The following is a 144,179-nucleotide window of genomic DNA, read 5'->3' as shown; positions in this document are numbered from 1 at the left end:
TCCTCCCCCTCTCAGTAAACACTGGCACTGTCCCCCTCCCCCTCTCAGTAAACACTGGCACTGCCCCTCCCCCTCTCAGTAAACACTGGCACTGCCCCTCCTCCCCCTCCCAGTAAACACTGGCACTGTCCCTCCCCCTCTCAGTAAACACTGGCACTGTCCCTCCTCCCCCTCCCAGTAAACACTGGCACTGTCCCTCCCCCTCTCAGTAAACACTGGCACTGTCCCTCCTCCCCCTCTCAGTTAACACTGGCACTGCCCCTCCCCCTCTCAGTAAACACTGGCACTGTCCCTCCTCCCCCTCTCAGTAAACACTGGCACTGTCCCTCCTCCCCCTCTCAGTAAACACTGGCACTGTCCCTCCCCTCTCAGTAAACACTGACACTGTCCCTCCTCCCCCTCTCAGTAAACACTGGCACTGTCCCTCCTCCCCTCCCAGTAAACACTGGCACTGTCCCTCCTCCTCTCAGTAAACACTGGCACTGCCCCTCTCCCTCCCAGTAAACACTGGCACTGTCCCTCCTCCTCTCAGTAAACACTGGCACTGCCCCTCTCCCTCCCAGTAAACACTGGCACTGTCCCTCCTCCCCCTCTCAGTAAACACTGGCACTGCCCCTCTCCCTCCCAGTAAACACTGGCACTGCCCCTCCCCCTCTCAGTAAACACTGGCACTGCCCCTCTCCCTCCCAGTAAACACTGGCACTGCCCCTCTCCCCTCCCAGTAAACACTGGCACTGTCCCTCCTCTCAGTAAACACTGGCACTGCCCCTCCCCCTCTCAGTAAACACTGGCACTGCCCCTCCCCCTCTCAGTAAACACTGGCACTGTCCCTCCCCCCTCAGTAAACACTGGCACTGCCCCTCCCCCTCTCAGTAAACACTGGCACTGTCCCTCCTCCTCTCAGTAAACACTGGCACTGCCCCTCCTCCCCCTCTCAGTAAACACTGGCACTGTCCCTCCTCCTCCCAGTAAACACTGGCACTGTCCCTCCCCCTCTCAGTAAACACTGGCACTGTCCCTCCCCTCTCAGTAAACACTGGCACTGTCCCACCCCCTCTCAGTAAACACTGGCACTGTCCCTCCTCCTCCCAGTAAACACTGGCACTGTCCCACCCCCTCTCAGTAAACACTGGCACTGTCCCTCCTCCTCCTCCCAGTAAACACTGGCACTGTCCCTCCCCCTCTCAGTAAACACTGGCACTGTCCCTCCCCTCTCAGGAAACACTGGCACTGTCCCACCCCCTCACAGTAAACACTGGCACTGTCCCTCCTCCTCCCAGTAAACACTGGCACTGTCCCTCCCCCTCTCAGTAAACACTGGCACTGCCCCTCCCCCCTCTCAGTAAACACTGGCACTGCCCCTCCTCCCCCTCTCAGTAAACACTGGCACTGTCCCTCCTCCCCTCTCAGTAAACACTGGCACTGTCCCTCCCCCTCTCAGTAAACACTGGCACTGCCCCTCCCCCTCTCAGTAAACACTGGCACTGTCCCTCCTCCCCCTCTCAGTAAACACTGGCACTGTCCCTCCCCCTCTCAGTAAACACTGGCACTGTCCCTCCCCCTCTCAGTAAACACTGGCACTGTCCCTCCCCCTCTCAGTAAACACTGGCACTGTCCCTCCCCCTCCCAGTAAACACTGGCACTGTCCCTCCCCCTCTCAGTAAACACTGGCACTGCCCCTCCTCCCCCTCTCAGTAAACACTGGCACTGCCCCTCCTCCCCCTCTCAGTAAACACTGGCACTGCCCCTCCTCCCCCTCTCAGTAAACACTGGCACTGCCCCTCCCCCTCTCAGTAAACACTGGCACTGTCCCTCCCCCTCTCAGTAAACACTGGCACTGCCCCTCCCCCTCTCAGTAAACACTGGCACTGTCCCTCCTCCCCCTCTCAGTAAACACTGGCACTGTCCCTCCCCCTCTCAGTAAACACTGGCACTGCCCCTCCCCCTCTCAGTAAACACTGGCACTGCCCCTCCTCCCCCTCCCAGTAAACACTGGCACTGTCCCTCCCCCTCTCAGTAAACACTGGCACTGTCCCTCCTCCCCCTCCCAGTAAACACTGGCACTGTCCCTCCCCCTCTCAGTAAACACTGGCACTGTCCCTCCTCCCCCTCTCAGTTAACACTGGCACTGCCCCTCCCCCTCTCAGTAAACACTGGCACTGTCCCTCCTCCCCCTCTCAGTAAACACTGGCACTGTCCCTCCTCCCCCTCTCAGTAAACACTGGCACTGTCCCTCCCCCTCTCAGTAAACACTGACACTGTCCCTCCTCCCCCTCTCAGTAAACACTGGCACTGTCCCTCCTCCCCCTCCCAGTAAACACTGGCACTGTCCCTCCTCCTCTCAGTAAACACTGGCACTGCCCCTCTCCCTCCCAGTAAACACTGGCACTGTCCCTCCTCCTCTCAGTAAACACTGGCACTGCCCCTCTCCCTCCCAGTAAACACTGGCACTGTCCCTCCTCCCCCTCTCAGTAAACACTGGCACTGCCCCTCTCCCTCCCAGTAAACACTGGCACTGCCCCTCCCCCTCTCAGTAAACACTGGCACTGCCCCTCTCCCTCCCAGTAAACACTGGCACTGCCCCTCTCCCTCCCAGTAAACACTGGCACTGTCCCTCCTCTCAGTAAACACTGGCACTGCCCCTCCCCCTCTCAGTAAACACTGGCACTGCCCCTCCCCCTCTCAGTAAACACTGGCACTGTCCCTCCCCCTCTCAGTAAACACTGGCACTGCCCCTCCCCCTCTCAGTAAACACTGGCACTGTCCCTCCTCCTCTCAGTAAACACTGGCACTGCCCCTCCTCCCCCTCTCAGTAAACACTGGCACTGTCCCTCCTCCCCCTCTCAGTAAACACTGGCACTGTCCCTCCTCCCCCTCTCAGTAAACACTGGCACTGCCCCTCCCCCTCTCAGTAAACACTGGCACTGCCACTCTCCCTCTCAGTAAACACTGGCACTGTCCCTCCTCCTCTCAGTAAACACTGGCACTGTCCCTCCCCCTCTCAGTAAACACTGGCACTGTCCCTCCCCCTCTCAGTAAACACTGGCACTGTCCCTCCCCCTCTCAGTAAACACTGGCACTGTCCCTCCCCCTCTCAGTAAACACTGGCACTGCCCCTCCCCCTCTCAGTAAACACTGGCACTGTCCCTCCTCCTCTCAGTAAACACTGGCACTGCCCCTCCCCCTCTCAGTAAACAGTGGCACTGTCCCTCCTCCCCCTCTCAGTAAACACTGGCACTGTCCCTCCTCCCCCTCTCAGTAAACACTGGCACTGTCCCTCCTCCTCTCAGTAAACACTGGCACTGCCCCTCCCCCTCTCAGTAAACACTGGCACTGTCCCTCCTCCCCCTCTCAGTAAACACTGGCACTGTCCCTCCTCCCCCTCTCAGTAAACACTGGCACTGTCCCTCCTCCCCCTCTCAGTAAACACTGGCACTGTCCCTCCTCCTCTCAGTAAACACTGGCACTGTCCCTCCCCCTCTCAGTAAACACTGGCACTGTCCCTCCCTCTCTCAGTAAACACTGGCACTGTCCCTCCCTCTCTCAGTAAACACTGGCACTGTCCCTCCTCCCCCTCTCAGTAAACACTGGCACTGTCCCCTCCTCCTCTCAGTAAACACTGGCACTGTCCCTCCTCCTCTCAGTAAACACTGGCACTGCCCCTCCCCTCTCAGTAAACACTGGCACTGTCCCTCCTCCCCCTCTCAGTAAACACTGGCACTGTCCCTCCTCCCCCTCTCAGTAAACACTGGCACTGCCCCTCCCCCTCTCAGTAAACACTGGCACTGTCCCTCCTCCCCCTCTCAGTAAACACTGGCACTGTCCCTCCTCCCCCTCTCAGTAAACACTGGCACTGCCCCTCTCCCTCCCAGTAAACACTGGCACTGTCCCTCCCCCTCTCATTAAACACTGGCACTGTGCCTCCTCCTCTCAGTAAACACTGGCACTGCCCCTCCCCCTCTCAGTAAACACTCGCACTGTCCCTCCTCCTCTCAGTAAACACTGGCACTGCCCCTCTCCCTCCCAGTAAACACTGGCACTGTCCCTCCCCCTCTCAGTAAACACTGGCACTGTCCCTCCCCCTCTCAGTAAACACTGGCACTGTCCCTCCTCCCCCTCTCAGTAAACACTGGCACTGTCCCTCCTCCTCTCAGTAAACACTGGCACTGCCCCTCTCCCTCCCAGTAAACACTGGCACTGTCCCTCCCCCTCTCAGTAAACACTGGCACTGTCCCTCCCCCTCTCAGTAAACACTGGCACTGTCCCTCCTCCCCCTCTCATTAAACACTGGCACTGTCCCTCCTCCTCTCAGTAAACACTGGCACTGCCCCTCCCCCTCTCAGTAAACACTGGCACTGTCCCTCCCCCTCTCAGTAAACACTGGCACTGTCCCTCCTCCACTTAGTAAACACTGGCACTGCCCCTCCCCCTCTCAGTAAACACTGGCACTGTCCCTCCTCCCCCTCTCAGTAAACACTGGCACTGCCCCTCCCCCTCTCAGTAAACACTGGCACTGTCCCTCCTCCCCTCTCATTAAACACTGGCACTGTCCCTCCCCCTCCCAGTAAACACTGGCACTGTCCCTCCCCCTCCCAGTAAACACTGGCACTGTCCCTCCCCCTCCCAGTAAACACTGGCACTGTCCCTCCCCCTCCCAGTAAACACTGGCACTACCCCTCCCCCTCTCAGTAAACACTGGCACTGTCCCTCCTCCCCCTCCCAGTAAACACTGGCACTGCCCCTCCCCCTCTCAGTAAACACTGGCACTGCCCCTCCCCCTCTCAGTAAGCACTGGCACTGTCCCTCCTCCTCTCAGTAAGCACTGACACTGTCCCTCCTCCTCTCAGTAAACACTGGCACTGCCCCTCCCCCTCTCAGTAAGCACTGGCACTGTCCCTCCTCCTCTCAGTAAGCACTGGCACTGCCCCTCCTCCCCCTCTCAGTAAACACTGGCACTGTCCCTCCCCCTCTCAGTAAGCACTGGCACTGCCCCTCCTCTCCCTCCCAGTAAACACTGGCACTGCCCCTCCCCCTCTTAGTGTGACACTAAGATGTTTCACTCCAGACATGTTTCTGACGAACTGGGAAGCTTTTAATCAAAACAAACTTAATTTAACAATGCAGCTTAACTATAATAAATGAATTAACTTAACTTTTATCAATTGAACAATACAGAAATGTGACAAGACACACTTTTTAACTGCTAACCTATCACTATGAGTTCCAATCAAGCAATATTTCTCTTGTAGATTTAAACCTCTCTTTAAAATTAGTTAACAAAACACAGATGTACTTGCTTTAACTTAGGTTACCAGGCTTGGAGCTTTCAGAAAGCCTTTGGAGAGAGAGAGAGAGAGAGACATTGAGGAAATTTTACCATCCCGCTCTCCACGGGAATCATAGTGGGCAGGGGGGCGGACCATGCAAAGGCCCGTTGACCTCAGGTGGAATTTTCCGGTTTTGGGCAAGTGCGGCTGGAAAAGCCTGCCCACTGTATTTGTCTGGCAGCCCAGGCAACCTGTGCTCTTGGTTTAAAATAAAATAACAGTGTTCCCTTCCTGTAAGATTAGTTCCTCCTATTAATCACATGACTCTGTCCCCTGTCAGTCAATCGATTCAAACTCACATGACTCTGCATACCTCGTCTAAAATACCAGAAGAATCTAAATAAACAAAAGATCCATTAACTCTACAAAGTAACACATACCTAGCAAAATTTAGTTATTAGCCTGCATTCTTAGCATCTGCTGCATGTTTCTCAGACAAATCAACTCCTGTAATAGCTAGCAAAATGCCAGATATGATGCAGACTTTTAAATTCAGAAACATTCTAAAGCTATGTCATTGACTTAAATGTTAGGTGTGGCACTATGACCTCTCTGACATTCCAGAGAGACCAAGTATGTATTTAGGTCATAATGTCGGATTGAATAACTTTTACCACAGAAATATCGCAGTTCCAAAAGTAAATTTTACATGTCTTGAAATACAATATTGAGTATTTCAAGATCCTATTAGTAAATTTCTCTCTTTCTATATTTCCCTCTGTCTTTCTTTCCTCGCATTGAGATTTGATAGTCTGCGATGAAAGAACAGTGCTCACCGAGCGTACTTGTGAGACACGTAATCTGGGTTTGAGCTTTTGACCGAAAGGGAGTGAGTGGGCAGTGGCTGGATGACCAGGACAACAATAGGTTCCCTCAGCAAAAACTTATTTTTTTGGATTTTATTTTTCATTTTATTGCACACACTCAATGGGCTGAATGGCTTCCATCTGTGCTGTAGTATGTTTTTGATTACACTTACAGTTCCCACAGACTTTTTGGGGGTATTCTGTAGGAAATTGTATAGGGGACCAAGGACCTGCGTGAGCAGGAGAAACAATAGCACGCCGCCTCAAACAATTAGATGAAAGAATTATTACTGAATGCAGTGCGAGAAATTGGGCTCATTAGCACCATTTATTTTGGCGCCATGAGGATCATTAGAGCTCCAAAATGGCATCCATAATGCATACACTTGTGAACGTTGTCATGGGAGGCAGATCATGATGCCAGTAGCTCAATGCCCTATCTTACCTAACACAGCTTAATGAACACACATTCAACAGGAGGAAGGACACTTCACCAGGGTCATTAGTAGAAAGACTGAAAAACTTGGACAAAATTTTCTCAAAAACATTCTAAGCGTAAAACAGCCAAGAAAATGGGAGGTTTTCTTGACCGTTTTTTCACCAAGGTAAGCAATGGTCATTAATGGCACTCTGTGCAATACAGAGGCTGTAATATGAATCTCGCCAGTAGGGGGGGTGCAATCTCAGCCTGCAAATGAGGCCGGCTGCTGAGTTCTAGGGCGCCATGACACAGACGCCCTGATCTCCCACTATACTGTGTACACACTGTGCATACAATATACTGGGGGGTCTATCTCCCCCCACCATGGACATCACGTCCCACCCCCCCACCTCGTCCTATCTTACTGGCTCACCACGTCGATCGACTGGCTTTATGATGGATTGTCCACATTTGTCATGTCCAACAAAAAATGACGTCTCATCCTCTGGTCGGGGGGGGATTCTGCTGCCTGTCTGCCGCCGATCCCTCCTGGCACCATCACTGGTTCACTACCAGCCACAGCCATCTCTCCCGCTCTCTCGCACCTGCAGGGAAGAGTAATCTGTGGCTGGTAGAATCATAGAATCATAGAATCCCTACAGTGCAGAAGGAGGCCATTCGGCCCATCGAGTCTGCACCGACCACAATCCCACCCAGGCCCTACCCCCACATAATTTACCCGCTAATCCCTCTAACCTACCATCCCAGGACTCTAAGGGGCAATTTTTTTAACCTGGCCAATCATCTAACCCGCACATCTTTGTACCAGTGATGGTGCCAGGAGGCATCGGCCGCAGACCGGCAGCGGACCCCCCCCCCAGGGGATGAGACGTCACACCCCCTCCCCTCCCACCACCCCCCCCCCCCCCCAGGGGATGAGATGTCACACACCCCTCCCCTCCTCCCACCCCCCTCCCGCCCCGACCAGAGGATGACCTGGGTCAGAGAGCCGTTGCAGTCTCTGACCCCGCTCTTCGGAGGCTGCAGCGGCGACTTCAGACTTTTATTTTGCAGGTCGATAACAGCGCAGACGCGGATCGGGCCAGAAGACGATAAAGTGGGATTTGGCGGTAGAGTTGGGCGCGCAGTTCATTAAGTCGATTTAAATGCATGCAACTGCATTTAAATCATCGGGCCGCCCGATTCAGGCAAGGGCCGGACCCGCGCCCGAATCGGGTGTCGGCAAAGGCGCGATCTGCTCGGATTCGGGTGCAGGTCGCGTTAAAGGCCCGACGCCCAACTTTACCGCAATTTCGCGCCCAAAAACTGGCTTTATGATGGCTTGTCCACATTTGTCATGTCCAACAAAAAATGACATCTCACCCTCTGGTCGGGGGGGATTCTGCTGCCTGTCTGCCGCCGATCCCCCCTGGCACCATCACTGGTTCACTACCAGCCACAGCCATCTCTCCCGCTCTCGCAAAGTTTTGGTAAAATCAGGCCCTATGAGTGTGTTACTGAGTCCAATATGGCCTTAACAATGCAAAGGAGAAAATGAAGCGGGCCTTTCTGCTTTGGAAGCAATCTTGGCCCAAGATTTCTGAAATTAAATTCTGGTTCAAGTTTCCTGCCAAGTTCACTTGTATAACCTCACATCTTTCATGAACCAATACAGTTGGCAGCACAATGCTATAAAATTATTTTTCTTTTGCACCAGAAAATATCCTTGGTATTTTTAAGTGTGATAAGCAGGTGTAGTTTTGTTAATACAGCTGAAAATGGTTTAGCATAAAAAAAACTTTTTTCAACCAGTGTCACGTTTGTGTCATCTAACGTTAAGATCACTAAAAATAACTTTAAAAACAGACAGATTCATGTACTGTACTAGTTTCTTTGGTGTACGTTAATCAGTTTCTTTGTAAATTTTATTATTTAAAGACTTTTAAAACATGCCTAATCGTGGCTTTGTTTGATGTGAAAAGCTGCCTCAAACAGTTATAAATGGTAGAAGCATGGGCCGGAATCTTCCCAAAAAATTACTAAGGCCAGAATTCTCCGACCTCGCCCAGAGTCTGCGGTCCCGCTGCAATGAATGCAGTTTTGGTTGCACGCCAAATTCACCATTCCCACTGGCAGTAGTGGCAGGACGAATGAGATCGGAAAATCCCGGCCTCAGTGTCTTTTCGGGCAAGAAAGCTGGTGCAATTTGCACTGGCATGCCTCGCATGAACCTGATCGTGATCTTCCCTTACTTAGTCATTTTTTGGGAGAAGGGCAAGTTTTGCACCGATTCAGAGAGGGGTGGGGCCAGAAAACGCCGGCAAACCTGGCTTCACAGAGATCAGGCCACCCTTTATAACCTTAACCCTTTTTAAAGTGCGCCCAGATCGCAAAGTGAAATTGAAAACCCCCCTCCTTCCCCTCACCGACAACGAGACCCCTCTGCCACCTCATTGATGGCATGCTCCTTCGCCACTCCCCAACATAGATCGCTGGCATTGCAGCCATCCTAATGGATTCCCCTTCGCGTCCTGCCCCCTTCTTGCCCCACCCCTTCAGGCCTTGCCCCCTTGGCACTGCCCCCAGGCACTGCCATGAGCCATGTCCAAAACAAACTGGGGGCCTTAATGGCCTCCAAGACCCCTAGTGGCATGGCCATCATGATTGGTTTCCATTCATAGAGGTCAGTTGTGATTCATGCAGGGTTCCCACTATGCCCAAGGGTCAGAGAATTCTGGGAGCAGGGAGAATCCAGCTTGAAACTGACCAAGCATATTGAGAGGAATATTCCAATATCCCAAACTGCTTCTCGTTTTTGTTGGATGGGAACTAGATTATGTCAGGATGAAGGAGCTGGGAGAATCTCAAGGGGGGTTCTCTCTGGTGTTAAATGCACTAGACCCCTCCACCATGATTCTTCAACCTGCATGGCCCGAGCACGATTTGCACATGAGGGCGCAGGGCTGGAAAATTGCTCCCACACTCTCATTATTGTTTTGATGGTATGTGTGGGGGGAGTTGACAGGAGGTGGAAGGGGGGGACTGGTGGCCATATTTGTTGAGGTGGGTGGTGACAGCCAGAACAATTTTTAGACACCGTTTATGATTATAGAAACTCAATATATGCTTGACGGAATTAAAATTAAAATTTGACACCTTTTACCTTGGTTTGGACAATATCACCAAATTGCATTGATTAGCAGACATTGAATGCCAAAGCTCTTAATATAATCATATGGACTCAACGCCAAAACCCTTAGCCTCTGCTCTCTCTAAAAGACCAGCAGGAATTGTTTTTTTCCTTCTTATATTAGCTATTAAGCTTTCTATTGTTTTAATTACTTTTGTTACTTAAAGACCAGGAGTATAAACCAGTTGCTGAAGCATGAATCAGCGTGGTGGAATCTCATCACTAACTGTATGAAATTGAGCTTTAGACAGTGGTTTTCACAAACATCAAAATGTGAAACAGCCCAAACTAGACTAGACCAAACTTGGATGCTTATGATGAGAGTCAGAATGGCCAAATTAGAAATCACTTCAATGTTCCAAGTATTCATTCACATTACAACTATCATATTAGTGCTAAAGTGACTTTCCAGGCAAGATTAAATCTCACAAAGATGCCGATTCATTTCTTCAACTTTCTATGACCTTAGTCCTCATCGAACCGTCAGAATTGACTACATTCCTGTGGTTCGATCCCTTACTCCTCATTGCCCCTGTGAGACTATTTATGGAGGCTTTTTTTAACAGTCCACCCCCAACATTGTTTAAACATTTTAACCATGTACTATTTTAAGTTCTTTCTTCTCCATTTCTATTGTCCTTGACTTGAGAACTTCAAAATTATTGAAATGTTTTAGATTCTTTAACTGTCTTGGTATGTAGACAGATCCTTTCACATTTCTTTGATCTTTTATTCATGATCTCATAGAAAAATAAACTAAAGGCAAGTTGAGTATGAACTGGAAAGGAGGTGCAATGGGAATGTGTTGGGTGACTGGCTGTGTTTTAGCATGTCCTCATGCCATGAAGGGCCTTGGTTGCTATTTTACAACAAAAATTTTCATTTTTATCAGAGCATAAAGACTCAAGGTGCTTCACAGCATTGTGATCCAATTTGACACCAAGCTACTTAAAGAGATATTAAGACAGAAAAGACACAGACTTCATAAAGGAGGAGAGGGAGGTGGAGACACTCAGGGAGGGATTACGGAGTTTCGAATCCAAGCAGTTGAATGCACAGCCACCGCTGTTAGAACAATCGAAATTCGGATGTGCAAGAGGCCAGACTTCAAAGTGTGTAAAAGGTCTGGAAAATCCGTAGGGCTGGAGGAGTACTATCCTGCACTCTATAAGTTAACACACCTTGTAGCTTCTATATGCAAGCACATCACAGCTCCATCTGAAACCTTCACTCATTCTATTGCCCTCTTACATCATGCCACGCAGTCACTGAGTTGCCTTTCCCTCCTCTCCACACAAGCCATGACCGCCACTGACACCTCTGAGCTTTGCCTCCTAGCAGAAGAAAAGAGGACACAACTGGGCGAGAGGCAGAACTGTTGGTGAAGGAGAAGTGGCAGGGTAGTGTGGCCCTTCAGTGATAATACCTTATTGGCCACTGGCTATGTGTGCCCATCTGGTCCACTGGGAAGGAGGTCTTGCTTCAGAAGTCATCAGCAACCTGTCATGAGATCCTGAGCTTCCTGAGGCATTGGTGTTCAGGCATGTTGAGAGAGCTACTCCTGTGCCCGTAGACCCCGTACTGGGAGCCCCACCTCCTTCTAGCTGGATATCAGGATGTGGGTGTGGAGAAAGCAGCTGGATCTTTGCTAGCAGTGATGTTGCTTCTTTTTACCCTCTTCACAGGTGCAAGGTGAAGCTGCGTTAGGCAGAGTGAGGCCCGGTTTCATGGCATCTTTTATGGCTGTGAGAAGGAAGCCCTGCCACCTGTAAAATCCTACCCTAAGAGGTGTAACTCCCTACCCATGCCCAGGACCACCTCATCTTGTCTAAGAAATGTCCCACCAAACAGTTCTTTCTGACTTTAAGATGTGGTAAGCTTTTGTTTTTCCCCAAAAGATCTGTGGGGCCTCAGCCTTTCACTATTTACATTCACAACTTGAACAAAGAAGAGAACATTTTATACCCATGTTTTAGCTTAGTAGACATGATGAATTGTGCAGAATGGTGCAATAAGGGATACAGACAGACAAATTGAGGGGACAAAACAATGAAAGCTGGGGTTTAATGTGCCTAAATGTGCAATCGTCCACTTGGAAGCCCAAAAAAGATGAATGCCATTTGGAGCACTGTGTTCACGGAAAATATATTGGTCTTGAAAGATGAAGGGCGGGATCTTACCGGCTCACCACGGCAGTCGATCTGCGTGATAAGCCGGTATGGTAGGGCAAGATGAAAAATTGGGTTCGCACCTGATTTCTCATCTCTCGTGCTCTTGCCAGCCCCATTCTGCCAGCAAAATCAGCCTCGTGCCAACGGGGACCAGATATGGTGGCCTTTCTGTTGGGAACGGAGTCAGTTGAATCCGCTGAGTGGTCAGGGGGAGAGGGGGAGTGGGATGACAGATCTCCCAATGTGTGCACAATGTGTGCACAGTGTACTGGAGATCAGGGTGTCTGCACAAAGGTGTCCCTAGAGATCAGCAACCGGCCTCAAAGTGACCTGAGATTCCACCCACCCCCCCCACTCGCGAGATTCACATTGAGGCCTCTGTATTGCACAGAGTGCCGTAAATCATCATTACTTACCTCACTGGAAAAAACTCCCGTTTTCTCACCCGTTTTACAATTAGATTTTTTTGAGAAAATTCTGCCCGTGCTATTAACATTCATCAGAATTGTACCAGAGATTAAAGGGTTAAATTATCTATAAACTTCTATAAAATTCCTTCAGATTTAGAGATTGAGCGGTGATGTAATAAAGATATTTAAAATGTTAAAGGTATTCGATAGCATAGAGAAACTATTTCCTGTGAGAGGGCAAATCACAGCAAGAGGACACAGCCTTAAAATTAAATTCAGGCCTTTTGGGAGTGAAATGATAAAATGGGCAGGAATTTTCCGGCTGGACACGGAATTCTCCTGCTGCAGCGAACGGAGATTTGGCTGAGCGTGTGAATGGACAGAAAATTCCGGCCATGGCCTTTTACACAAAGAGTAGTGGAAATCTGAAACATGCTCCCCAAAAGATAGAACATTGCATCACCTGAAATTTTCCAGAGTGAATCTTAGGGTAAGGTTGCCAAAGGGTATGAAACATCTGCTTCATAATTGAATTGGGGTATAGATCAGCTATAACTTAATTGAATGGAAGAACAGGCTGGAGGGGTTGAATGGACAACTTCTGGTCCCCATGTTTCTTCTTTCTCTGCTATAAGATGGCACGGTGGCACAGTGACTAGCACTTCTACCTCACAGCGCCAGGGACCCGGGTTCAATTCCAGGCTTGGGTGACCGTCTGTATGGAGTTTGCATGTTCTCGTCGTGTCTGCATGGGTTTCCTCCGGGTGCTCCGGTTTCCTCCCGCAGTTAAAAAATGTGCAGGTTAGTTAGATTGGCCAAACTAAATTGCCCCTTAGAGTCCAAAGATGTGTAGGTTAGGGGGATTTATGGAGTAAATATGTTGGGGTATGGGGATAGGGCCTGGGTAATATGCTTGTCAGGGAGTTGGTGCAGACTCGATGGACCGAATAGTGCCCTTTAGCACTGCAGGGACTGTAGGATTCTATATTTACATGTAATGGACATGAAAAGGCAGATAGTGGGCTTAATGATGAGGAGATTAAAATTAAGATTGATTTGAGGAACAGTAGTGAAAAAAGTCTGAGTTTACCTGACACTAATTTCAGTGAAAAAGAAGCATAAATATAAGGCACTGTTACCCACCTCATATTTAGAGAAACATCATTTTCTATTAAATCAGAAATTGAAGGAAAGAATTGCACAAAGCTATTATTGCCAGTTTGGAAGGCCACAGCATAGAAAATAGTAATGAAACACTGTTGCAATGGTGGATTTGTTTCATGGTTAGCAATATAGTAGAATAGTAGATAATGTGCCCTAAATTTAAACAGTGCTATTTATGATGCAGAGATGCTAGCATTGGACTGGGGTGGGCGCAGTAAGAAGTCTCACAACACCAGGTTAAAGTCCAACAAGTTTATCTGGTATCACGAACTTTCAGACTGCTGCTCCTTCATCAGGTGAGTCACCTGAGCAACGATCCGAAAGCTCGTAATACCAAATAAACCTGTTGAACTTTAACCTGGTGCTGTGAGACTTCTTACAGTGCTATTTATGGTTTGGACCCAATCTATTAATGCTAAAATTATGTAAATGACTCTTATAGTCATTTGATAGTACAGACTTGAATATTGCTGAAAAAAAGAGACATGCTGTCAAAGATTTTCATCTTGCATTCATCAGGACAGAATACGCAAGAATAATTGAAGGTTATCAAGTAAAGAGTGTTTGAAGGTGATTGATTCAAGCTCTACTTCAGGGCCTGAATTTTCAGGATGGCAGTGGCTCGGCATCCTGGGGAATGCGACTCTGCCAAGTCAAACAGGCCCAATGCCATTTCACACTCAAACAAGTGTCAATTGGCAGAAAGTGGAACTTCTGCCTGTCACGGGGAGCGGCGGGGGGGGGGGGGGGGGGGGGGCGGGGGGGGGGGGGGGGAGTCCCGCCTTGGAGAGCTGCCGGAAAATCAGATTGGCTGGCAGCTCACCAGTCATTCCGGGAACAGCGCTGCAGTGGCCAGAAGAGGCACTGCAGCTAGCTGCCTGGAACTAAGTGCTGGGAACCAAAGGAAAGATAAGTGGGATTGGCCAATGGCTATGGGGGTGCAGGGGTGGGGGTAGGAAAGGTCTGGAGGATTTCCATGTTGTGATTCAGGTGCTGTGGGTTAGATCGGCGGGGGGGGGGGGGAACAAGCAAAGTCCAGAGGTCTCCAAGTCCTAAAGGGAGGGTGTCCAAGGACATGCCCATCCTCCCATCCCAGATCAAACTTTATTGAATTTTGGGAACCCCTCTCAATCAATCATCCATCCGACAACCTACAAATTGAGACAGGGCAGAAAGTGACCATTAAGGGCCTGATTTGGATCAAGGGTAGATTTCCCACCCAAGGCTCCGCCCACCCCGATGTAAAATCGTGACCACATCAGGGCGGGTAGGATCCTGGTGGAATCTCATCCATATAATTCATTCTCCCCCACTCTCTCTTCTCAGAACCCACTACGGGGAGGGAATGTTAAACTCTGACCCAGGATTTGAGCACATAATCTAGACTGCCATCACAGTGCAATTATGTACTGTCAATGGTTCTATCCTTTGCTTTAAACCATTTTACCAATGTTTTACCTACATGTTCTCGTATTTAAGTCTTAAGGCATTATTCAGACATGAGTGTTATGTTTCTTTGCTGCGTTGACCAATATTTTTCCTTCAACCCTCAAAACAGGTTCATTGGCCATTCATCTCATTGCTGTTTTCAGGATCTTGCTGTGTACAAAGTGATTGTTGTGACTATCTATGTAACAGGATTTCAAAGGAAGCCATGGTGTTGGAAGTTGTGAAAGATGTGGTTGGGTATTATATGAATGCCAATCTTTCCTTCCCAACATGGCAGGATGCAGACTGGGTATGGCATGTTAAACAATGTCACTTCAGTAAACCAGTAATTTTGATTGTAGCTAATGGAATCTCATTCTGTTCCAAAAACCAGAGAGTACTACAGAATGTATGTAAGCATGTACATGCAATGTGCATATGTACTTACAACTGGTATTCCAGATCTTTGGAGCAAATTGAAGTGTATATTGTGTATAACCTGATTTACCACCCATACACAACTTGGACTATTGCAGTGAGCTGACAAATCAGTTATTGATATGGTGGATTCAATACATAAAAATTTATAGAATCATAGAATCCCTACAATGCAGAAGGAGGCCATTCGGCCCATCGTGTCTGCACCGACCACACAATCCCACCCAGGCCATATTCCCGTAACCCCACATATTTACGCTGCTAACCTCCCTGACACTAGGGTCAATTTAGAATGGCCAATCAACCTAACCTGCACATCTTTGGACTGTGGGAGGAAACCCACGCAGACATGGGGAGAATGTGCAAACTCCACGCAGACAGTGACCCAAGGCCGGAATTGAACCCAGTTCCCTGGCGCTGTGAGGCAGCAGTGCTAACTATTGTGCCACCATGCTGCCCTTGTGAACCGATACACAAGGTTGGTTTGGAAGGGTGCTGTACCAACTTCAATGTCAACTTGTTAAATCAGTTGCTGGAGGCAGTTCAACCTAAAGTGACTATGATTCAGTCAATGGGATTAGCATGCTGAGCTCACACTGCTATTGTGTGTTGGAGAACTATCATTAACCAAATTTGCCAAATGATTCCAGAAAGGGAATGGATCAATAAGATTTCACTCTTTGCAACTTTTACATGAGCATGAATCAGAACCATTGTAAATTAAACAAGAATTAACAGGCAAATGATACTTAAAATCAAGAGGTAAATTTTAAACAGTCGCTGCAGCAAAGGTATGTCTTACACAATCACACACATTCCCCTTCAGCGTGTGTGGCATTGCATCACTACACAGTTCCACAACATGCTGTTCCTTATTCATGCAGGGGAGGTCAGAAGTCTGATCTGATAACAGCTTTCACCCCAAAGTTTCATGGGTACAGTTATCATCAGCAAGGCACACTTTTGTGAATCCTCTCTCCTTTGGGTCACAATGAGCTCATGATGTAGTTTTCCAGAATTCCTTATTGACTGACCGACCAATAACACCCTGGGTTCACCATTTGGCCACTTCTGATAAAACACCGTGGACGGCACAGTAGCACAGTGGTTAGCACTGCTGCTTCACAGCTCCAGAGACCTGGGTTTGATTCCCGGCTTGGGTGACTGTCTGTGTGGAGTTTGCACATTCTCCTCGTGTCTGCGTGGGTTTCCTCCGGGTGCTCCGGTTTCCTCCCACAGTCCAAAGATTTGCGGGTTAGGTTGATTGGCTATGCTAAAATTGCCCCTTAGTGTCCTGAAATGCGTAGGTTAGAGGGATTAGTAGATAAATATGTAGGGAAATGGGGGTAGGGCCTGTGTGGGATTGTGGTCAGTGCAGACTCGATGGGCCAGATGGCCTCTTTCTGCACTGTAGGGTTTCTATGATTCTAGTTTATTGTCTCCAAACTTTTCACACAGCTTTCCATCTTTTAGACTATTTTAGTCAGCTCGAATGTACCTCCAAGATCTCCTGTCTCCTTTTGTGCCAGGTAGAAAAACTGACTTCTTCCTGAGTGACTTGCTTCTTCTCAAGGGGATGGGGGGATGAGGGGGGGGTGGGTTGGGGGGGGGGGCGGGGAGAGGTGGTGGTGGTGAGGGCATCCTGCTCACCCCACTTCCCAGAAGAATAAAACAGCAATAATGGGCAAATAAGAATATGGTCCGAACTGGTCTTGTATACTTTAAAATAGGACACCAGTAAAAACTGGGAATACTGGCCCAAGCTGTTTTTTCTATTGGATGGAAGATGCGACCTTAAATAAGGCTGCCCCACAGTGATAACACACTGTGGGGGACCTTAACAAGCAGAGATTGGGATCAATACTGCCCCTCACAGACTCGCCAGCAGTTCCTGTAGTCCCAGCTGTGCCAGAAAAGAAGAATGGGCACTGCTAAGACTCCAAGGAGACCCACAAGTAAGGGTAATGGGTGCTAGAATCATCCAAGTCTTGGGCTTCTTGGGCATGGAGAGATCAGATGCTCAAGGGAGGTGAGTATTAGGAGTTTGAGTTGGGTCTTGGAGATGAGATAGGTGGGCTTAAAGTTGGGGGTATGATTTTTGGTAGGGGGATGCCTGTGATTCACCAACTGTGGTGTAAAAATGGCCTTCCCACACTCACCGTTCCACTGTTCAGCATATGAGGGCTGTGGGATGGAGTCAGGAGATTAATTAGCAATTAATTAGCCACTTAAGAAAATCAACAGACCTACAGGTGATTGGGCTAGTGGATGCATTACCCACTCCCAGTATTATGGGAACTGGGAAGGGGCTGGGTGGGAAGATAGTGGGCTACCCATGTGTCGTATTTTACATGCCTTCCCCCAAAGCATGCCCAGTGAGAGCCATACGATCCAATCCTGTGTATTCCTCTTTTTGTCTTGCTCTGCTTTCTTTTTGTATCTGCATTTGGGTCTTCATTCTCAGGCTCCACCCATTGTAGCTGTCCACAGCTCCCCTTCGTGTTTGCCAGCCACACGGCTTCTTTCTTAACTTCCTTCCTCTTGCTACTGTTTCCAGGTCCAGGGTCGCCAGGTCACGTAGTATTACTTACATTCCAGGAAAGGTACAATATTGATACCTTTACTATTGATGCAAATTCTTAAAAATCCTTTTCAAACATTCCTAAAAACAGATTCCACAGACATTTTAAAGAAATTACAAATTTTCCTTACTGTTCTGCTTCTGGGTCAAAGGTCTGATGCACGATTAAATCATTCGGCAGACTAGATTGTACCCGGGAAATAAAGGCTTTTATTACTGACAAGAATGGAGCACACTATATACAATACAATCCCAGACTAATGGGTCACCAGGCAGTGCAGTGACCTTTATACTTCCCCTGGTAGGCGGAGCCAACTGGAGTGTACCACAGAACAATATCAACAGGTAGAACAGCCCAACCCTAACACCAACAGTAACTACAGTAACATATCTACAAACACCCATAGTGCTGACCATCCATGGCTCAGCACTCATAGTGGTAACCAACTATGGTTCACCACAAGGTCATTGCACAAAAGTTCCTGATAATCAAAATAGGCAAACGTTTTGTTTGACCACATTTCCAAGACATTATACATGGCAGGGTTGTATATGGCCAACAGTAATAAACTTACAGGATTCTGTAATTTTCTCTTAAACGCTCTCCCTCACTTTGTGTATTAAAGTTGACAGGAACTGGATATCTTCAACAAGCAATTCATTTTCTAGTGTGTAACAAATGTTTTGAGTATTGTATCTCAGAGAGATAAAATCGTATAGAACCACACAGAGTCAGAACTAAAAAAAAACAAGAATTGATCATCATTCAAAACCACATCTATTGTGCGGGTTGGATCTGGTTTATATCAGCAAAATCTTCCATCAGTGCATTTATTTCTCTTTCCAAGACTTATGAGTTTTAAAACTTTCTGATAGAAAGGGTAATGCATTTGTGATTTATTTGCATATGGTTCAAATGGAAGCTTTTATTTAACATTGCACAAACGTTGCAGTCCAAAGATGTGTGGGTTAGGTGGATTGACCATACTAAATTTCCCCTTCATGTCAGGAGGACTGGTAGGCTAAATGCTAGGGGTTATACGAATAGGGCCTGGGTGGGATTGTAGTCGGTGCAGACTCGATGGGCCGAATGGCCTCCTGCACTGTATGATTCTATGATTCTAAATGAAGAGTGAGGGCTCCCTTTGCTCAGACTTGTCACATCCCAACTCGATAAGAGACTGGTGTAGTGCTGGCAGATTATCTCTCCAAGTCAGAAGCAGGGAAGTGGGACCTACCAGATTGTTGAGGATAGGATTAGGAGATGGATGATGTGTGCCCAGCCAGGCAAAGTGTTGGACAACAGAAATGGGGACCAAGGAGAAGTTACCGTGAAATTTAATGTGTGGGCGGGCGTGGGGGATGTGATGACCGGGTCCCTGGAGCGATCCTCAAAATGGGTGCCAACTGTTAAGATGCGTGCACGATGGCACTAATACCTGTTGACCCCGCTGCAAACAAGATGCCCTTCTATTGACTCCACCAACTGCAGTGTTGCAGTTAAAGCGTACAATCCTGCATCACATGCCCACCTGCATGCTGTGCTGTATTATTTTAGCCTTACTTCAATCATGTATTTTATGGTATATTAGGTATGTTGATTGATTCCATTTTCATTTCAAGAACATATATTGGTTTCCCCACTGTTTATTCAAACAGTTTTGGGATTTTTTCAAGGCCATGTTCTCTTCTCTGGAATTTATTTTTCCACTGCAAACCTTCATGATTGTTCTTCCATGCTATTAGTTTCATTTACACTTTCCCTCCGTGCCCTGAGCAGATCACATAGCTTTACATTCAAATTCCCACTCAACACTTGGCTAAGAATCAGGTCAACTTATAGAGCTCATCATTGAACTAATCTGCTTACAACTTCACAAATTTTATCATATAGAATAGAATCATAGAATCCCTACAGTGCAGAAGAGGCCATTTGGCCCTTTGAGTCTGCGCCGACTCTCTGACTGGGTGACTTACCCAGGCCCATTCCCCTGCCTTATCCCCGTGACCCCACACATTTCCCATGGCCAATTCATCTAGCCTACATATCTTGGGACACAAAGGAGTAATTTTGCATGGCTAATCCACCCAACCTGCACATCTTTGGACTGTGGGAGGAAACTGGAGTACCTGGAGGAAACCCGCACAAACACGGGGGAAAATGTGCAAACTCCACACAGGAGACCGGAAATGAACCTGGGTCCCTGGCGCTGTGAGGCAGCAGTGCTAATCATTGTGCCACCCCACTCAAATCATTGCTTAATTTTTCACTCCAGTCATTGCTTGATGAAGCCGCAAATAAAGGACTCAGCATACAACACCACCTGGTGGGGTTAAACTTCTGCCTTTGTTAATTAAATACAATCATTTCCCCTTAACATCCAAATTGACGTCTAAATAACAACTGACGACAGTAGGAATTTTGCCAATGAAATGTCCTTTAAGGAACTTGGCACCTTCTTACGCATATCTGACCACAGAATTCATTTGTAATATTAAAGGGTGACATGGAGCCAACATAGACGAATGCTTCAATGCATTGTGTCATAATTGGAGCAACACCAGGGGAGTTCCCAACACCATACTTCATGTGGTGGTGCTGAATGAAGGCCAGGTACTTCCCTATAGAAGGGAAGAAAGTTGATGGAAACATGTTCAGGGCCACTCGTGCTTTTTTAGCAGTAAATTATATAACAATATTCCAAGGAACATGCATGCAAATCTCTAAACTATCATCTGATGTAAAAATGCTCCCTATTACGGGGCGCAGCCTTTGTGAATAAAAATACATTAAAATTAATGTTAATATAATATTAAGAACTTGAAGGGGCTGTAGAAACACCAATCTATTGAGAAGCTATTCTATACTGTTTTTACTGCACTGATTTCACTCTTCATGGGATCCCATTCAGAAGTATTTTCGGAATAGAAACATCCAAATGTATAAAAATGATGGGTAGAAAAAGATCAGCTGATCCCTCAAGCCTATTCCACATTTACTATAGCTGGAGAAAACATCTCTCAAACCCCCTCAGACTCAAGAGCACAAGAACTAGAAGCAGGAGTTAGCCACTAGGCCCTTCAAGCCTGCCCTGCCATTCAATACGATCATGACTGATCTAAAGTAAAGTAAAGTTAAAGTTTATTTGTTAGTCACAATTAAGGCTTATATTAACACTGCAATGAAGTTCCGCTAGTAGCCACAGTCTGGCGTTTGTTCAGGTCAATACACCTAACCAGCATGTCTTTCAGAATGTGGGAGGAAACAGGAGCACACAGAGGAAACTCCACGCAGACAGTGACCCAAGCTGGGAATCAAACCCGCGTCCCTGGCGCTGTGAAGCAGCAGTGCTAACCACTGTGCCACCGTGCCGCCCCTATGTTGGCCTCAACTCCTCTTCTGTGCCATTTCCCCATATCCCTCTCTCTATTCCTCAATCTATCAAATATTTATCCACCTCCACTTTGAATACTTCTAACGATCCAGCCTCTACTACGCTTTGGGGCAGAGAATTCCAGAGATTCACCACCTCTGTGAGAAGACATTTCTCCGCGCCTCAGTTTTAAATGACCGACCCTTTATCTTGTAGCTGTACCCCATTGTTCGAGACTCTCCCACTAGTGAAAACATCTCACCATCTACCCTGTCAAACCCTCTCAGGATCAATCAAAAGCAATCCAAGAGATCATTGACAATGCTATGATAACTAGTAAAATTGCTTTATAAAAATAAATTACTGTGGATGCTGGAATCTGAAACCAAAAGAGAAAATGCTGGAAAATCTCAGCAGGTCTGGCAGCATCTGTAAGGAGAGAAAAGAGCTGACGTTTCGAGTCCAGATGACCCTTTCTCAAAGCTCTTTTCTCTCCTTACAGATTTTCCAGCATTTTCTCTTTTAATAAAATTGCTTTCCTTTGTTACAGCTGGTCCCGGGACACGGTCCCTGTTGTGTATTGGAGACGTGATACATGGGACAGATTTTGGTTAAAAACCGAATGGAGCTTTATAACTGCTGTGTAATCACTTCCAAGGCTGCTTCTCCTCTCTGTTTCCCATGCTAGGTGTATTGCATCATTTCCGGTGTGTACATTAATACAGCATCCTTACAGATGCTGCCAGACCTGCTGAGATTTTCCAGCATTTTCTCTTTTGGTTTCAGATTCCAATAGGAATAAATACAAATATATTGGGCATAATTTTCTGAAAAAACTAAGTGCCCAACCGTTTTCCCATCTGTTTTTTGGGCAAGCTTAACTTAATGGATTTCCAGCACTCTGTACAGCACAGAGGCCGTCAGAGGATTTACACCAGTGGCGGGGTGTGCGGGGGGGGAGGGGGGAGTCAAATCCTGCTCGAGAGGCTGGCATCAGACTGCTGAGGGGCCACTGCGCATGTGCCAATCTCCCAGTCTACTGGGAGATTGGTTGACATGCACCTCCTCCTCGGTCAGTGGCCCCGATCACCCCTCAAACATCGCCAGCCCTGACCCCTCCTCTCTCGATTCCTGGCCCCAACCCTTGTCCCCCCGATCGCCAGCCTCCTGATGGCCAGCACAGCCTCCAAGCGCCGGCTCTGCCACAAGCCCCCACCATCCCCATGCAGAGCTGCCCCTGTTCCTTCGCCTCTTAGCCCCCCCCACTCCCCAGTGGGCACTGCCAAGGTGCCCAGTGGGCAGTGCCAGGATGCAAGGCTTAGAGTGCCAGGTTGGCACTGCCCAAGAGGCACCACCCCCACCTGCCCTGACCTCCCAGGGGACCTCAATGGCCCCTTGCTGCCAGGGACCATACGTGATCCCCGCTGATGTGGACCTCCACCGGCGAGGTACAGAAACATTAGCGAGCTTGAACGATTGCGTCCCGCGTTCGCTAAATAAATGCAAATCAGAATTTCCATATTGTAATCAGCCTTGTGCTATTTCCTGGCATGAGGCTGATTACGTGGAAAAAAATGGCCCGGGAAGATTCCCGTTTTTGGCCACTCACTGACATTTCCTGGCCCATTACGTTTCCTCCCCACTTAAACTTAACATCCCCAAACATGTTCAAAACAAGTTCAACATGAACAAGTCAATAAGTCAGTTACTGTTAATAAGTCAGGCTGGAGGTTGTCACTCCCGAACTGGTTGACGGTGAACCTCTGGTGTCTTCTTCTTCACACAGACGTCATTGGTTGACTGGCATTGACATAGGAACTAGAGGTTGTCTCTGTGTCTGAATGGAAGGTGAGGTGTTGCTTTCCCCAATGGTATCTGGTAGTGTAGGGATTGTAAGAAGGTTTAATCGGGACTTTGTAAGTCTAATCCTGAATTTTCAACAGGCTTCAGATTTGGTGGATCTGTTCTTCCAGCCAATAACTGGTCTGCATGTCTCACCCAGATGATGTAATCTCTGGTCTGGACAGCACAAGAGAAGGAAACAGAAAATGCTGGAAAATCTCAGCAGGTCTGACAGCACCTGCGGAGGGAGAACAGAGCCAACGTTTCAGGTTGAATGGCTGGAGGCAGGTCCAGTCTGCGCAAGGACAGTGACAGTAATCCATTTCTCATCTGTGGAGTAACTTTGAGCCAAAACCCCTTGCCCTTGGTGGCAAAGTCTATCCCTCAACTTGCTTTCCCACTGTCCCACTTGTTGCTGTTGTCGCAAAAGTTCCTTAGTTTTTGGAGGTTTTAAAGGATCAAATGCAGAATGCAGCTGCCTTTTGATCATGAGTAAAGCAGGAGGGGTCTTGGTCATGGAACGAGTGGTATTCCGGTTGACCAGCAAGAATTTGTGAAAGTGTTGGATAAGTGAACCTTGCAGCTTGGTTGATTTCAAAGAGTGTTTCATGTTCAAATGAGGAGTTCTGCTAGTCCATTAGTAGCTGGGTGATACAGTGTGGAAGTGATATGTTGAATACCATTCTCATTGAGGAAAGCAACACCTCACCTTCCATTCAGACACAGAGGCCCATTGTTGCTTCCCAGCTATTCAGGAAATCCAAAACGATGGAGTGGCTAACACCGCTGCCACACAACGCCACAGACCCGGTTTGATTCCGGCCTTGGGTGACTGTCTGAGTGGAGATTGCACGTTCTCCCCGTGTCTGCGTGGGTTTCTTTCTGGTGCTCCGATTTCCTCCCACAGTCCAAAGATGTGCGGGTTAGCTGGATTGGCCATGCTAAATTACCCCTTAAGTGTCCCAAGGTGTGTAGGTTAGGGAGATTAGTGGGGTAAATGCATGGGGTTCAGGGATAGGGCGGTCGGTGGGCCTGGATAAGATGCTCTGTCGGACAGTAGGTGCAGACTCGATGGACCGAATGGCCTATTTCTGTACTGTGGGGATTCTTTAATTCTATAACAAAATACTTCTCCTAACTTCTCAATTGTCTTCTCAGATGAGGTAGATCTCATCACAGTGACCTCTAGCCATTTGGTGTGAGCATCAATCGTTACTAACAACAAATGTCCTTTGAAAGGTCCTGCAAAATCCACATGTGCATATTGCTAAGCCTCTTCAGGCCATTGCCTTGTGGTGGTTCTCAGCTTGGCAGGTTTGCACAAGAAGAACATGTTCTAGTTTTTTCCTCGATTTCCACATCAAGTCCAGGTAATCAGAAATAACTTTTTGCTATTTCCTTCACGTGTACAATTCTGCAGTGACCCTTATGTAGTTTCTCTCACACCCGTTTCCACAATGGTGGCAGAATAATCACTCTGAGCCCCCATAGAAAACATCCTGACTGTACTGACAGCTCCTGCTTTGAGTGGAGCAGAGCCTTAATGAAAGAACAGCAGCTGTTGAGACAAGTGAAAATAGAATAGAGCCAGTCAAAGTGGAAAACAATAAGAGTAGCAGCTATATAAAGCTTGGGCTCTTGAATGTTGAGAAGGCAGAAGGTAAATTACACATTCTGCGTGAAGAGGAGAGGGTGTTCAGGAGATTAAGGATTGAATCAGGCTTTCATGGATGGAGAATGAAAGGGGAGGAGATGGGAAAACATGTTTTGTGGTGGTGGCATATCATTGGAGGTGACGGAAATAGTAGAGGATGATCCATTGTATATGGGGACTGGTGAAGTGGAAGGTAAAGAGAAAGGAAGCCCTATGATCGTTCTGAGAGGGCGGGGAAGGGGTGAGAGTAGAAATGCACGAAATGGGAAGAAAATGGTCAAGAGTCCTAGTCAAACATGGTGGGGGGTTGGGGGAAGGGTCAGCAGTGAGGAATCCTCTGATGAGGGATAAGGAAGACATATTGAAAGTGCTGGTATGGAAGGTTACATTGTCAGACCAGATTCAGTGGAGACAGAGAAACTGGGAGAATGGGATGGAGCCCTTGCTGGAAGTGGGGTGTGAAGAACTGTAGTCAAGATAGTTGGGAGAAGTCAGTGGGCTAACAAAGAATATTAATTGATAGCCCATCCCTAGAAATGGAGTTACAGAAGTCAAGGGAGGGAAGGAAAAAGTCAGAGATGGACCATGTGAGGGCAAGAGAAAATGGAAACTAGAAGCAAAGTCAATTCAATTTCCAGTTCAGGGCAAGAGCAGGGAGTGGCACTGATGTAGTCATCAATGTACTGGGAATAGAAATGAGTAGGACTTAAACAAAAATGTTCCACATATTCGACAAAATACAAGCAAAGCTTGGACACATGAAGGTTCCTGTAACAACACCTTTTATTTGGAGGAAATGAATAGAGTTAAAGGAGAAGCTATTCAACATGAAAACAAGTTCAGTCAGGCAGGAGTGGGGGAGGGTTGGTGGTGGTGAATGGGGACTGATTGGGCCTCTGTTCTTTAAGAAACAGAGGGCCCTCAGACCATCTAGCTGGGAGAGAGCAGTGTAAAGAAATGGAAAGGCAATGGTCCGGGCCAAGAAAATAGAAACTGTGAAAATGATGAAAGGAATTGATAAAGTGGGAAGGGATTAGACAAGAGTGGAGGTGGGAAGAAATCAGTTCAGTGGGGCAGACCATGTCTGAAACAATAGGCTTACTAGGGCAGTCCTGTTTGTGGATCTTGGGAAGGAGGTCAAAGCAGACTGTCAGTGATTGGGGCCATGAGGTTGGAAGCTGTGGTAGAAAGCTCTCCAGGAGATATGAGGTCAGTGACAGTGTTGAAAATGATGGTTTAATGTTTGATGGTATAGTCATGATCCAAGGGGCTGTACGAGCAAGTGTCAGAGAGGTGACTACAGCATTAATGATAGAGACATCTAAGTCAACTAAAGACTCAGCAGTTTCAAATATGGACAAATGCTAACATTTTAACACCAGGTAAATAGAACAGAAAGTGCTGGAAACACTCAGCAGTTCAGGCAGCATCCATGGAAAGAAAAGAAGAATTATAAACAACTTTTGGAGCCTTTAATGCAGCAACACTTCCCAAGGTGCCACAAGGGAGGGTAATCAAACAAAATTTGACACTGAGCTCACAGAGATAGGAAGGGGGTGGAGGAATTTGAAAACAGGAAGGAGAATTTTAAAATTGTGGTTTTGCTTTATGGGGAAATAGCGTAGGCCAGCAAGCACAGGGGTGTTAGGAGAAACAGACTTGGTGTGAGTTCAGACACAGGCAGCAGAATTTTGGCTGAACTCAAGTTTACAAAGATAAGAGGCTGACTGGAAGTGCATTAGAATAGTCAAGTCTATAAGCAACACAGATGTGAAAGAAACAGGAGTAGAGTTGTGCAATGTTATAGAGGTGCAATCAGTGATCTTCGTGATGGCATGGATATGTGATTGGAATCTCACCTTGGTGTCAATTATGATACCAAGATTGTAAAGTGTCTGAATAGTTGCCAGGGACAGGAAGGCATCAGTGACTAGGCATCAGTGTTTATGCTGGAGGCTAACAGCAATGGCTTTTATCCTCCCAAGATTTAGTGTTACATTTGCATCATATCCTTGTGAACATGTGGGCGGCACGATAGCACAGTGGTTAGCACTGCTGCCTCACAGCGTCAGGGACCTGGATTCAATTCTGGCCTCAGGTCACTGTCTGTGTGGAGTTTGCACATTCTCCCTGTGTCTGCGTGGGTTTCCTCCCACAGTCCAAAGTTGTGTGGGTTAAGTTGATTGGCTATGGTAAATTGCCCCTTAGTGTCAGGGGGACTAGGAGGGTAAATACATGGGGCTACGGGGATAGGGTCTGGGTGGGATTGTAGTTGGTGCAGACTCGATGGGCTGAATGGCCTCCTTCTGCATTATAAGGATTCTATGTGAAGACAATGGACATTTTACTTTCTAAAAGAAGCGTAGAATATGGACAATTTACCTCAACAAAATGGACTCCGGAGGGAGTCAGGTGACATTTTTTGTGGTTTCTGTACAAGGACTAACTCGTGTGGATGTTTCTAAAAAATCATTCAAATGTAAATGACTCTTCAGGGCACCTTGCATTGAAGAAACATCAGAATTCAACAGATCACTTGAAGTCCCACAGAGATGGGTGTGAAAGAAATCTAATCACAATAAGGTGTGAATTGCATTTTTCATTGTGTGACAATAGTTTATGCCATCAGATTATCTGTGTGAATAATAGGAGCATTGTTTCTGTGGTCACATGACCAAAACTGAGATGTATATTCCTTTGGTTTCCTCCCACAGCCCAAAGATGTGCAGGTTACGTTGACTGGCCATGCTAAATTGCCCCTTATTGTCAGGAGGATTAGTAGGGTAAATATGTGGGGTTACGGGGATAGGGCCTGGGTGGGATTGTTGTCAGTGCAGGCTCGATGGGCCGAATGGCCTCCTTCCGCACTGCAGCAATTTTATGATTCTGTGTGGAAACTTGACACTGTTTTTGAATGTCACTAAAGCCTTTGCTTCTTTTGAAAACTTATTTCATGAGTCTGGCTATTCTGTAAATATAACCGATAAATGTAAAATTAAGGGTGAGACAATTACTTTTGGGGATCCAAACTCATCTGGGCAATTATATTTTTGATAAGTTGGACTATTAGCAACCACTGAAGAAATGACTTGATGTGGATTTGACAAGATAGTGGTGAAAAACCATCTGGTCGCCGTGTGCAGTGACATCAGAAATCAGGTGAAGATTTGCTGTTTTTTCTGAAAAATGCTTAGTTTCCTTAGAAATGTGAAGTGAAGAAATCTTCATAAATGGTTTATGATATTGCTGCATATATCAATCATTATTACCCCATGTTTTCTACATTAATAGATTATAATAGTGGTATTTTATGTCTTCTATTTAAAATGCACAAGGTTTGTGGATGTTTGTTACAATTACATTTTGGGTATTGAAAAAATAAATGTTCTTTTTTTCTTTTGATTGAACCTTACAAGAAAGCCTGTTCTGTGCCTTATCTTAAATTCACAGCACTCAAGGGGTTACAACACTCCTCAAAAAATACATCTGGCTGTGGTCAGATGAGAGGTGTGTAACTTGAAGAAATGTATTTTTTAAAAATCATGTTCTCTGCTTTTTGTAAGCAGGTATTTTCATAGTTGCCGAGTTGTCGGCATAGAAGCCCTTTCATTGCAGTTTAAATGGTTTAAATGGACTTTTATTTATTTTTGCTCTGGACTTCATGCAATGTAAGAAGTCTCACAACACCAGGTTAAAGTCCAACAGGTTTATTTGGTAGCAAATACCACAAGCTTTCGGAGCACTGCTCCTTCGTCAGATGGAGTGGAAATGTGCTCTCAAACAGTGCAAACAGACAAAATCAAGTTGCAGAATACTGATTAGAATGTGAATCCTACAACCAGCCAGGTCTTAAAGGTACAGACAATGTGGGTGGAGGGAACATTAAACACAGGTTAAAGAGATGTGTATTGTCTCCAGACAGAACAGCTAGTGAGATTCTACAAGCCCAGGAGGCAAGCTGCGGGGGTTACTGATAATGTGACATAAATCCAACATCCCGGTTTAGGCCGTCCTCAAGTGTGCGGAACTTGGCTATCAGTTTCTGCTCAGCGACTCTGCGCTGTCGTGTGTCGTGAAGGCCGCCTTGGAGAACGCTTACCTGAAGATCCAAGGCTGAATGCCCGTGACTGCTGAAGTGCTCCCCCACAGGAAGAGAACAGTCTTGCCTGGTGATTGTCGAGCGGTGTTCATTCATCTGTTGTCATAGTGTCTGCATGGTTTCCCCAATGTACCATGCCTCGGGACATCCTTTCCTGCAGCGTATTAGATAGACAATGTTGGCCGAGTTGCAAGAGTAGGTACCGTGTACCTGGTAGATGGTGTTCTCATGTGAGATTATGGCATCCGTGTCGATGATCCGGCACGTCTTGCAGAGGTTGCTGTGGCAGGGTTGTGTGGTGTCGTGGTCACTGTTCTCCTGAAGGCTGGGTAGTTTGCTGCGGACAATGGTCTGTTTGAGGTTGCGTGGTTGTTTGAAGGCAAGAAGTGGGGGTGTGGGGATGGCCTTGGCGAGATGTTCGTCTTCATCAATGACATGTTGAAGGCTCCGGAGGAGATGCCGTAGCTTCTCCGCTCCGGGGAAGTACTGGACGACGAAGGGTACTCTGTCCACCGTGTCCCGTGTTTGTCTTCTGAGGAGGTCGGTGCGGTTTTTCGCTGTGGCGCGTTGGAACTGTTGATCGATGAGTCGAGCGCCATATCCTGTTCTTGTGAGGGCATCTTTCAGCATCTGGAGGTGTCTGTTGCGATCCTCCTCATCTGTGCAGATCCTGTGTATTAGGAGGGCTTGTCCATAGGGGATAGCTTATTTAATGTGTTTAGGGTGGAAGCTGGAGAAGTGGAGCATCATGAGGTTATCCGTGGGCTTGCGGTACAGTGAGGTGCTGAGGTGACCGTCCTTAATGGAGATGCGTGTGTCCAAGAATGCAACCGATTCCGGAGAGTAGTCCATGGTGAGTCTGATGGTGGGATGGAACTTGTTGATGTCATCATATAGTTGTTTCAGTGATTGCTCACCATGACTCCAAAGGAAGAAAATATCATTGATGTATCTAGTGTATAGCATCGGTTGAAGGTCCTGTGCGGTGAAGAAGTCTTGTTCGAACTTGTGCATGAAGATGTTGGCATATTGAGGTGTGAATTTGGTCCCCATGGCTGTTCCGTGTGCCTGGATGAAGAACTGGTTGTTGAAGGTGAAGACATTGTGGTCCAGGATGAAGAGGATGAGTTGTAAAATTGCATCTGGGAACTGGCAGTTGACGGCGTTGAGTACTGAGGCAGTTGCAGCAATGCCATCGTCGTGGGGGATGCTGGTGTAGAGTGCCGAGACATCCATTGTGACGAGGAGTGCTCCTGGTTCAACTGCTCCATGTGTGCTGAGTTTCTGTAGGAAGTCTGTAGTGTCACGACAAAAGCTGGGTGTTCTTTGTACAATGGGTTTCAAGATGCCCTCGACATAGCCGGAGAGGTTCTCGCACAGGGTCCCATTGCCTGAAACGATGGGACGGCCAGGTGTGTTTGCCTTGTGTATCTTTGGGAGGCAGTAGAGATCTCCAACGCGTGGAGTACGTGGGATGAGAGCACGGAGGGTGTTTTGAAGGTCCGGATCAAAGGTTTTGATCAGAGTGTTGAGTTGACGGGTGTGTTCTTTGGTCGGATCTGTGGGTAACTGTCTGTCGTGTTCCTCGTTGTTCAGTTGTCGGTACACTTCTTTGCAGTAATCCGTTCTGTTCAGTATGACGATGGCCCCTCCTTTGTCTGCTGGTTTGATGACAATGTTGCGGTTGGTCTTGAGAGCGCGGATGGCGTTGCGTTGTGCTTGGGTGATGTTTGGGGCTGTCTTGTGAGTGCGGCTGATGAATTTGGTGTTGATGCACCTCCTGATGGCTTGGGCATACATGTCAAGTCGAGGGCCGCGGCCTTCCGGAGGAGTCCAATTCGACTCTTTCCTCTTCGGTTGCACTGCGGATCTCTCTGTCTGCTGTTCCGGTTCAGTGGCTGTCTCATTGTGTTCACTGTTGGCCTCTTGGGGTTTGTGGAAGAACTCCCGCAGCCTCATTCGCCTGATGAATTCCCCTGTGTCCGCTGCGAGACTGATGGGGTCTATTTTGGTAGTGGGACAAAAGTTGAGCCCTCGGCTGAGAACTTCGATTTCATCTGGCTGAAGTGTGTAGTCCGATAAGTTGACAATGGACTTTCCTGCAGTGGTACTGTTTTCTACTGTGGTACCGGGGGAGGCTTGGTTGCTGCTGGTGGTGATGCCGAGTTTCTCAAGTTTCCTGTTCTTGGTGTGCATGTAGATGGTGTAGTTCCTTTGTCTTGTCTGCTCGGCAGAGTTTCGCAGCTGGTCTGCGTCCCGAGCGCAAGTTGAGAATATGGATTCGATCTTAGTTTCCAGGCTGCGGCGTTTGCTGTAGAGTTGGTGTATGAGGTGTTTGAGGAGGGTGAGAGAGGTGCGACGGCAAAGTCTCTCAGCGTAGTCTGTGTTATAGGTTGACCTGAGTGGGTTCGTGATCCGTAGACCTTTCGGTATCTTGTCTGCTTTCTTGCATGTTTGTAGAAACTTGATGTCAGTGTCTATATGCGTGATCTTCTTGGAGATCCTCTCCACTTGGAGCCGGCAGTTTGCGGTGTCGATGGTAGTCATGATGTGGAGATGCCGGCGTTGGACTGGGGTGAACACGGTAAGATGTCTCACAACACCAGGTTAAAGTCCAACAAGTTTATTTGGTAGCAAATACCATAAGCTTTCGGAGCACTGCTCCTTCGTCAGATGGAGTGGAAATGTGCTCTCAAACAGTGCAAACAGACAAAATCAAGTTGCAGAATATTGATTAGAATGCGAATCCTACAACCAGCCAGGTCTTAAAGGTACAGACAATGTGGGTGGAGGGAACATTAAACACAGGTTAAAGAAATGTGTATTGTCTCCAGACAGAACAGCTAGTGAGATTCTACAAGCCCAGGAGGCAAGCTGTGGGGGTTACTGATAATGTGACATAAATCCAACATCCCGATTTAGGCCGTCCTCATGTGTGCGGAACTTGGCTATCAGTTTCTGCTCAGCGACTCTGCGCTGTGGTGTGTCGTGAAGGCCGCCTTGGAGAATGCTTACCTGAAGATCCAAGGCTGAATGACCGTGACTGCTGAAGTGCTCCCCCACAGGAAGAGAACAGTCTTTCCTGGTGATTGTCGAGCGGTGTTCATTCATCCGTTGTCGTAGTGTCTGCATGGTTTCCCCAATGTACCATGCCTCGGGACATCCTTTCCTGCAGCGTATCAGGTAGACAATGTTGGCCGACTTGCAAGAGTAGGTACCGTCTACCTACTCTTGGGCTTGCCTCCTGGGTGTTGCCTCCTGGGCTTGTAGAATCTCACTAGCTGTTCTGCAACTTGATTTTGTCTGTTTGCACTGTTTGAGAGCACAAACATCTGACGAAGGAGCTGTGCTCCGAAAGCTTATGGTATTTGCTGCCAAATAAACCTGTTGGACTTTAACCTGGTGTTGTGAGACTTCTTACCGTGTTCACCCCAGTCCAACGCCGGCATCTCCACTTCATGCAATGTCCAGGATTTTACGGCCTTTTGCATTGTTAGGGGGAAGAATGATCGACAGGTCAGGTGACAGGAGTTGTTTTATTTTCAGTTTCGGGTTCCTGGCTGCTGTTTTAGTTTAGAAGGTGTTTGGGCATCAGACTGAAAAGCAATGCTTCTCTCTCTATCTCCCTGGTATTGTGCATTCCGCTGGCTAGCTGGAAGCAGGTCTTCTTGCCTTCCTGGAGGGAAAATTCTGCTATTAGCGGTTTGCTAGCTCGTAACTATAGTCTCTCTCTCTCTCCTTGGTGTTTTGGGAAACTGTTCTGACTTTAAGCTTGGCTGTGTGTGTGTCAGGAAAGCTGCCAAATCCAACCAGAGGACTAAGGTCCAGCATCACGAGAATTTGTATTTTCTGTGCTAAACCTATGTCAGGTGTATGTTTCTAGGGAAGTTTGTTTGGTGGGAGCATTTCATAGAGTTGTTCAGGTTTATACAATATCATGGTTGTTTTGTTTCTTGTTTGTAATTGGTAAAATTTATTGCTATATGTTAACTGTATTCTTAAATAAACTTTGCTTGATGAAAGCTCCCTTGTGAGTCATTTGAAGCGAAACATCTTATGCTTACCCTAGCCAAGTTCAAATTGCAAAACTTATGATCCAGGCAGACTTCATAAAACACTTTTGAGTTTCTGACCTGAATTATAACAGGTGGGGAAAAGGGGAAAATTATGCCACAGCTCTTCCCCTGCCCATAAAATTAGTTGGAGGAAATTTATGCTTATCCATAATACTGGATGTCGGACAAACAGTTAAACCATCAAGAGACAGTGGAGGGGTTAAGAGAGAAGTGGTGAGATAGAGCTAGGCGTTGTCAGAGTACAAACAGCGCCAGGGATCTGGGTAATTCCGGCCCTGGGTAACTGTCTGTGTGAAGTTTGCACATTCTCCCCGTGATGTGGGTTTCCTCCCACTGTCCAAAGATGTGCAGGTTAAGTTGATTGGCTGTGCTAAACTGACCCTTAATGTCAGCAGGACAAACAGGGTAAATACATGAGGTTACGGGGATAGGGCTTGGGTGAGATTGTTGTCAGTGCAGACTCGATGGTCCAAATGGCTTCCTTCTGCATTCTGGGGATTCTATGATTCTATGATTAACGTATCAAGGACACCTTGGATATGAAACATTCCCAAGTTGATGAATTTAACTCAAAAGGCCTAAAATTGCTCTATGTCTATAATGGTAATTCTAGCTCAGATTGAGTAGGCATTCTGATCAGACTGCAAAATGCCAAAATCAATTCATTCTTACTTATGTGTATATCCACTTCTTCCCAGTGCTGTGCAGTACATAGTCTGTCAGAAGGAAGGATTTCACAATATACTAGTCACACACATATATTACAGAAATCATGGCATAGAAATCATAGGCAAAACGCATGCATCTGATTGGATTTATAGACAATAAACCTACCTTGGTCAGTCACTTCCTCAATTACTTAAAAGAAACATCAGAGTACACTCTTCCTGTCCCAGAAACTTTGCTCAATTGAGGTTGTGGTCTCCACCAACATTGATCAAACTCTGGTATTTTGTTTCCTTTGCAGGCCTTTGCAGTTTGTTCCTTTTTTTTCCAAGTCCACTTTTTTCTGCAGGTTATTTTGTTCTTCTCATTTGAGATAGCATTAACTTGATAACATTTCTTGCACATTCTGGCTCTTCCTCTGTTGAAATTTACACCATTTGTCATGTGATTAATTTCTGATAGGGGTATCCAACAGTATTTGTAAGGTTCCTCTCTCCTTTATGGAGTTAGTAATGCATTACTGTTGGATTAATTTTTAATTACTCTCATATCACATCTTTATCTACTCAAAGTTCCCCATACTTTTGAAATGCAATGTGTGGTGTGAAGTTGCTCTATTTGTGCAATGATACAAACTAAAGTTGCCAAAGGAAGTTATGTCTTGTCAATTCAAGTCTAAATTTAAAATGTATTTATTATTGTCACAAGTAGGCTTACATTAACACTGCAATGACTTTACTGTGACAATCCCCTTGTCACCACACTCCGGCACCTGTTCGGGTACATGAGGGGTAATTTAACATGGCCAATGCACCTAACCAGCATGTCTTTCAGACTGTGGGAGGAAACCAGAGCGCCCAGAGGAAACCCATGCAGACATGGGGAGAATGTGCAAACTCTACACAGACAGTGACCAAGCAAAGAATTGAATCTGGGTCCCTGGCGCTGTGAGGCAGCAGTGCTCACCATGGTGCCACCGTGCTGCCCTGTTAATAATGCAATAAATGTGAAGTACTAACAATCCACTTCTTTGACACTGAAAATTAACTATTACTGGCTCTGACAAAGGGTCATCCTGGCTCGAAACGTTGGTTTCTCTTTCCACAGATGCTGTCAGACCTGCTGAGATTTTCCAGCATTTTCTGTTTTTGTTTCAGACTCCAGCATCCACAGTATTTTGCCTTTAACTGTGACAGTTGTTGGATCTCAGTCCTTTAATCATTGGAGATTTTTAAAATTTTAAACAATTTTACATTTTCCCCTTCAGCCTCTTTTTCTCTCTTTTTTGATCCATTCTTTCTTTCCCACTTTTTATTTTTCTCTCTATATTTGATTGGATATTGTAATTTATACTTCCCTTGCAATGTCAATTTCACAATCCTTCATTCCAATAGGATCAGGGGTTTTTTGTCCTGTTCACTCAGGTCCTGGATGCCCAGTTCCACACATTGTTTTCACTTCCCACTTTCGCAACTCACCACACAAAACAAAAAACTTTAAATGCTAAACATTCAAGGGTAAGCCTAACTAATGGCAGATGTTGTCAGATGCTCTGCCATTGTATAAGTTGACCCGTTGTTTTCTGCCTTAAGAGTTGAAAAGCAGTGCTCAAAAACTGGGCTTAAAGTTATTCTGGATCACACTTCTTAATCAACTGCTGCTGCTCCCAAAAGCTGGTCACAGTTATTTAACTATTATTTAGGCTGTTTTTCTACCTCTTCGTTTTGAGAAAAATGGAAAGTTTTTTTTAGTAAATGATGCATAAATTGCTGAAACCTATGAATCTTTTCTGGGGATGATCTGTTCAAGAGGGATGGGTTACAAATGAACTGGAGGGGGACTACCATCCTGGCGGGGAGATTTGCTAGAGCCACTCAGGAGGGTTTAAACTAGTTTGGCAGGGGGTGGGATCCAAAGCAGTAGGGAGACAGAAGAGATGTTTGAGGACAGCACAGAAGTTAAAGAGAGCACATTACGCAGTAAAGGCAGTGTCAGTAATCCTAGTACCAGACAGATCAGGCAAAAGCAAGACAGAGAGCAAGGGAAATCCAGATTAAACTGCATTTATTTCAATGCAAGAAGCCTGACGGGCAAGGCAGATGAACTCAGGGCATGGATGGGTACGTGGGACTGGGATATTATAGCAATTACTGAAACATGGCTAACGGAGGGACAGGACTGGCAGCTCAATGTTCCAGGGTACAGATGCTACAGGAAAGATAGACCAGGAGGTAAAAAGGGAGGGGGAGTTGCACTTTTGATTAGGGAAAGCATCACAGACGTACTGAGAGGGGATATATCCGAGGGTTCGGCCACTGAGTCTATATGGGTAGAACGGAGAAATAAAAAGGGGGAAATCACTTTGATAGGGTTGTACTATAGGCCCCCAAATAGTCAGCGGGAAATTGAGGAGCAAATATGTGAGGAGATTACAGAAAGCTCCAAGAAAAATAGGGTGGTAATAGTAGGGGATTTTAACTTTCCCAACATTGACTGGGACAGCCATAGTATTAGCAGGTTGGATGGCGAGAAATTTGTTGAGTGTATTCAGGAGGAATTTCTCATTCAGTATGTGGATGGCCCGACTAGAGAGGGGGCAAAACTTGACCTCCTCTTGGGAAATAAGGAAGGGCAGGTAACAGAAATATTAGTAAGGAATCACTTTGGGACCAGTGACCATAATTCTATTAGTTTTCAGATAGCTATGGAGAATGATAGGTCTGGCCAAAAGCTAAAATTCTAAATTGAGGCAAGGCCAATTTTGATGGTATCAGGCAGGAACTGTCAAAAGTTAATTGGGGGAGTCTGGTGGAAGGCAAAGGGACATCTGGTAAGTGGCACGCTTTCAAAAGTGTGTTAACCAGGGTTCAGGCTAAGCACAGGGTTCAGGGTAAGCACATTCCTCTTAGAGTGAAGGGCAAGGCTGGGAGAAGTAGGGAACCATGGGTGACTCGGGATATTGAGGCCTTGGTCAAGAAGAAAAAGCAGGCACATGACATGCATAGACAGCTGGGATCAAGTGATTCCCTTGAAGAGTATAAGGGGCGTCGGAGTAGAGTTAAGAGAGAAATCAGGAGAGCAAAAAGGGGCACGAGATTGTTTTGGCAGATAAGGCAAAGGAGAATCCAAAGAGCTTCCAAAATATATAAAGGCCAAAAGAGTAACTAGGGAGAGAGTAGGGCCTCTTAAGGATCAACAAGGTCATCAACGTGCGGATTCACAAGAGATGGGTGAGATCCTAAATGAATATTTCTCATCAGTATTTACTGTTGAGAAAAGCATGGATGTTAGGGAACTTGAGGAAATAAATAGTGATGTCTTGAGGAGTGTACATATTACAGAGAAGGAGGTGCTGGAAGTCTTAAAGCACATCAAGGTAGATAAATCCCCAGGACCTGATGAAGTGTATCCCAGGACATTGTGGGAGATTAGGGAGGAAATTGTGGGTCCCCTAGCCGAGATATTTGAATCATTGATAGTCACGGGTGAGGTGCCTGAAGATTCGAGAGTGGCAAATGTTGTGCCTTTGTTTAAAAAGGGCTGCAGGGAAAAGCCTGGGAACTACAGACCAGTGAGCCTCACATCTGTGGTGGGTAAATTGTTGGAAGGTATTTTGAGAGACAGGATCTACAGGCATTTAGAGACGCAAGGACGGATTAGGGACAGTCAGCATGGCTTTGTGAGTGGAAAATCATGTCTCACAAATTTGATTGAGTTTTTTGAAGGGGTAACCAAGAAGGTAGATGAGGGCAGTGCAGTTGATGTTGTCTACATGGACTTTAGCAAGGCCTTTGACAAGGTACCGCATGGTAGGTTGTTGCATAAGGTTAAATCTCACGGGATCCAGGGTGAGGTATCTAAATGGATACAAAATTGGCTTCTTGACAGAAGCCAGAGGGTGGTTGTAGAGAGTTGTTTTTCAAACTGGAGGCCTGTGACCAGCAGTGTGCCTCAGGGATTCGTGCTGGGTCTACTATTATTTGTCATTTATATTAATGATTTGGATGAGAATATAGGAGGCATGGTTAGTAAGTTTGCAGATGACACCAAGATTGGTGGCATAGTCGACAGTGAAGAAAGTTATCTCCGATTGCAACGGGATCTTGATCAATTGGGCCAGTGGGCTGACGAATGGCAGAGGGAGTTTAATTTAGACAAATGTGAGGTGATGCATTTTGGTAGATTGAACCAGGGCAGGACTTACTCAGTTAATGGTTGGGCGTTGGGGAGAGTTACAGAACAAAGAGATCATGGGGTACATGGTCGTAGCTCCTTGAAAGTGGAGTCACAGGTGGACAGTGTGGTGAAGAAAGCATTCGGCATGCTTGGTTTCATCGGTCAAAACATTGAATACAGGAGTTGGAATGTCTTGTTGAAGTTGTACAAGACATTGGTAAGGCCAAAGTTGGAATACTGTGTGTAATTCTGGTCATGCTATTATAGAAAGGATATTATTAAACTAGACAGAGTGCAGAAAATATTTACTAGGAAGCTACCGGGACTTGATGGATTGAGTTATAAGGAGAGGCTGGACTGGGACTTTTTTCTCTGGAGCGTAGGAGGCTGAGGGGTGATCTTATAAAGGTGTATAAAATAATGAGGGGCACAGATCAGCTAGATAGTCAATATCTTTTCCCAAAGGTAGGGGAGTCTAAAACTAGAGGGCATAGGTTTAAGGTGAGAGGGGAGAGATACAATAGTGTCCAGAGGGGCAATTATTTCACACAGAGGGTGGTGAGTGTTTGGAACAAGCTGCCAGAGGTAGTAGTAGAGGCGGGTACAATTTTGTCTTTTAAAAAGCTCTTAGATAGTTACATGGGTACGATGGGTATAGAGGGATGTGGGACAAATGCTGGCAATTGGGATTAGTTTAGGAGTTTAAAAAAAAAAGGGTGGCATGGACAAGTTGGGCCGAAGGGCCTGTTTCCATGCTGTAAACCTCTCTGACTCTATGAATGCAAAACAGTGCTGGCTCAATGCAGCCAAGCAGCAGGGAAGTTCTGTGGTTAACTCCACGAGGAACAAGCGTCATGGCAAAACCTTATGTCTCTCCACATTCTGTTTCTATCTTCATCATCTGTCAGTCATGTCGGGAATGATGATATCCCCTATTGCCTGTTTCATTTTAAAAGGTTACCAAGAGATAAAGAGAAGGTTTGCTTCTCTCCTGCCTTTGGAAGATGTTCACCTGTTTATGTGAAGGGCCTGCAGCCTCTTCCCTGTTTGTTGCCAGAGGCCGGGGGCCTGAAGGTTGATCCGCAGGGAGTGTGCCGGATCTGGTGGCACTTTCACAGCTACCTTTCTTGAGGCAAAAGTCAAGAGATCTTGCAGGTTCCGCGCTTTGGCTGACATCAGGAGGGGGCGGATAAGAACCAGCAGAGGATAAACCAGGGCCAGGTGTAGAAAGGGATAGAAGGACAACAAGGAGCTGCAGCAGAGTGTCAGGCAACTCAGATTGCTGGAAACCAGGAGCTAGTACAATGCCGAGCAATGACGCACAACCAAATATACCGCACATCGAGTTACTACATGCAAATGTCAGAAAGGCAATGTCAGAGATGGCAGTCAGTCACTGACCAATGTCAGCTCTTGCAGCAAGATCAACAACCCCATGATGGTAAAGAAATTCAAGGCCACAAGTGTTGGATTGCCTCCCATTCCATTAGTTTGTAGATCTTGGTTACCTTTGATTCTACCAGCCTCACCATTGATCTCCCCTCTACCATGCTTGGTTTGCCTTCAGAAAGGATTGACCTTTCCTGTGTCACCCCACTCTCTCCCTCTTTCCCCCATGATTCCTCATAGGCTTACTCAGCCTTCGACAGACAGCCATGCCCCAACTTGCTTCGGCTACCACCCTCCCTTCCAGTGGCGTCCCCGGACAGCTGCCACCCCAGCTCAATTTAACAGCTCAGTTTCCTATCCCTGGTCTAAAAACTCTCCCCGTACATTTGCTGCCGACTTAATGGCAATTGCTATGATTTAATCTGATGACCATGTGTTTTAATGTGTATGCATGACATGCTAATACACTAAATATAGGCTTTCACTGCTTGTGGATGGGAAACATGACCCATCTTTGATCCACCTTTAATCCACAGCCAATTTAATTCCGAACTTTCACCCTGCCATCAGGAAAATGACATTCGACTTCCTGTATTATTAAATGTCTATGCCCACTTCTTTTCCCACTCCCATAAGTACTATTTGATTCCATTCATAGCTGCAAACATCTATAGCACATTAGTGCTAGAAATGATTAAGTATTCCATCCTATTTACTATGACCTGGTAAGCGACCAATGCTTATTCATTCATTGAAAAGTTAACTCGGTAATTCCAATTAATAACATTGCAACACAAGTAGAAAATATTCAAATCATACTGGCATACAAATCAACTCTGAAATAGAAGGTAATTTTAAATAGGATAGGAATTATGCATAAATGGAGACGTTTTACTCCATTGAACTTCAATAAAGAGAAACTTAGACAGAAACAGAACTGGAAATAATTAAATGAAGTGAGTGTCTGTGTGGAAATATGCTAACGGTCTGGCTCGGGGAAAATAACCACAATCTTCACAGGCTTTGGCTTGCCCTGGAGACTGCAGGAGGTAATGATCAACCCCCAGAACACTGCTGCAGATAATAATTGGCAGAAAATAATAGGGACATCAAAAAATGAGTTTTTACAGTGTATTAATTAGTTAAAAAAAACCTATCTGATAGTTGAGGGCAGCTGAGTTACCTTGGGCTGGATTTTCATGCTTCCGCACATATCTGAATGAACTTGGGCAAGACTTACAAATGATGGGGGTCAGACCTAAATTCAGGATTCTTACTCCCATTCCAAGTTTAAGGGCTGAGATAAGCATCCATGTAATGAGACCATACACAGAAATCCTGCACTTGCCTACTCCGTTGAGGGTGCGGGCATTTTAGACCCTCAGCTATTGCCATAGTGTCAGGCCCCTTTTGGTAGGGGACATGATTTATGCCACCTCAGAGTTGTTGTAAACCATACAACAGGGAGCCTGTCTGGAGTCAGGAACTTTTTGATAGGTAAATGCAAAAGGAGTTGACAGCTTCATGTGTTATAACATGATGATTTATGATAAGTTAAATACGTTTTAATCGTGTTTAATGATCGGGTTTCTTTTTGAAAAGGTAAATGATCGTTAAATTGACCAGCATTGTGGGTTTGTTCAGATATATTAGAACATCAATGGATACAGTGCTCTTTGCAGTCAGAAGTATTGATGGGCATCGGGGCACAGCTGCCTCACAGTGCCAGGTTCCTGGGTTCGATTCCCAGCTTGGGTCACTGTCTGTGTGGAGTCTGCATATTCTTCCCTTGTCTGCATTTGTTTCCTCTGGATGCTCCGCTCTCTCCCCACAGTCCAAAAGACTTGGCGGTTTAGGTACATTGGCCATGCTAAGTTCTCCCGCAATGTACTCAAACAGATGCCAGAGTGTGGTGGCTAGGGGATTCTCACAGTAACTTCATTGCAGTGTAAATGTAAGCCTACTTGTGGCGCTAATAAATAAACTTCAAACTTTTCAATCTGTCAATTTCCCCTCTGTGATTTCATCCTTTCATTGACTGACATGAGTTAACCTTTTGAAATTAATGAACAGATGGCTGACTTATTTGATTGACAGTGCAGCCATCTGTTCAGCCTTTGAAATAGAGAACTGATGGCTGACTTATTTGATTGACAGTCCAGCTATACTTTGAGCCTTTGAAATAGATGGAAGGTTTCATTACTTCAGACATTTTAATATGTTCGGCTCTGGTGGTTTTGATGATCTAGCTGTACAGTGGAAACTTACTATGAATGTTTGACTGAACTCCAAACCACACTAATGCATTCAACTCAGCAGTGGTTGTTGACATAGCTGTCAAGGGGGCTGTGAATTTTGTTTTGATTGCAAGTTTTATGAATAGTTAATAGGATTATGCTTTTGAACTGTTTTTAAATGACTCTTCGTTTACTTTAATGGTTTTACGAGCACTTAAGAGTGGAATTTGAATTGTGGTGTGTTTGATTGATACCTTTCTGAGTACTGAAGAGAATTAACATACTTTTAAAGTAATATTTGAATGGCTGTTTATTTATTTAACAGTTTCACAAGCATCTCAAAGACTTTCCTGTCTATTATAAATCTCATGAGTCCATTCCATAGTTTATACTAGATGAGTAGGAATGGGAGTATGGAGGGCACATGTGGCCAATGAGTGGACATGAAGGTTATGGGAAATAGCATGGGGGATATAAGGGGTATTGGGGTAGGTAAGGGCAAGGGGGATCAGGGTAAGGGCTAAAATGCCTAACACGCATGTACTGAGTTGGACCGATGTGCCAATAAATTGAGGTGGTCCTTTTAAACTGCCTGGCTCAGCATCTACCCACATCAGGCCTGCTTCTGAGGTGATGGCCACAACTCCAGCCAGTCTCTGTCAACCCGCAATGAAAATAGTGAGGATGAGCAGGAAGCAGAATCACAATTTTGGTAAATGGGCCCACTTGTGATTCCCAACTCAAAGATGGAAATCCCAGTCTAAGAGCCTGTTGCCATGGGAAGGGTGTTGATTGCATACAGTGGCATACCAGATGTCAATGGTGGAAACATGGGGAGATGAACAATTGGGAGTTGGAAGTCACATGATGAAATGACCAGGCGTAGACCAATCAGAGTTGGAAACCCAAGGGTCAAGCCAATACTATTACAATTATGGTCTTATTGAAAACTTCTCAGGATTATCCCTTGACTAAAATTGATAAACAAATGCCATCAAAGATATTAGAAACGAAATATATGTCTCTTAAACAACGGCCAAAGTTAAGATTCATACTCTGAATTTAAAATTTTATGGGGTAGTAATTACTGATGTTACTGATAAATACTTAACGTGCCTGTGTGGCATTTCCATCTCTGCTGTTTTACTGGAGGCTTTAACTTTTTTAATTCAAAGTTTTGATGAAAGCAGGAGACAGAGGAATGTTATTGGAATGTACTAGCTCATCTGCCAATGTTGGCAACAGTAACTTCTGCTCCTATTATTTAAAATGTAAAAACCAAATATTAACTCTCTCTAAACCAAACTAACCTCAATTTTCAACAGGTGTAAATATTCATCCACTGAATTCAATTAAAAGTTCACAATCCTCAACTTACCAGCAATAGCCATCTCCTTTCTTTTCCTACTTCCCTCCAATTTCAATCGCATGGGGTGCAATTTAGTGGGCCTGTTACAAATCCTGTTATGGCTGTTAATTCCAATGAGTAAAGTCCCAACCTATTTAACCTTTCCTCATTAGACAATCCCTCCATAACGGGGGTCATCCAAGTGAACCTTCTCTGAACTGCCTCCAATGGTCTCACCAGTACCTTGTACAGTTGCAGCAAGACTTCCCTACTCTTATACTCCAACCCCACTTGAAATAAGGGCCAAGATTCCAGTAGCCTTCCTGATTACGTGCTGCACACATGTGCGAGCTTTCTGTGTTTCATGCACAAGTACTCCCTAGTCCCTTTGTCTTGCAGGTTTCTGCAGTTTTTCTCCATTTAAATAACACTCTATTCTTTTGTTCTCCCTCCCGTAAGACTATAAGACATAGGAGCAGAATTAGGCCACTCGGCTCATCGAGTCTGCTCCGCCATTCAATCGTGGTTGATATTTTTCTCATCCCCATTCTCCTGCCTTTTCCCCATAACCCCTGATCCCCTTATTAATCAAGAACCTATTTATCTCTGTCTTAAAGACACTGAATGACCTGGCCTCCACAGCCTTCTGCGGCAAAGAGTTCCACAGATTCACCACTCTCTGGCTGAAGAAATTCCTCCTCATCTCTGTTTTAAAGGATCGTCCCTATAGCTTGAGATTGCGCCCTCTGGTTCTAGTTTTTCCTACTAGTGGAAACATCCTCTCCACATCCACTCTATTCAAGCCTCGCAGTATCCTGTAAGTTTCAATAAGATCCCCCCTCATCCTTCTAAACTCCAGCGAGTACAAACCCAGAGTCCTCGATCGTTCCTTATACGACAAGCTCTTCCTTCCAGGGATCATTCTTGTGAACCTCCTCTGGACCCTTCCCAAGGCTAGCACATTCTTCCTTAGATATGGGGCCCAAAACTGTTCACAATACTCCAAATGGGGTCTGACCAGAGCCTTATACAGCCTCAGAAGTACATCCCTGTTCTTGTATTCTAGTCCTCTCGACATGAATGCTCACATTGCATTTGCCTTCCTAACTGCTGACTGACCTGCACGTTAACCTTAAGAGAATCTTGAACAAGGACTCCCAAGTCCCTTTGTGTTTCTGATTTCCTAATCATTTTCCCATTTAGAAAATAGTCTAACCATTTAGTCTCCATTCCTCCTTCTAAAGTGCATAACCTCACACTTTTCCACATTGTATTCCATCTGCCACTTCTTTGTCCACTCTCCTAACCTGTCCAAGTCCTTCTGCAGCCCCCTTGCTTCCTCAATGCTACCTGTCCCTCTACATATCTTTGTATTGTCTGCAAACTTAGCAACAGTGCCTTCAGTTCCTTCTTCCAAATCATTAATGTTTATTGTGAAAAGTTGTGGTCCCAGCACCGACCCCTGAGGCACACCACTAGTCACTGGCTGCCATCCTGAAAAAGATCCCTTTATCCTCACTCTCTGCCTTCTGCCAGTCAGCCAATCCTCTATCCATGCCAGGATCTTATCCTTAACACCATGGGCACTTAACTTATTTAACAGTCTCCTATGCGGCACCTTGTCAAAGGCCTTCTCGAAATCTAAATAAATCACGTCCACTGGTTCTCCTTTATCTACCTTCCTTGTTACTTCCTCAAAGAACTCTAACTGATTTGTCAGACATGACCAAAATGAACAACTTCACATTTTCCCACATTATACTCCATTTGCCAAACTTTTGCCCATTTACTTCCCCAATCAATGGCTGGAATTTTAACATCCCGCTTGCCATGGGATTTGGAACAGGGAAGGGGCGGAACACAAGAAGGTCCTTTGATCTCAGGTGGGATTTTATGGTTTCGTGACGAGTATTGGCCCCACCACCAATATCTCTTTATAAACTGTTTGTGTCCCTTTCGCGACTTGCCATTCCACCTATTTTTGTGTCTCTACAAATTTGGTTACAGTACATTTGTCTCCTTCCTCCAAGTCATGAATGTATATTGTAAACAGTTGCGGTCCCAGCACTGATTCCTGTGGAACCGCACTGGTTACAGGTCGCCAACATGAAAAGGAACCGCTTATCTCCACTCACTGTTTCCTGCCCATTAGTCAATTCTCTATCCATGCCCATATACTACATCCAGCACCATGGGTACTTATCTTATAACTTAACCTTTTGTGAGGTACCTTGTCGAACGCCTTCTGGAAATCCAAATACAACACATCTACTGGTTCCCCTCTATCCACTCTGGTTGAGACTTCCTCGAAAACTGTAATAAATTAGACACGATTTCACTTTCATGAAACTATGCTGACTCTGCTTGATGAGATTATGATTTTCCAGATGTGCTGCTATCATTTCCTTAATAATTGATTCCAACATTTTTCCAACAATAGATGTTAGGCCAATCGGCCTATAGTTACCTCCTTTTTGCCTACCTCCCTTTTTAATAAGGGTGTACTTTGGCAGTTTTCAAATCCTCCAGTACTTTCCCAGAATCCAAGGATTTTTGGAAAATTGCAACCAATGCATCCACTATCCCAGTCACTATTTCTTTTAGGATTCTAGGATACAAGCCATCAGGACCAGGGGACCTCTCTGCCTTTAGCCCCATTAGTTTGTCTAATATTACTTCTCTAGTGATAGTGATGGTGCTTAATTCCTCCCCCATATTCTTTAGTATTAATGGAATGTTTAAAGTATCTTCCACCATAAAGACTGATGCAAAATATCTGTTCAACTCCTCTGCCATTTCCTTGTTCCCCATAACCATCTCCCAGAATTTTAAGGGGCCTATGTTCACTTTGACCTCACTCTTCCTTTTCATATACTTAAAGAAGTTCTTATTGTCAGTTTTAATATTCCTCACTAGTTTGCCTTTGTAGTTTATTTTCTCGCTATTATCTTTTTAGACCTCTTTTGCGAGATCCTGAATGTATCTCAGTCTTCGGGGCTATCACTGATTTTTGCCTCCTTATATGCTTTTTCTTTCAACTTAATACAACTTTATACTTTGGGCACATAGCTGGTTTGCTACAGGTATGGGGATGATAGACTGCACTGATGTCACTCTTTGCACCCGTGGCAAAAGGAGTCCCCTTGATCAACCAGAAAGGGTTCCATTCCCTCAATGTCCAACTGGTATGCGATCACCAGATGTGTGTCATGCATGTGTGCCCATTTACCCAGGGAGTGTGCGTGACAACTACATCCTAGGCCAGTCGCAGATCCTGGAATCTTTGATGAATGCCCCAAGCTGCAGGGATGGCTCTGTGGGGACATGGCATAGTGCCTCAGGTCGTGGCTGATGATGCCAGTGTGGAGCCCACAGACCCCCGAGGTATAATGAGGCTCACAATGCGACCCGCTCTGTCATTGAACTATGCACTGGCCTGTCAAGTATGCAGTTCCACTGCCTTGACAGGTCCTCTGAGGCCCCACATTATCGCTCCCAGAGGGTCTTCCCTGTTGTTGTGGTCTACTGTCCCCTCCACAACTCGGTTCTGTAGCGAGGTGAGGAGCTTCCTGAGGGTGACCTCGAGGAGTGGCACATGTCCTCGGATGTTCAGGCGGGAGCCGAGGAAGAGGCCAATGAGGAGAAGGCCAGGCAGGGGCAAGGGTTCAGGAGGGCTAGAGACGTCCTCATCACCTCCTGCTTCATGGATGAAGATGAGCTCACCAATCTACAGCGTGACCCCCACCAGTACATTTTGATCCCTCTGTGAGCAGGGGATGAGGGTAGCTGAGATCTCAATCATCAGGGTGCTGGGGCAGGGGAGTCGTTGAGTGCCTGCTGCCCGGTCACTGGAGTAGGGTGATGATGACTCGCAGTGAGGAATGGTCTGTGATGCTCCTCAGCTAATGCTTATGTCTGACTCCTGTCTGTCTACTGCCAACGCGCTGACTCCCCAGTTCATGTCCAAGCGAGGTTCTGCACTACCTTCCTTTGCCTAGGGGAGGATTCGGGGCGAGGATCTGGGGTTCACTGAATCATGCCTGAGTCCTATCACAGTGAATGAAACATTCTCACTGAGAGGACCTAACCGTCTGGTGGGCCTGAAGGCCCAGTGAGAACAGCTGTGTTCCCATGGAGAGAAGCATCATGCCACAGGGAGGTGGGTAAAAGATTCTGAGGCGTTAAAGTGGTGAGCAACACTAACATTTAATTTAGTGACATTTCAAAAATTGACAGTGACAATCTCCCCTAACTACTCGTGCCCAACTTCACCCATGCCCATGCTGTGCCCTGACAATTCCTTGATCTTCTGTACCCTCCCACTACATCTAGGTGTTTCCCCAGGGTGCACATCTGAGGTGTATGCAGCTTGCTACCTTCCATGCCTTGTTGACTGAGATGCCTTTGGTGGGCATCCTCTGGAGGGCCAAGGCCTACTTTCAGGTGGCACTAATGTTGTTGTGTCACCCTGTTCTGCCTGCTGTGCTTGAGTTGGGCCAGTCTCAGGAAGGGGGGATTCAGATTGGTTGGGCACTTCCAGGTTTCCTGGGTGGAAGGCCCCATGGTGTTCTCCAGTGAATCCTCTTCCCACCAGGTACTCGTGGGCCCCTGGGTTACTCCATGGGTTGGAGGGGCAGCTGGAGTGAGCTCCAGAAGCTTCACTGTCACAATGCACTGCCAGTCCTGGAGGTCCACCATTGTCTGCACCATGCAGCTAAAGCCAGCAGCATGGTCCTCAGGGACTGAGCCATGCTTCAGACTTCTCCCACCATGCATCTGACTTCTAGCCCCAAGCTTTTCACTAAAGACGCCACCCTTGCAGTGTTGGACTGTGAGCCATGCATTGCTGGCACCATCTCCTGTGACTGAAAACTTTGCAACTCCTCCATTCTGCCTTGCAGGAGTGTCGCTGATAATCCCTCCTGGTATTCCCAGCTCTGCCTTTTCATCTCAAGCAGCTGGGGGACAAACATGTCCCGAGGCAGGCACCAGGCTGGGATCCGGCAGACCTCTGACTGTCTAATTCCAGGAGCAATTCAGCCTCCACATGATGGGTATCAGAAGCAGCGTGTTTCTCACCAGATAGAAGCCTACCTGCTAAGATCAGCTACCTACCGAGGTGTGTGTCTCTGTGCTGGTGGACGGTGAGGGTGATAGCCGTGACATATCTGCTTTCTCCTCTGACATCTCCTCTGAGCTCGTGTCGAGGGTGGGCAGTGGGACCCTGCTGGTGGATGGGCCAGGCTGATCGGGTGAATTTCCTGCAAGGGGAAGAACGTGGTATCAGTTCATGGTCAGGGCAAAGGTCTGGGACACAGAACCATGGCATGCAGAAGTTCCTCAATTCAATCTCACAGGCCCACCTCACTCCCAGCACAGGCCCGCCTTGCTCTCAGCACAGGCCCGCCTCACTCCCAGCACAGGCCCGCCTTGCTCTCAGCACAGACCCGTCTCGCTGTCAGCACAGGCCCACCTCACTTTCAGCACAGGCCCACCTCACTTTCAGCACAGGCCCACCTCACTCTCAGTACAGGCCCACCTCACTCACAGCACAGACCCACCTCACTCACAGCACAGACCCACCTCACTCACAGCACAGACCCACCTCACTCACAGCACAGACCCACCTCACTCACAGCACAGACCCACCTCATTCTCAGCACAGACCCACCTCACTCTCAGCACAGACGCACCTCACTCACAGCACAGGCCCACTCTGCTCTCAGCACAGACCCACCTCGCTTGCCGCACAGACCCACCTCACTCTCAGCACAGACTCCCCGCACTCTCAGCACAGACCCACCTCGCTTGCCGCACAGACCCACCTCACTCTCAGCACAGACTCCCCGCACTCTCAGCACAGACGCACCTCACTCTCAGCACAGACCCACCTCACTCTCAGCACAGGCCCACCCAGCTCTCAGCACAGATGAACCTCACTCTCAGCACAGACCCACCTCACTCTCAGCACAGGCCCACCTCACTCTCAGCATGATGCACCATCAATCAAGCAAAGACTAGTTTGTATGCAAGAACAAATAGGCTTTTATTAGCAAAAGACTTGAAGCACACCCATGCCGATGAACTGGTCCAGACTGAGGCAGGGGGTGGGGAGCAGTCACCTTTATACCTGGACCAGGGGGGGGAGGAGTCCCGGGCAGGGCCGGCAGGAACGTGTCCAGACATGTCACACACACAGGCAATAAGCTAACAGTGGTTTACCACACAGCACAGACCCACCTCACTCTCACCACAGGCCCACCTCACTCTCAGCACAGGCCCACCTCGCTCTCAGCACAGGCCCACCTCACTCACAGCACAGACCCACCTCACTCTCTGCACAGACTCCCCTCACCCTCAACACAGACCCACCCACTCTCACCACAGGCTCATCTTACTCTCAGCACAGGCCCACCTCACTCTCAGCACAGACCCACCTCACTCACAGCACAGACCCACCTCACTCTCAGCACAGACTCACTCACTCTCAACACAGACCCACCTCACTCTCAGCACAGACTCACTCACTCTCAGCACAGCCACCCTGCTCTCAGCACAGACCCATTCCTTCTCCCCCCTTGCAAGCTTCAGGACTCTCTCCTCAAATGGAGTCAGGATCTTCAACTTCAGCAGCCCACCACCTCTCTTCGCCCACTCATGGCACTATGAGAAAGTATACCCTGCAGGAGCACAAACAGGGATGATATTAGCTGGCTGCCTGGTGGGTCAGATGTTGATGAAACCTGGCATGTGTGGGCACAGTGCATGAGCAGGCAGGTGCTGTGATGAGAGGAGTCCAAGGGGGTGTAAGCAAGCTTCTGGGTGGTTGGCTGCTGGGGCCCTGCTAAGTGGCAGCATGTGGGGTCGAGGTGACATGCTGTGGAGTGATGGCAACGTGGAATGCAGAGAGGATACAGGGAGCACTTACCCTGGCAGAACGGAATAGTTAATTCATCTTCTTGCAGCATTGCACCCTGGCCTCTTGTGGAAGGTACTGGCACTCACCAAAGCTGCCACCATCTCCTAGGGGTTTGTGATCTTGCTGGAGGGCCTCCTGCCAACCTGAGGGTGGGTTGTTGCCCTACTCTCCTGCATAGCATCCACAATTCTGGTTAGGGCCTCCCTCCATGAAGTATGGAGATGGATTCCTCATTGCCATCTTCCTTGCTTGAATGAGAGCACGTGCTATGGACCCATTTAAATGCACTTGATTAAAGTGCTTCGATGACCCCCAGGGCAGGAAAAATGAGACATTTCTTGTCAAAGGAGCAGCATTTTTCACGTAGGGATAATTTTTTTTCCAAGTGCCTAAATATTGTGGTCCGGATCATGCCGCTGGGAAGGCGGGATTCGCACCAGTTTTCACACCAAGAGTGACACTTCAAAAAAATTCTGAAAAATCCCAAATTTATTTCCTTTTTCTATTTTGGTTCTTGTTTGCAAGTCTGACCATTCCTTACAGCTCAGAAAATAATCATACACCGTGGCCTTCTTACATGGAAATGTTTCTTCAATACTCACCTCTCAAGAGCGGCACAGTAGCACAAGGGCAGCACAGTAGCACAGTGGTTAGCACTGCTGCTTCACAGTGCCAGGGACCCGGGTTCAATTCCCGGCTTGGGTCACTGTCTGTGTGGAGTTTGCCTGTGTTTGCGTGGGTTCCCTCCGGGTGCTCTGGTTTCCTCCACAGTCTGAAAGATGTGCTGGTTAGGTGCATTGACTCGAACGGGTGCTGGACTGTGGCAACTGGGGGAATTTCACAGTAACTTCATTGCAGTGTTAATGTAAGACTTACTTGTGACTAATAAATAGAACTTTAACTCTTAATTTGGTTTACAATGCTGTGCCTGCAAAATAATTTGGAATTTCCATCATGCAGAATATGAAGTAAAGTAACTTTACACACCCATACTTCACATGAAAATGAAATAGTGTCTATACAGTGTGAGAAAGAAAAGAGGGTTGAAACTTAACTCCCAAAAGTTGGGCAAACAATGGTCGTACCAGAAGTTAAAATGCAGGAACCGAACACACCCACTTCTGGTTTCATTGAAGACAAGATAAGGGATGGGAAACCAATCTACTCATAGAATCATAGAATCCCTACAGCGCAGAAAGAGGCCATTTGGCCCATCAAGTCTGCATCGACAACAATCCCACCCAGGCCCTATCCCTTTAAAGACAAAGAACAAAGAACAGTACAGCACAGGAAACAGGCCCTTCGGCCCTCCAAGCCTGTGCCGCTCCTTGGTCCAACTAGACCAATCGTTTGTATCCCTCCATTCCCAGGCTGCTCATGTGACTATCCAGGTAAGTCTTAAACGATGTCAGCGTGCCTGCCTCCACCACCCTACTTGGCAGCGCATTCCAGGCCCCCACCACCCTCTGTGTAAAAAACGTCCCTTTTAACCCCATTTATTTATCCTATTAGTCCCCCTGACACTAAGGGCCCTATTTTACCATTTTGATTCTAAGTGCTGGGCAGACTTGAAACTGAGTGTTTCAGGTCCGACTTTTAGACCTGTTCTGAGACGACCCCATACACACTTGGCCTGCAAAAATATCAGCGAGTCCGAATTGCGCTGAACAAGGCTGTGGGCAGGGCTTAATGTGCCCGAACTCCTGCGGCTCCGATCGACGCCTCCAACTGCGCATGCGCAGAATAAAAAGGTGGTCGAATGCTGCTCCCTGCCACATCGCGCCCGGGCTGGAACATGCCTCCCCCTGACCCCCACAGACATTGCCCCACCCCCACATCATTACTGACCCCCTTATCCCCCCACCCACCCGCTACCCAGACCAAACACGGGCCCCTCCCCCCCCTTCCCCCCCACCAATCTCAGGCAAAGTGGCAGCGGACCCCTCTTCCCCTCCACTGATCTCAGGCAGAGTGGCAGCGGACCCACCTTCCCCCTGCCACCGATCTCAAGCAGAGAGCCATCGGATGCTAGGCACCTACCTCCTCACTAACTGGAGTGCCCAAATCAGACTTCTAGGGAGCATGCCTGTTTTGCGCCGATTCTGGATGGGCGAACGCAGTGTTAAAGGGGGAAGTGCCGGTAAAGTTGGACGTGCAGCCCATTAAGTCAATTTAGATGCATGCAAATGCATTTAAATGGCCGTCGCGCCCGTTTCAGACGTGGTCCCGATCATGGACATTTTTGGGCCTTGGTAAAGGTGGGACCAGTGCAGAGGCGGGCACGGATCGTGCTATTCGCCTCACGTCCAACTTTACCTAGTTTTCGCGCCTAAAAACGGGCACAATGTGATGGTAAAATCAGGCCCTAAGGGTCAATTTAGGATGGCCAACCAACCTAACTGACTCATCTTTGGACAGTGGGAGGAAACCGGAGCACCCAGAGGAAACCCACAGGGAGAATGTGCAAACTCCAGACAGACAGTGACCCAATCCGGGAATTGACCCCGGACCCAGGAGCTGTGAGGGAGGAATGCTAACCACTGTGCCATCGTGCCACCCCTCATGGGAAATGAGTTCATCATTAAAATATTATAAGGAGCCTTTGTGTCTTCATTTTATTTTTAACCTCAGGTAACCTTGTTTCCTGAGCCTCAGGAAACTTGGCAGCTCAATGGAGGCGAATAGAACTAAATCCATGAGGTAACCTTTGCAGTTCTGGATGTGAACCAGGAGAAGAAAGAGAGTTTCCTCCAATCCAAACAAATTATCCAGTAAATGACCCCACCTCTAATCCTTGCCTCCCTTCAATCCCTCACCACACCACCCCGTATCGATAATGGCCACAAATTCAAGGTCACGCTAGCCATGGGCGCAAATCCTGCAATGGCCACTAAATCCCTCGAGAGGCCAAAAATGGGATTTGCGCCAGCGGGATTTCTGGACACGATATTCCCAGCCCCCCCACCGATGACATGATCAGGACCACGCCCAGGAATGGCACAAGCCTGATTAGCATAATTACAATATCTTTTAATCTCATTAACAGGCTTAACACCTCTATTTCTGCCCTCAACATATCATCCCACCCAGCTAGCATGGTGTCAAACTGGCGCAAATCACTACTGGTTTTCAAAAACAAAAACAAGTCGTGATGACCATACCAGGGTCACAGAGTTAAGTATAGCTCCTGGTAGTGAGAGACATGCCTGGACAGTGACCCTGGCACTGTCCCCTGGCAGGGGGAAAATTCCCCAATGCCTGGCGGGGGGGGGGGGGGGAAGGTGGTGTGGATGGCTGCCCCGATTCTCATAGGGATTGGGATTGACTCCAATGCTTGACAGAGGGGGAATCCTCCATGTCTGTGGGGGGGGGGAGTTTATTTCTTGTACATATTGGGGGGCCTTTAAAGAGGGGGCCACAATCTCTGTGGAGATCGCCTTTACTGGATCTATCAGGAATCACCCCCTCCCACCGCCAGAGTGACAGTTCAAACCAGAAAATCTGGAGTGAAAATCAGCCATACATCTGGAGAGATACATGCTGGTTTGCACTCTGAACCTAGCACTCTGCCAAATTTGAGGAACATTCTGCCCAATGTGCCCCTTAACATGCCCCTCCTTCCCTGGACCTTCTTTGGACATCTTCCTACAATCATGACCCCTCCAGCAGGACCACCATTGGGCCAAACCTCCATAATCTTGACCACTCTCATCTCGTACCTCTACTAGTACAACCACCTGTTGTTGTAGGCCTTGGCCTTGTGATGTAGGCTTTTGGCCCCAAAGGCCTTCGGCCTGTCAATCAAGTGGACAAGAAGCCTATTAGAAGACAAAAGTTAAAGCAGCTCAACAGTTAAATTCTGCAGACATAATTCACCTCACAATTGTCATCCCCAACAACCCTCTTCCTGTCTCTCCCCAGGACAAACCTCGCCTCAGGCTAAAATTCAGGCCTAGATGTCGCAAAACATAAAAAAGGCAAAAACATACAAAGTGAAATTTGTAATATCTTCGATTATAGAAGAAATACAAAACTAAACAGAATAATTACATTTAGAAAAAGGACAAAAATATGAGCTGAAGACTGAAATGATTATGCAAATACCTCCATGTCTGTATATATTATTAACACTGCAGTCGGTAAGTGCCGGCTTACTATTACTTTTGTTTTTAAACTCCATTTTACCACTACTCAAACACATTGGGCGGAATTTTACAGCCGTTCATGCCAGCGGGATTTTCTGGTCCCGCTGCAGTGAACAGAGATTTGGCTGAGCGCCAAGTTCTCCGTCCTCGTTTGCTGCGGTGATGGGGTGTTAACGACCGGAAAATTCCGGCCATTATAAAAGTGTGGCTCAACTTGTTGAGCTTAAATTTTTTTCCCTGGATTTTGTTTTTAATCTTACATGGTATTGTTTGCTACAAGCACGCAGACGTACATATCATCATAACATCTGTTTGCGGTGCCTTTCCCTGCCAGCTAGACAGATAACAAACAGAATTGAGCATGGAACGGGGGACATCTTATGTGCTTGTTTGCAGAAGACAGGTAATGTGTATTCACTCTCCATAAAGCAAACCCATTGAGACAGCAGGCCAGATATCAATCTTTGTGATGCTGTTTGTCTTTCTTATTATCAGACATCAAAGAATTCATGCATTAGTGAACTCTATTGCTTGAGTATTTGTGCAGGACCTAAGACTGACCCACAATTTGCTGGGTAAGAACACCAAGTTTAATGTGCACACTGTTATTAGTGTGTAAGCTAGCAGCCGTTAGTCGGAAGGATGCTGTGAATTGTGAATTGCTATAAATTGCTGGACAATTTCTGGTGCTCTGCTCACTATTATTGCAAAAAATGGCAGTTCTGCAAACTCCCTGTGTTAAGAAATGTTTGTATTTTTACATTAATTATGAATTAAACTTGCCACAGTGTGTTAGATTTGGTACTTAATGCATAAAGGCCCTTTTAATGTCAAGGGTTATGTTTATGCACTGCAGTCACCCCCCTCAGGTCTAGAAAAAGAACAGTCGAGGCTACGGAGTTTCAGTCTAAAAGGTAGGAAACTATTTTTTGAGATTTTGAAGATATAGACTGGAATTCCCCGGCCGTTCACGATGACGGAATTCTCCAGTCCCGCTGGCAGCGCACTCCTGCCTGCGGATTTCCCGCCGTCATAGGGTGATGTCAATGGGAATTCCCATTGATGGGAAACAAGCAACTGGGAGGTCGGAGAATCTTGCCCATAATTTTTGTTTTCTCATTTTTCCTTTATGTCTCATTATTTACTCTCGTTTGAACTAATCTTTCTTTCTCTATAAATAGTCCTTTTTTTATACCTAATTTGACTCGAATTCACCATCCATCTCCATTACTTTCCTAATCATTAAATTTCATTGGTTAAGAAGATAGGCTGTTGGGACCATCATTCGCCATGATTCAAGGATGTTGGCCAGAATTCTGCCATCCCGTCCGCCACTGGAATTTTAGCCAGCGGGTTGTGGAGAATGTGAAACGCCATTGATGGTCTGGCGGGAATTTCCGGCTTTTAGACCTGCACGGCCGGAGAATTGTGCCTGTCCCCTTATCATCACCATCCCGTTATCAGCTCTCACATCCAACCACCTGCAGCGTAAACATTTTTCTGAGGGGACAGTCTGAGTAACAGAGCAAGCATTAACATAGAGTCATACAACGCAGAAAGGGCCCATCGAGTCTGCACTGACAATAACTGCCACTAAAGGCACGCTAATCCTATTTTCCTGCACTTGTCCCATATCTTTAAATGTTATGATTTTTCATGACATATCCCAGTCCAGCAAAATGTGGGTCAATGTGATGAACACGCATTGGTCAGAAAAATACTTTCAAAATTGCTCCAGCTCCATCAATGTAACATTGCTGGAACCAGATCACCAACAACCTGTCCTGGTCCCCCCAATGCTGACACCATAGTTAAGAAAATCCACCAACGCCTCTACTTTCTCAGAAGTCTAAGGAAATTTGGCATGTCACTAACAACTCTCACCAACTTTTACAGATGTACCATAGAAAGCATTCTTTCTGGTTGTATCACAGCTTGGTATGGCTTCTGCTCTGCCCAAGACCGCAAGAAACTACAAAAGGTCGTGAATGTAGCCCAATCCATCACGCAAACCAGCCTCCCATCCATTGACTCTGTCTACATTTCCTGCTGCCTTGGCAAAGCATGGGGTCCATAATTAAGGACCCCATGCACCCCAGACATTCTCCCTACCACCTTCTTCTGTCGGGAAAAAAGATACAAAAGTCTGAGGTCACATACCAACTGACTCAAGAACAGCTTCATCCATGCTGCCATCAGACTTTTGAATGGACTTACCTTGCATTAAGTTGATCTTTCTCTACACCTTAACTATGAGTGTAACACTACATTCTGCACTATCTTGGTTCCTTCTCTATGAACGGTATGCTCTATCTGTGTAGCGCGCAAGAAACAATACTTTTCACTGTATACTAATACATGTGACAATAATAAATCAAATCAAATCATAGTGAAAACTCTGTGTGCACACAAAAACAGGGTTTCCACCATACTAACAGCATCAGATTGGGAACAGCTCCAAGGAAGTTCCCAGCCCTGATAGGATAAATCTCGATGTGGAGATGCCGGCGTTGGACTGGGGTAAATACAGTAAGAGTTTTAACAACACCAGGTTAAAGTCCAACAGGTTTATTTGGTAGCAAATACCATTAGCTTTCGGAGCGCTGCTCCTTCATCAGATGGAGTGGAAATCTGCTCTCAAACAGGGCACAAAGACACAAAATCAAGTTACAGAATACTGATTAGAATGCTGGCTGCCCTGTCTGGAGACAATAAACATCTCTTTAACCTGTGCTTAATGCTCCCTCCACTCACATTGTCTGTATCTTTGAGACCCGGTTGGCTGTAGAGATTTGTATTCTAATCAGTATTCTGTAACTTGATTTTGTGTCTCTGTGCCCTGTTTGAGAGCAGATTTCCACTCCATCTGACGAAGGAGCAGCGCTCCGAAAGCTAATGGTATTTGCTACCAAATAAACCTGTTGGACTTTAACCTGGTGTTGTTAAAACTCTTACAGGATAAATCTCCACAGGGATTCTCCCATAGTTCCTAAGTAATTCCCAGAGTAAATCCCCAGATGGAAGATGTGAACATCACTGGGCAGCTTCTTCAGGGCTATACTTTCCAGGCTACAGCAGGTAGGTGAAGGTGAAGATTAAGGTGAAGTTCCGCCTACAATGTTCCACATCACTTGTTGCGAGCAGGATGGGAGGAGTACACAGTGTTACGGGCCCCACTACTCCCCAGGCTGCACCATTCATTTAAAAGCTTAATTCACTCATTAAAATGGCCAATTATTTACCTTCACTGCTGTCAGCCCCAGACTTTAACCAGGCTTCTTTCAATATAATCAGAATGACTGATTTATTATAAAAAAAGAGTTCCTTTTTAAAACAAGTTGCAGGAATTAGTTAACACACAATTGTACTCTGGAAGTAGAACTATCTATCCCTTTTAAAAATATCTCAGCACAGAAATGCAAACTACAGACAAACAAATAGGGTTTCTGCAGAGATTGGCTTTGAAGGATAGGCTTTATAGCATAAAGGATGAAGCTTGCAGGGTTCCAATGCTGTCAATCTGGTGTTTCCTTGTGTGAAGCTGGGCCACTGGTAGATGTTTTGAAGTTCTCACCAATGGAACTTTGGTGTGGAGGAGAATATATAGAGTGGGATCAATTTTTCTCATCTCAGCTTTTCAGGTTTGTGAATGCAGACGGGTTATACACAGATGAGGATTCTCTGACAGCATGTTGATAACCGCACACAGAATTTCAGGCAAGGCAAGGGAGAGTGAGTTAGACTCGCCTTCCTTCTCAGCTTTTTTCCCAAAACACACTCGTTTCAAAAATTACAGGTCTAAAACTTGAAGCTGCCTCTGTTATATGAGCTCCAGTAAACCACAAGCCATTGCCAATTTGTTCCCCATCAATTAAAGTGATTGCAGTTCAATACAAGTTCAATACAAGCTCTTCCCTCTCAAGTACCATGCTGTCAGGTGGTTTCTTAGACAAGCCATGCTTGTTGACAACCCAGGTTAACTTATGACCTTCTTTTAAAAAACACAAGTGTCAAACTAATACTGTGTCCATCCATATTTTAAAGGAAAAACATAGCATTGAAAGATGTGATTCGGAGTACATACGAAAGGTGTCATAAACTGCAAGACCATGGCCTGAATAGTTACTCAATTAACCTTTTACTCCAGTTATAGCACAAACCTAAGTACCATGTGACATTTTTGAGTGAAGTTACATTGTGAGACCCTTGCCTATACTTGGGAGTTTGATGGTTTCCTGTGAAAACCAGTACCATTGCTTGTTCCAACAGCTGTGGCTCTTCACTTAAACTGTTTCTGTATAATCTGGTACTATCGGAATGAAAAAAGTGTTGATATAATATGAATAAAGTCTGTCGAAGATAACTGGCATAATATTAGGGTTTGGATTCAGTATCACAATGAGATGGAAACTTTATTGGTATGTTTTCCCAGGGAGACTGGAATTTTTATAAAGCTTTCAGCATTCTAAAAGTTGAATTCATTTACAATTTACGCCTTTATGTAATCAATCAAAATAGCATCTGCATTTAGTGTCAGTAATAAAGTAAGGTAAAGTCACCATAGTGCCAGATGACTATGGCCATCCTCAGGTTAAATCACCACCAGTCAGCTCTCCCCCTCAAAGACTGTTTGAGTGATTTACTGTGAGGATCACCTCAACTCAGGTGAGGGGCAAGGTTGAGAAGGCGAGCCTTCATGCATAAACTCAGCCAGTACAGGAATTGAACCTGCACTGTTGGTGCTGCTCTGCATCACTAACTAGCTGTCCCTCCAACTGAGCTAAACCGACCATCAATAATAAGCCCAATCTGGCTTGAGACTGATTGGGTTTAGGACTCCCAGAAACGGTAGTATCACATAACTCTTAACACTGGAAGAAGTATAAATTCAATGCAATCGAGACTGGTTTGTAATTCAGAACCCAAGGATCTTTTAAATTGCTTGACATCAGTTTCAAAGTGTAGAGACTGTGGTATGGGGCTGTGAAGGGTGTGGTTGTGGGGAGGTCATCCCCCCCTTTTTCTAAACATACTGAGGGTAAAATTGAACTTCACCAAGTAAATCGACCAAGGGAATGAAGATTGATCAGGATGTGTAATCGGTGTTTCATACATTCACTGGTTGGGCCTTCTGATCAGGCTTGTGCACAGTCTTTTAAGGATCGGTTGTTAGGGCTACAGGACAAGCATGTGCCTGTAAAAAAGAAGGATAGGAAGGGTAGGATTAGAGAACCGTGGATAACCAGGGAAATTGAGGGACTGGTCAAAAGGAAAAGAGAGGCGTATGTTAGGTCCAAGCAGCTAAAAACGGAGGGAGCTCTGGAGGAGTACAATGAAAGTAGGAAAATACTCAAACGGGGAATTAGAAGAGCAAAACGGGGTCACGAAATGTTCTTGGCAGACAGGATTAAGGAGAATCCCAAGGCATTTTATTCATACGTTAGGAACAAAAGGGTTGTTAGGGAAAAAATCGGACCTCTCAGGGACAAAAGTGGGGACTTATGCTTGGAGCCCAAAGAGGTAGGGGAGATCCTAAATGAATACTTTGCGTCGGTATTCACAAAGGAGAGGGATGTGTTGACTAGGAGTGTCTCGGAGGGGAGTGTTGAACCGTTGGAGAAAATCTCCATTACAAAGGAGGAAGTGTTAGGTTTGTTAGAGAATATAAAGACTGACAAATCCCCAGGGCCTGATGGAATCTATCCAAGGCTGCTCAGGGAGACGAGAGGTGAAATCGTTGGGCCTCTGACGCAAATCTTTGTCTCGTCACTGGACACAGGTGAGGTCCCAGAGGATTGGAGGATAGCCAATGTGGTCCCGTTATTTAAGAAGGGTAGGAAGGATAACCCGGGTAATTATAGGCCGGTGAGCTTGACGTCCGTGGTGGGGAAGTTGTTGGAGAAGATTCTTAAAGATAGGATGTATGCGCATTTAGAAAGGAATAAACTCATTAACGATAGTCAGCATGGTTTTGAGAGAGGGAGGTCATGCCTCACTAACCTGGTGGTGTTTTTTGAAGAAGTGACCAAAATGGTTGACGAAGGAAGGGGCGTGGATGTTGTCTATATGGACTTTAGTAAAGCGTTTGACAAAGTCCCTCATGGTAGGCTAGTGAAAAAGGTTGGATCCCATGGGATAAAGGGGGAGGTGGCTAGATGGGTGGAGAACTGGCTTGGTCATAGAAGACAGAGGGTGGTAGTGGAAGGGTCTTTTTCCGGCTGGAGCCCTGTGACTAGTGGTGTACCGCAGGGCTCTGTATTGGGACCTCTGCTGTTTGTGATTTATATAAATGATCTGGAAGAAGGAGTAACTGGGGTGATCAGTAAGTTTGCGGACGACACAAAACTGGCAGGACTTGCAGATAGTGAGGAACATTGTCAGAGGCTACAGAAGGATATAGATAGGCTGGAAATTTGGGCAAGGAAATGGCAGATGGAGTTCAATCCTGATAAATGCGAAGTGATGCATTTTGGTGGGAATAATGTAGGGAGGAGCTACACGATAAATGGAAGAACCATAAAGGGTGTAGAGACGCAGAGGGACCTGGGTGTGCAAGTCCACAGATCCTTGAAGGTGACGTCACAAGTGGAGAAGGTGGTGAAGAAGGCATATGGCATGCTTGCCTTTATAGGACGGGGCATAGAGTATAAAAGTTGGGGTCTGATGTTGCAGATGTATAGAACGTTGGTTCGGCCGCATTTGGAATACTGCGTCCAGTTCTGGTCGCCACACTACCAGAAGGACGTGGAGGCTTTGGAGAGAGTACAGAGGAGGTTTACCAGGATGTTACCTGGTATGGAGGGGCTTGGTTATGAGGAGAGATTGGGGAAACTGGGGTTGTTCTCCTTGGAAAGACGGAGGATGAGGGGAGACTTAATAGAGGTGTATAAAATTATGAAAGGCATAGATAGGGTGAACGGTGGGAAGCTTTTCCCCGGGTCGGTGGTGACGTTCACGAGGGGTCATAGGTTCAAGGTGAAGGGGGGGAGGTTTAACACAGATATCAGAAGGACATATTTCACACAGAGGGTCGTGGGGGCCTGGAATGTGTTGCCGGGCAAGGTGGTGGAGGCGGACACACTGGGAACGTTTAAGACTTATCTAGACAGCTATATGAACGGAGTGGGAATGGAGGGATACAAAAGAGTGGTCTAGCTTGGACCAGGGAGCGTCGCGGGCTAATTGTTCCTGGTTTCTCGTTTCAAGGCTTCATTCTATGATCATCTTGCTGGTGCCAGTACAGAGCGAGACTGCGGATAGTTGGGAACCTGTCTCGGGGGCAGGGAATTCATATGGTGTTCGTGGAAGTGGAAATGACTAGGGTTGGGAAGCATTTTCCGATCAGGGCCATTGTGATCTCCTGGACTCGTTTCGATCGCCTCAGGGGGTCGGAGAGGAATTTCCCAGATTTTTTTTTCCCCATATTGGCCCTGGGGTTTTTCACTCTGGGTTTTCACCTCTCCCTGGAGATCACATGGTCTGGAATGGGGGGGTGGGGGTGAGTTAATAGGTTGTAATGAACAAAGCATCGTAGCTGTGAGGGACAGCTCGGTGGATAGGTATGTAGATAGGCTGGAAAATTGGGCGGGGATCCTGGATTCAGGATTCAATCCTGGACCGGGGAGCGGCGCGGGCTTGGAGGGCCGAAGGGCCTGTTCCTGTGCTGTATTGTTCTTTGTTCTTTGTTCTTTGTTCTCTCTCTGAGGAAGTCCTATTCTAATTCCCACAGGTCAGGCACCAGGCAACATGAACATGGTTGTACCTAGTTGGTACCTGAAATGCAACTGTAGGTCTAGGACAGACGCCTGCCTCAGATAGGCATTTATAACTGCATAAAAATTAAGAGCTTCTGTTTGGATATTACTAGTTGGAGGGGATTTTGTTACATTATAAAGTGGCCTCACTAAGCCAGAAACCAACTATCCTCCTATTCCCCACAGAACCAGAGATCACACACACTCCCTCTCCAACGGCTGGATTTCATTCCATTTCTCATCTTTCCCTCATCTTGAGCAGTGCTTCTCGCTCCCTTCCTTGCCTCATTAATGTCTCAGGTTTCCTTTGTCCCGCATCAATAGAGACTTCCGGTTGGATCCTCCTCTTTGAGTAAGGAGACATGAGTTGGGCTCCTGTCTGAAATTGTATGCCAAACCTCTGTGCTTATTCATCCAGAATGTTTGTCTCCTGGAGTCAGGGGTGGGGCTCTGCCTCCCAATGTGGACTCAAGGTGGGAACAGAGGCAACCAGATGCCTGGGTTGTAAGTTTATAAAGCCCAGCTCTCTACATGGTTAGACTCTCTAGCCCTCATCCCTTGCCCCCAACACCCCATCCCCACCCACCACCATGTGCCCTCTCATATCTCCTTTGCATCCTCCTTGTTCCCTTCATACCCTATCATATCTCACCTATCCCTTCCATGCTTCCATGTCCCCTCCATACCCCCATCTCCTATGCCCCTCCATGTCCCCAAGCCTCTTCCATGACCATTTAGCTTATATACACTATGCTTAGAATCATGAGCCATATAAGACTACTGGGAAGTATTTTTTAAATTTCCTGTGCAGCATTTCAATCAACCATCCAAACTCCTGTTTGAAAAGATTCCCCTCTTTAGAAGCTCATAAAACAATCAATCAAACACACAGCCATTGAAATTCCGTCGGAATAAATACTTTCTTATCTCAAGTTCTCATTAGTCTGTCAAAATAAACAAACAACTGTTCAAAAATCTCTTGAAAACATTTAATCTTAATATATGCTCATAAAACGGTCAATCAAACAAAGCACACAGTCCCCCTCCATCAACCAAAGCTGAAAAACAAACTCCCACCAAGCTCGATCCATTAGTGGTTCTTGGAGCTCAGCCATGCATTTATAATGAGAGTATATTACACAGCCAAATAAAGAGACCCCATAGAGCTCAATAAAATAAACTATTTGAAGATCCCTGATTAAGCATTCAGCCATCAACTCCATTTTTTTTCAAAAGTTAAATGGAGTTTCAATCAGAGAAGTCTGAAAAGAGTTCTGAACTTTCAATCATTGTAATACCATAACCACAGAACCTAGACCATCAATTTAAATCACATTTTTAGTATTTTTGAATGCAGAAGAGGACTTTATTCAATGGATAAAATGCTTTAAATAATGTGAATATTTGAAGAACGCTGGTCAAGTTAATGGTGACTGACCTTTTAATGACAAAGCCCTATGATTGAAAACATATTTAACTCATCATACACCATTGCATGATTTTTTAAATTGGCAAGACTTTTAAACTTCCCTGTCAAAAGGTTCCTGCCCCCACAACAGGCTTCCTTTGAAGTTCACAAATTAATGCACCTGACTTGCCTCGCTTTGTATTATCCAGATCATAGTGCTGTGGAAATACAGATAGAAGCCTGTTCATTAAAGACAGACTCATGTACATCGCAGTTTAGAATCTGATTATTTTATTTGTTCTTCTGATTTTTCAAGACTGCTTCACCAACATAGTTTATAATATTTCATGCCATTCCAGCTAAGGACGCCAGTAATGTTAAGTCTGTAGAAAAAAAACATTTGTTTGCTCTGTCCTCTTTCTTTCTTGACCTCATCTTTTTGACTTCTCTCTCCCCTCTTCACCATTGTCAGCAATCTCATTCACCTCCTCAATTTCTGTTCCATTCACTTTCTCATTCACATTTCTTTTAATTTTTCCTCCTTTACTCTTGTTTTACCTCTCTTCCATTTATTTCTGCAGCGCCAGCATTCTATATCCTGCAGGGTTCCCACAGGGTTCTCATCTGAGAAAGTTATGGACTTGTGGACTGAAGAGGTGCAGAGATCAGGAAGGCCTCCCTCAGTGAAGAAGCAAGGAAAGATTGGGACATTAATTAAAATAGTAAGTAGAAATATTTCACATACATCTCATTTCAAGATATTTGTTCATTATATTAACACAGATAAAGACAATAGCTAATTTTACCAAACCTTAAAATCCTTTATCTCTCCATTGTTATTGGAGAGATGTTCACCAAAGACAAATTAAAGAGCAAAATTTAGATACTAATCTCATTTCTCTCTCTTGTTTTTATCTTTATGATCTGAACCTTGCACTCAGCAATATGTGATTCTGAACCACAATTTCATTCTGAGCAAAGTAAGGGTGAATAGGTATTTGGGTGCTTTCAGTCAGACACCTGAAGGCTGACAACTGCTGTGGTCCTGCTTCAGGGAGCTAAAGTTTAAAGTTGAAGTTACAAGTAGGTAACTTGTTAGTCACAAGTAGGCTTGCATTAACACTGCAATGAAGTTACTGTGAAAATCCCCTAGTCGCCACACTCCGGTGCCTGTTCAGGTACACTGAGAGAGAATTTAGCATGGCCAATGCACCTAACTAGCACATCTTTCGGACTGTGGGAGGAAACCGGAGCACCCGGAGGAAACCCATGCAGACGTGGGAAGAACGTGCAAACTCCACACAGATAGTGGCCCAAGCCGGGAATTGAACCCGGTCTCTGGCGCTGTGAGGCAGCAGTGCTAACCACAGTGCCGCCAGTGCTGTATAAAATAAATTAGCTCATTTTGCAAACTGTGGCTAAACTGCAATTTAAGCACCTGACAGCCCACCACATAGGAACTCAGCCCTCAAACCTCTTCTTCCATTTTATAACACCCCACACATTTTATCTTGCCCTGTAATGTGTTTGTAGCAAAACATGAAAGCCACCTGGCTGATTTCCCCATCCGCCAACCGTAAAAGTGAACGAGCCACGCACAATTGTCGCCAATTGTCTCCTTAATGTGCCTCCACCACATGAACAGAATTATAGAATCCTTAAGTGCAAAAAGAGGCCATCCAGCCTATCGATTCAACATCAACTTGAAAGAGCGTCCCACCCAGGCCCAGCCCCCAGCCCTGACCTTGTAACCCCACGCATTTACCATGGCTAATACACCTAATCTACACATCTTTCGATTGTGGGAGGAAACCGGAGCATTGGAGGAAATACATGCAAACATGAGGAGAACAGACAAACCCCACATAGATAGTGACCCGGGACCAGAGTCGAACCCATGTCCCTGGCATTGTGAGGAAGCAGTGCACACTGCTGTGCCACCGTGCCACTCATTACCACAACCATCTCAAGGGGTGATCAGGGATGGGAAATAAATGTTGGTTTTGTTATTAATGCCCACATTCCATCAGCAAAAAAAAACAGTTTACAATTTGCACTGCGACACCAAAGCTTCTTTGACAGCACCTTCCAAAACCATGACTCCTACCGTACAAGACTAGCAGGAACATGCAAACACCAACACTTCCCTTGTAGCCACATCCAAACTAAAGTAAAAGAGAGACTGCATTTATGTAACACTTTCCAGCAGACATCTCAAAGCACTTTAGTCAATGAAGTATTTTTGAAGTGTAGTCACATTGTAATGTAGCATCCACAGCAGCCAAGATATGCACAGTAAACTCCCATAAACAGCACTGTGATAACGACCAGATACTTTTAAAAATAATGTCGATTGATGGATAAATATTAGCCAGGACACGAGGGATAACTCCCCTACTCTTCTTCAAAATAGTGTCATGGGATCTTTTACCTTCAACCGAGCAGGCAGATGGGGCCTTAACTTAATATCTCATTAGCCAGATAGCATCTCCAACTCTATAGCACTCCCTCGCTGCTGTACTGGAGTGGCAGGCTTCATTTTTGTGTTCTAGCCCAGGAATGGGAGTTAAACTCGGTGATAATGAGGTGAGAGTTCCACCCACTGAGCCGTAGCTCACACTCTTGGGGCTAACTTGGAAACATATCAGTGTTCCTTTTGAGGACTGCAGCAGTTCAAGAAGGTCCACCACTTTCTCTAGGGTGGTAAGTGCTGACAGTGACTTCCGTTTCCCATGAATTAATAAACACTCAGGTTTTTCTTATTTCGACAGGACCCTGAATTTCCATGTTTCTCCTCGTGTAAGATTGCAGAAATAGTGACAAAGAATTGGTTTTAGTCATTTACATCACATCTCCAGGGTACCACTCATCTCCCACTGGGGAAATACCCAAAGCCGTTCCAACCACAGGTGATTTACAAAACTTGGTTTCAAAGGTAATTCACACAATGATTCGAACAGATACTCCCACCATCACACAATCGCCTCTTATTGTTGAGCCCAGCACATGTTCATATTTCAATTAGCCTCGATTCTCAGACATGATCTCACCATACTTGCTGCAACAGATCAAAGAATTGCACTCAGACATCCCACTTTACTGCATGTGTCAGCAATGATCCACCTGGACAGAATTGCACTGCAATAATTAACTTTTCTTCAGTTTCTTACAATATCAACAATAAAAAAAAACTTGCAGATATGAATAGGGTTAAATACTCCTCCCAACTCTAACCCTCAACTGTAGATGTGACTGTAATAACTGAATAATGTGGTAGGGTTTAAGAAGGCTTTATAAAGCCAATAGCATCAAAAGACATATAGAATCATAGAATCATAGAAACCCCGCGGTGCAGAAGGATGTCATTCGGCCCATCAAGTCTGTACTGATTCTTTGACAGAGCACAGGCCCATATCCCGTCTTATCCCCATAACACTTTGTATTTATCCCACTAACCTCCCTAACCTACACATCTTGGGACACAATAAGGGGCAATTTAGTATGGCCAACCCGCACTTCTTTGGACTGTGGGAGGAAACTGGAGCACCCGGAGCAGACACAGGGAGAACATGCAGACTGCCCACAGACATAGGGACAATGTGCAAAGTCACCCAAGGCTGGAATTGATCACAGGTCCCTGGTGCTAAGAGACAGCAATGCAAACCACTGTGCTACCATGGTCTTGGATTAGACATTCCTGAAGATTTCAGAGGAGTCACTTTTCAGAATATTTAAAGTAGACTTTTTAGAAAGAAAAGACTATAGGCAGTAAATGCTTCTGAAGGAGTCACACCAACACAACAAACACACATATCAGCCATCCTTGTAGACCTGACTTAATTGCTGCCCACCCGCCTCCTGATGGGAGAAAGCCTCAAGGCAGTTAATCTTCCCCTATTGTGTCGGGAGACTGGAGTTCACCTGAAAGATCCCTTTAATTCTGGTTAACAAAGATCTTAAAAAGCCTAACTGGTTTCCTGTCTCATGGGCCAAGAAGACAACATGATGATCAGTGACAGAGGGAAGATAAGGTGTGTGGGACTGTTGATCAATGTGGAATTGGGGTTGTAGTTATTGGCACTGAATTCAAATCAGTTCTTCACGTGCAGCCTGAGCAGAATGAAGCTGCCGAGACTGATGCCTTCATCCTCACCTCACAGCTCCTCTTTCGCGTCACTCTGCTCCTCAGCTTCATGGCCAATAGGCAGTGGAAATCCCCTCATGATGGCAAGCCAGTGCAGCATACAGCTTGCCACCCTGAATCTTGTGGCTACTCCATTGAATACTGCAGGGCTTCATCTTAGCTGCTCAGGCAGCATAATCTTTCTGTCAGCAGGCCAATGGTTTGCTCTATCACCTTACATGTAGTAGATTGGCTCTCATTGTGTGCACACATGTTGTAGCTTGTGAACCGGAGTCATTGGACAATGGATTGACTTTTTTGCCCAATACCCACCCTGTGGTCTGTTATGGTGCCTCAAATGCTGCTTGCAGAGCAGACTATCACAGAACAAATGCATCATGGCTGCCGCCACGATACCAGACATTGACCTGCAAGATCCATTGCCTATGGCTACACACCAGCTGGATGCTGAGGGTTTGTTTTAGTATTAGTGTCACAAGTAGGCTTACATTAACGCTGCAATGAAGTTACTGTGAAAATCCCCTGGTCGCCACACTCCGGTACCTGTTCGGCTACACTGAGGGAGAATTTGCCAATGCCACGCACCTAACCAGTACGTCTTTCAGAGGAAACCGGAGCACCCGGAGGAAACCCATGCAGACACGGGGAGAACATGCAGACTTCACACAGACAGTGACCCAAGCCTGGAATTGAACGCGGATCCCTGGCACTGTGAGGCAGCAGTGCTAGGGGCGGTACAGTGGCACAATGGTTGGCACTACTGCCTCACAGCGTCAGGGACCTGGGTTCGATTACAGGCTTGGGTCACTGTCTGTGCAGAGTCTGCACGTTCTCCCCATGTCTGCGTAGGTTTCCTCCGGTTTCCTTCCACCGTCTGAAAGACGTGCTGGTTAGGTGCATTGGCCATGCTAAATTCTCCCTCAGTTTACCCAAACAGGCACCGGAGTGTGGCGACTAGGGGATTTTCACAGTAACTTCATTGCAGAGTTAATGTAAGCTTACATGTGACACTGATAAATAAACGAATAAACTAAACTAACTAAATTAACCACTGTGCCACTGACTCTAGTGTATAAAAGCTCATCTGCACAGTCACCTTCACAGCCACTTGCACTGCTCTGGAGCTGCAGTCTTGGAAGCAGCCTTTAGTAGATTTAAGTGTGGACCTATTTACAGACATCTCATACATTAGACTGAACTTTCTGGCACTCCAGGGGCTGAATATCAGGTGGGAGAGATGTAAAATTTGGCATTTGGCAGTGGCTTTTTGTGCCAGTCACCTCCCCAGCACCGCCCACCCTGTCAGTATTTTACCTGAGGAAGGAGAGGCGTAAGACTGCCTGCTTTTTTTAAAAAATGTTTTACTCCATCCTCAAAGTTACAAAGCCAATACGCAGAATGGGCCAGACAAACCCAAATCCATTCCTTGCTTGTTCCAAAAACCAAATTCAAAATCTAAGTAAATCTAATTCATGGTCCCCACAAGAGAGCCAAAAAGATCCAAGCTGACAAGATGAGGCATTGCATCCCATCTTGGGCTTGACCTAACGCTTGATCCTAGCCAAAATGCCAAGAAGCACCTTAAACATTGGCCTAGTCGAGGCCCCTAAATGACCAATTAATGGCCGCATCCTCCTGCCTCTGCCACTGGGACTATTTCTATGGTGTGGGAGGTCGATGCCAAGTGTTCAGGTCTTCCTATAAAAGGTGGTGGCCTTATGATCAAGTCAGAAGCGGGGTGCCTCCTCTTTGGGCACCCTGTGCCCATTATAGAGTCCCCGCAATGTTCTTTACCTCCACCCCACCCCACATTTTGTTTCCCCACATCCCTTGCCTGCACACCACTCTCTCCATGGTCTGCCTGCCCTTGTTCTGGGCTCCAGTCTCCTCTTCCCCATGAGGATTTGCTGCAAGCCCAGCAATGGTCACCACGGGTAGTGCTGCTGGGACAAGCAAGTTGACAACCATTTGCTTGGACAGCAGCGATCATTCTTCTCAGGTGTGGGTAGAAGTCCGGTTTCAAGCCAATTAAAGGTTCTGTTAAACGGTTGTGTGGCAAGCCAGCCAAGTGCCTGTGGGCTTGGCCCCAACGTTTACACTGGAAAGGGGGTAGGAGGCTGGGTGGCAACCTCTACCCTTTCAATCAACTCAGGAAATGATTTTCATTCAGTTTCAGGTCAGAGAATTGCTCCCTGAATGCCCTGGGTGAATACAGCCTCTTGCAAAGTGAGACCTTCCCACTTCCTCCCTTCTATTAATGCTCCCATGTCTGGGAACAAATGATTTGTGCCAAAGCCTTGAAATCAGCTAAAAGTACTTTAGGATCTGCCATAAAATCTTGGAACTCCCTCCTTAACAGCACGACATCACAGGGACTGCAGCGGTTCAAGAAGGCAACTCATCACCATTTTCTCAAGGGCAATTAGGGATGAGCATTAGAAATGCTGGCCTAGCCAGCGACACTTACATTCCATTAAATAATTTTTTAAAAACACTCCCTGTAGCCTTTGGAAACATGAAGCAATTATCGATAGAACCAAAATTGTGCAAAATTGGAGCAACAGCCAGAAGGACTAACACAACTAACACATAAATGTGATAATTCCTTTAAATTGAGTTGATAATGATGGGTGTGCTTGTCTTTCCTGTTGTTTAACCATGAGCTTAAGTAACGTTGCCAGCTGTGTAATGGTTGGTTGATTATGTTGTTAAAGATACACCACAGAATCGCTACACCGCAGCAAGAGACCATCTGGCCTATCGATTCTGCACTGAAAGTGCATTCCACCCAGCCACCTCCCCCCCCACCCGGCCCCCCCCCACCCCAATCCCTGCAATCCCACACATTTACTATGGCTAAACCATCTAACCTACACATCTTTGGACATTAAGGGGAAATTTAACATGAGTAATCCACAACCTGCATACCTTTGAATAGTGGGAGGAAACCTGAGCACCTGGAGGAAACCCACGCAGACACGGGGAGAATGTGCAAACTCCACACAGACAGTGACCCAAGGCTGGAATTGAACCTGAGTCTTTGGCACTGAGGCAACAGTACTAACCATTGTGCCACCGTGCCACCTACATGGTGGTGGGCACTTTTTGTTTAAGGACTGAGAACATATAACTCTTGGGGTTAAAGGGATCATGGGATATGGGGCAAGGATCAATGATCAGCCATGATCAAAATGAATGGCAGAGCAGGCTCGAAGGGCCTACTCCTGCTTCTAGTTTCAACGTTTCTATAAAAAGAGGCAGCCCCTTAAGGGATTGTTTTTCAGTTGAGTTGTTGATTTGTTTTTAGTTTGCTTAAAATACAGCTAGAATACTGGGTGGTTAGCTAGGAAGCAGAGATCTGCAATGCTGCAGATCTCTGCTACTAAGAAGGAAAGGATTTGTGTCTTATTACATTTATTGCTCATTTCTAATTGCTCTTGAGAGGGCAGTTGAGAGTCTACCACTTTGCTGTGGATCTGGAGCCACATGTAGGCCAGACCGGGTAAAGATGGCAGATTTCCTTCCCTGAAAGGCATTAGTGAAAACAAATTTTTTTATTCATTCATGGGACATGGGCATCACTAGCTGACCAGCATTTATTGCCCATCCCTGATTACCCTTGGAGGGCAGTTGAGAGTCAACCACATTGTTGTGGCTCTGGAGTCACATGTAGGCCAGACCAGGGAAGGACAGCAGATTTCCTTCCCTAAAGGACATAAGTGAACTAGATGTGTTTTTCTGACAATCGACAATGATTTCATGATCATCAGTAGATTCTTTATTCCAGATTTTTTTTTATTGAATTCAAATTCCACCATCTGCCGTGGCAGGATTTGAACCTGGGTCCCCAGAACATTAGCTGGGATTCTGGATTAATAGTCTAACGATAATACCACTCGCCCATCAGCTCCCCTAAAATTGGGTTTTAATGATAATAGACAATGATTTGTTGGTAATCATTAGACTTTTAATTCCAGAATTCTAATGAATTCAAGTTTCACCAACCGCTGTGGAGGGATTTGAACGTTGGTCCCCAGAGCATTCCCATGGGTCTCTGGATTACTAGTCTAGTGACAGTTTCATCCTTCACAATCTGGCATGGATCGATTTAGTAAGGTGGAGCATTGCGTTCCAAGCCGACAGTGCTGATGTCAAATTGGTGTTCCATGCTGATTTATGTCATGACCTGCCTGTTCCATATACAACCAGTGGACTTCCACTGCACTTCCTAACTCCTGCGCCCAGATGGGGTCTGGTGCCCCGGTGTGCCTGCGGACCACGATGCAATTTTTCAGCTTTAAGAGAACTCTTGAGGGCACAAGAGAAACAAACACTACTATGCCCAATTTCATAGAAGATAGAACATAGAACAGTACAGCACAGAACAGGCCCTTCAGCCCACGATGTTGTGCCGAGCTTTATCTGAAACCAAGATCAAGCTATCCCACTCCCTATCATCCTGGTGTGCTCCATGTGCCTATCCAATAACCGCTTAAATGTTCCTAAAGTGTCTGACTCCAATATCACTGCAGGCAGTCCATTCCACACCCCAACCACTCTCTGCGTAAAGAACCTACCTCTGATATCCTTCCTATATCTCCCACCACGAACCCTATAGTTATGCCCCCTTGTAATAGCTCCATCCATCCGAGGAAATAGTCTTTGAACGTTCACTCTATCTATCCCCTTCATCATTTTATAAACCTCTATTAAGTCTCCCCTCAGCCTCCTCCACTCCAGAGAGAACAGTCCTAGCTCCCTCAACCTTTCCTCATAAGACCTACCCTCCAAACCAGGCAGCATCCTGGTAAATCTCCTCTGCACTCTTTCCAGCGCTTCCACATCCTTCTTATAGTGAGGTGACCACAATATTCCAAATGTGGTCTCACCAAGGTCCTGTACAGTTGCAGCATAACCCCACGGCTCTTAAACTCCAACCCCCTATTAATAAAAGCTAACACACTATAGGCCTTCTTCACAGCTCTATCCACTTGAGTGGCAACCTTTAGAGATCTGTGGATATGGACCCCAAGATCTCCGTGTTCCTTCACAGTCTTCAGAACCCGACCTTTGACCCTGTAATCCACATTTAAATTAGTCCTACCAAAATGAATCACCTCACATTTATCAGGGTTAAACTCCATTTGCCATTTTTCAGCCCAGCTTTGCATCCTATCTATGTCTCTTTGCAGCCTACAACAGCCCTCCACCTCATCCACTACTCCACCAATCTTGGTGTCATCAGCAAATTTACTGATCCACCCTTCAGCCCCCTCCTCTAAGTCATTAATAAAAATCACAAAGAGCCGAGGACCAAGCACTGATCCCTGTGGCACTCCGCTAGCAACCTGCCTCCAATCCGAAAATTTTCCATCCACCACCCCCCTCTGCCTTCGATCAGACAGCCAGTTACCTATCCAATCGGCCAACTTTCCCTCTATCCCACACCTCCTCACTTTCATCATAAGCCGACCATGGGGGACCTTATCAAACGCCTTACTGAAATCCATGTATATGACATCAACTGCCCTACCTTCATCAACACACTTAGTTACCTCCTCAAAAAATTCTATCAAATTTGTGAGGCATGACTTGCCCTTCACGAATCTGTGCTGACTATCCCGGATTAATCCGCATCTTTCTAAATGGTCGTAAATCCCATCCCTAAGGACCTTTTCCATCAATTTACCAACCACCGAAGTAAGACTAACCGGTCTATAATTACCAGGGTCATTTCTATTCCCTTTCTTAAACAGAGGAACAACATTCGCCATTCTCCAGTCCTCTGGCACCATCCCCGTGGACAGTGAGGACCCAAAGATCAAAGCCAAAGGCTCTGCAATCTCATCCCTTGCCTCCCAAAGAATCCTAGGATATATTTCATCAGGCCCAGGGGACTTATCGACCTTCAGTTTATTCAAAACTGCCAGGACATCCTCCCTCTGAATATCTATTTCCTCCAGCCTATTAGCCTGTAACACCTTCTCTTCCTCAAAAACATGGCCCCTCTCCTTGGTGAATACTGAAGAAAAGTATTCATTCTTCACCTCGCCTATCTCTACTGACTCCATACACAAGTTCCCACTACTGTCCTTGACCGGCCCTAACCTCACCCTGGTCATTCCTTTATTCCTCACGTAAGAGTAAAAAGCCTTGGGGTTTTCCTTGATCCAACCCGCCAAGGACTTCTCATGTCCCCTCCTAGCTCTCCTAAGCCCCTTTTTCAGCTCGTTCCTTGCTAACTTGTAACCCTCAATCGAGCCATCTGAACCTTGTTTCCTCATCCCTACATAAGCTTCCTTCTTCCTTTTCACAAGACATTCCACCTCTTTCGTGAACCATGGTTCCCTCACTCGGCCATTTCCTCCCTGCCTGACAGCGACATACCTATCAAGGACACCCAGTATTTGTTCCTTGAAAAAGTTCCACTTTTCATTAGTGCCTTTCCCTGACAGTTTCTGTTCCCAACTTATGCCCCCTAATTCTTGCCTAATCGCATCATAATTACCTCTCCCCCAATTGTAAACCTTGCCCTGCCATACGGCCCTATCCCTCTCCATTGCAATAACAAAAGACACCGAATTGTGGTCACACCCAAAATACCATCCCACTGGCCATTCAGACAGATCTGAGTGTTTATATAACAGTCTTGAACATCTCTGCAGCAAGATGTCCAAAGATGTGCAGGTTAACTGGATTGGCCATGCTAAAATGTCCCTGAGTGTTCCAAGATGTGGAGGTTATGGGGATTAGTGCAGTAAATACATGGGGTTACGGGGATAGGGCGTGGGTAAGATAAAAAAGGTGGGTCGTTGCAGCCTTAACAGGCCGAATGGCCTCCCACTGCACTGTAGGGATTCTATGATTCTAAGAGCACACAAATACACAAACAACAGTTTGGTCTCGGATAGCTATAATCTACATTAAAAAATATGATCCCATCAGCCGTTGACAATAATGCTATTACATGATAGGTTTTGGAACAGGATTTTCTTAATTTCAGGCAATAAGTCGGAATTGTGTGGACATTGGAACTGTGTCAGTTGTCTGGTGCTACCACTGGGTAGGTTTTGGCATGAACAAATGAGTTTCCCACTCTGGACATTGCAGGAATACGTACTAACCAGTTGCAGAAAAGAAGAAACTTGATGCTCATTTACAATTCAATTTTGTGAATTTAGTTCAAAAAGTGAGTTCAATGTGTGTATTTCTCAGCTGCTTTTGGGAATTTGTTAAGATCCACATTGGAATGGAATTAAATATTCTTCGACCTTAGTTTGAAAATTTACAATCATTAAGGTGGATTAGTGGAAGAACCAGAATGCTACATCGTAACTTCATCATTTCATCTTAAATATAAATATCACACCTATGTATGGGCTATTTATAGTCTTGCACCTGTGCTCACTTCCTGTCACATTTCCTGTTCACATTTTCTGTTATCATATTTTACCATCAGGCTTGTTGACTACACTGGCCCGTGATCCCCACTCTATTCAATTGAACATTTTTGAAATACATTTCTAAAGCCCTCATTGCTTTAAAAAAATCTCCTCCTTCTGCACCCCACACCCCAGTCAGGGATCTTTCTTTGTGATCTGCCCAACCCAAAATTTTGGCATGGACACTCCAATCTTCATCCTGCCCTCCAACCCTTCCTCAACCCAACTTCCCACATACTGTTGTTAATAGAGTCCATAACCACATCACTCCTATTCTTTCAAAATATCTTCTTAAATCATTCCACTCCGGCACTTTTTTCCACCATTGAACATCTATAGAAAAGCCATCTCCTTGCCTTAAATTAGCCTTCATAATCTCTTCAATCTTGTCGCTTTAGATCTTTTCATTATTTTTATCTGTGAAGTGCCTTGAGACATTCTTTTATGACTAAAGGCTTTTGGTGATGTGCATGCCGTTGGACGTGGACAATCGGTTCTAGGGGGGCTAGCTTCATTTCAAATATGGGCATTCACCTCTGGTGCCATACATTGTCCCTGGCAAATCTTCCTTACTTTTGAAATCTTCTGATGAAGTGTTTGTAAACTAAACCCCATATTTTACAAAGAAATGGCCGTTATGTAAATTGACAGTGGCCCCAATTTTAGCCTAAAATATCCAATAGGAACAGGGTAGGTTCAGGGCAGAAGAGTAAAATTAGAGGGTGATATGAGGATCTGGTCTTGTTGTTGCCGTGTTCACACTGAGCTGGTTTGGCTAAAGTTGAGGATGATGCACCTTTAAGAATGTTTAAAAACTCATTTATGGGATGTGAATGTTACTGGCTGGGCCATCCCTAATTGCCCTCCTCTAATTGCCCTTGAGAAGGTGGTGATGAGCTGCCTTCTTGAAACACTGCAGTCCATATGGTGTAGGTACACCCACAGTGCTGTTAGGGAGGGATTTTGACCCAATGACTGTGAAGGAATGGCAATATTTTTCCAAGTCAGGATTGTGTGGCTTGGAGGGGGACTTTCAGGTAATGTTTCTCCCATGTGTCTGCTGCCCTTGTCCTTCTAGATAATAGTGGTCGTGAGTTTGGAAGGTTCTGTCTCAGGAGCCTTGTTGAGTTTCTTGTAGATGGTACACATTGCTGCCACTGTGCGTCAGTGATAGAGGAAGTTAATGTTTGTGGTTGAGGTCAAGCAGGGTGCTTTGTTCTGGATGGTGTCGAGTTTCTTGAGTGCTGCACCTCATCCAGGCAATGGAGAGTATTCCATCATACTCCTGACTTGTGCCTTATAGATGGTGGGACAGGCTTTGGAGAGTCAGGAGGTGAGTTACCCACCTCAGGGTTCCTAGTCTTTGACCTGTTCGTATAACCACAGTATTTATATGGCTGATCCAGTCAGGTTCTGATCAATGGTAAGCCCCGGGATGGTGGTAGTGGGGGATTCAGCGATCGCAATGCCATTGAATGTCATGTGTTGATGGTTCAATTCTCTCTTATTGGAGATGGTCATTGTCTGGCACTTGCGTGACACATATGTAACTTGCCACTTGTCAGCCCAAGCCTGGATATTGTCCAGTTCTTGCTGCATTTGGACATGGACTGCTTTAGTATCTGAGAAGTCACAAATGTTGCTGAACATTGTGCAATCATCAGTGTGCAGTTATCAGTGAACATCCTCGCTTCTGATCTTGGGCCAGATTCTCCAATCTTGCCTGCGGCCAGGATTCTCCAATCTCGCCTGCGGCCAGGATTCTCCAATCTCGCCTGCAGTCGGGATTCTCCTGTCCCACTGCAGTGAATGGAGATTTGGCTGAGCGTCAAATTCTCCTTTTTTGCTGGCAGCGATGGCAGAGCACGAATAGCCGGAGAACTCCGACCCTAATGTGTGAAAGAAGGTCATTGATGAAGCGACTGAAGATGGTTAGTCCTAGGACACTCCCTTGAGGAATTCCTCACAGAAAGCCAATAGAATCACTGGTCTTTAGTGTGCACTTTAAATAGAGAAGCTAACAGCAAATGGGGTGACTGTGCCTCAAACTCAGCTAATTCAGTGCTGCATCACAATGTGGAATATTAATGTATCACACAACAGTAAACAATGAGACTTGAAAACCAGGAGCAGAAGATAAAGCAACCGGCAAAATAAGCAGAGTAAGACCAGTAAGCAGCTCTGTTGGCACACAAACCAGCAAAGACTGTCCGACCTAATTGTTGTCAGGAAAATCAATTTATGTCCAAGACTCACCGGTAGTAAATGTTAACATAAGAACATAAGAAATAGGAGCAGGAGTAGGCCATCTAGCCCCTCGAGCCTGCCCCGCCATTCAATAAGATCATGGCTGATCTGACGTGGATCAGTACCACTTACCCGCCTGATCCCCATAACCCTTAATTCCCTTACCGATCAGGAATCCATCCATCCGCGCTTTAAACATATTCAGCGAGGTAGCCTCCACCACCTCAGTGGGCAGAGAATTCCAGAGATTCACCACCCTCTGGGAGAAGAAGTTCCTCCTCAACTCTGTCTTAAACCGACCCCCCTTTATTCTGAGGCTGTGTCCTCTAGTTTTAACTTCCTTACTAAGTGGAAAGAATCTCTCCGCCTCCACCCTATCCAGCCCCCGCATTATCTTATAAGTCTCCATAAGATCCCCCCTCATCCTTCTAAACTCCAACGAGTACAAACCCAATCTCCTCAGCCTCTCCTCATAATCCAAACCCCTCATCTTCGGTATCAACCTGGTGAACCTTCTCTGCACTCCCTCCAATGCCAATATATCCTTCCTCATATAAGGGGACCAATACTGCACACAGTATTCCAGCTGCGGCCTCACCAATGCCCTGTACAGGTGCATCAAGACATCCCTGCTTTTATATTCTATCCCCCTCGCGATATAGGCCAACATCCCATTTGCCTTCTTGATCACCTGTTGTACCTGCAGACTGGGCTTTTGCGTCTCATGCACAAGGACCCCCAGGTCCCTTTGCACGGTAGCATGTTTTAATTTGTTTCCATTGAGATAGTAATCCCATTTGTTATTATTTCCTCCAAAGTGTATAACCTCGCATTTATCAACGTTATACTCCATTTGTCATATCCTCGCCCACTCACTCAGCCTGTCCAAATCTCTCTGCAGATCTTCTCCGTCCTCCACACGATTCACTTTTCCACTTATCTTTGTGTCGTCTGCAAACTTCGTTACCCTATACTCCGTCCCCTCCTCCAGATCATCTATATAAATGGTAAATAGTAATGTTGAAGGCTGAAGACAAATCTAGAATGATCTTTTGGCCTAAACGTGGTGGTGCGCCTTGGTGCAGGAATTACTTCAGGTTTCAGGTGCTAGTGGATTTAATCCCAATTGTTATTGCATCCTTAGTCTATTGAACAGATAAGTGCTACTCCACCATGAAATCCAATGGTTTTAATTTTAAAACTCTGCACTCCGTTTCCTGACATCCTGCTATGTTCCACATGCTATTCCCCAATTTTCATTGTAAATTAGCTATCAGTAATGAAAGGACAAATGTTTTCAGTTCGCTTTATAACGTGGTTTATTCATTTGAAACACAGACAATGCTCAGCTCTGCAAACACAGAATGGCTCCACATATGACATTAACCCGACAGATATGTTGCAGTGTTGGAAAAAATCTTTGCATCGCCCACTGCTGTCAAAAGATGGTTGATAATAAATAGGTGTAAAGACACACACGTTCAAAAAGCATATATTAGTATATGGTTATTATGCTGACAAACATTAATAGGATTATAATACCAAGCTTGTGCCCAATTTTAGAGCATAATATTGAACAGCAAATTTTTTAATGTATCATAAAGTGTTGTGTGAAGTAACATTTAAACTGGACTTGAAGAAAGGGATTATTCTTTTTGCCAGATGCTTGCAAAATATTCTCAATGAGTCAGCACTGTGAGGCTGATTGTGTGACTGGCCACAGTTGCCCTGGAAACAGGTGAACCTCCCAAAGGACACTGCACCAAGCTAGTATTTCCTTTCTACATACAAAGCTGCATAAAGTGTTAGACAACAATAACTACAACTTGCATTAATCTACCATCTTTGCCAAAATCACTCAAAGTTCACAGGAGAGGATAAAAATTTGACTCTGAACCGGACACAAGGAGATATAACGAGAGGACAGAGTTAGATTTCAAGTAGCATCTTAAGCGGGTTTCAAAGGTATGGAAACACAGAAGTTCAGGAAGTGAATTACAGAACTCAGAGGTAGGCTTTTAAAGGCATGACTGTCAACAGTGCAGTGATTACAATTGGGAGTGTATGTATGAAGCCAGAAGTGAAAGGATGCAGAGAACTCAGAGGATTGTGTGTTTGGTGGGGGTTACAGGGACAGGGAAAGGCGAGGGCCTGGAGTGATTGTCAACAGGGATGGAAGTCTGAAAATCCATTTGCTGCTAAACCAGAAACCAAAGTAGATCAGCGCGCACAGGTGTGATGGGTGAAGTAGACTTGTGAGTTAGGATACGGGTAGCAGAGATTTCATGAGTTCAAGTTTATGAAGGATGCAAGGAGGAAGGCTAACCAAGAGAACATTGGGTCTAGAAGATAACAAAGGATTTCAGCTGCAGATTAGCTCAGGCATGTCAGGAGATGGACAATGTTAGGGAGTGTAAGTAGGCTGACTCAATGATGGCATGGATACATGATCAGAGGATCTTTGCAATGTCAAAATCATCACTAAAGTTGTAAATGCTCCAGTTCAGGTTCAGACACTTGCCAAAGAATTGGGATGAAGTCAATGGCTGGGAAATGGGATTTATAGTGGAGACTGAAGAGAATGGCTTCAGTCTTCTGAATATTCAGGTGGAGTTCATTCCTGTTCATCCAGGGCTAGATGTTGGAGAGGCAGTGTGACAAATCAGAGAGGTGATGGTGAGGTAGAGTTGAGTGACATCAGTGAACTTAGGGATTGTGATTTTTGGTTTCCAAATGATCTTGCCATAGAGCAGCACATTGATGAACTGGGAGAGAGCCATTAATAAGGCATTGGTGAACTCCAGAGGGAGGAATGCAGGAGTAGGAAGAGTGGCAATTGCAGATGACTCTCTGACTATGACTGATTAGATAAGAATGGAAGCGGGTGAATGATATCTCACCCAACTGGAGGTGGAGGTGTAGTCTACCATGTCAAAGACTGGAGACAGGTTAAAGAAGGATGAAGAGGGATAGTTTGCCATGGTCAGAGTTACATAGAAAATCATTTGTAACTTTGATAAGGGTTATTTCAGTACGATGGCAGGGGCAGAACCAGATTAGAGGCATTCAGACATGGAGTTATGAGAAAAGACAGGCGTAGACATGGAAGGCACTTAAAATGTGACTGGTGGTCTGGCCAGTATTATCGTCTACAGAATACTTTATCCAACTTAAACTGCATGATTTACTGTGATTCTTCTTAAATTTTACCATTTATTATTGTAAAAATAACAATAGTATCAAGCTACATGACAAGAACAATAAAAATTGCTGATCTTTTGTTCTTTGATCAATATTAGATTGTCCCTATTCTTGCTAAGAAATTGGGCAGGATTTGTTTAAATGTTGTACAAGTTCATAAATAGAAGAAGATAACCAGCCTTCTATAAAACCTGTCCAATTTTAATTTCATTGTAGTTAATGGACCAATAACAAGAAATAAAGTCAGTAGTTGAATAACTACTCTCATCCCTCTGAATAACAACATGATACCCTCAGTTTTTATTTCTTGCAGCCAGCGAACTATCTATTCTGCTATTTGTCCCCTGACTCCACATGCTCTGGTGTTAGTTATTAATCTATTTCATGGTACTTTATTGAAAATCATTGGGAAATCTAGATATATTACATTCATTACATTGTCCTTGCCTACTCTTTCTGCCACCTCCTCAAAGAATTCAATGATGTTGGTCAAGCAAGATTTTGTTTTTTTAAATCCATGCAGACCAATCCTGGTTTTTTGATGTTTTTCTATTTTCTCATTCAGTATTTGAAATCACAGAATCATAGGATCATAGAATCCTACAGTGTAGAAGGAGGTCATTCGGCCCATTGAGTCTGCACCGACCACAATCCCACACAGGCCCTATCCCCATTTACTAGCTAGTCCCCCTGACACTCAGGGGTAATTTAGCATGGCCAATCCACCTAATCCACACATCTTTGGAGTGTGCGAGGAAACCGGAGCACCCAGAGGAAACCCACAAAGGTACGGGGAGAATGTGCAAACTCCACACAAACAGTGACCCAAGAATCGAAGCTGGGTCCCTTGCGCTGTGAGGCAGCAGTGCTAACTACTGTGCCACCGTGCCATCCTAGAGGTCTAATTTTCTTTCCCGCCAACAAAATTACACTGGTTGATCTGTAATACCCTGGGCATGTTCTATCTCACTTCTTTAATATTGATATAACAAACATTGCAACAGGCAAGCTGCCCCACCTCTTCATATAATAAGCATGCAACAATTCATTCATCAATAAATTAAAGTGGAGCTGACTCTTCACCTTAATTTGAAGTATCCTGAGAAGAGGAGATAAATTGGGGGAAGGGGCAAAGATCAATGGGTTCACCACCTATTCAGAACATCTATTATTTTTCTTCTTCCACTCTGTGTTTACTTCATCCGTATTATGTAATCCCTGCTGAATCTTCTACAAGTATATAAAAAGGAAGAGTTGCTACAGAAAGCATTTGTTGCCAGGAAGATGAGACTGGGAAATTCATTATGAGAAACAAGAAAATACCAGAGACTTTGAACAAGTATTTTGTATTTGTCTTCATAGTAGATGACACAGACAGCATCCCAGGAATAGTTGAAAACCAATAGGCAAAGGGGAAGGAGCAGCTTAAAATAATTATGATCACTAGAGAAAAAGTACTCAGAAAACTAATGGAACTACTGATTGACAAGTCCCCTGGACCTGATGGCCTGCATCCTTGAGTCTTGAAGGAAATGGCTGCAAAAATAATAAATGCATTGGTTGCAATCTTCTAAAATTCCTGAGGTCTAGGGAGGTACCAATGGATTGGAAAACCACAAAAGTAACACCACTATTCTAGAAAGAAGTGAAATAGAAAGCAGGAAACTATAGGCCAGTTAGCCTAACATCTGCCATTGGGAAAATGCTAGAATCCATTATTAAGGAAGTAGTAGCAGGACATTTAGAAAATCATAATACAATCAGGCAGAGTCAACATGGTTTTGTGAAAGGGAAATTATGTTTGACAAATTTATTAGAGTTCTTTGACAATGTAATAAGTAGCGAGGATAAAGAGGGAACTAGTAAATGTAGTGTATTTTGGAATTCCAAAAAGCATTCAATAAGGTGCCACATAAAAAGTGATGACAGAAGATAAGAGCTCATAGTGCTATATTAGCATGAATAGTCTATTGGCTAACAAACAGAGTTAGGATAGGTGGGTTATTTTCAGGTTGGCAAACTAACTAGTGGAGTGCTGCAGGGATCAGTGCTGGGGCCTCAACTGTTTATGATCTATATAAATGATTTGGATGAAGTAGCAGATTGTATTGATACAAAGATAGGTAGGAAAGTAAGTTGTGAGGAGGATACAAAGAGTCTGCAATGGGATATAGATGGGTTAAGTAAGTAGGTAAATTTGCATATGGAGTATAATGTGAGGTTATCCCGTTTGGTAGGAAGAATTGAAAAGCAGAGTATTATTTAAATAGAGATTGGGTGCAGAATACTGCAGTACAGTGGAATCTGAGCACAATGAAACACAAAAAGTCAGATTGCAGGCACAAGTAATTAGGAAGGCAAATAGAATGTTGCCATTTATTGCATGGGGGATGGAGTATAACAGTAGGGAAGTCTTGCTACAACTCCACAGGGCATTGTTGAGATTATACCTGAAGTAGTGTGTGCAGTTTTGTTCTCCTTACTTAAGGAATGATATATTTGCATTGGAAGAAATTCAGAGAAGATTCATCATCCCAGGAATTGGTCTAAAGAGTTAGAACATAGAACATAGAACATAGAACATTACAGCGCAGTACAGGCCCTTTGGCCCTCGATGTTGCGCCAACCAGTGGTACCAATCTAAAGCCCCTCTAATCTACACTATTCCAATATCATCCATATGTTTATCCAATAACCATTTGAACGCTCTCAATGTTGACGAGTCCACCACTGCTGCAGGCAGGGCATTCCACGCCCTTACTACTCTCTGAGTAAAGAACCTACCTCTAACATCTGTCCTATATCTCTCACCCCTCAATTTAAAGCTATGTCCCCTCGTGCTAGCCAACACCATCCGAGGAAAAGGCTCTCACTATCCAGTTGTCTTATGAAGACAGGTTGAATGAGTTGGGGAGAATCTAGAATGAGGGGGCACATTTTAAAAATAAAGGGTCTCCTGTTTAAGATGGAAATGAGGTGGAATTTCTTCTCTGAGGGTTATTAGTCTTTGGTATTCTCTTCCACAGAGTAGTGGAGACTATGAGAAAGATTTTCCGGCATTCACCATGGGCGAAAATGACAACTCAGATGGAAAATCCCACGGAGCTGCAGGAACAAGAATTTAGAAACATTAAAAAACTACAGCACAAACAGGCCCTTCGGCCCCACAAGTTGTGCCGAACATATCCCTACCTTTTAGGCCTACCTATAACCCTCCATCCTATTAAGTCCCATGTACTCATCCAGGAGTTTCTTAAAAGACCCTATTGAGTTTGCCTCCACCACCACTGACGGCAGCCGATTCCACTCGCCCACCACCCTCTGTGTGAAAAACTTCCCCCTAACATTTCCCCTGTACCTACCCCCCAGCACCTTAAACCTGTGTCTTCTCATAGCTGCCATTTCCACCCTGGGAAAAAGCCTCTGAGAGTCCACCTCTATTAGGTCTCCTCTCATCCTACGTCTCTCCAAGGAGAAAAGACCGAGCTCCCTCAGCCTATCCTCATAAGGCATGCCACTCAATCCAGGCAACATCCTTGTAAATCTCCTCTGCATTACCAACCCAGCCCTTGCTGGTGACACAATGAGGTTCCCACCCAGAAAGGGTGGGAACTCATTTAAATACATTTAAGTAAACCTGCCAAGGCACAATGATACATATGTTCCCCGCCACCCCCCCCCCCCCCCCACCCCCGCCATGGGGAGAGGGACATGCTCAGGCAGTTCCAGGGAGTTGTGCCAAGGTGGGCCCTCTGGGAAAGCTCCATTGGGGATGCGGGGGGTTGCCCCACAAGGTTGCCCCGATGCTTGTTGGAGGAGGGATTACTCTGGTCCTTGTGTGTAGAGGACGGAAGTGGGAGTCTCTTTTTAGCACAGATCAGGGCACACTTTAAAGATGGCATCCCGATCTCTGTGGAGCCTACCTTGCCGATTCTATCAGGCCCTGCCCACCTGAGAGACAGCAAAAACCATGTCCCCAGACTCTGTGCACAGAGTGCCAGGGAATCTGGTGAGAAAACTCGGCTGTGCAGCTGGAGAGGTATGTGCTGATTTTCTCACTGAATCAAACATTCTGACCATTTATAGAACATAGAAAAACTACAGCACAAACAGGCCCTTCGGCCCACAAGTTGTGCCGAAAAATTTATTGGAAGTTTCCACCCATTGAATATATTCAAGGCTGAGTTAGACAGATTTTTGATCAACGAGGGAGTCGAGGGTTATGGGAGCCGACAGGAAAGTGGAGTTAAGTCCACAATTAGATCAGCTATGATGTTATCGAATAGTGGAACAGGTCAAAAGGGCTGAAGGCCTACTCTTGCTCCTATTTCTAATGACCTGATTAAGTTTCATTGATGGATTCTGCACAGAGACATTTCTGTCCAACCAAGAAAATATTGATTTCTGTTCACTGGTTACAAGATTGTTTTTGCATCCCACAACATGAAAGGTTGCCCAACAGATTTTGGAACAACTGATGAACTGTGATATCCACTTCCTGTAGATGCAGTACATTCGGTAATCATTTTTAATGAAGGAATGAATCTACTTCCCGATGTCCTTTTGCACACCCTAAAAATGCTTATGTTGTTAGGCTCTAATCTCTATTGAAATCTAAAAACAAAGCAAGAAGTGCTAACCAGTCATTCTCATTGCAATTTTTATTGAAGGGTTACACTTTGGTCTTCCCATTGGCTGGTGGCATGAACACAATTTGCACTTATTTGCATCTTATCAATGTTCATTAAAACAGCTGCCTGCCGGAATCCCCTCAGACTTTCCAGTGGAAATTACGTTGGACTGAAACGCAATTGATAGACTGACATGCACAAGGTTTCACAAGCGTCTTTGAGGTGAGTGCAACAAAACCTTTCGGTCATAGTGCTGCACTGCTCCTGATGCGCTGTTCACCACTCTGCCAGGGTAGGCCAGTTCTTGTCCTCCATCTGCATGCTGAGCTAGTCTTCATGGACAACACCATGCTGCTGTACCCTTGGACCTTCCTGTGACAATGTCTCGGTTCAGTACTGCGCCTGGGATTGGGGAGTACAGGGGTCTCCTTCGCCCTGGTGCCACACACCAGTCTATATGGACAGCACTTTGCTGTGAGACTCATGCAACCACCACAACAAAGGTCCGAAGTCCAACCGGGGTGGCATGCAAGGATAGGGTGGAGGGGTGTGGTGGCCTGATGAAGACAAGGGTGCGGGGGGGGAGCAATGTGGAAGGAGGGCTGTACAGCAGGGGGCGTGGAGAGAGTGGGAGTTCATAATGGCAGGCAGAGGGGCAGGAAGTGAAAAATACGAATCATGGAAGACGGAGGGGAGAGAAGTTGGACCTCAACAAGGCTGCATGTAAAGATCACAAACAAGGAGGTCAAAGAGATACGACATCGTTTACTGGAAGGGGATGCACAAAAACTCCAGATGTTGGGGGTATAGGTCCAAGTGGACCATGGGCACCAAGTGAGCAATTGCCTTGGGGGAAAGGTGGTTGAATCACTTCTTCTTGAGACTGCTAACCTGTTCCCTCTGGATTGCTGACATCCTGCACGGTCCTGTGAAGACAGATGGGCTGGAGAGAGCGATAGGAGCGGGCTGGACTGTTATTTAAGTGTGGCGCCAGGACCTTTGAACCCGCCAGCTGACGCTGGGTGGACAAAGCAGCTGCCGACCCGCCAGGAGAATCAGATGGGAACTCTCATCTGTGCATAATTAATGAGGTTCCAAGCACAGAATGTGGTGCAGAATCCCGCCAGTCTGGCCAGCGGGAAAGGCACCACCAGAGTCAGCCACCATCTCAAACCTGGAGAATTATGCCCCTAGAGTCTTGACCCTGGGACCTGGCAGCAATGTCACAAGAAGGGTCATGACCTCACAAGGTGATCAAGGTCAGTGAATGTAACACCTACCCACCAGAACACCAACTCTCTTACTGGATGAAAGGATAGTTTATGTGCCACCTCACCCTGCTGAGTAGTGCTGCAGGGGATTAAGGCATGGATCTTGATGGGGCAGCGTACAGGAGGGCACTGAATAAGTAAGTACACCAAGATGCTGGATGCATTGGCTTCCAGTTAGCCTCCTGCAATGATTACAGCCTCTGTGTGAACATGTGGTCTACTCCACTGGCTACCCCATAAGGACGTGACAACATTGTGACAGATCCAGAAACAACATTCCATTGTACTTCCAGGCAAAAGAATTTAAATAACACAATCTTGCAGCTTCGTTATTGCTTGACTGGAGCGAACATCAAACTTGCTGAGCAAATTTGCAATCCAGACATTGGCATCTGAATAGAAGTTTTCCAGCGCATGCAGGGAATGCACTTGCAGCATTATTATTACAGAGGATACATGGCACAGAAACAAGCCATTCAGCCCAATCACATTGTTCCCAAAGAAATCCACATGCACATAGAAAATGGCCCATGATGCAGCACACATACGAAATGTAGCACTAGTATGCTGACCTAAATTTGCTCTCTTTTTAGGGCTGACCTAAATTTGCACCATGTATCTGCTGCAAACTAAATTATTTTGTGGCTATATAGCAGCAATGCAGAAAACTCAGTGTGGTTATAAAATCAAACCTGTGACTTGTGACAAGATGGGCCTCTGTGTGATTGGGGTTTGTTTGTAGCCATCGTTGACACCTACTGGTCACGAGAGGAAAGGCATGGCCCAGCTGGTCAATGTATTGGGCAAGTCGGGAGAGACAAAACAACCAACAGAAAAGATTGAATTCTGCACATTTGGGTGAGAACAGAAGATTCCGATCTTATAAATAGGGGCCCATAGGGTCTAGGGGGCAACCATTACATCTTAATGGAAATGCCCCACATGCATTTGTTATTGTGCTCTGGGCATGCTGAGGGAGTGCACTAGCAAAGAGGAATTAGACAATAATATGCCAGCGCTGGTTCGCAGGATAATATCGAGTGGAAGGGCAGACAACCAGGTCAGGCAGGGCAATGGTAGCTAGGGGTGTGTTGGCAACTGGATGAGGCTGCCACTGGGAACTTCAAAGAACTGGGTAAGGAAGCGGAGAGGCCCAGATGGAAGGGCAGTGGTGGCAGGGATCAGGGGAGCTGATCAGATTGGAATTAAGGTTTCAATGAGTGAGGAGGAATCTGTGGCCAGCAACAGCCCACATACATAGCTTGAATGCGGGGTCAGAGGAGCATTCCAGCTTCTCCCACCATATTCAGGTAAGCATATTTTAAACATTTACCTTCTTGGCAGCAGCCTACATCTGTTAGGCTACGTGTAGACCTGATTTTCCTGAATTTATCCAACGTTAGCTGCTTGAAGGAAACCTAATAATAGTCAAAAGGCCCCTTTTTGCAAATGCAGAGGAACTTTGCTTCAGGCATGCAGATGCCCGTTATGCAGTGGGAAAATGTTGGAAAATCAGGTGTGATGTGACCAGCGGGAATGGTGCCTGTTTCTGAGCCCATGCCCATTTGACCAAGAAAGAAAAATAGTCACGATCGGGACCCCATCCAAAATGGGCGAAACGTCAATTTGAATTTTTTTGCATTCATCACAATATAACTAGTGAACTTCACTCCCAATCGTCCCAGCTCACCTGCCTTTACCACCCCACTCGCTGCAGCCGGTCAGGAAAATACCTCAAGTATAAAAGTCACATTCAGGCGCTGGAGCAGTGAGCATGAGCGAGGAGGTAAGTCTCTGCTTTCAAAGGGCTCGTGGTGCGGGGTTGTTTCATAGTGGCCGTGTTGCGTTTCCGGTTGGGGGGGCCTGCGATTCTGTGGGGGCTGGGGGGGCGGGGAGCTGCCGTTATTCACGGGGTGCGACTTTGGCCTCTCAGGGCAGACCTGGCTCAGAGCCGCTGACCTCGGGTCTAAGCGCTGACTCTGGGTCCTACTGCAGGCAGCACTAGGTGGCGTTGGGGGTCTGGGGAGTGTGTGTTGCTGGGGATCTTTGGGGGGTATGGGGAGTGTGTGTTGCTGGGGGGCTGTGGGGGGATATAGGGAGTGTGTGTTGCTGGGGGGCTCGGGGGGGTGTATGGGGAGTGTGTGTTGCTGGGGGTCTGTCGGGGGGTATGGGGAGTGTGTGTTGCTGGGAGTCTGTGGGGGGATATAGGGAGTGTGTGTGCTGGCGGTCTGTGGGAGGGTAGGAGGAGTGTGTGTTGCTGGGGGACTGTGTGGGGGGTATGGGGAGTGTGTGTTGCTGGGGGGCTGTGGGGGGTTATGGGAAGTGTGTGTTGCTGGGGGTCTGTGAAGGGATATGGGGAGTGTGTGTTGCTGGGGGTCTGTGGGGGCGTATGGGGAGTGTGTGTTACTGGCGTCTGTGGGGGGGGGTATGGGGAGTGTGTGTTTCTGGGGTCTGTGGAGGGGGGTATGGGGAGTGTGTGTTTCTGGGGGTCTGTGGAGGGGGGTATGGGGAGTGTGTGTTTCTGGGGGTCTGTGGGGGGGGGGGTATGGGGAGTGTGTGTTTCTGGGGTCTGTGGAGGGGGGTATGGGGAGTGTGTGTTTCTGGGGGTCTGTGGGGGCGTATGGGGAGTGTGTGTTGCTGGGGGTCTGTAGGGGGGTATGGGGAGTGTGTGTTGCTGGGGGTCTGTAGGGGGGTATGGGGAGTGTGTGTTGCTGGGGGTCTGTAGGGGGGTATGGGGAGTGTGCGTTGCTGGAGGTCTGTAGGGGGGTATGGGGCGTGTGCATTGCTGGGGGTCTGTGGGGGGGGTATGGGGAGTGTGCGTTGCTGGGGGTCTGTAGGGGGGTATGGGGAATGTGTGTTTCTGGGGTTCTGTAGGGGGGTATGGGGAATGTGTGTTTCTGGGGTTCTGTAGGGGGGTATGGGGAGTGTGCGTTGCTGGAGGTCTGTAGGGGGGTATGGGGCGTGTGCATTGCTGGGGGTCTGTGGGGGCGTATGGGGAGTGTGTGTTTCTGGCCTGGTGGTGAGCAGAGATCTTTAACCTCTCCATCTGTCTCTCCCCTTTCCCAATTTCACATCCCCACCACCCCCCCCCCACCATTTTCAGATTGACGAGATGGCTTTTACGATGCAACCGATCAATCTTGCTGTCCTTTTGGTTGTTGCTGGAGCTGAGGAGGAGGAGCTGGAGGATGCATTGTGGGCAGAGGAGGCCCAGGCCTTACCACTCGCAGGAGGAGAGGGATACGGCCGCCGAAGGCAAGATGTGGGTGCTATTCGCCCCGGAGGGGGGAGGGGTTTAGGAGAAGGAGGGAGCGGAGACCCCAGCAGTTCCGCACACGTGTGTCCTTTGAGCAACTGTTGGACATCGCATGCCGCCGATGGCTCCAGCTCCAAAAGGAGACTGTGTAGTACCTGTGCCATTTGCTGCAGGACCTGGCACCTCGGGGCACGGGGGATCACCCACTCCTGGTGGCTGTGAAAGTGGTGGCCACCTTAAACATTTACACCAACGAGGGTCCTTCCACACCGCCAGTGGAGACCTTTGCGGCATTTCCCAATCATCCGTCCACAAGTGTGTGAAGGAGGTCATGGATGCCCTGTATGCCCAGGCTAGCCAGTATGTTAAATTTGACCTGGACCAGGCCCAGCAGGAAGCCTGGGCTGAAGGATTCACAGCTATCACAGGGATGCCAAATGTGCAGGGGGCTATAGACTGCACCCACATCGCCCTCAAGGTCCCGCTGAAGAACCCAGGAAGATTCATGAACATAAAGGGCTTCCATTCAATAAATGTGCAGTTGGTGTGAGACCACCAGGTGAACATCATGCATGTCTGCGCCAGACTCCCCGGCAGCGTGCATGACAGTTTTACATTGAGGAGTTCCAATGTCCCAGAGATCTTTGTGGAGGAGCCCAGGGTGCAGGGATGACTCGTGGGGGACATGGCGTACCCGCTTCGGAATTGGCTGATGACGCCTGTGTGGAGGCCTGAGACTGAGGTGGAGACCCCATATAATGAGACCCGCGTTTCCACCCATTCAATAGTGAAGCGGTGCATAGGACTCCTCCGAATGCGGTCCCGGTGGCTGGACTGCTCTGGCGGGGCCCTCCAATATAGCCCCCTGATATCGTCAAGCATTACGGAGGTGTGCTGTGCCTGACATAACCTGGCACACAACAGCGAGGAGACATTTTGGAGGAGGGGGAGGTGGTGGAGGCCGACCAGCTGGAAGTCACTGGAGAAGAGGCTGCCCAGCAGGAGGGGGAAGAGGAGGAGGATGACAATGAGCAACGCCACCCAGGCGCTGGCGGCCTGGCGGCAGCAAGGATCAGGCATGCGAGGGCGCAGCTTGAAACCGGTAAAAGCTAAGAACTGTCACTCAAAACAGACTCCTGCAAGAATAGTGGAAGTCCTAGAAGCATTTAAGAATTTATTGGATGTTGTGGGGGCAGGAACTGGAGGATTTAATTACTCAATGACCCACATATCACACAGCTCTCAGTAATATGGGGGGTGATTCTCCCATCCCGACCCGCAACTTTTCTGGCGGGTCGGGCTGGGCGATGCGTGTCGTCGGCCTTGTTCCGGGATTTGCGCATGTTCCGGGAACGCATGCGCATCTCCCAGAGCCGGAGAACTGTCGGAGACCAGACCACGCTGGGAACCGGCGGGAAGACAGGGAAGTCATTTGAATCTTTTTTTTAATGTAGCTTAAATATGTTTTCAATGTCATTAGCGGGAACTTGCTGGTCCCGATTGAATCTCCCACCCCGCCAGGAGTACTTCATTCCGGCGAGGTTTAGAGTAGCTCCCCTTATTCGGTGAACTAGCGGGAGACCCCACTGGAATGAAAGAGGGCCCCCCAGGGGATCGGCAGCAGGGGGATGGTGCCCCCTGGGCATGGGCACCCTGGCAGAGCCAGTCTGTGCCCCTGGAACTGCCTAAGGGGCAAAGTACCCATGCTCAAGGGACATCTTGGCACGGTCCACTAAGCATCGGGCAGTGCCAAGGGCCAATGGGTGGGGGGTTCCGCTGTCACTCTGCATGGGGACCGGTCTGGGGTGGAGGGACACCAGCGATGGGGCAGGCTGTGGGAGGAGGTGATCTGCGGTGGGGGAGGGCCTGCCTCCCGGGGGGGGGGGGGGGGGGGGGGGGGGGTCTGAGATCCCAGGGGAGGGTCAGCGGGGGGGTTCTGCCAGGGTGAGGGGGGTGGGGGATCACCACTGCTGGGTGCAGGGGGCTGGACATCGGGGTGCTTCGGGGTGGGGGGGTCAGGGTTGGCCCGGGAATTGTTGCGAGGGCTGTGATTGGGCTGTGGGGGGGGTGGCTGGAGGGAGTCTGACAGATCGGGGCCTTTGCGCATGCGCAGAGTTCCAGAACTGTCAAACTCCGGTGTGAATAAGCCCCGCCCCACTGGGTTTTTAATGAGATTCACGATTGTGACCTCAGCAGTGCACAGAGTGCGGAGATTCGGGTGTGAAGTTGAACTGAGAAAACAGTCGTGATCTAGAACAGTTTTCCCACCAATTCAGCACTTCTGGGAGAATCGCCCCCGTGATTTCAGTTGTGAGTGAAATATAATCATAATACTAAGTTACAACAATGGAAGTCACAGTCTCTCCAGTCCAAATACATATCTTCCCTTTCCACCAGAGATTTCACATGTACAGCAGCAAGCAGTGGATCTGCCGGACAATGAATCCTCAGAAGAGGTGACTTATTCCATGGATTCAGTGACACAAGATTCATGCTTATCATATATCAACATATACTCACACTTTTAGGATTTCACCTGGTGACTCAGAGTTCACAAGTGAGCAACAGCAGACACTGGAGGTAGGGACTGGTGCGGAGTGTCTGTGTCAGTTAGTGCAAGCTCTACACAGCTGAGCACAGATACTATACCACAGGGGCCATCGATGAAAGGGATCATCATTGCAAGGCAGCTGTGACACACTGACAGGCCTTCCGCACACACTGCCTTTGACTGCAGAGGGAATGGAGAAGGTCGACGTTGCAGGCATCAAGGGAATGTCTTTTCCCATAGATAGATAGCCAACTCTGTGGAACAGCAATCAAATAAATCTGTAGAGACCTTGAACCAAAAGTGTGTAGACAGAGAATGTGAACATATCTGGCTCTTTTAATAGGAAGATAGATACCTTGGACTGAATTTTCTAGGTCTCTGGATGGCAGAAACATACTGAGGGGTCTCCAAAATACTGGCGCTGGGCTGCGCTATTCCTGACACTCTCACTGTTCACTAGGATGGGGAATGGCGCGGCAGAAATCCTGCTCTTCTCCATACTTACGCCAATTAAAGCTGTTTGAAAGCTCATTAACAGATTGTCAAAGTTGAATGTTGACCTTTTGAAAGAGGCGCATGGGTTACCCACACCTCCAAGAACAGACCAGCTGAAGGGAGATGAGTATAGAGTGGGGAGCTGGTCATAGCTGCCCCAGGCATCACTCCAGCCCCATTAGGGGCCAGTTGGGCAAAGGCAGACTCGGCCTTTGGAAAGGAGGTGCCCTTGGCACTGGGCAGCTGGTGAGTAGAATGGGCACTTGGCACTGAGGCTTTGCACACAGTCGGTGTTACGTATTTATATTGATTTCAGAGAAGCAGCACTGAGGCTATGCTGAGCACTGTATAATGATAAATGCAGGACATCAGCAGAAGTGAAGTCACTGATCGCTAGCGCAGGTAACTGCAGAATAAAGAAGCAGCCTGTACTGAACCCACCTCATTAATAAAGCTCCTTCAGTTTGTTAGCCTTCGTGCCTCCGAGTATCAATCCTGCAGACACAACTCAGAAACTGGTGATGAGGGTAGATAAATTACATGAGGGTCATAGTGGAATTCTGAGAATTAAAGAGATAGTGAAGAGCTATATCTGGTGGCCAACATTTGTTGGCAGTCCCTAATTACACTTGAACTGAGTGGCTGGCTGAGGCATTTCAGGGGGCAGTTCGAATAATAGAATTCCTACAATGCAGAAGAAGGCCATTCGGCCCGTCGAGTCTGCACCGACACAATCCCACCCAGGCCCTATGCCCATAACCCCATGCATTTACCTAGCTAGCCCCCAGACACTAAGGGGCAATTTAGCATGGCTAATCCACCTAACCCGCACATCTTTGGCCTGTGGGAGGAAACCGGAGCACCGGGAGGAAACCCACAAAGACACGGGGAGAAAGCGCAAACTCCACACAGACAGTGACCCAAGCCGGGAATCGAACCCAAGTCCCTGGCGCTATGAGGCAGCAGTGCTAACCAATGTGCCACCGTGCACAGAGTCAACCACATTGCTAGGGGACTGGAGTTACATGTAGGCCAGACCAGGTAAGGACTGCATATTTCCTTCCCTAAAGGGCATTAGAGAACCAGATGGATTTTTACACCAATTGACAATGGTTTCATTTGATTTTTCATTCCAGATTTTTATTGAATTCAGATTTCACGATCCGCCATGTTGGGAATTGAACCCGGGTCCCCAGAGCATTATCCTCAGTCTCTGGATTACTAGTCCAATGGCAATACTATAATGCCACTTCTTCTCCCATCCAGGGCAAAGTTGCTCGCTTGATTGACACCCAATCCAGCATCTTAAGATTTCACTTCCTTCATCACCAATGCACAGTGGCAGCCATGTGGACCATCTACAAGATGCACTGCAGCAACTCACCAAGGCTGCTTTGACTTCCAAGTACATGATCTCTACCACCTAGAAGGAACTCCCTTTCTAACAGCACCGTGGGTGTGCCTACACTACATAGATTGCAGTGATTCAAGAAGGAGGCTCACCACCATTTTCTCAAGAGCAATTAGGGATGGGAAATAAATGCTGACCTAGTCAGCCGTGCCCACATCGCATAAAAGAATAAATTAAAAAAACATGCTGCCCAGTCTCCTGATGGTCGAGTGTGCTCCTGCAGATGGAGCACTCGGCGATGGAGCCAAAACAGGCTCCAATATTAAGACATCATCATTTAGAGTTACATTCCGAAGAAGGTATGATGGCTTCCAGACACGCTGATATTTTCAACAATTATAACAAGTCTCTTGAATCCAAACACGTGTCCTTTACTATTAAAATTCCCCCAATAATTGGAGTCAATTTAAAAGACCATCCCCCTGGGACATTAACTCAAATAAAATGGTTAAAAAAGACACTGGGTAAAATCTTATGCCAGTTTTTCTTGCCATTTTTTTGATAGTCAGAAAATAATTCTGGAGGCGGGTTGCCAAAACTGGCAGCCCACCCTGCAAGCACCCTCAGCCCCGATCTGAAAAAATTACAAATAGAAGGATTGCGCCCCCCCCTCCCCCACCCCATGGACACAGGAGTCACCCACGGATATGCCCTCCGCACCCCATGGATATGGAGCCACTCATCCCACAGACATAGGACCCCCCCCAACCACCCCCCCCCCCCCTCCATCAGGGGACCTTCCCCCAGGGAACTTCCCCAAATCTAAATCTCCCCAACAGAAGTGAAACCAGGCAGTGTCTCTGGCACTGCCTCTCGTCAGTGCCCAGCCGAGGGGCACTGTCAAGGTACTGCCAGGTATCGCCTTGGCATGACTCTCCGTCCCCTGGGAGCTGTACTTACCTGTGCACCCCTGGCAATTCTATTCGCCAGTTCCCCATTTTACAAAACCTGTTATAAACCCCACCGATGTGACATCTCATTGGCAGGAGGATTCCCTTACGCCAGGGGATGATGCAGCGAGGAAGCCTGCTAATTACATTTAAATGTATGGGGTAATGAGGTTCCCAACCCTTCATGGCAGAAACCCCAATACATCATTGGTAGGGGAGGGGGGGGGGGACTATCTCAACAGGAAATCCAATGGGCATAATTGCTTTTTTGGGACTCCTGTTATATTCTCCGCTCCTTCCGCTTTCCTGCTCGCCAAAACCTGAAGCGGAAAATCTCCCCTACTGTCTATATACAAGACATCTTCCTGTGGTGAACCCTTACTGGTGGAGGCGTGGATTCCTGAGAGTGACTCCCAGACACAACTCCTAATGTGAAAGAGCTCCGGCTAGAGGCAATCTTGTTCCAGATCCTGATCAGTCTCTGATAAAAGACTGGCAGATCCTGGAAGGAAAGACGGAGACTCCCTGGGTCAGTTATCTCCCAAATATGAAACATTTCAGTGGGAAGATAGGTGTTAGCCTCTTGTATACTCTTTCCTCTGACACATTATTGAAATGTTCTTAATGATTCTTCATGCTCTCCTCAGATGTAACCGTACTATTTTCAAACCACTACAGCTGTTGCTGCCTGGATACCCTGGGCAAAAGCCACCTATCCCAGCACTGAATTATCATTGGGTGAAGTAGCAGACCAATGGGACTTCAGTAGGTTGGGCTAATCTGGAGCTGACATCATAGAGCAGCTCTGAAAATACAGAACAGAAAAGAAAGACGTTTGGAAGTATTTGCATTGCCAAATTCAGGATCTACAATATTAAATGAATTGAGGTCCAAATTCACCGACTCAATGGATTTTCTCTTTGCAGATTCAATATACCTTGAATTTGTATAAATCAGTTAGTGTGTTCCTGATTTACCTTCATTATTTAATTTTACAAAGGCACATGAGACCTTAATTTCCTTTGTGCACTATTTTTAGTAGATTAGTTATCTCGTTTCCTTTATAGCTCAGTCTGTACTATTTTAATCCAAGTCATTCAAAAGAATTTTAATGATTATATTGAAATAGTGGCAGACAAAAATTTACCATGTGTACACATATTTATCGTGAGTGCACTAAAACAACACAAGTTAAAGTCTGTGGAGATTTTAACCTCTGCATTGAAGGCATCTTATACATTCTTCTGAGCATTGTGCAGCATTAGGCACACACATCCAATGGGCAACAGGAATCTAAGAATTGTTACTTTCAATATGGAGATAAGAGCTTCCAAACTGCAGTGTTTGTTTATGGAAGTTTCAGCAGGTCATGCATTGTATGGGTAAATGCATAGTAAAACCCTCCTTATGTCATCCTTAACCTGCATCCCTATAACAACTACCTGTTCTCCACCAGTGTAATACTTATTTCACATGCCAATCATCCTTGCTCTTCCACAAATGCGCGAGACAGTTTCGTGCCAATTGCCTCAAGAGAATTCTGAATGAGCAATTGGAGCGAAATGGATCAAGCAAATGGAGTTTAATCTAGACAAATGCGAGGTGATGCATTTTGGAAGATCAAATTCAGGTGCAAATTATACAGTAAATGACAGAACCCTTAGGAGCATTGACATACAGAGGGATCTGGGTGTACAGGTCCACAGATCCTTGAAAGTGATAACACAGATAGATAAGGTGTTCAAGAAGGCACACAGCATTCTTGCCTTCATTGGCTGGGGCATTGAGTATAAAAATTGGCAAGTTATGTTACAGTTGTATAAAACTTTAGTTAGGCCGCATTTGAAATATTGTTCTGGTCACCACACTATCAGAAGGACGTGGGTGCTTTGGAGAAAGTGTAAAAAAGATTTACCGGGATATTGCCTGGTCTGGAGGGTTTTCGGTATGAGAAAAGATTGGATAAGCTCGGATTGTTTTCACTGGAAAGATGAGGCTGAGGGGGGATCTGATAGAAGTCTACAAAATTATGAGAGGCATAGAGAGGGTGGATAGTCAGAGGCTTTTTCCCAAGGTGGAAGGGTCAACTGCAAGAGGACACAGGTTTAAGGTGAGAGGTGGTAAGTTTAGGGGAGACGTGCGGGGAAAGTTTTTCACACAGAGGGTGGTGGGTGCCTGGAACGCACTGCCAGTGGAGGTGGTGAAAGTAGGCATGTTAGCAACATTCAAGGTGTATCTTGATAGACAAATGAACAGGAGATGAACAGAGGGATAGAAACCACATATCAGTGCAGACTTGGTGGGTCAAAGGGCCTGTTCCTGTACTGTCTTGTTCGTTGTTCTTTGAGCCTGTGCAAAAGATAAATGAATTTTAAATGTGAGTGAGTTATCTATCCCCAAAAACCACTTACATTTGTCATTTTCAGCAGTTTTCCACACAGGCTCTAGATTCAATGTGCCCAGGTTCTGCCCACAAGACTGCTCCTGGGTTGAAATTGCAAGAACCTGGGTTGAAATTGCAAGGCTCTGTCATTTTGGAAAGTCTTGATGAATTCTATTCATTTTCTTTGGGATAAAGACACAGTAGACACATTTTAAAGCTTTTACTTTTAAAGATATATGATTTTAAGAAACTGACTAGTGCACGCCAATGAAACCATGAAATGTTTGAGTAGTTTTTCTGGATCATGACCTACACGTGGGCTGGCCACCTTTTCTTGGTGATAAATCCATTTTTGGTTGTATTAATAAAAATGTACCGAATAATTCTTAAATACATCAAATAATATTTTTTAATGGAGAAATAAGTAATTATGTTCCAGTCTGCTGCCCATATTGCACTTGCTTGTGGAAAACAGGTCTGTGATCATAACTGCAGTGGAAACTTAAGCTGTAGTCATAACCAGCACAGTTTCAACCGCATTTTGGTCGCTATTTCCCAATGACACCCGAAGTCTTCACTTCTGTTAATAAAGTGAAATTTTGCAAATGTGTTTGCTTTGTGTTGCCAATATGCCACCATTAATCCCAAAAGGCTAAGGAAGAATGACATAAGAACATAAGAAATAGGAGCAGGAGTAGGCCATCTAGCCCCTCAAGCCTGCCCCGCCATTCAATAAGATCATGGCTGATCTGAAGTGGATCAGTTCCACTTACCCGCCTGATCCCTATAACCCCTAATTCCCTTACCGATCAGGAATCCATCTATCCGTGATTTAAACATATTCAACGAGGTAGCCTCCACCACTTCAGTGGGCAGAGAATTCCAGAGATTCACAACCCTCTGAGAGAATAAGTTCCTCCTCAACTCTGTCCTAAACTGACCCCTCTTTATTTTGAGGCTGTGCCCTCTAGTTCTAGTTTCCTTTCTAAGTGGAAAGAATCTCTCCATCTCTACCCTATCCAGCCCCTTCATTATCTTGTAGGTCTCTATAAGATCCCCCCTCAGCCTTCTAAATTCCAACGAATACAAACCCAATCTGCTCAGTCTCTCCTCATAATCAACACCCCTCATCTCTGGTATCAACCTGGTGAACCTTCTCTGCACTCCCTCCAAGGCCAATATATCCTTCCGCAAATAAGGGGACCAATACTGCACACAGTATTCCAGCTGCGGCCTCACCAATGCCCTGTCCAGATGCAGCAAGACATCTCTGCTTTTATATTCTATCCCCCTTGCGATATAGGCCAACATTCCATTCTCCTTCTTGATCACCTGTTGCACCTGCAGACTGGGTTTTTGCGTCTCATGCACAAGGACCCCCAGGTCCCTCTGCACAGCAGCATGTTGACTTTCAACGATAAGCTTGAAATCCCCTGAGCTTGAAAAATGGGAGTGTTTGATCAGAAGAATCTGGTGACCTGTGCAGAATAACAAATTGTTGGCTTCATGTTCCACATCACCTGCCTTTGGCTCAAGCTGTTTGGCAGGCCAAAGTCATATTACCGCCCTAGTGTTGGCTTTCTTGTGTTCCACGGTGTGAATGGAAACCCACACCAAGCCACCCAGTTTGTTGAACACATACATGTTGTCTCAGAGTTATGTGCAACGGGTACTAATATTGGATTCTGAATCCAGGGGCAGACAGCAAGGGAAAACAGTGATCTCCCACCTCCCACACAAACCCACAATGCAGATTCGCACGCACTAACACGTTTAAATAGACACTGGCCGCACATGGATGCAAATATTCCTCTTTGAAATGTTTTCTTTTAAATGTGAGTAATTAAAGATGAAAGGAAAGGAACAGCACTTTGCAAGCAGAATGTGATCAAATCCGTTCCAGTATTTCTCTGCATCCCAGTCAGTTGCTTTTTAATTCTGTTCAGGTAACGTGCAATTTTGTTTTCAGTTTGTGGAATGCCTGCTGTCGTTTTTAATCCGTGGTTTATATTTATGTGAACTGGTTTGCATCTTGCTTGAACTTGGCAGGCGCTAATGGATTAATCAGCAAAAAAAAATGCTTGTTTCCTTTCAATTTGAACTGATCACATGGTCCCAACTGTCATTTCACTGGTCGTCCTGCTGCTGCTACTGCTGCTGATTCACTGCTGCTGACTAGTGCCCAGTGCAAGCTCTCTCCTCTCGTGACTGAACATTTTTTTAAATTGAAAATTCTCTTGAAGAGAAGCTGAGATGCGAAGGTAGAGATACCATTATTTGAAACATTGTGATCTTCTCAATGTTTGTACACAGCTGAATATGTTATGACTGTGAACATTTATTTCAGTTTAAGTCAGAGTGCGAGTGGCAAACTGCTTCCTCTTCTAGCATCCGAATTTCGTGCTGTCTAATCTTGTGTGGTGCTGGTGAATTTTTGTAATGAAATGAGGACTTTTCTGTTTCTCGATATGTCTCACAGGGAGGATGATGTGGTTTCTAGTCAAAATATCCCTGATGCATCCTAGCATTATGTGTATGCAACCACGCTACCCAAATAAGCTGCAACTGGGTTAAAGAGCTGAGAATATCAGTTATAAACAACCTCATGAAACAATAAACAGCAAGGGTAGTTACATCTTAGTTACATCCAATTCGTTTTAATTCAGATGGTTTTTGATGACAGGTATTAAAGATGGCTGCTAGGTGGGCTTCATACTGAAGATGTCCAGTGTGTTTGTGAGGGCACTTTAAAGATAAAAGGGAAAAAGATGGGTGACGTGGATAAGCTATCCGAGGGCATTTATACTTGCTTTAGCTACCATAGCCATCCACAATTCTAATAACAGTAAAAATGAGCAGCAGCTAGTGCTCTGTTTAAACTGCTTTCCAAGCAACCACTGATGGTGGGACAAAAAACAACCAATCGGCAAACAGAGTTTTAATTTTATTTATTAGTGTCACTGGTAGGCTTACATTAACATTGCAATGAAGTTTCTGTGAAAATCCCCTAGTCGCCACACTCCGGTGCCTGTTCGGGTACACTGAGGGAGACTTTAACATGGTCAATGCATCTCACCAGCACACCTTTGCAGTGTGGGAGGAAACCAGAGCACACGGAGGAAATCCATGCAGACACGGGGAGAACGTGCAGACTCCGCACAGACAGTCACCCCAAGCCGGGAATCGAACCTGGATCCCCAGCGGTGTGGGGCAGCAGTGTTAACCACTGTGCCGCCCACAGTGGCATCTCTCAGGATGCTCTGGCATCCACCTTTAGGCATTTCTCAGGGATTTTGACCACCGTGAACAACAAACAACATTAATGGATGTTGGCCCTTGCCGTACCTTTGTGAGGAGAAATATTGGGCATGGAAGTAGCAGAACAGCTGTGTCAGAATTTGTTGACATGCTGTTGGATTGTGAGCAGGCAACCGGCTGAAAGCAAAAAAAAGTGAATGCTGGAAATCTGAAATAAAAACGGAAAATGCAAGTTCAAGCAGCATCTGTAGAGAGAGGACCTGAGGGAGAGTACCTGAGATTCTCTGCCTGATCTGCATTTTCTAATTTTATTTCAGATTTTGTGCACCATTTGTTTTTGCTTTGGTGCTGGTAATTGTCTAGTTGGCAAGTCATGCAGTCATTATGGCCACCCTAGGCACTTTTACTATGAAGTAGGTCTAAGACGCTCTATAAGTAAAGGCAGCAGCAAGATTGTTGTTTAAGACTTCATAATGCAATTTAATGTATTTTGGCATGTGCCTCATTGTCCTACTGTTATTTCCTGTTGGTTGTCATGACAATATTTCACAAAGAAGATAGCCAGTTTAGCTCAATAGCCCTTCATCAATTTTCTGTAGCTGAGGAAGAAGCCTATCTTTGATTGCCATTGGATGCCAGTTTCCTTGGTTACCAGGTGTTGCATTCAGTACTCTGCATTCATATTGAAATACTTTCTCCCTATACAGTAAATATGCTCAAATCAGTGTTTAATGACGAGTCTTGTAAAATGTGCTTACAGCCTACTGGGCTCATTTTTCAGACATTTTCCCCCTTGAAAAACCCATTTTCCTAGGTTCAAGGATCAGGAGAAAGGTCAGAGCTTGATTCTATTTGGCATCTCCCCTTTTACATTGTTCTGGGATTTTGTAAGGCTTCTTAGGTGTGTGTGTGTGTATGCAGGGATGGAGGTGGGCTTTGACAAAAGGTCATCTGGACTTGAAATGTCAGCTCTTTTCTCTCCAGCCAGACCTGCTGAGATTTTCCAACATTTTCTCTTTTGGTTTCAGATTCCAGCATCCGCAGTAGTTTGCTTTTATTTTATGAAGGTGGGATGAATGGAGCTGGCCCTACACTTTTTTTATTCATTCATGGGATGTGGGAAACACTGGCTGGGCCAGCAGTTATTGCCCATCCCCCAGGGCATTTAAGAGTCAACCACATTGCTGTGGATTTGACGTCACAAATAGGACAGACCAGGTCAAGAAGACAGATTTGCTTTCATAAAGGACATTAGTGAATCAGGTGGGTTTTTACAACAATTGACAATGGTTTCATAGTTATCATTAGACTTTAATTCCAGATTTGTATTGAATTCAAATTTCACCATCTGCCATGGTAGGATTCGAACCTGAGTCCCCAGAGCATTACCCTGGGTCTCTGGATTACCACTGATAATACCACTACGCCACCACCTCCCCACAAAACATCGAGAGAAGGCATAAGCCCAACAATACCATGAGTTGGCAGGACCATTTCTGGCCTCCTGTCTCATTTTTCTGAAAGACCATTTACTAAGCACAGAAATTCTGAGACAGCCAAGGGACCATAGCAATGTGGCCTGCCCTCGGATCATTACCAAGCGGGCCAGGAACAAGCCAAAGAAAGGAAAGGTAACTGGTTATTTTTAATCTAGTATGTTTGGAGATAATTGGGATCTTCTGACTACCAATGGAGATCATGTGCCAATCCTGGATGGCCAACACTATATTTCCTCTCTTCCTGCAGGCCTTAGGCCTTAACATGTGGTAAGCCCATACCAGGGCCCTTAGGCAGGAAATCCCAGCTCTCCGGTTCACACCAGGGTGAAGGCAAAAGGAAAATCTACTCTCAGATCACCTGCTTATAGTCATTGAATTCAGAAACTATTGAATGCACTGCTCACACTGAAAACAGTACAGCTTTTGCAGCGTTGCTGTTACCCCAATCGAAACTGAGAGTAGGGAGCCGGTCAAGTATTTTCATACAGAAATTTGGATGGCAGGATAGATGAAATGATTTACCAAAAAAACTGTCATTGAGTCCGGTACAGGAAATAGAATGCCAAAGCTTTGTGTTCCAAAGCAGAGCTGTCACAGGTAACCCCATGCACAGTGGTAGGTGTTGTGGGTAAGCCAAAGCCCACTGGTTCTTGCTGTGCTTCATGTCAATAACATTGGTTGCTCGACCAACATTACAGAATCACTGGCAATATTTTTAACACCCATCCTGTGCCATGCTTACCTATGTAATTATAGTTCACTGCACTTCAAAATGAAGCACTTAATATCCATTGACCTTTCTATCTCCTCTTCTGAATAATGTCTGTAGAGGTGCAGGCATTGCACTGGTGTTTGCAGCACTACTTCATAGTTTATGAAACAAGTGAGAGACGAAAGTTATTGATCCAAACATCACTTTGTGAGGTTATCGAGTGACTTCATTGATCATTGATGGCTGCCTGGTATAAAACTGAACCTGCAGACCTGCAAGACCCTGTACTGAATTCTTAGACACTACTGGGGTGCCTCAGAGTCACTGGGCTTAAGAAGGGAGTTCAGTCATGTGCCAGGATTTTCTGGTACCGGTCATGGCTTGTTGTTCCTGATCATTGTCGAGTTACCGATTCTAGAAAGGGAGTTGACAATGAGGTTTGACTTGGCTATAATGTTAGCTGTAGTCAAATACCCTGCCTAGATTTACTGCCTGTTTTTAAAGGAACAAAACAGACAAAGCGATGTCAAATATGGTCATTCTAGATTACACATTATATTAGTTTTCAGTTTTCAGGGCACCAAATTGATATTGTTTTTAATCCTTTGGCCTATATAAATAGGCCTATTGCGGGCCCCTCATCAGATGTTGAGGTGCTTAAGGACAGGTGATCAATACTCTCAATGCAGAGCAGCCAAACCAATACCCTTTAAAGGACCTGCTGCCACCACAAATGTACATTCAAAAAGTTAACCTGAACATGGAAGCAGGACATAAGAACATAAGAAATAGGAGCAGGAGTAGGCCATCTGGCCCCTCAAGCCTGCTCCGCCATTCAATAAGATCATGGCTGATCTGATAGTGGGTTCGGTTCCACTTACCCGCCCGCTCCCCATAACCCTTAATTCCCTTATTGGCTAAAAACCTATCTATCTGTGACTTAAACACATTTAATGAGGTAGCCTCTCCCGCTTCATTGGGCAGAGAATTCCAAAGATTCACTACCCTCTGGGAGAAGAAGTTCCTCCTCAACTCTGTTTTAAATTGACTCCCCTGTATTTTGAGGCTATGCTCCCTAGTTCTTGTTTCCATTGTAAGTGGAAACAATCTCAATGTTTCTACCCTGTCTAGCCCCTTCATTATCTTATATGTCTCTATAAGATCTCCCCTCAACCTTCTAAACTCCAAAGAGTACAGGCCCAGTCTGCTCAATCTCTCCTCATAAGCTAACCCCCTCATCTCCGGAATCAACCTAGTGAACCTTCTCTGTACTCCCTCCAAAGCCAATACATCCTTTCTTAAATAAGGGGACCAAAACTGTACACAGTACTCTAGGTGCGGCCTCACCAGCACCTTGTACAGTTGCAGCATGGCCTCCCTGCTTCTATACTCCATCCCTCTCGTGATAAAGGCCAACATTCAATTTGCCTTCTTGACCACCTGCTGCACCTGCAAACTGTGTTTTTGTGATTCATGCACAAGGACCCCCAGGTCCCTCTGCACAGTAGCATGTTGTAATTTTTCACCGTTTAAATAATAGTCCCTTTTCCTATTATTCCTTCCAAAGTGGATAACCTCACACTTACCAACGTCATACTCCACCTGCCAGATTCTCGCCCACTCACTTAGCCTATCCAAATCTCTCTGCAGACTCTCTGTGTCTTCCACGCAATTTGCTTTCCCACCCATCTTAGTGTCATCCGCAAACTTTGTTACCCTACACTCGGTCCCCTCCTCCAGATCATCTATGTATATGGTAAATAGTTGAGGCCCCAGCACCGATCCCTGCGGCACGCCACTAGTCATGGATTGCCAACCAGAAAAGCACCCATTTATACCTACTCTCTGTTTTCTGTTAGATAGCCAATCTTCAATCCATGCTAACACTTTACCCCAACTCCGTGCACCTTTATCTTTTGCAGTAACCTTTTGTGAGGCACCTTATCGAAAGCCTTCTGGAAATTCACCGGTTCCCTCTGTCAACCGCACTCGTCACCTCCTCAAAAAACTCCAGTAAATCAGTCAAACATGACTTTCCCTTCCTGAATCCATGCTGCGTCTGCTTGATTGAACCATTCTTATCCAGGTGCCCTGCTATTTCTTCCTTTATGATAGATTCCAGCATTTTCCCAACTACGGATGTTAAGCTAACCGGCCTGTAATTACCTGCCGTTTGTCTACCTCCTTTTTTAAACAGTGGCGTTACATTAGCTGTTTTCCAATCAGCTGGCACCTCCCCAGTGTCTAGTGAATTTTGATAAATTACAACTAGTGCATTTGTTATTGCCTCTGCCATTTCTTTTATTACCCTGGGATGCATTCCATCCAGACCAGGGGACTTGTCTACCTTTAAGTCCCATTAGCCTACCCAGCACTACCTCTTTAGTAATAGTGTTTGTTTTAAGGTCCTCACCCCCTACAGTCCCATGACCGTCTATTTTTGGTATGCTATTTGTGTCCTCCACTGTGAAGACCGACACAAAAAGCTTGTTTAAGGCCTCAGACATTTCCTCGTTTCCCATTATTAAATCCCCCTTCTCATCTTCTAAGGGACCAACATTTACTTTAGCTAATCTTTTCCTTTTTATATATTTGTAAAAACTCTTACTATCAGTTTTTATATTTTGTGCTAGTTTACTTTCATACTCTATCTTTCCTTTCTTTATTGCTTTCTTAGTAGCTCCTTTTCTTTTTAAAGCCTTCCCAATCCTCTAATTCCCCACTAATCTTGGCTACTCTGTATGCATTGGTTTTTAATTTGATACTCTCCTTTATCTCCTTAGTTATCCATGGCTGGTTATCCCTTTTCTTACATCCCTTCTTTTTCACTGGAATATATTTTTCCTGAGTACTGAGAAAAATCTCCTTAAAAATCCTCCACTGTTCCTCAACTGTCCCACCAATTAGTCTGCGCTCCCAGTCTACATTAGCCAACTCTGCCCTCATCCTATTGTAATCCCCCTTATTCAAGCAGAGGACACTGGTTTGGGACCCTACTTTCTCACCCTCCATCTGTATTAGAAATTCAACCATATTGTGATCACTCATTCCAAGAGGATCCCTCACAAGAAGATCATTTATTTTACCTGTCTCATTACACAGGACCAGATCCAGGATAGCTTGCTCCCTCGTAGGTTCTGTAACATACTGTTCGAGGAAACTATCGCGACAGCATTCTAAGAACTTTTCCTCAAGTGCACCGCGTCCGACTTGAGTTGACCAATCAATGTGGAGGTTAAAATCCCCCATGATTATTGCTGTTCCATTTCTACATGCATCTGTTATTTGTTTGTTTATGGCCTGCCCCACCTCGAAGTTATTATTTGGGGGCCTATAGACTACGCCCACCAGTGACTTTTTCCCCTTACTATTCCTTATCTCCACCCACATTGATTCCACATTTTGCTCCTTAGAGCCTCTATCGTCTCTCACTACCGCTCTGATGCTATCCTTAATTAACAGAGCTACCCCACCTCCTTTTCCTTCCTGTCTATCCTTCCGAATTGTCTGATACCCGTGGATATTTAGTTCCCAGTCCTGGTCACTCTGCAACCACGTTTCTGTAAACACAGGAGTGCTTCTCCAAGCTTCATGTTAAAACTGCAGGGTACCGCCAATCTCTGCTTGCCTTGTCCTGATCCCATCCCATCTCCCTCCAGATTTACTTCTTCCTCTGGTGCTCACATCCATGACAGCTGATGATTACCTTCTCCTAGCAAACTGATTCTTGAGGTTCAACTGTTGCCTCGCACAAGCCCCTCCTGTTTTGGTGACACAAGTGGATCAATGTTGTCTGTTTCTCGTCGTTTTGGCACAGCAGTTCCTACTTGGCCACTGCTGAAAGCCTGGCATGAACCAATTTCTGGGTAACTATCTAGGCTGGCATGTTGAATGGGCACTGGGTGAGGGGCTGATATTATCCATTTAACATTACCCGAGTATAAGGCATTGGTTTTAGGAGAAACTGGAGAATTAAATATCAAAATTAAATTATTCATGAACTAACAAATGCAAAATAGTTATTTTCAAAATACTCACATCATTGCTGGAATTTTCCTCTCCGAAGCCAGTTCGTTGGTGCGGTTCCTGCTGCCAGATGTGGCGGATTGCCACTCCAAATTGTCCGCTTTTCATCTCATTATATATGTATGAATGAACAGCGCATCATAACGCATGGCAGGCTGGCTTGGATTCATCCACCCTCCCATTACTTCATCAGGTCATATTTCCGAGTGCCATATTTAACAGCACCCACACACTCATTCACTCTCTGCCGTCCAGGACATGTTGTGACAAGCGCCAGAATTGCAACCAGCAGAGACAAATCATGTTGCCCAAGTTCAGCGACTGGGCACTGGCGAAATTCCAGCAGGTAATTGAGGATATGGTGGGGGGAGATTCTTTACCCCCATGATGGGAGTTGGAGATCCACGAACCTTACTATCGAGGCTTGGGGGAAGGACTCCAGGGCAATCAGTCTCTGCAGCCCTCAAGAGAGGACCGCTACCCAGTGGCTAAAAAGGATGAATGATCTCATCTGCTTTGTCAGGGTATATCAACATTCTCCTCATTCTCAACTCTTGGCGTACAACTCCCCATGCCCCCCCCATGGCAGGCAAGGGGGGTGGAATTCAGCGGGAGCCCAAGAGTCAGTTTTATGCTGGCATGAATTTCCCACAGAGTCTTCAGATGTAAATGAAGGCCTGACCGGATTCTCCCCACAGGCCCAGTTCTCCATGACACACATGTTGGTTCAGAACATGTCTGGAACAGCATGGCGTGCAAAAGTCGGGACTTACCTGAACAATGCTTGGGGCTGCCCCCGGAGTTCAGGATGGAGGCCATTAGTAATGTTGGACCCTAGAGCACCACAGCAATGAGTGGGGGGGTTCATCTCAAGGTGGATCTTCCAGATTCAGTGTCATCAAGAAGCGCCATCTTCCAGCCTCAGAGTGTTCCTGGAGATTCATCGTCTTTTTTAGGAGGTCCATCTTTTTTCTTGAATGGTGGGCCAGTGACGTTGGACACCTTTTCAATATGGCACCCAGATATAATGGCGGGATGCCCCGCCACAGAACATGGTGCTAAACCCCAGGTATATAATTAATGAGGTCAGGGCCGGAAGATATGGCTTGGTTTCCCGTCACAATATATATCAATGATTTAGCTAAGGGAACGAAATGTAATGGCCAGGATTCTCCCAAAGAAATTCTAGGTCTCCAATTTGCATGAAAACGGGAGAACTCCCATCCATTTTTTTTAGCATGATTTTCAGAATGAATCTCTGACGCTCTGAGCACTGCAGAGTGCCCTAGCAGGATTTCCTCTGAAAATCAGGGAGTGGGGCCTATTCCCACCCAAGGGGCCAGCAGCATTGCGCTGAGCGGGCCACTGCGCATGCGCCACTCTGTCAGAGCGGAGATCAGCGCATGTGCAGTAGCCCCGCATTGCCAGCCTCTCAACTGTTGACCAGCCCGATCGCTGGCCAGCCCTGCAACCCCCCATCGTTGCCCTTGCCAACACCCCACACCCCGACTGCTGGTCTCCCAGACTTCACCAGACCAACCCCTATGGCCCGCCCACATCAGCAAGCTACGATCTCCCCGACCCCTCACCTCCACCTGGATGGCCAGTCCCGATCACTATCCCCCTCCTGCCTGTGATGCCCGTGCAGAGTGGCAGCGGGAACTCCCCACTGATCGCCCACCCAATAGGCCCCACCCCAATCAGCCCCACCCCCTTGGCACTGCCCGATGCCCAGTGGGCAGTGCCAAGGTACCCCTTGGGAATTGCCAGTTTACCCCTTGGGCACTGCCCAAGGGGCACCCTCTTACTCTGACCTCCTGGGGACCTCAATGGCCTCTGTTCCCTCCAGCCCATTAGTGGGGAGCAGTAGTAAACCCCGCTGGAGTAAATCACTCCCGGCGGGGGGGTTGGGAGACACTAGCAGCCTGGAGTCTTCAGTCCCGGGCCCGCTAGTCACATGGAAATGAAGATTTCCTATTGTAATCAGCGCCGCGCTGATTTCCAGCATGGAGCTGATGACACTGGAAATCTTCAGCTGGGAGACATGCGGAGGCCTGGGCTCCCAGTGGGAAGCCCATGAAATGACCTCCGCTGAAGACTCCCGGCCCACTGCACTGCTCTAGCAGCACAGCGGGTGGGGAGAATCGCCCCCAATATCCCCAAATTGCAGATGATACAAAGCTGGGTGGGAGGGTGAGCTGTGAGGAGGATGCAGAGATGCTTCAGTGTGATTTGGACAAGCTACGTGAGTGGGCAAATGCAGTATAATATGGATAAATGTGAGATTATTCACTTTGGTAGCAAAAACAGGAAGACAGATTATTATTTGAATGGCTATAAATGAAGAGAGGGGAATGTGCAATGAGATCCTCACACAGCAGTCACTGAAGGTAAGCATGTAGATGCAGCATGTGGTAAAGAAACCAAATGGCTTGATGGCCTTCATAGTGAGAGGATTCAAGTACAGAAGCAGGGATGTCTTGTTATAATTATACAGGGCCTTGGGGAGGCCCTACCTGGAATATTGTGTGCAATTTTGGTCTCTTTATCTGAGGAAGAATGTTTTTGCCTCAGAGGGAATGCAGCAAAGGTTTACCAGATGGATTCCTAGGATGGCAGGACTGAATCTGAGGAGAGATAGAGTTGTTTATTGGCTGGAGTTTAGAAGAATGAGGGGGAATCTCATAGGAACCTATAAAATTCTAACAGGATGAGACAGGGTAGATGCAGGAAGGATGTTTCCGATGGTGGAGGTGTCCAGAACCAGGGATTATTGTCTAAGTAAACATTTTAGGATTGAGATGAGGAGATATTTCTTCACCCAGGGAGTGCTAAGCCTGTGGCATTCCCTACCACAGAAAGTAGTTGAGGCCAAAACATTGTATGTTTTCAAGAAGGAGTTGGATATAGCTCTTGGGGCGAAGGGGATCAAAGAATATTGGGGATGGCGGGATCAGGCTATTGAGTTGGATGATCAGTCATGATCATAATGAATGGTGGAGCAGGCTCGAAGGGCTGAATGTCCTACTCCTGCTCCTATTTTCTATATTTCGATGTTTCTATGACTTAGTCCCAAATGGGAGAATTCCGCCCACACTCCCAGAAGGCCATAGGCATTCGCTGTGCTACAGTACATAGGGATCTCACACATCACCAGCACCAAAGACATCACGATTAATGCTCTCTCACACACTTTAACATCTTCATCTCTTGTCACATCTTGTGTAAGTCACATCTTCGACCCTTACAAAGGTCCATGCAGCACACACAAAACATAGGCAAGCTTATAATCTGCTCTGGCATCCATCCTTCTCACAGTCTGTCCATCTGTCTTCATGCAGGACAAGATCAGCCAAAATAACAGGGAGACATCCCAGAGTGGAGGGGGGATGTGGGAGCTCATGCCATTCACCTTCTTTGAGGAGAGGGGGCAGGGCTGGTTGGTGATGACAGGGACTGTTACGGTGCTGAAGGCGAGATATGCATCTCCCAACACCCAGTGAGGCCCCATCCGCTACTCTTCGCCCACCCCTGACACTGTCAGTGCTATTTAATGGAGGTGACTATCCAGCCAGTCGCTAATTATCTCTTCTCTCTGTTACACTCACCAGCAAGAAAATGAGGAGGCACGCCACCAGTCAGCAAATCAGCTCCCAGGTGACCTTGGATGAGGCTCCTGAGGATCCACCAGCTGTAGAGTCATCAGTGCATTCTCCTGCACTCTGCACCAATGCAGAAACACACACACCTCGGTGGGACCTAGTTTTAGAAAAGCTTTGGGGTCACCATCTGGTCAGCCAGTGGAGGCAATGACAACCAGGATCATCAACACTCAGAGGACTGCTGAAGACCAGGCTCCTGCTGACTAATGCCGAGCCTCTGGAACCAGCCTTCAGAGAAATGTTGAAGCTCCAAAGACAGGCAGGGGAACAGCAAGCAAGGCTATCAGCAAATTAGAACAGAGGGTGGAGGAGTCCGTCCCCATTCTGTCTGATGCTGTGGTAATGACACACAGTGCATCAAGGTCACCATTGGAATGGTGGCGACTCTCGTGGTAAACGATGATCCAGCAGTTTGTGCTAGATATACACTCGGACCTGCACACCATCGCTATCACCATGAGTGGGATCCATCAAGGCAGCATGGTGGCACAGTGGTTAGCACTGCTGCCTCACAATTCCAGGGCTCCTGGGTTCGATTCCCGGCTTGGGTTACTGTCTGTGTGGAGTTTGCACATTCTCCTCGTGTCTGCATGAGTTTCCTCCGGGTGCTCTGGTTTCCTCCCATACTCCAAAGGTGTGCAGGTTAGGTTGATTGGCCATGATAAATTGCCCCTTAGTGTCCCAGGATGTGTATGTTACAGGGATTAGCGGGGGAAATATGTGGGGTTTCGGGGATAGTGAAATTGTTCTCAGCGCTGATTCGATGGGCCAAATGGCTTCTTTCTGCACTGTAGGGTTTCTATGATTCTTCTATGCAAAAGGAGGATGGGTTACCTGACCCGCCATGAAAATTAGGAGAGGAAAATTGCAGCCCTTTCTTATTCCAGTGGGAAAATAACTTTAGGCCACACTCCAGATTTTCTGGTCCTGACTGCCATGCTGCCCACCAGTGGTGGGTTTGGAAAATCCCACCCATTATGTGGAGTATCGCTTCAAAGTAGAGGGTTTGTGAGCAGAATTTTAAGTTAGACTCGGACCAGACCTTCATTGAATGTTACGTGTAAAAGAGAGGGGATTTTTATTGTCATTCAAAATATTGCAGTGAGAAAGAGACAACTAACATGCATCGGCACAGACAACTGCTTTATATACAATGCATTTATTTTTCTCAGATTACAATAATGCAATATTTTGAATGTGCTCTCAGTGAATGGTGTCGTTACGCTCTTTGAATCATCACTTGCACACCTCACAGAGCAATTATTATACCAACCCTGCAATGCCAGTCCAGGCCACAATGATGGTGCAAATGAGACTGAATATTCAAACAACAGTCAGATTTCAAATGGGTTCCAACTTGTCTGAAAACTTGGGTTTGGAAGATGGGCTAAGGGGAAGTAAAGAGGGCACAGACAACAAAAAGGAATTAGTCTATTTTACGTCAGCATCGAGAAAAATGGTATGGGTAAATACAATCTTACTGGGTGCAAAATTAATAAAACGTTTTCTCTGTTGTCATCTAAACTATTTTGCGTGACTAAGTATATATGTACAACAATATGCAAAGGTCTCTCAGTCAGGGTTTGATTAATCTTTGGGAGGATAAATTTAACTCTGGGGTAATGTTGTGAAAAGGGTAATAAGATTGGTTGGCTCTGCCTGTTATATAGCTAGACAGTCTTCCTCCCCATCGATCTTAGTGAAAGGAAACATCATGTGTGTTGTGTAAAGGGCAGTCACAGCATTTTAATCCAGCCCAAAGTTAAAACTAACTCCCATGTTTCTGTGCAAAGCTAAACAATACAATCAAAGTCAAAACTATGGAACACAAATATGATTTTAAAAAGCCTAAAGTATGGTCTTTTTTAAATTTTAGATATTTAAAAAATCTGACTACAGAACTTTCTTAAGGACCCATTCATCGAATGGTATTTTACAGGTTGGGGGAACTGTTGGAGAAGCATGCTTCCGCATGTTCCCTTGGAAAGGCTGTCAGATGCTTTAAAAGAGCTCTGAACAGCTACATCCTAAAGCAATATGAACTAGGTTTGGCTTCAGTCTATTGAGCAGATTGAGTTGATAGCCCAGCTAACAACACCCAGTCCAATTGCATGATGTAATGCAGGCGGTCTGCCCCAGCTCCTGCTCCTAGACCCATAGAATCTCTCCAGTGCAGAAGGAGGCCATTCAGCCCATCAAGTATGCACCACTTCTCCTGAAGAACATCTTACCTGGGCCTAAACTCCACTCCACCCCCATAACCCTGTACATTAACCATGGCTAATTCACTTAACCTGCACATCTTGGCACACTAAGGGCCCGATTTTACCTTCACAGTGCACTCATTTTTGTGCTCGAAAACTTGTAAGGTCGGGTGTGGGGCGAGTAGCACGATCCACACCTGCCTCCGCGCCGATTCCCCCTTTACCAAGGCCCGAAAATGGCCATGATTGTGACTGCATTGGAAACGGGCATTTGCATGCATTTAAATTGACTTAATGGGCTGCACGCCCAACTTTACCGACACTTTCCCCTTTACCACCGTGTTTGCCATCCAGAATCGGCGTGAAACAGACATGCTCCATAAAAGTCTGATTCGGGCACTCAATCAGTGAGGGTTAGTGAGGAGGCAAGTGCCTAGCATCTGATGGCTCTCTGCTTGAGATAGCTGGTAGGGGGGGTGGGTCTGACGGCTCTCTGCTTGAGATCGGTGGGTCTGCTGCCACTCTGCCTGTGATCAGAGGGGGGAAAGGGGGGTCCGCTGCCACTCTGCCTGAGATCGGTGGTGGGGGAAGGGGGGTCCACTGCCACTCTGCCTGGGATCAGTGGAGGAAAGGGGGTCCGCTGCCACCCTGCCTGAGATCAGTGGTGGGGAGGGGCCCGTAATCGGTCTGGGTGATGGAGTGGGTGGGGGGAATAAAGGGGTCAGTAATGTTGAGGGGGGCAACGTCTGTGGGGCCAGGGAGAGGCATTCTCTGGCCCAAGAGGGATGTGGCAGTGGAGCAGCATTCTATCATTTTTTTTCTGTGCATGCGATATTGGAGGCGCCGATCGGAGCTGCAGGATTTCGGGCGGGTTAAGTCCCACCCAAAGGTTTGTGCAGTGCAATTCGGACTCGCTGATATTTTTGCAGGCAGAGTGTGTATGGGGGCACCTCAGAACGGGTCTAAAAGTCGGATCTGAAACACTCCCAGTTTCAAGTCCGCCCAGCACTTAGAATCAAAATGGTAAGATAGGGCCCTAAGGGGCAATTTAGCATGACCAAACCACCTAATCTGCACATCTTTGGACTGTGGGAAGAAACTGGAGCACCCGGAGGAAAGACACGCAGACACAGGGAGAATGTGCAAACTCCACACTATCACGGGAGGTCGGAATTGAACCTGGGTCCCTGGTGCTATGAGGCAACAGTGCTAATCATTGCGCCACCATGCTACCCATGCTCCTGCTCCTATTCATTCTCCTAACTATGCTTCTGGAATTTCCAAAATATTGTTCTCTCTTGGCTTTTGTTCATAGCTACTTCTGCTGGTACATGGACTCTTCTGCAAGGTACTGCAATGGAAAAATATCTTAATAGAAATAGATGAATAGGGATGGGAGGAATTATATGTGGAGCATAAACGCTGCTGGAGACCAGTTGGACCTGTGCTGTGCACTCAGTGTGATTCTATGCATAATTGGAAGGAGGAGAGGGTCTGACATGTTGTCACCTACCTCTTGTGACCAAAATGGTTCTCAGCTGTTGGTCAGAATTCAAAAAAGGTTTGAGGTACCTGAAGGCAGATCCTGTGAGGAATCCAGTGAGATTGTTGGATCCTGCAGACAGTGGGTTTCCTCCCCTATTTGCATGGATACAGGCTGAAAGTTAAGGATTCTCTGCTGTTTTGTCTGAAATAATCTGGTTTCTTCAACTAATGGAGTGGAACTAAAAGATAACAATTAATTTTAAGACCAACCGTTAGATGCACAGGGCAGCACAATGGCACAGTAGTTAGCACTACTGCCTCACAGCACCAGGGACCCAGGTTCAATTCCGACCTCGGGTCACTGTGTGTGTGGAGTTTGCACATTCTCCCCATGTCTGCGTGGGTTTCCTCCGGGTGCTCCGGTTTCCTCCCAAAGTCCAAAGATGTGTGGGTTAGATTGATTGGCCACACTAAATTGACCCTAGTGTCAGGGGATTAGCAGGGTAAATATGTGGGTCACAGGAATAGGGCCTGATTAGGATTGTGGTCGATGCAGACTCGATGGGTCAAATGGCCTCCTTCTGCTCTAAAGGGATTCTATGCTAATTATTACTAATGAGAATACATGCATTAGAATTGGAGACAGACAAATTCAGGTATAATTATGGAGATTCAATCTATGCAAGTGAAATGTAAGTAGGGATTTCTTGTAGAAAGGAGTTTTGGAATATACATTTACAGGCAAATTGCTCAGCTGCATTGACATCCTTTGTTTCTTGGCTAAATTACTCTGCCATTATAATATTTGCATTCCATAGTACTTACAATATCAAAGTTGCTTGAAGTAATTCACAGTTAAACTGTTTTCAATGACCAAAATTGATATTATGTACTTTAAAATTATATGTAAGAACCAAGTGTAACTTATTTTATCAGCAGCCTGGGACTCTTGGATAGATAGTTGCCTTCAAAATAATTTTCAAGGCCTTTACAATCTGGCCCAACAGCTAAGTTAGATTTCTCTTTCATGATGACTGCTTCAGTTGTGCTTTTTGACATTTCGGCATTAAAATGTGTTTTTGGCCATCGTTTTCACATCTTTGGATCTCAACCTGGAAAGTTCAACAAAATTTAGCAACTGCATTTCCTTTGCTAAGCCTAACTGTCCTTCAAATATTGGTAGTATTGTTGGCATTTTAGAAAATGAGCCCTGGGGTGGCACAGTGGCATAGTGGTTAGCACTGCTGCCTTACAGTGCCAGGGACCCGGGTTCAATTCCAGCCTCAAGTGGAGTTTGCACGTTCTCCCTGCGTCTGCATGGGTTCCCGCCGGGTGCTCCCGGTTTCCTCCCACACTCCGAAGATGTGCGGGTTAGGTTGATTGACCATGCTAAATTGCCCCTTAGTGTCAGGCGGACTAGCAGGCTAAATACATGGGGTTATGGGGATAGGGCATGGGTGGAATTATTGTTGATGTAGGCTCAATGGACCAAATAGCTTGCTTCTGCACTGTAGGGATTCTATGATATTTTCAAATGCGGTTTACAGAATAGATGACCAAGCCTATATTGAGCATGGACATTTTTGTTCTCTATCTTGTACATTGAGCATCAGCAGTAAGTTATTTCCCACTCATTTGGGTAGACGAGCATTTGTATTGAGATTTGTTGAAGCCTTAACTTAAATAATGGCCACTGATAACTGACAAAGTACTTTAAGTTGTCAACATTAATTTGTGGCATTGGTTTGCAAAAATTGAATGTACAGGGAGACGTCAAATGTGCATCTCACTATGGCCCTAATAATTACTGGGGCAGGATTTGGGAGCAGGGGAGAAGAGTTTTATTCAAGAATGTTGGGTTTTCCCTCTGCCTTTTGTCTCTTATGGGTTCCCTGTCCAAAATCTACCCCTGTCTTGGCTCTCTGTCAGGTAGGGAACACTCTGGAGGAGATCACAGCCCCAGTAACCTGTTGTTGGAATAGTGTTCGTGACTGGGATTGTCAGATCATGGGGAGTTGAATCCACAATCCTGAAGGAAGAGAAGATGACATTCCGATATTGGGGATCTTTGGAAACGGGAGCGGGGGCCAGGAATAAGGTAGGCTTGGTAGGGTAGAAGAAAGTATTCATGCTATTAAAGGCATTCACTTTCCCAACACATCACTATTCACCTTCCTTTAGTTGTTGGGATTTCCAAGGTCTGGGAAAACTGACCAGTCAGGATTATACATTCCAAACAGGTTAGATATGAGGTTTGCAAATTCATTATAATATTTCAGTAGATAACTCCTGGGAGCAGATTAGTTGTCTGCCCCATTGTTCTACCTCTGTTAAACCCAGAAGGCAGGGGAGTTTGGGAGTTGAGAGAGGGATTTGATGGGAATGATGGAGCAGACTGGGATTAAGTTTGTGATTCTTTCGTTGTTAAAATTACCCTTTACAGGTGCAATTCCAGTGTCCAGCTATCCTTTTCAGTGAGAAAGTTTGGCATCTGCCCAGGTTTGGGAGGTGAGGTTGCCCAGAGCCTATTCAATGGCTGGTATTTTACCACCCCTGAATCAGGGCGGACGCAGCTCGCAGAACAGAATTTTCCATTGGCCTCCGTTGGGTGGGATTTTACGTGCCTCATCCCAGCGAGGCCATGGCTCCTGTCTAAGGATCTAATCTCCACTCTTTTGAGGTCCTGGCCTGCGGCTTCTCCCCACCCCAATCCCATACCCCACCCACAATGGCATCCACATAGCCATTTTTACCCATCAGAAAGCAAGCCTCTCCTGCTTTCGAGGCACACTGACCTCCAATCCTGTACTGAAATCAAACTGAGCCAGGGGTCTCCCTGGAGTAAATGCTGCAACATGAGAGACCCTCTGCAGCTCTGATCAATAATACCTTTCCTTTTCATGATCAGAAACTGAGCTCAGATACAATGAAGCTGATGAATGTAGTGGGTAATGGCAGTACAAACTATTATTTACCCAAATGTCTGGACACATTAGGAGATGTGTTGAAATACAGCGATGCCAGATTAACCAGGTTTATGCTTCTGGCAATGTGCTTCATTGTGTTTTATATCTAAAGAGCCTAACTATGGTTGAGGGTAGAGGTGGAGCCATCTCTACAGCCAACCCCAAAGGATAACACTGATACCACCATAGATAAAACTTTGCAGCCAGTGAGTATACAGAAAAGATATTTAATTAAGTGCCTGAGTCACTCGGGTCACTAATAAACTTTGTCCATGTGTGCATGATGCAATGGCCTAACACACCATTCCAAAGATGTCCTGTGCTTCACTCGATAGCCCAACTTGCAACTAATTTATTGTCAACCAATATAAATTAACTCCAAATGATGTTCAAATAAAATACCAACTTTTTTTTCTGTGTTGTGTTTAGTGTTTCTCACACTGAGAGCTCCTTTTAATGACAATGATCAATATTGGCTCAGCAATTTCTGACTAGTAATCATAAATTTAAAACAAAGTTTTAGTGACATAATCAGCCTCACGCCAGGGGACGGTGCAAAGCTAATTTTAATATTCAGTGGCTGATTTAAATCTGTTTAGCCAGCCCGGGATGCTATTGTCCGGGCTCACTGCGGTTTCTGACCTCGCTGGTGGAGGTCCACACCAGCAGGGATCACAGTGTTCCCAGTGATGGGGACCAGACGTGATGGCCTTGTTGGTGGGACCGGAGGCCATTGAGGCTCCCGGGAAGTTGAGGACAAGGGGAGCAGTGCCCCTTTGGGCAGTGCCCAGGGGGTGAGGCCTGAGGGGGTGGGGCCTAATGGGGGGGTGCAGATGTCGTTGGGGGGAGGTAGAAGGGGGGGAAAGGAGTGACTCAGCTTCATGGGCGGGGGGCTAGTGGTGGAGCCAACCATCAGAGGTCGGGGCTATCCACTGGAGGTCAGCGCTGGCCATTGGAGGTCAGGGACGGCCGGCGATCGGGTGGGGAGGTGGGAGCCGGTGAGTGGGGGTTCGAGGCTGGCAATCGGGAGGCCAGCGATCATGGGGTGGGGGTAGGGGGGGGAGAATGTCGACTAATCTCCCAGTATGCTGGGAGATCGGCACATGCCCAATGGCTCCCTGAGCACTCTGTTGCCAGCCTCTCCAGTGGGTTTAGGCTCTGCCTCCGCCTTACTGGTGTGAATGGCCTGACAACCTCTGTATTGCACAGAGAGCTGTAAATTCATTAAACTCAGCTCACCCAAAAAACAGGAGGGTAAACTTCTTGTTTTTCCACCCGTTGGTCACGTTGATTTTTTGGGGGAAATCATCCCCCTGATCTTTGGTGTGGCTGTAGGCGGGGGGGGGGGGGGGGGGGGGGGGGAGTCAGAGGATCCCTTTGTAAGCCTGCTCCAGGGCCTGGCTAAGTTGGCCATTAACAGTCCCAGACAGTGGGTTGTCTGCCCGTCCTCCAAGACTATGTTCACATCTGTGTGTCTCTGGAGAGGGGACAAGCAGTGTCTGCCCGTACACCAGAGCCCACCCCGACTGGTGAGCTGCGGCCCTAGAAATAACATTTTAATTTAATTTTTAAGTTTTCTTTAAAAGTTTTTTTGTTACAGTGCCCCTTTACTTTATATTTGTTTACTCGTTTTACAAAAGGACATACACAGGAAACCAAGAATAGGATACAGTGGATATTCAGAGGGGAATGATCTGGTTCATCCCTCCTCCACTACCCCCGCCTAAGAAGATAGGCAGCACCAGCTTTTCTAACTTCATGGAGTAGGCAGGGCACTGGTCTGTCACCACTTGAGTGCTTGCTGGCTCTTTGACATGGTAGCACAGTGGTTAGCACTGCTGCCTCACATGCACCAGGGACACAGGTTCAATTCCTGCCTTGGTTCACTGTCTGTGTTGAATCTGTGCATTCTCCCCAAGTCTGCGTCGGTTTCCTCCGGGTGCCCCGGTTTCCTCCCACAGTCCGATAGACATGCTGGTTAGGTGCATTGGCCATACTAAATTCTCACTCAGTGTACCCGAACGGGCACCAGAGTGTGGCGACTAGGGGATTTTCACAGTAACTTCATTACAATGTTAATATAAGCCTCCTTGTGACACTAATAAATAAACTTTACATTTGATGATCTCCCAGGTGGCCTGTTTCTGTGTCGTATATCTAATGTAAAACCCCAGAAACTCTGGCTGAATCAATGCTGTGAGGTAGCACAGTGTTCCATCCTAATATAAGCACTGAGATTGCTGCCTGTGGGTTATTTTGGACAACAGCTTTGAAATGTTTTACTGTAGCGGCTGGGTGAAGCCTCCTAGAACTGCAAGGTACATCCAGTGTAGCAAGAAACCTTTTTCCATGAACCAATCTTCACTTCTCAAAATGCACGCAGTTTTTTATCTGATAATGTAAAATGTCTATAATATTTCAGTATTGTACAGTTGCTATGGGCGTGGTTGTGTAATATATCTAGATTTCTAATTTCATGAGCAGTATTCTGGGAGAGCACATGATTAAATATTGGGCTTTTTAAAGTGCGTTCGCAAGATTTTTAAAAAACGGCGGTTTAGATATTAATGAACTCGACATCGAAGTTGTTGCCTCAGAAATTGAAAATGCTTAGCGCCTGCTGTCATCACTGATGAACTCACATTGGAAACTCCCTCGAGGTAGTCTGACAAAGCTCTTTCCCTCTGGTTGTGAATACTGGATAGCAAACCGGTACAGAAGCATTACTCCAACCTTCAGCGAGAGAAATCCGTTCAAGACGCCCGTCCAGGCGGCGCCGGGAGCGGCTAGCGAGGCTGCCTGACCCCGGGGGAGCCACATAATCTGTGTCGCGGCTTTGGAAGCAGCAATACCGTGAAGACATTTCTCCCCCTTGGTTTTTAAACAGAATGCGACTAACTACAGGCATTCGCTCAGACTAAAATACGCTTAAGGGTCGATAGAAGCTTTGTCAAGTTAGACAAGGCTGATTTGGCGAATAGTAATGTTCCTGTCGTGTTATTCTGTAAAGATATGTACTGATTGAATCAACAGAGGCTCATCAGTAGTGTTGCTCTTCTGTTCACTAGCCCTCGTTGCGTATTTTGTTCAAGCCTTGACTCACTAAAGTGCAAACAATTTGCCGACTGAATGAATAAAGTTAAAGTTTATTTATTAGTGTTACAATTAGATTTACATTAACACTGCAATGAAGTTACTGTGAAAATCCCCTAGTCGCTACATTCCGGCACCTGTTCGGGTACACTGAGGGAGAATTTAGCATGGCCAATGCACCTAACTGGACTGTGGTGGAAACCGGAGCACCCGGAGGAAACCCATGTTCTCCCCAAGTCTGCATGGGTTTCCTCCGGGTGTTCCGGATATGCAAAAAGACACTCCTGCTTCTCTCAGCCCAATACAATGAAGCGAAACCCAGCTGTGAGATCCCTTTGGTCCACAGTGCATGCTCCACCTATCATTGTACATTATAGAATTCTGCCTCGCAGTTTCAATTTTAACCCAGCTGTTGGACTCTGCCTGGCGGTAATCCCGGGAAAACATCAGCCAAACCTCAATGATGTCAACAATGGGGCCATGGCCTATCATTGTTGGGGGGCTCTGTCACTCTATTTTCACCATGTGGGAGGCTTCCAGATTGGCTCACATATCCGGTTTGTCTAGAGTGATGCATTGTTTCATCCTGGAAGTGGCTATTGAATGTGAGTCAACTGCAGAACATAGGATCTACTCAATAGAAAGACTAAGGTGACTGAACCCAAAACAATACCACAACAGGCCCAAGTACACTTGTCTCTGTTCCATTGAGTCTACAAAAAAAAGTGGAACACTGTACAGCCACAGGACGGTGGCACAGTGGTTAGCGCTGCTGCCTCACTGCACCAGGGACCCAGGTTCAATTCCAGTCTCGGGTGACTGTGTGGAGTTTGCACATTCTCCCTGTGACAGCATGGGTTTCCTCCACATGCTCTGGTTTCCTCCTACACTCCAAAGATGTGTGGGTTAGGTGGATTGGCCATGCTAAATTGCCCCTTAGTGTTGGGAGATTTGCAGGGTAAATATGTGGGGTTGCGGGGATAGGGCCTGGGTGGGATTGTTGCCGGTGCCGGCTCAATGGGCCAAATGCTCTCCTTCTGCACTGTAGGGATTCTATGATTTTAACTATAAAAGACTTCTAAAGTGACCTTGTAATAAATATTCAAACATTGTGATTTGCTAGTCTTTTGCTGGAAAGCAATTCAGAGAAAATTGGAAGTGTGCCTCAATTTTTTAAATATAGTATAAAGGTATGCTGTGACATGGGAACACTATGATGGACAAGCAGGCTGTGGAAGGTTTCTGTCTAAGGAGGGATTAGATGTGAACATACCTTTGAGGTATTTGTGTCACCTGTGGAGTTATTTTTTTTTTCACATACACTAGCGTGAATATCCACTTTTAACTAATTTATAATTGTGGTAGTAAAATCAAAATCACAATGAACATAACTCTAGATACAAATTATTGACATGGTTTCAATATTGTGATTTTCAGAACATCATATACCATTTTTTATCTCTCTGTCTCTCTCGCTTCATCAGGGTTTTTGCGCCCCTTTTGAGTTTTCGCTTTTTGTGCGGATACATGGGCCCTTTGTCTTCAGCTCCAAGCCCTGTTGGTCATGTGCTTGGACCTGACCAATGTAAAAAATCTAAACCATGCATGTGCAGCTCTTTCCCAGCCAGCGCATGCACAGGAGGCCTGAGGTTTGTTAGGTCTTGGAGATGCCAACCACAGAGCTAAAGATGAAGGTTAATTTAATGACATGAATTTTTAATCCTTTTGAATCTTGTGCCACGGCACAAGTGTGGGTGTGCCACGGCACACTGATTACAAACCACTGATTTAATGGACTCTGTTGACCCTATCTATAAATTCACTCCAGATATTGACTACTCTTGTCAGGAAGCATTTCTTCATGCAGGCAGTCCTGAACTTACCTTCTCTCAGTTTGTACCTATATCTTGTAACTACTGGGCAAGAGCCCAGTAGTTATGGCTTAACTTGAAACAGTGCTTAGGATTAACTTTTTCTATTCTATTTAGTACCTATCCTCTCGACCACTATGAGCCGCCTTCCATCGCAACCCTCCCCCCTCCCCATTTTGTTTACCCCATTCCAAAGATGAAGAATTCAAGTTTTCCTCACTTTTCCTAATTTTGATACAATGGTTTTAGCTTTTCCCCATTCTCTGCCCTGGTATTGAGGGCTCAAATGTTTCCAGGCAACTTGTATTTTTCAGGGAAGCAGTCAGAGTTGGACCAATTGTTATTACTATTTTCATTTGCAGGACAAGTCAAAGGGGTTTCTGACTCACAACAAGTGGGTATTCAGGGAGGGGCCATCGGAAATATGTTTCCCTCCTATTCTTCATATTCCCATGATATGGTTTGTCTCCTTTGTAAATCTCATCGATATTTGTCACATCTGGAAAATACTTCAGTAAAGTTCATTAACACTTGGATCAAATGTGCACTGTTATTAAAGGATGGATGGTTTTGTGTATGGGTATAGAATCCCCGACAGTGCAGGAGGAGGCCATTCACCTCATTGCACCGATTCTCTGACAGGGTGTCTTACCCAGGCCCTCTCCCTCACCCTATCCTCATTATCCCACACATTCACCATGGTTAATCCATCTAACCTACGCATCTTTGGAGTGTGCCACCCAAAGGAAACCCATGCAGACTGGGGCAAATGTGCAAATTCCACACAGACAGTCATCCAAGGCTGGAATTGAACCGAGGTCCCTAGCACTGTGATGCAGAAGTGCTAATCACTGTGCCGCCCCAATATACAATATCATAAGATACTTAAGTAACAGAGGTTAAAAATGATTGGTGTCCAAGAAAATTATTTGCCTGGTACTATATTGAGTTAATGTCTATCCTGGCATTAAAGTCTTACTTTTATGGCTAACATAGATGCTAACTTTCATGAATGTCCAAGAAAAGCCTTGGCCTAATTGCATTATTTAAATTCTGACAACTAAACATTTTTTCCAACACTTATGTTGAGCTCCTTCATTGATTGAACTAATCATTCAGGAAGCAACTGGCATTATCATCTGTGGAATAGTCCATTCTCAACAAGGGGGTGCAAAGCAATTTCAGCAATTACATTAAAGGACTTTCTTATTTTAACAACTGAACAATTTCTGAATAAAAGATCAGCTATATTACCAAATTTAATAAGCATGTCAATAGTAATGTTGGCAACAAAAGTGTATGCAGTAACTCTACAAGCAAATCCCCTCAAAAATATTGATGGCACCGTGGCACAGTGGTTAGCGCTGCTGCCTCACAGCGTCAGGGACCCGGGTTTGTATTACTGGCTTGGGACACTGTCTGTGTAAAGCCTGCAAGTTGTCTCCATGTCTGCATGGGTTTTCTCCGGGTGTTCCAGTTTCCTCCCACAGACCGAAAGACGCGCTGATTTGGTGCATTGGCCGTGCTAAATTCTCCCTCAGTGTACCCAAACAGGTACCGGAGTCCGGTGACTAGGGGATTTTCACAGTAACTTCTTTGCAGTGTTAATGTAGCCTACTTGTGACACTAATAAATAAACTTTAAAACTTATTAGCTTTACTATTTACATTAGAAATGCAAATAATGATTTAATTTTTTTCAATATTATCTGTTATGTTCATTAGAAAAACACAATTCAACCTTTTTCCCGCAGACATTATTGCCTTACAGATAAAAATGGCAATCTACTGTGCTATAGACCTCTGAATGACTTGAGCAGCTTTACCCTCTGTGCTCAGAGGACCAGTACATTAACTGCAAAGTAAATGCCTTTTGTCGAACCCAGCTCAAACCAAACTTTTTCAAGAAATTAATTTTTACTTGCTCATAAGTCAGTGACGCTGGAAAGTCTGCTCTTAAAACCCACATCTTGTTGCCCTGTATAGGTGGAAGTGAGCTTCCTGCTTGAGTCACAGTACTTTTTGTAATGATGACCCTTTGACAATGGTGTAAGCTAAGGTAATGGCTCATTGTCACCACATCCATCTTTTTCCTATTCTTCTTAAAGATTGGCTAAAACTAGGTGGCTTGCTAGGTCACTTCAGAGGATATAAGCAGACAAACGCAAGAAGGAATAAACAAGCCCTATTAGTGAACCAGATTTTATGATAATCTGGCAAACTTCATAGATTTATTTTCTGTTGCAGGTGAACAGATTTGCTGAATTTAATTTTAAAAGTTGCCCTGGTCAGATTTGAACTCATGACCTGTCAGTTACTAGCTCAGTACCATACCATGCTTATCTTGCTCAGGGTCAATCTTCCATACCAAATGATAATGCAGCCCTAAGCTGACACGTGAAGACACAGTGACTGTCTCACAAATAAACATGGATGTTTCATGTAATGCACATTTAGTGATGTTGGACTGTAATTTGGATTCAAAATTCTAGGATTGAAGAAGCAGGTCTGCACAGCAGATTTCAAACTGAAGAGAACACACTTTATCACAGTAAATATAATTTAAGATTTCCAGCAATTTTGTTGTTTTATTGGTCTATGAAGATTTCACAATGCTTTATGTAACCCAGACAGATCGTCTACTGTTCAAACACATGCCCAGACATGTGAGTGTCTCATGAAAAATTATTCTCAGAATTTTCTCAGCCTCTATCATGAGCATATTCAGGAAGGTATCCAGGATCATTTAATTGTTTACTTCAAAAAATTGAACACAGAGATATAATTAACATTCTGTGGCCAACAAGGAAAGTCTAACTAGTTTGTACCAAGAATTATTACATCCCTCTGAGAGAAACACTGTTTAACATAGCATATAGATTATTGCAGCACTTGATGCTTTCACTGACATGTGGGGCAACAGGTAGTAGGCAAATTAGCTCCAAAGCTACAATTCAAGCATTGGACTCAGACAATATCATAAATTGTAAAAAAAAACCTCAAGTGATTCATGAATATTTGCAGAACCCATGTTATTACTTATACTATGGAGTGAATAGCTGGTATGTAAAATATCTGCTTTTCTACTTGTCAAGTGATAGGCACGTTACATAGCTTAGGTGAAAAATGTTAAGGTTCATTGTGATACCAAAAGGAAACCAGCATTACAAGGGTGTAGTGGTGTTGTTACTGGATGAGTAATCCAGAGACCCAGGGTAATGCTCTGGGGAGCCAAGTTTGAATCCCATCATGCCAGATGATGGAATCTGAATTCAACAATAATCTGGAATTAAAAGTCTAATGATGACTGTGGTGCGATTGTCGTAAAAACCCACCTGGTTCACGAATTTGCTTCAAGGAAGACAATCTGTCCTCACTTGGTCTGTGACTCTAGACTCAGCAACTGCCCTCTGAAATGGCCTCGCAAGTCACTAAGTTCAAGGACAATTAGCAAATGTTGGTCTTGCCAGTGATGCCTGCATCCTGTAAATGAATTTTTAAAGAATTACATGATCAACTCTGCAGCAAAGTGAGATTGTTTTAATCAGTTAATGTTCAACAGTATGTACTGGCATGTAAACTAGTGAGTTTATATTACACATAGAAACATGCGTAGTTAAATCATTGAAGAGTTCAGATGATACTCTAAATTGTCAATATTGACTAGGTTTGTGACCTTCATTTGACCTCCAAAGTTTGTATGATTAAGGTCCTGGAATCGCTCCAATTCAGCTGTTTGTTTTTACATATGTTTCCTCTCTTCTACCGTTGCCATTGGTTTATACTAGACTGTGATTCCACAGGCAGGAGATGCCCGTCAGTACTTCACTCATATGGCCTTTCTTCCTGGCTAAACCCAGTCAAACGATTCTAACACAGGGGCATCACAGCCCCTGAAATTTGAATCTACTTTTGTCCATTGCTCACCCAGTCACACTTGCCAGCAAAGCAATCAGAAGTGGAAACTCTGATTTTTTTTTTCTCTCTTTACCCTAAGTTGCCAGGGAAAATAGCAGCATCATTGCTACCAGCCTGATGGAGACCAGCTAACTTCACACATTTCATGAATTGCTGGTGATCTTTAACTCAGTTGTACACTGTCCATTCAACAGTTAAGCCATGAGGGGATTTTCTTGTTACATAATAATCTGTACAGTAAATTGAGTTTTTTATATGATCCTTTTGTTTTACTGTCTGTGATAAGGTCAGCATGTAATTGGTGTGGGGTAACTTCATAGTTAATGGATTGAAAACTGTGATATAATTATTGCAGACCTGTCAGAAAATAATTAGTAGTAAATTATTGGGAAGATCAACATCAATATTAAATATTTGACATTACCAGACTTCATGTAGTTCAATGGTAGCAAATGCTTTGCATGTATGAGAGATTGCGTTTGATCCCAAGTAGTTCCATGCAAATCTGGAAACAAATTTAAAATGAACCCAATGTTTAGCTTCGATCACTGGCAATGCATTAGGAGGTTTTGTATTCAGGTACTCTCTCAGAGATGTATTTTTTATTCATTAGTGGGACATGGGCATTACTGGCTGGCCAGCATTTATTGCCCATCCCTAGTTGCCCTTGTTTAGAGGGAAGTTGAGAGTCAACTACATTGCTGTGGCTCTGGAATCACATGTAGGCCAGACCAGGTAAGGACGGCAGATTTCCTTCCCCTAAAGGGCATTAGTGAACCAGATGGGTTTTTCCTGACAATGGCTTCATGGTCATCAGTAGATTCCAGATTTTTTTAAATTGAATTCAAGTTCCACAGTTTGCCGTGGTGGGATTCGAACCCAGGTCCCCAGAACATTAGCGGAGTTTCTGGATTAATAGTCTAGCGATAATACCACTACGCTATCATATTACTGAGGGAGTAGCGCACTGTCGGAGGTGCTATCACTTGGATAACATGTTAACTAAGACATGTCTTCCTTCTGTGATGGATGTGAAAGATCCCATGGCAAAATTGAAAGAGGAATTTCCCTGCTATGTGGTTAAACTGGTATCCCTCAATTATTACAGCAGGTTATCTGGTCAATATCTCACTGTTATTTGAGGGACCTTGTTTATGCAAATTGACTACATTTCAAAAAGGGCTTCATTGACTGTTAAGCACTTTGAACTGTCCTGCAAAGTGACATGGGAATATAAATTCTTGCTTTCTTTATTGAAACGAATTGGTGATGCTGTTATTCTTACTATTCCAGAGGTGGCGCTGTGGCCCTTTCCATTTGTTTTGCCAGCCTTTCTTGCTGCAGTCTCCTATCTCAATCCTCAATGAATTAAGGATCCCTCATCCGCCCTGTTGTTCTTGTCTGCTTAGCTCTGTACCCATTTTTCCCTCTGTCCGATTAACTGAAACCAATACCATGGGAATTTCACTAATATAACACATTCTAATCATCTCCAAGGAACTCTGTCAACATGAAACAGCACTTTATTACAATTTCTTAATGGATCTACACATCTTCATGGGTCCTGTACAATGCGCATCAATCTGAACTATAGTAGTTGCTGGTCTCTCCTGTTTTCTATAAATTCTCAGTAAAACCGATTCAAAATTATAAGCATATTTTAGAGATTGCAGTGATAACTTTCAAATTCTGCAACTGTATAATAATTAGAAAGCAAGTAGTCTAAACCTGCAAAGCTAAAAGTTGTAAAAAAAAAGACATGAGATGTGTTTTTATTTATAGCTACTCTTAATAAATTGAAACATTGCAAGCATGTTCCATTTTTACACTTACCATTATCCAGCACTGCAAAGCTGTTCACTTGTTCATGTATTGTCAGACTGTGGTGGCTGTTGATGAGTATGCCTTTGTTTGAAATACTTTGCTCTATCTTATATTGATCTGCTCACAGTTGTAATGTTATCAAGTTCATCATAAAGCTTAAATCTTATATTTTAGTAGTTCCTACTTCCAAGTAATGGAGCTGAATGTATAAGAAAGCTGTTAAGCAGGCGATAAAAAAATGTCTTATCTGTTCATGGGATGTGGACATTGCTGCTAAGTCCAGCATCTATTGGCCATTCCAAATTGCTTTTAAGAAAGTGGTGGTGAGCTGCTGCCTTGAAGCCTTACTGCACGTGCGGTGTAGGTGCCCCCCACAGTGCTGTTAGGGAGGGGGTTTCAGGATTTTGGTTCCACAAGAGTGAGGGAATGATGATTTAGTTCCAAGCTAGCCTTTGCACCCCTGAAGAGATCCCCACAACAGGTTCACATTTGGGTGAACATGTTGTAAACTTCATTGACGTGACACAAAAATTGAATAAAGGAGGAAAATATGGCGACAGGAGTGTATAATTAAATTAAAATGTATTTAAATGTAGTAAAATCAGGTTCTTGCTCATTATGGATGTGAACCAGATTACATTGGCGGAGGGGTGGCAGAAATTGGAAATCGCGATCGCACCGGCGAGATTCCCGACTCCTGGGTTTGACCAGATCTTGAGCCACCAGCACTGGTCTCGCAGATGGAGAGTGTGGGCTTAAAATCACCCCCATAGTCTTGTGATGATAGTGATGCAATAAATATGAATATAGTTTTTTGTGTTTAATGGGAATGTTTAAAATTCAAGTTCACGCTACAGGTAGTCAGTATGTCTGGCAGAAATACAGCTCAGGTGCTTGGAGAGCAGGATAGCTATTCATTTTAGCTATGTAGTGTTTACTAAAATAGAGTTAATGGACTTTTGTTTACAAAAAATGTCCCCTGGGGTTTCTGAATAAAGGAATGGAATGTGAGTTTAGGTGCTAAACTCACCACAGGGAGGGAATGATAGGGAGAGTCTAGAACTTGGGGACACAGTTTGAAAATAGGAAATCTCCCATTTAAGATGTGGTTAATGGGAGGAGCTCGGTCTGCAGCAGAGAAAAACAGCTTTCAGTTCTGGCTAGGGTTTATTTGAAGACAAAGGTTTTCTACAAGCAGCTCTCGCTCCACAAAATCTCTTTGAAAGCTTCAAGACCTCTGTGCTCATTATAGCAAGTATATTTATGATTCCTAACTGTAATTTAAGTGGCTTTTGAGTCTGTAGGAGAAATGTTGTTTATTTGGAACTGAAACAGTGATAAGTTGAAAACTGAAGTTGTTTATTTTCATTTTAAATATTGTTCAATGGTTAAAAGTTAAGCTGCTCAATTTGTTAGAGTCGTAGTTAAGCTGTGTTATTAAATAAAATTTGTTTTGCTATAAACAATCCCTAATTTGTCAACAGTATTACTGCTGGAGTGAAGCATCCTATCCTCACATTTACGACAAAATAGAAAAATTGTTGGGGTCCAATCTGGTTTCCTGATGTATATTTGGGCTGTGGTCCACTGCCCTAACAAAAATTGGGGGCTCTTGTCAGGTTTAAAAAGGTACAATTCCTTGTTCGATTTGGGATTATTGAACACAGTGGGTGTGAGGAATTGGTGCATTCTTTCAGGTGTTGCATTTGGTTAATTAAAATAGAGAATGCCGTGTGAAAATGTCTCCTTCAATGGCTAAAGATTTCCTGGGTGTAGAAGAGGTCACTCAGGGGTAGTTTACAAAGGCTGGTTAAAACAAAGCTTTTGGTATGGGCGATCAAGCTGCAGTTGACTGTAGCTGAAGGGATGGGGGAGGCAGAGATAATTTCAGTGATAGCTCTGCATTTAAGGTTGCCAGAGACACCGTTTGAAGAATTGGAATTAGCTAAAGTTCAATTGCAAATGAAATAATTACAACAAGAACCAAAATTGTTTCTTGCAACAAGAAAAAGATTTGAAACAGTTACAACAGACTAAAGAAATGAAACAGCTTGAATTAGAAGCAAAGGAAAGAGAGGGTGGCAAGAGAGAGTGAGAGACAATGGGTAACAGATAAAGGAAAAGTGAGAGCATTTAAACTTCAGAAACTGGAACTGCAAAGAGATTTAAAATGGTGGCGGCAAAGGCAGAAGTCGAGGAGGATAATGAGCAGGAATTAACGTCTCTTAGTCAAAGACCTTTTTGGGATACGTTTAAATATATTCAAGGACTGCCAAGGTTTGATGAGAAGGATGTAAAAGCCTTTTTCAGTTCATCTGAGGAAGTAGATAAACGATTGCAATGGCCACAGACCATGCGAGTATTGTTGGTTCAAACAAAGATGGTAGGTAGGGCTAGTGAAGTGTTTGTGTCTCTATCAGAGGAGGTATCTAGGGATTGTGATGAGGTGAGAAAGGCCATCTTGAGTGCATATGAATTAGTGTTTGAAGCCTACAGGCAGTAATTTAGAAATCTAAGGCAAGAACCAGGTCAGACATATATTGAATTTGAAAGAATCAAACAAACTTTGATAAGTGGATAAGACCATTAAAAATAGACCAAACATATGACGCTCTTAGGGAAATGGTTATTTTGGAAGAATTTAAAAATTCACTTCCTGAAGTAGTGAGAACTCCAATGGAAGAACAAAGGGTTAAAACTGTGAGTCTGGCAGCAGAAATGGCAAATCATTTTGAATTAGTTCATAAATCAAGGTTTGGGTCTTGACCTCAATTTCAATCTGTAAGGGATAGAAACTGGGGAAGCAAAGTCCTCGGGTGGTCAAGGCAAAATAGGTCTCATTGGAGATAGTAAGGATAATATGCCTCAGGTTGAAAAGGAAACATATGAGGGTGGAAGAGAGATAATACATTTTAAATGTTTTCATGCTTGATGCTACTGGCAGTCAATGTGCCTGGCATGAATGCAGCTCAGATGCTGGACGAGCAGGATAATTACTCCTTTTAGCCATGTAGTGTTTACTAAGATAGAGCTAATGGATTTTTGTTTACAAAAAAGGTTCTCTGGGGTTTCTGATTGAAAGAATGAAATGTGGGTTTAGGTAGGCAGGGTCAGGTGAGAATGCAGTTAATGGGAGGAACTAGCTCTGTAGCAGAAAATCAGCTTTGTAGTTCTGGCTGGGATTCATTTGAAGACTGAGATTTTCTACAAGCTGCTCTCTCTCTCGCCACCAAATTTCTCTGAAAGCTTCAAGGCCACCTGTACTCATTATAACAAGTATATTTGTGGTTGCTAACTGTATTTAAAGTGGCTTTTGAGTCTGCAGGATGAATGGTGCTTATTTGGAGCTGTAACAGTGATAAGTCAAAAATTGAAGTTGTTTCTTTTCATTTTTAAGTGTTGTTCAAAGGTTAATAGTTAAGCTGTTTCATTTGTTAGAGTTATAGTTAAGTTGTGTTATTAGATAAAGCTTATTTTGCTATAAAAGATCCCTAAGTTGTCAGTGGAATTACTCTTGGAGTGAAGCATCCCACCCTCACATTTATGCCGAAATAGAAAAAATTGTTGGGGTCTAGTCTGGCTTCCTATTGAAAATCCAGTGTTCTGGTCCAGCACCCTAACAGTCTCCAGATCAGTAGTTACAGTTAAAAATATTAAGTTAGAAAGATTAGAGTAGATCAAGTTTCAATAGAAAGAAAAAACATTTTTAATGATGAAATAATAAAAAAGAAAATGGTGAAATAGAAAGGCAAGCAAGCAGATACCTAGAATTTTAAAATTTGATTTTAAATTATACCTTAGCTTTTTCTGCTTTAGAATTAATATGGCTATAACAAAACAGCTCTTGACATTTAAATAGCTTTATCCCTGTTGTAATGTTTCAGGATTACAGTGCATGAACTAAAAATTTAAGAAACAGACTATGTTCAGAACACAATAATTGCCCCAGATCTTTGTATTAGGATTCTAGTTTAATTGTACTCTATCAGAATGATGCTACAAATCACAAGATTACAACATATCTTCCTTGCAGTGATGGAATAAAATATTTATGACTCATAACAAGGGAAACTGGTTGTTGCAACACATGTCAGACACAAATGATTTTGTCAACTATCCAATTTTCCCAGAAACAAAAGGATAATTCATCTAGTAATTTTCCCCCTTCAAAGTATCCTTTGCATACAAAAATTCAGATAACTACACCTGCCCATGCACGCAACAAAATGCAGATGAGGAATGTCAATCAGCCCACCTAGCTCATCTCCACAGAAAGTGATTATTTTCCTCTATCCAAATCCTCCCACTCCCACCCTAAGCCCTATTCACTACTTTTAACCGCGCCTTGAATGAGAGGAGATATTGCATTATCTCCTTTGTATTGAGGGAAAAAATGTTTTACATAATAATTGGGTCCTGAAAGGAGACTAAGAAGTTGGTTAATCACAATTCATTAGTACTTGAATAATACTTATCTTCAATAGCTGTACTTAAGTAATAACATTGCAACAAAGTCAGTTGATAAGACAGATAGTGCCTATTTTGGTGATGTCTCTTTTCTTTTCTAATGATTAGACTATTGATAAAGAATTTGAAGAGAAATCTAAATCACTCACACAATAAATCTGCACATCCAGTTCAATGCTGGATTTTGTGTGACTGTTTTTATAAAGGTTTTTACAGTGTAGCATGTCAGTTGACATCAATGGACCATATGAAGTAGAATTTACCATCACCTGGGTATGATATATTTAAAATATATACATTGAAATTTCTGATATTCCTTCAGTTTTGGACTGAACAGATCACATGCTTAAAAGCTCTCAAGGTAAAATGTTAAATGGTTCAGTATAATGGGTTAACCTGCCAGGAGTACAGTGCATATTGTAACAGCAGAGTAAGATTGGACTCATTGTAAATGCTGTTTCTCATTTTACTCTCTTATCCATTTCCAAAAACTTAACTAAAGCTGTGGCAATTTCATTAGTTGACACAAGAAACTGAAACATCATTACTGAAATGTAAATCCTTTTTAAATACCTCTTAGTATTTTAAAGTTAGTTTAAGTGCTGTGCCTGAATTTTATTTTACAACTGATAGGTGAAAATATTAGCTTCATCCAATAATTTATGAAGGAAGGCTTCATTACTTTTTATCTAAAATGTACTATAGTTTTGGTAGAGCTACATTACAGGAATGGGGGAAAGCGAATGCCATCAGTGTATTACCATTGCAGTTTTTTTTCAAATCAAGTGTTAATCCAACAAGGTTGCAATGTTCATACAGCATACACAAGTCCTTCATTGTCTAGTATTTCTCCAAAATGTAGATAAAATGGTAAGTAGTATGAGGATATTTGGAATCAGCTTAGGTACTCCAAGCAAATGTCAAATTCAATAGTGTATCTCTACTAATAGCAAAGTACTGATAAAGCCTAGTGGCATTATAAGAACAAAGCCTGTAAAGCAATAAGGCTATTTAAGTGACTGACCGGCATGTAATATTCCTTTAAAGTAAAAGAAATGGTGACCTTATTAATTTTAATCCATCATAGGAGGAACGGTAGCACAGTGGTTAGCACTGCTGCTTCACAGCTCCAGGGACCTGGGTTCGATTCCCGGCTTGGGTCACTGCCTGTGTGGAGTTTGCACATTCTCCTCGTGTCTGCGCGGATTTCCTCCGGGTGCTCCGGTTTCCTCCCACAGTCCAAAGATGTGCGGGTTAGGTTGATTGGTCGTGCTAAAAATTGCCCTTAGTGTCCTGAGATGTGTAGGTTAGAGGGATTAGTAGGTAAATATATAGGGATATGGGGGTAGGGCCTGGGTGGGGTTGTGGTCGGTGCAGACTCGATGGGCCGAATGGCCTCTTTCTGTACTGTAGGGTTTCTATGATTCTTTCTATGATCAATGTGTGAATGCTGTTATAAAAATAAATTAAGTGTTTCATTTGGTTATGGCTACATTATTTTTCTAGCAATGTGACTCATATGTAGTCCATTAAAGCATGTTATTTCATCTGCAGGAATTAGGTGATGCTGGGACATGGGAATAATCTTTCCTGTATAATGAACTCTTTCTCACTTTCTATGACTGAGCCATTTTACAACTTAACTTTGGCTTTCAATTACAAAAATATAACTTCACTTCTCTCAGAGCACTGGAATAAAGCAGACCGGAATGAATGTAGGTCATGCAAACCTCAGTAGCGTTTCTTCCATAGGCACCTATGGCCTACACCAACTGGTTCATGTTCATTTTTTAAAATTTGTTATGGAATATGGGTGTCATTGGCTAGGCCAACATTTATTGCCCATTCATAATTGCCCATGAGAAGGTGGTGGTGAACTGCCTTCTTGAACTGTTCGAGTCCCTGTGGTGTAGGTACACCCACAGTGCTATTAGAGAAGGAGCTCTGGAATTTTGACAAAATGACAGTGAAGGAATGGCGACAGATTTCCATGATGGACTGGGGTGGGCACAGTAGGAAGTCTCACAACACCAGGTTAAAGTCCAACAGGTTTATTTGGAATCACGAGCTTTCAGAGTGCTGCTCCTTCATCAGGTGAGTCACTCACTTGATGAAGGAGCAGCACTCTGAAAGATCGTGATTCCAAATAAACCTGATACATTTTCAAGTCATGATGCTGAGCAACTTGGAGGGGAACTTACAAGTGGTGGTGTTCCCATGTATCTGCTACTCATCTTCCAGATGGTAGCAGTCATGGGTTTGGAAGATGCTGTCTAAGAAGCCTTGGTGAATTTCTGCATTCCTCTTGTAGATGGTACACACTGCTGCCACTGTTCATTGGTAGAGAGAATGAATGTTTGTGAAAGAGATGTCAATCAACAGGGCTGCTTTGTTCTAGATGGTGTCAAGCCTCTTCAGTATTGTTGGAGTTCACTCATCCAGGCAAGTGGAGAGTATTCAATCACGCTCCTGACTTGTGCCTTGGAGCTGATGGGCAGGCTCTGGGGAGTCAGGAGGTGAGATACTCACCGCAGGATTGCTAGCCTCTGACCTGCTCTTGTTAATGATGCATTATGTAAGTAATAGTGAATAAAAATAATGTTTAAGGTACTCAGAGTCCTGGTTCAAATAGGAATGTTATTTTACATCTTTCAGTGCTCTCCTGATGCTGCCTTATAACCAGCCCCAAAAAGATGGCCAAGAGCTATTTTTTCTCTCAAACCATGATGAACAGCCTGACCTTTGAACCATGCCTTTTGAAGTATAAGTATTTGGAGGACACACAATTTGCGTGAAGGTAAATCTTATCTGCAAGACAAGATTTATACTATATTTCAAATGTGTTATTTACTCACAACAATCCAGAAGGGTATAGTATTCACCTTGGTTAGATTAGGGAAAGACAGAAAAAGAAGCACAAGCAGTCAACTCAACTGATTCTCGCACAGTACAGTCATTACAGTAAATGTACTTGTCCTGAAAGGCTAGATGAGTCTGGTGTGGGGACCAGATGGCAGCCTGTTCCAATTAATGGGTGAATGCAGATAGAGCTTTCTCATTCTGTTTAGAATTAAGTTCCCTTTTGTTTTCACTATAATGTACCAAAATATTATATTATTTGACAATGACCTTTAAAGCTTGATTGCTGTTGTAGCATTTCAGAAGACAAACAAAAAAAGGAATAAGATTAAAATATTAATTTATTCCACAAAAACCACATCACTGTTCTTTTGCATCTTTCTCTAGCTTGCCTTTGAACATTCAGTCTTGAGAACTGCTGCAAATTACTTTCATTTCAGTAAGAAACCACATTTATATAATGGCTTAAAGTGGAAAAATGCAAGGATACTTGGCATATGCTTGGGTGGGGTGAAGAAAAATCAGTAAAAGAAATAAAGGAATAATTGCTGAGCTGTGGTACAAAATCTAAGACTATATAAGGGCAGCAATGAAAGACCATAGAGGGTGGGACAAGTGTGAGATTGGAGGAAGTTGCTGAGTTTGGATGGAATGAGGATATAGAGGGAGTTTGCAGCTGCCATCAGAGAAACAAGGTCCATATTTGAATACTGTGAAAGTCTCAAATGATTAATAAAAGTTAACAGTAATCACACTACAATTTTGGGCTCAGTACTATTCTAAAGTGATTATTTTCTGTGGTCATCTAAACATAGTGTTAATATATAATTTTTCCCTTCATGTTCTGTTTTGCTACAATAAAGGTTGGCAATGTCATAAGATTACTATTTTTCCATCAGTCAAATCTAGATGTTAATAGTATATTAATCATACTCTCGGTATATTATTGGGATTATTCCATGTCTGTGAAAGGTTAGATGTGTGCTGGGTTTCCAGCAGCGAGTAAGGACATCCATTATTCAACAGGAGGCTCTTTAACCTCACACATAAATAAAACCTCGTGTTTGGCAAATCTACCAGGATTTTACTGAGCATCTCACGGAACCAATCATCCCTATAACTAAGCAGTAACTCATGAGCTTTTAAGTCAGTGACTTTATATTTATGCATTGTGTTCATTATCCTGATAAGGCACCAAGATCTGCAGTGGGCTTTACTTTTGGTGGTCCCATATTGTCACTCTATCAGTATTTGGAGGAATATTCAGTTTTGTGATGAGCTGGTTGTACAAGGCCTGCAATGGGGCAGTGCATAGATTGACTTTGTTAAAGGAAAAATCCCATATTTAAGACCTATCAAAGGTGTCCTGAATGTACTTAAAAAGTAGCAAATTATCCCATAATTTCTGCTCCCTGTTGTCTATTATAGTTTGTCTTTGGTTCCTGAAACAAACCTAAGTGTTAAACATGGGAGTACTGTCATGACCGTTTAATTCCAACATGAAGAAAGACTCTACAAAAATGATACACCATCAGTGACAAGTTAAGGATGGAATTAAATTGAAAGAAAAGATGTACAATGCTGTGAAGATTAGTAGCAGGCCAGGACATTAAAATCATTTTATAAACCAGCAAAGAATTTTTAAAAAGAGGGAAATGAGAAAATTGAGAGTAAACTAGCAAGAAATATAATAGCAGACAGTAAGATCTACCACAAGTATATGAAAAGGAAGAGAGTAGCTCTGGGGCAGCACAGTGGCAAAGCGGTTAGCACTACTGCCTCATAGTGCCAGGGACCTGGGTTTGATTCCCAGTTTGTGTCACTGTGCGAAGTCTGCACTTTCTCACTGTATCTGCGTGAATTTCCTCCGGGTGCTCCAGTTTCCTCTCACAAAGAAAGGTGTGCTGGTTAGGTGCATTGGCCATGCTAAATTCTCCCCTAGTGTACCCAGACACCGGAGTGTGGTGACTAGGGGAATTTCACAGTAACTTCATTGCAGTATTCAGCCTACTTGTGACATTAATAAATAAATTTATTAAATATTGGACCCTTAAAAAATGAGACTTGGAATTAATGATGGGAAACAAGGAAATGGCAGAGACCATGAACAAGTATTGTGTATCTGTCCCCACATTAGAAGACGCAAATGCACCCCAAGAATAGTAGAAAAGGGCAAAGGGGAGGAACTTCAAACAACTTCTACCGTTTGACCTTAATTTGAACATTTGCGCAGCATAGTTTTGGTTGACGTTGGACTCGCGTGAATATGAGTAATTTTACCAGCTGAGTGCAGCAAATTGTTGGAACTATGAATGCGACATACAAAAGTTTATATTATCTGGGGTTTTTTCTACATGGTGTAAAAGATTAGAACTGGGAGCTGTGAATATAAACACAGTACATGCATTTCCAGAGGCAGACATTCACCATTTCATTTAGGCATTTTTTTTTACCTTAGACACTGGGCTTTTGACTGGCTTATGAACGGCGACAGTCCCAATGTTGCAATATTCTGTTTTACGCCCCCCGCACTATTTGTGAAATAGTTTCACAAATGTACAAGCTTGACCGTCGCTGTTAGTGCTGAAAATAGTTGGGGCAGCAGAGAGAGGACAAGATCACTGAGATAAGGCCAAACCTCTTCAGTGATTATGGGGGAATTGTAGCCGAGTCCAGAACAAAGCGAGTTTCAATCTGACTAATTTTCCGTTAGAAATTGGAACAGTATGGGAAATTCCCCCAACTCTGCCTGCCGTTCACTCTGATACTGCTGACTGAAAAACGCCACCAAACAAATAAAAGCAAACCCAGATAATGTTTTCTCAAATGTAATCAAAGGGCGAATTAATATTATAGGAAACAGCGACTTAAAAATAAATAAAATGTTAGTTTGAATTTTTCTGACATCATGCGTGAGTCTGTATGTTAACTTTAGTCAAAAACTGACGGATATAGAAATAGAATCATAATCACATAGCTCTGGTGAGCATTCGGTCCATCGGACCTGAACTGGCTCTTTGATATTGGATGTCACTAACGGTCGGCCCTCATCTGCCTCACTGCCGCTATTTCAAGCACAGACACAAATACCGCCCTCCCCCCCTTCAATTCTGTGCCTCTGAAAAGCTCATTTCAATCATGTTGTAATCCTACACCGCTCAAAACATGAAACCGGCCCGTGTGTGAGGAAGAATGAAACTTCTTCAATCAAAACTGTAATCAAATCAGACGGCATGTCATGAATCATATTACATTTTAGAGATTACAAATCACAACCTAGAGATTGGCGGCAGGTGAGGGGTGTGGGGTGAAATGAATAAAAATGGGTCGCCTCGAAAGATTTTAAATTGAGAAAATGACACATCTTCACAACTGTTTTGTGTTAAAACCTTTCTTACTCAATCCCTATCCGAGACAGTGAGAGTTCTGTGGTCAACATTGATATTAAAATACTATATTATCACCAGAAGTCCAATCAATGCAGAATTGTGAACAGCGTGGATAGTCAGAAGCTTTTTCCCAGGGTGGAAGAGTCAATTACTAGGGAGCATAGGTTTAAGGTGCGAGGGGCAAGGGTTAAAGGAGATGTACGAGGCAAGTTTTTCACACAAGAGGGTGGTGGGTGCCTGGAACTCGCTACCGGTTGAAACAGTGGAAGCAGATACCGTAGTGACTTTTAAGGAACGGCTTGACAAATACATGAATAGGATGGGAATAGAGGGATAAGGTTCCCGGAAGGGTGGGGGTTTTAGTTCAGTCGGGCAGCATGATCGGTGCAGGCTTGGAGGGGCGAAGGGCCTGTTCCTGTGCTGTAATTTTCTTTGTCCTTTGTCCTTTGTTGGTAAATTTCAATGTAGATCCAACAAACAAAAAGGTCTCGGAATACACTATAATTTCTGTAAGAGAATTTGGAAGTATCAATCTCTTAAAAAAATTATTTGTTACACATTGAGAAGTACAGCAATGAATATAATCTCACCACAAGGTCACTGTAGACATTAAATCTGTACTGAAATGAGCTCATCCGAATTCTACATGCATCATGTTGAAAAGGGGTTAACACTGTGTTCGATATCTCTGATCTTGTCTGTCGTGCTATATGCTTTTTGGTAAAATATTGATGAAAATTTTACACAGCAATAATATACCTCCCAGATAGGGAAGGTTTTTTTTTCCCCTGAAACATCTTCAAGCCTGTTGGGATGAGATCATTTAGATAGTAATTATGAAATATTTACAAGAGGTTTTGGAACATAGGAATTAGGAGCAGAAGTTGACAAATTCAGCCCTTCAGCCTGCTCCTCTATTCAATGTGCAGCACAGTGGCACAGTGGTTAGCACTGCTGCCTCACAGCGCCAGGGTCCCAGGTTCAATTCTGGCCTCGGGTCACTGTGTGGAATTTGCACATTCTCCCCGTGTGTCTGCGTGGGATTCCTCCGGGTACTCTGGTTTCCTCCCACAGTCCAAAGATGTGCTGTTGATTGGCCATGCTAAATGGACCCTACCTAGTGTCAGGGGCTTTAGCAGCATAAATGTGTGGGGTTATGAGAATAGGGCCTAGGTGGGATTGAGGTCAGTACAGGCTTGATGGGCTGAAAGGGGCTTCTGTACTGTAGGGATTCTATGATTCAATCAGATCATGACTGATCTCAAATCCACCTTTGCATCTGTTCCCCATATCCCCTTTTATCAAAAATATATCTATCTCCTTGAAACCATCAACAATTTGGGGTGGCACAGTGCCAGGGACCCAGGTTTAATTCAACGTCGGGTCACTGTGTGGAGTTTGCACTTTCTCCCCATGTTTGCGTGTTTCCTCCAAGTGCTCCGGTTTCCTCCCACAATCCAAAGATCTGCACGTTAGACTGATTGGCCATGCCAAAGTGACCCTAAGGGGGTTAGCAGGGTAAATGAGGTTTGCAGGAATAGGGCCTGGTCGGTACAGACTCGATGACCTCTTTCGGTACTGTCCGGACTCTATGATTCAGACTCCACCATTACGGGGCAATGAATTCCACATATTTACCACCCTCTGCGAGAAGTAGTTCCTCCTCATCTCAGTTTGAAATCTACCCCCTCTCAACCCATACTGGTGGCCTCTTGTTATGGAAGAGGTCTAAGCTTTGGTTTGTGTTTACTTTATCCCTTTTAAAATTTTAGATACCTCAATCAGATCCCCACTCCTTTAAAGATATTTATTAGGTGTCACAAGTAGGCTTACACTGCAATGAAGTTACTGTGAAAATCCCCTAGTCGTCACACTTCGGCAACTGTTTGAGGGAGAATTTAGCACCTAACCAGCAGGCCTTTTGGAGGAAACCCACGCAGACATGGGGAGAATGTGCAAACTCCGCACAGAAAGTCGGGAACCCAAGCCGGGAATCGAACCCAGCTTCCTGGCTCTGAAGCTGTAGTGCTAACCACTGTGCCACCGTGCCGCGCCCTTTCAAACTCGAGCGAGTATAAACCCAAACTGCCTCCCCATACCAGAAATTCATATTAGATTGCAAGGGTTAAATTACCAGGAGAGATTACAGAATTGGGATTGTAGTTCTACAAGTTTAGATGGTTCAGGGGTGATCTGAACAAAGTTTACGAGAGAAATAGATGGGGTAGATTAGGTTTCTGGTGTTTGGAAAGTCCCCGGCTAGGAAGCAAAGTAAAAAAATAGACCTTTGAAGCGTGAAATTAGGAAGCAATTTCTTCAAGCAAAGGATAACAATTTGGAACTCTGATGCATAAAGGATGCTCGACCAACAGTTAATTTTAAAACTGAGTTTGATAGGTTTTTGTCAGCTGAAGTTATCAAAGGGATATGGGACAAAGGTCAGTATGTGGACCGAAGTTGCCCAGGAACCATGATCAGTGAATGGCCGAACGGGCTGGAGGAGCTAAATGGCCTATCCCTGTGTTAATGTCTCTACAACCATGTAAATGTGCCTTTGAGGAGAGCCAGAAATATTATCATGAAAACGCCATGCCTTTAACAGCCCATGCTTTATTGAGACACTGTACAAACACTTACTCAGGAAGGGGGAAGAGACGGAGCAAGCTTTACAGATATCAAAATAACATTTTGAAATTGCGACTAACTGCAATGTTGTGTGTGCAGTTACAGCTGGAAGCTGCCTCAAACTGAGAGATAGTCCGACCGGCGGACTGACACTCCCTTTCGATATTTGCCATCGTATTTTTTTATATAAACATCGTGTGAAATTGTCAGTAAGTGTTTATTTTAAACAAACATATGCATGCACTGTCGCATCGCTCTGTTGGTAATCATGACTAAATCCCGGGACTGCCCAGCAGGTGATGGTTGACGGGGTTCTCACAATCAGGAGTTGAATTTTCTTTAAGCTTGCACTCATACATTCTCAGAAGGTATTCGGTCAGGATTTCAGAGGTGCATCGATTTAAGCCTTCCATCTTGTTGAACTTGAGGGAGTCATTTTGAAGAGGAAGTATCGGGTCAAAAGGAATGTCCGGCCAAATTCAATCTTCCAGCATTTTGTTTCCCAATATGATTTCACGGGATCATTAAAAAATACATAGAATGCGTGGGAACCCGGTGCTAAGTGTGTGAACTCTTGAACTGATTCCTGATGGATCGCCTCCTACCATTAAACCTACAAAAAAAGGTTTCGTTTTTAGTTCTTAAGCTGTACAGGAACAGTCAAAATACAATAAAATCAGCCGGTAAAATGTGGCTGATCACTCCCGGACTTTCTCACGCTCTATTTTAAAATAGTTAAATCGCTGCGTTTTTTTTTACAAATAGGAAGCGAAATTCCGGTAAATTATTATTAAGAACAGAAAAATAGCCTCTGCATAAAATGTCTTTGTATTTTGTATCTTTGAATAAAATTCTCAGAATGCAAGCGTTGCAGTGACAGTGAACTGGGTAGAGGTGAAGGAGAGTACTGCTGGAGTCCCTTTGCCTCTTGGCTGACTGTGGGTCCATTTCCTGCTGTGTGAGCTGACACCAAACCGTCACTGCATCAGCCTGAGATATAAATGTTATTGTACTCAGGTCCGGCGCTGGTCCTTTTTAAATTATTTTGTCGATTTTCTGTCCAAAATGCCCAATTCAGTCATTTAAAAAAAATTAAAAATGGGTTTCGGAATAGAAATGGACCAGGGTGTGTGAAAGAAAGTTTTATGCCTACCCTTTGGTTGCAACTTTAATGCTAAAACGGCTGGAAAATAAAAGACCGCTAGCCGCGTTTGATTGGAGCAGTGAGATGGAAATGACCAGAAAGTTACCCCTTTTACGAGGGTTGGTGGAGTGGGTTGGGTGCCTTAATTTGCAGCCAGAAATTTGGGGACAAATTAGGAACGACCCCCAAACTCAGGGTGTAAAATAAATCGTTCTTTTCTCAAGAAACATATCCGATGTAATATTGGCAACACTTAATTTCGGTTCGTCCTATGTTAATTTGTAAAACTCGAGTAATAGAAATCAAAGGAGAATATTATTTCTTTTTGAAATCGCTGTTAAGGCAGCCACTCAACAAAAGTCACTCTTTTCCAGATTTCTTCTAAATAAACCTCCGAATTTGAATTCGATAAAAAAGTTATGACAGCTGCAGGGACTTTTGAAATGAAAGTCTCACTGCTCATAGAGACCAGGCTTATTTGTCATACAATCCCTATAGTACAGAACGAGGCCACTGGCCCATCGAGTCTGTGCCGACCACGATCCCACCCAGGCCCTATTCCCGTAACCCCACACATTTACCCTGCTAATCCCCCTGACATCAGAGTCAATTTGACATGGCCAACCAACCTAACCCGCACACCTTTGGACTGTAAGAGGAAACCCACACAGACACGGGGAGAACGTGCAAACTCCACACAGACAGTGACCCAAGGCCAGAAATGAACCTGGGACCCCGGGCGCTGTGAGGCAGCAGTGCTAACCGCTAACCCTGCTGGATTAAGTGTGAGAAAAGGGTATGTGTCCACGGGCACCAGTAAAGTCAATGTTTGGTGCTGTTTCCAAAGCCTGAATTGGGGAACTTTCCAAATTTAATACATGTCAGCACAGCAGAAAATCAGGAGCAGACATGAAAGTGGAGCCTAATGAAGCAGGATAAATTTGGAGTGTATCAGTCAGTAATATCAATTGGAATATCAAGAAAGCTCAAAAGTCTGTGGAGGGAAACAGAGTTAATGTCACCAGTCCGTGACCTTTCATCAGAATATGCCATGACTTGCTTGAGTGTTTCCAGCACTTTCTGTTTTTTTTAATTTCAGGTTTCCAGTATTCTGCTTTCGAAATCAGTTGGAGCTAAAGTACAACTCACACTTAATTGGATTTGGAGAGAGAGAAAAAAAATCCAGCGACGGAGGTTGGATGAGAAAGAGATTGGATGGAAAAAAAACTCAGTAGGTCTGGCATTAGTGAGGAGAAAGAAGTGGAGTTCTGATGAAAGGTCACTGACCTGTTTCTCCCTCCACAGATACTGCCGGACCTGCCGAGTATTTCCAGCATTTTCTGATTCATTCAGATTTCAGTATTTTGCTTTTGCAGTAATCCGAGGTGAGCTTTTTCATCCTAAAATTAACTGGCCTCAAATCAGGCTGAATTACACATTTGCACACCAGAAACATTCAGTCAGAATTCACTTAATTCTTTCTTTCTGTCAAGAACCTTCTGATAAAGATTTTTTTTATTTGACGTCGTAGATTTTGTTTTTTTGTAGAGAGATAACGCCAGTTAAATGCCGAACACCCAGACATTCCAGTCCATTCTGAGCTCGGAATGTGAATTAGCCAGTTGAGGGTGTATATATCATCCTGGTTATTGACTCAGTAAATTGAAAGTCTCTGTGCATTGTGCAATGCACTCACATGCTCCATGCACCTGTAGCTTTTGGCAAAAATACAAATCGTGATAGTCGCTGCGTCCCTTGGTGCTTCACGAGCACGGTGATCTTTGTCAAATTCCTTTCAGCAGCACACCCCTCTTCAACTTACATCACAATAACCACAACTCAGAAATCCAAGTCCATTTGAATAGCATTGTTTAACATGTATTCCTTGGGCTGCCCGCGCTGGGGGCTAGTGACATATTCACTCAGACGACATGTTAACATGTTCAGCCCTATACATGTATGTCAGGTCCCATGAAGACCAAGAATAATTCAGCATTTTTTCGATCAGAATCGGAATCTATCCGAATAAAATCAATTAAAAATTATATATTTAAATTATTTAATTTCTTAAATTATTTAATCCACATTTTTCTAAATATGTTGCAGGATACAATTGCAATCAAAATAACTCCGCGTATTTTATAGCAGCGAATCTATCAATTTATGTAAAAGTCTCACGTGCATCTGTCGGAAAACTGACAGGAATGAGACTTTTCTCCATGTATTAATAAAT

Source organism: Mustelus asterias, chromosome 6 (genome assembly GCF_964213995.1).
Source record: "Mustelus asterias chromosome 6, sMusAst1.hap1.1, whole genome shotgun sequence".
Classification (NCBI taxonomy): domain Eukaryota; kingdom Metazoa; phylum Chordata; class Chondrichthyes; order Carcharhiniformes; family Triakidae; genus Mustelus; species Mustelus asterias.
The sequence above is the reverse complement of the archived record's forward strand: the minus strand, read 5'-3'. Positions refer to the sequence as shown.